Raw genomic sequence first — 144179 nt, 5'->3', positions numbered from 1 at the left:
AGCGGACACCATTACTCTGGTGTGCATCTCTACCTGCGTCCATCCACAGTGGCATCCATTGCTCTGGTGTCCATCCTGACCACTGTCAATCCACTGTGGGATCCATGGCTCTGGGGTCTATTCACAGCAGCGTCCATCCAGATTGGGATCCGTGGCTCTTATGTCCATCCAAACCAGTGTCCATCCACAGTGGCATCCATGGCTCTGGTGTCCATCCACACCAGTGTCCAGCTGGAATCCATGGCTCTGGCGTCCATCTAGACCAGTGTCCATTCATAGGGGATCCATGGTCTGGGGCCCATCCAGACCACTGGCCATCCAGAGTGGGATGCATGCCTCGGGGTCTGGCAAGACCACTATCAATACAAGGTGGGAGGAATGGCTCTGGTCACCATCTGGACCAGTGTCCACCTGGACCAGTCTCCATCTGGATTCGGATCCATGACTCTGGTTGCTAACTGGAGCAGTATCCATCCAGAGTGGAATCCATGGCCCGTGCATCCATCCAGACCAGGCTCCAATTTGGATCTATGGCTCTGGTGTCCATCCAGAACTGTGTCCATCCAGGGACGGATCCATGGCTCTGGAGTCCATCAAGACCAGTATCCACCAACAGTGGGATCCATGGCTCTGCGTTCCATCTGGAGCAGTATCCATCCAGAGTCCAATCCAAGACTCTGCTGTCCATCTGGAGCAGTATCCATCCAGAGTCCAATCCAAGACTCTGCTCTCCATCCAGAACACAGTCAAGCTGGGATCCAAGGCTCTGATGTCTATCCATACCAGTGTCTATCCAGAGCGGACACCATTACTCTGGTGTGCATCTCTACCTGCGTCCATCCACAGTGGCATCCATTGCTCTGGTATCCATCCTGACCACTGTCAATCCACTGTGGGATCCATGGCTCTGGGGTCTATTCACAACAGCGTCCATCCAGATTGGGATCCGTGGCTCTTATGTCCATCCAAACCAGTGTCCATCCACAGTGGCATCCATGGCTCTGGTGTCCATCCACACCAGTGTCCAGCTAGAATCCATGGCTCTGGCGTCCATCTAGACCAGTGTCCATTCATAGGGGATCCATGGTCTGGGGCCCATCCAGACCACTGGCCATCCAGAGTGGGATGCATGCCTCGGGGTCTGGCAAGACCACTATCAATACAAGGTGGGAGGAATGGCTCTGGTCACCATCCGGACCAGTGTCCATCTGGACCAGTCTCCATCTGGATTCGGATCTATGACTCTGGTTGCTAACTGGAGCAGTATCCATCCAGAGTGGAATCCATGGCCCTTGCATCCATCCAGAACAGGTTCCAATTTGGATCTATGGCTCTTGTGTCCATCCAGAACTGTGTCCATCCAGGGACGGATCCATGGCTCTGGAGTCCATCCAGACCAGTATCCACCAACAGTGGGATCCATGGCTCTGCGTTCCATCTGGAGCAGTATCCATCCAGAGTCCAATCCAAGACTCTGCTGTCCATCTGGAGCAGTATCCATCCAGAGTCCAATCCAAGACTCTGCTCTCCATCCAGAACACAGTCAAGCTGGGATCCAAGGCTCTGATGTCTATCCATACCAGTGTCCATCCACAGTGGGATCCATGGCACTGGTGTCTATTCACAGCAGCGTCCATCTAGATTGGGATCCGTGGCTCTTATGTCCATCCAAACCCGTATCCATCCACAGTGGCATCCATTGCTCTGCTGTCCATCCACACCAGTGTCCAGCTGGAGTCATTGGCTCTGGCATCCATCTAGACCAGTGTCCATTGATAGGGGAGCCATGGTCTGGTGCCCATCCAGACCACTGGCCATCCAGAGTGGGATCCATGCCTCGGGGTCTGGCAAGAGTCAATACAAGGTGGGAGGAATGGCTCTGGTCACCATCTAGACCACTGTCCTTCAGGACCAGTGTCCATCTCGAGTTGGATCCATGCCTCTGGTTGCTATCTCCACAAGTGTCCATCAAGAGTGGAATCCATGGCCCTTGTATCCATCCAGACCAGGCTCCAATTTGGATCCATGGCTCGGGTGTCCATCCAGACCAGCATCCATCCAGACACGGATCCATGGCTCTGGAGTCTATTTAGAACAGAGTAAAGCTGGGATCCAAGGCTCTGAGGTCTATCCATACCAGTGTCCATCCACAGTGGGATCCATTGCTCTGGTTTCCATCGAGACCACTGTCCACTTGAGATCCACGGCTCTGCTGTCCATCTGGGCAAGTATCCATCTGGATACGTGGCTGTGCTGTCCATTCATACCAGGCTCCATCTACAGACCCATGCATGACTCCTGTGTCCATCAAGAACAGCGTGCATCCAGAGTGGGATCCATGGCTTTGGCGTCCATCCAGATCATTATCCATCTGGAGCAGTGTCCACTTTGCATCCATGGCTATGCTGTCTATCTGTACCAGGGTCCATCCACAGTGGAATCCATGGCTCTGGTGTCCATCCAGACCACTGTGCAGTTGGGATCCACGGCTCTGGTGTCCGTCTGGATGCGTGGCTGTGCTGTCCATTCAAACCAGGCTCCATCCACAGAGGGATGCATGGCTCTTGTGTCCATCACCAGTAGTGTGCATTCAGAGTGGGATCCATGGCTCTGGTGTCCATCCAGACCAGTGTCAAGCTGGGATCCATAGCTCTTTTGTCTATTCAGGCAAGCGTCCATCCAGAGTGGAAGCCAGGGTTCTGCTGTCTATCCAGACCAGTGTCCATCCAGAGCGGACACCATTACTCTGGTGTGCATCTCTACCTGCGTCCATCCACAGTGGCATCCATTGCTCTGGTGTCCATCCTGACCACTGTCAATCCACTGTGGGATCCATGGCTCTGGGGTCTATTCACAGCAGCGTCCATCCAGATTGGGATCCGTGGCTCTTATGTCCATCCAAACCAGTGTCCATCCACAGTGGCATCCATGGCTCTGGTGTCCATCCACACCAGTGTCCAGCTGGAATCCATGGCTCTGGCGTCCATCTAGACCAGTGTCCATTCATAGGGGATCCATGGTCTGGGGCCCATCCAGACCACTGGCCATCCAGAGTGGGATCCATGCCTCGGGGTCTGGCAAGACCACTATCAATACAAGGTGGGAGGAATGGCTCTGGTCACCATCTGGACCAGTGTCCACCTGGACCAGTCTCCATCTGGATTCGGATCCATGACTCTGGTTGCTAACTGGAGCAGTATCCATCCAGAGTGGAATCCATGGCCCGTGCATCCATCCAGACCAGGCTCCAATTTGGATCTATGGCTCTGATGTCCATCCAGAACTGTGTCCATCCAGAGACGGATCCATGGCTCTGGAGGACATCCAGACCAGTATCCACCAAGAGTGGGATCCATGGCTCTGCGTTCCATCTGGAGCAGTATCCATCCAGAGTCCAATCCAAGACTCTGCTGTCCATCTGGAGCAGTATCCATCCAGAGTCCAATCCAAGACTCTGCTCTCCATCCAGAACACAGTCAAGCTGGGATCCAAGGCTCTGATGTCTATCCATACCAGTGTCCATCCAGAGCGGACACCATTACTCTGGTGTGCATCTCTACCTGCGTCCATCCACAGTGGCATCCATTGCTCTGGTGTCCATCCTGACCACTGTCAATCCACTGTGGGATCCATGGCTCTGGTGTCTATTCACAGCAGCGTCCATCCAGATTGGGATCCATGGCTCTTATGTCCATCCAAACCAGTGTCCATCCACAGTGGCATCCATGGCTCTGGTGTCCATCCACACCAGTGTCCAGCTAGAATCCATGGCTCTGGCGTCCATCTAGACCAGTGTCCATTCATAGGGGATCCATGGTCTGGGGCCCATCCAGACCACTGGCCATCCAGAGTGGGATGCATGCCTCGGGGTCTGGCAAGACCACTATCAATACAAGGTGGGAGGAATGACTCTGGTCACCATCCGGACCAGTGTCCATCTGGACCAGTCTCCATCTGGATTCGGATCTATGACTCTGGTTGCTAACTGGAGCAGTATCCATCCAGAGTGGAATCCATGGCCCTTGCATCCATCCAGAACAGGTTCCAATTTGGATCTATGGCTCTTGTGTCCATCCAGAACTGTGTCCATCCAGGGACGGATCCATGGCTCTGGAGTCCATCCAGACCAGTATCCACCAACAGTGGGATCCATGGCTCTGCGTTCCATCTGGAGCAGTATCCATCCAGAGTCCAATCCAAGACTCTGCTGTCCATCTGGAGCAGTATCCATCCAGAGTCCAATCCAAGACTCTGCTCTCCATCCAGAACACAGTCAAGCTGGGATCCAAGGCTCTGATGTCTATCCATACCAGTGTCCATCCACAGTGGGATCCATGGCACTGGTGTCTATTCACAGCAGCGTCCATCTAGATTGGGATCCGTGGCTCTTATGTCCATCCAAACCCGTATCCATCCACAGTGGCATCCATTGCTCTGGTGTCCATCCACACCAGTGTCCAGCTGGAGTCATTGGCTCTGGCATCCATCTAGACCAGTGTCCATTGATAGGGGAGCCATGGTCTGGTGCCCATCCAGACCACTGGCCATCCAGAGTGGGATCCATGCCTCGGGGTCTGGCAAGAGTCAATACAAGGTGGGAGGAATGGCTCTGGTCACCATCTAGACCACTGTCCTTCAGGACCAGTGTCCATCTCGAGTCGGATCCATGCCTCTGGTTGCTATCTCCACAAGTGTCCATCAAGAGTGGAATCCATGGCCCTTGTATCCATCCAGACCAGGCTCCAATTTGGATCCATGGCTCGGGTGTCCATCCAGACCAGCATCCATCCAGAGACGGATCCATGGCTCTGGAGTCTATTTAGAACAGAGTAAAGCTGGGATCCAAGGCTCTGAGGTCTATCCATACCAGTGTCCATCCACAGTGGGATCCATTGCTCTGGTTTCCATCGAGACCACTGTCCACTTGAGATCCACGGCTCTGCTGTCCATCTGGGCAAGTATCCATCTGGATACGTGGCTGTGCTGTCCATTCATACCAGGCTCCATCTACAGACCCATGCATGACTCCTGTGTCCATCAAGAACAGCGTGCATCCAGAGTGGGATCCATGGCTTTGGCGTCCATCCAGATCATTATCCATCTGGAGCAGTGTCCACTTTGCATCCATGGCTATGCTGTCTATCTGTACCAGGGTCCATCCACAGTGGGATCCATGGCTCTGGTGTCCATCCAGACCACTGTGCAGTTGGGATCCACGGCTCTGGTGTCCGTCTGGATGCGTGGCTGTGCTGTCCATTCAAACCAGGCTCCATCCACAGAGGGATGCATGGCTCTTGTGTCCATCACGAGTAGTGTGCATTCAGAGTGGGATCCATGGCTCTGGTGTCCATCCAGACCAGTGTCAAGCTGGGATCCATAGCTCTTTTGTCTATTCAGGCAAGCGTCCATCCAGAGTGGAAGCCAGGGTTCTGCTGTCTATCCTGACCTGTGTCCATCCAGAGCGGACACCATTACTCTGGTGTGCATCTCTACCTGCGTCCATCCACAGTGGCATCCATTGCTCTGGTGTCCATCCTGACCACTGTCAATCCACTGTGGGATCCATGGCTCTGGTGTCTCTTCACAGCAGCGTCCATCCAGATTGGGATCCGTGGCTCTTATGTCCATCCAAACCAGTATCCATCCACAGTGGCATCCATTGCTCTGGTGTCCATCCACAGCAGTGTCCAGCTGGAATCCATGGCTCTGGCGTCCATCAAGACCAGTGTCCATTCATAGGGGAGCCATGGTCTGGTGCCCATCCAGACCACTGGCCATCCAGAGTGGGATCCATGCCTCGGGGTCTGGCAAGAGTCAATACAAGGTGGGAGGAATGGCTCTGGTCACCATCTAGACCACTGTCCTTCAGCACCAGTGTCCATCTCGAGTCGAATCCATGCCTCTGGTTGCTATCTCCACAAGTGTCCATCAAGAGTGGAATCCATGGCCCTTGTATCCATCCAGACCAGGCTCCAATTTGGATCCATGGCTCGGGTGTCCATCCAGAACAGCATCCATCCAGAGACGGATCCATGGCTCTGGAGTCTATCCAGACTGGGATCCATCCAAAGTGGGATCCATGGCTCTGGTGTCCATCTGGAGCAGTATCCATCTAGAGTCCAATCCAAGACTCTGCTCTCCATCCAGAACACAGTCAAGCTGGGATCCAAGGCTCTGATGTCTATCCATATCAGTGTCCATCCACAGTGGGATCCATGGCACTGGTGTCCATCGAGACCACTGTCCAGTTGGGATCCACGGCTCTGGTGTCCATCTGGATGCGTGGCTGTGCTGTCCATTCAAACCAGGCTCCATCCACAGAGGGATCCACGGCTCTTGTGTCCATCACCAGTAGTGTGAATTCAGAGTGGGATTCATGGCTCTGGTGTCCATCCAGACCAGTGTCAAGCTGGGATCCATAGCTCTTTTGTCTATTCAGGCAAGCGTCCATCCAGAGTGGAAGCCAGGGTTCTGCTGTCTATCCTGACCAGTGTCCATCCAGAGCGGACACCATTACTCTGGTGTGCATCTCTACCTGTGTCCATCCACAGTGGCATCCATTGCTCTGGTGTCCATCCTGACCACTGTCAATCCACTGTGGGATCCATGGCTCTGGTGTCTATTCCCAGCAGCGTCCGTCTAGATTGGGATCCGTGGCTCTTATGTCCATCCAAACCAGTATCCATCCACAGTGGCATCCATTGCTCTGGTGTCCATCCACACCAGTGTCCAGCTTGAATCCATGGCTCTGGCGTCCGTCAAGACCAGTGTCCATTCATAGGGGATCCATGGTCTGGTGCCCATCCAGACCACTGGCCATCCAGAGTGGGATCCATGCCTCGGGGTCTGGCAAGAGTCAATACAAGGTGGGAGGAATGGCTCTGGTCACCATCTAGACCACTGTCCTTCAGCACCAGTGTCCATCTCGAGTGGAATCCATGCCTCTGGTTGCTATCTCCACAAGTGTCCATCAAGAGTGGAATCCATGGCCCTTGTATCCATCCAGACCAGGCTCCAATTTGGATCCATGGCTCGGGTGTCCATCCAGACCAGCATCCATCCAGAGACGGATCCATGGCTCTGGAGTCTATCCAGACTGGGATCCATCCAAAGTGGGATCCATGGCTCTGGTGTCCATCTGGAGCAGTATCCATCCAGAGTCCAATCCAAGACTCTGCTCTCCATCCAGAACACAGTCAAGCTGGGATCCAAGGCTCTGATGTCTATCCATACCAGTGTCCATCCACAGTGGGATCCATGGCACTGGTGTCCATCGAGACCACTGTGCAGTTGGGATCCACGGCTCTGGTGTCCATCTGGATGCGTGGCTGTGCTGTCCATTCAAACCAGGCTCCATCCACAGAGGGATGCATGGCTCTTGTGTCCATCACGAGTAGTGTGCATTCAGAGTGGGATTCATGGCTCTGGTGTCCATCCAGACCAGTGTCAAGCTGGGATCCATAGCTCTTTTGTCTATTCAGGCAAGCGTCCATCCAGAGTGGAAGCCAGGGTTCTGCTGTCTATCCAGACCAGTGTCCATCCAGAGCGGACACCATTACTCTGGTGTGCATCTCTACCTGCGTCCATCCACAGTGGCATCCATTGCTCTGGTGTCCATCCTGACCACTGTCAATCCACTGTGGGATCCATGGCTCTGGTGTCTCTTCACAGCAGCGTCCATCCAGATTGGGATCCGTGGCTCTTATGTCCATCCAAACCAGTGTCCATCCACAGTGGCATCCATGGCTCTGGTGTCCATCCACACCAGTGTCCAGCTGGAATCCATGGCTCTGGCGTCCATCTAGACCAGTGTCCATTCATAGGGGATCCATGGTCTGGGGCCCATCCAGACCACTGGCCATCCAGAGTGGGATGCATGCCTCGGGGTCTGGCAAGACCACTATCAATACAAGGTGGGAGGAATGGCTCTGGTCATTATCTGGACCAGTGTCCATCTGGACCAGTCTCCATCTGGATTCGGATCCATGACTCTGGTTGCTAACTGGAGCAGTATCCATCCAGAGTGGAATCCATGGCCCTTGCATCCATCCAGAACAGGTTCCAATTTGGATCTATGGCTCTTGTGTCCATCCAGAACTGTGTCCATCCAGAGACGGATCCATGGCTCTGGAGTCCATCCAGACCAGTATCCACCAAGAGTGGGATCCATGGCTCTGCGTTCCATCTGGAGCAGTATCCATCCAGAGTCCAATCCAAGACTCTGCTGTCCATCTGGAGCAGTATCCATCCAGAGTCCAATCCAAGACTCTGCTCTCCATCCAGAACACAGTCAAGCTGGGATCCAAGGCTCTGATGTCTATCCATACCAGTGTCCATCCACTGTGGGATCCATGGCACTGGTGTCTATTCACAGCAGCGTCCATCTAGATTGGGATCCGTGGCTCTTATGTCCATCCAAACCCGTATCCATCCACAGTGGCATCCATTGCTCTGGTGTCCATCCACACCAGTGTCCAGCTGGAGTCATTGGCTCTGGCATCCATCTAGACCAGTGTCCATTGATAGGGGAGCCATGGTCTGGTGCCCATCCAGACCACTGGCCATCCAGAGTGGGATCCATGCCTCGGGGTCTGGCAAGAGTCAATACAAGGTGGGAGGAATGGCTCTGGTCACCATCTAGACCACTGTCCTTCAGGACCAGTGTCCATCTCGAGTCGGATCCATGCCTCTGGTTGCTATCTCCACAAGTGTCCATCAAGAGTGGAATCCATGGCCCTTGTATCCATCCAGACCAGGCTCCAATTTGGATCCATGGCTCGGGTGTACATCCAGACCAGCATCCATCCAGAGACGGATCCATGGCTCTGGAGTCTATTTAGAACAGAGTAAAGCTGGGATCCAAGGCTCTGAGGTGCATCCATACCAGTGTCCATCCACAGTGGGATCCATTGCTCTGGTTTCCATCCAGACCACTGTCCACTTGAGATCCACGGCTCTGCTGTCCATCTGGGCAAGTATCCATCTGGATACGTGGCTGTGCTGTCCATTCATACCAGGCTCCATCTACAGACCCATGCATGACTCCTGTGTCCATCAAGAACAGCGTGCATCCAGAGTGGGATCCATGGCTTTGGCGTCCATCCAGATCATTATCCATCTGGAGCAGTGTCCACTTTGCATCCATGGCTATGCTATCTATCTGTACCAGGGTCCATCCACAGTGGGATCCATGGCTCTGGTGTCCATCCAGACCACTGTGCAGTTGGGATCCACGGCTCTGGTGTCCGTCTGGATGCGTGGCTGTGCTGTCCATTCAAACCAGGCTCCATCCACAGAGGGATGCATGGCTCTTGTGTCCATCACGAGTAGTGTGCATTCAGAGTGGGATCCATGGCTCTGGTGTCCATCCAGACCAGTGTCAAGCTGGGATCCATAGCTCTTTTGTCTATTCAGGCAAGCGTCCATCCAGAGTGGAAGCCAGGGTTCTGCTGTCTATCCTGACCAGTGTCCATCCAGAGCGGACACCATTACTCTGGTGTGCATCTCTACCTGTGTCCATCCACAGTGGCATCCATTGCTCTGGTGTCCATCCTGACCACTGTCAATCCACTGTGGGATCCATGGCTCTGGGGTCTATTCACAGCAGCGTCCATCCAGATTGGGATCCGTGGCTCTTATGTCCATCCAAAGCAGTATCCATCCACAGTGGCATCCATTGCTCTGGTGTCCATCCACAGCAGTGTCCAGCTGGAATCCATGGCTCTGGCGTCCGTCAAGACCAGTGTCCATTGATAGGGGAGCCATGGTCTGGTGCCTATCCAGACCACTGGCCATCCAGAGTGAAATCCATGCCTCGGGGTCTGGCAAGAGTCAATACAAGGTGGGAGGAATGGCTCTGGTCACCATCTAGACCACTGTCCTTCAGCACCAGTGTCCATCTCGAGTCGAATCCATGCCTCTGGTTGCTATCTCCACAAGTGTCCATCAAGGGTGGAATCCATGGCCCTTGTATCCATCCAGACCAGGCTCCAATTTGGATCCATGGCTCGGGTGTCCATCCAGACCAGCATCCATCCAGAGACGGATCCATGGCTCTGGAGTCTATCCAGACTGGGATCCATCCAAAGTGGGATCCATGGCTCTGGTGTCCATCTGGAGCAGTATCCATCCAGAGTCCAATCCAAGACTCTGCTGTCCATCCAGAACACAGTCAAGCTGGGATCCAAGGCTCTGATGTCTATCCATACCAGTGTCCATCCACAGTGGGATCCATGGCACTGGTGTCCATCGAGACCACTGTCCAGTTGGGATCCACGGCTCTGGTGTCCATCTGGATGCGTGGCTGTGCTGTCCATTCAAACCAGGCTCCATCCACAGAGGGATGCATGGCTCTTGTGTCCATCACGAGTAGTGTGCATTCAGAGTGGGATTCATGGCTCTGGTGTCCATCCAGACCAGTGTCAAGCTGGGATCCATAGCTCTTTTGTCTATTCAGGCAAGCGTCTATCCAGAGTGGAAGCCAGGGTTCTGCTGTCTATCCAGACCAGTGTCCATCCAGAGCGGACACCATTACTCTGGTGTGCATCTCTACCTGCGTCCATCCACAGTGGCATCCATTGCTCTGGTGTCCATCCTGACCACTGTCAATCCACTGTGGGATCCATGGCTCTGGGGTCTCTTCACAGCAGCGTCCATCCAGATTGGGATCCGTGGCTCTTATGTCCATCCAAACCAGTGTCCATCCACAGTGGCATCCATGGCTCTGGTGTCCATCCACACCAGTGTCCAGCTGGAGTCATTGGCTCTGGCGTCCATCTAGACCAGTGTCCATTCATAGGGGAGCCATGGTCTGGTGCCCATCCAGACCACTGGCCATCCAGAGTGGGATCCATGCCTCGGGGTCTGGCAAGAGTCAATACAAGGTGGGAGGAATGGCTCTGGTCACCATCTAGGCCACTGTCCTTCAGCACCAGTGTCCATCTCGAGTCGAATCCATGCCTCTGGTTGCTATCTCCACAAGTGTCCATCAAGAGTGGAATCCATGGCCCTTGTATCCATCCAGACCAGGCTCCAATTTGGATCCATGGCTCGGGTGTCCATCCAGAACAGCATCCATCCAGAGACGGATCCATGGCTCTGGAGTCTATCCAGACTGGGATCCATCCAAAGTGGGATCCATGGCTCTGGTGTCCATCTGGAGCAGTATCCATCTAGAGTCCAATCCAAGACTCTGCTCTCCATCCAGAACACAGTCAAGCTGGGATCCAAGGCTCTGATGTCTATCCATATCAGTGTCCATCCACAGTGGGATCCATGGCACTGGTGTCCATCGAGACCACTGTCCAGTTGGGATCCACGGCTCTGGTGTCCATCTGGATGCGTGGCTGTGCTGTCCATTCAAACCAGGCTCCATCCACAGAGGGATCCACGGCTCTTGTGTCCATCACCAGTAGTGTGAATTCAGAGTGGGATCCATGGCTCTGGTGTCCATCCAGACCAGTGTCAAGCTGGGATCCATAGCTCTTTTGTCTATTCAGGCAAGCGTCCATCCAGAGTGGAAGCCAGGGTTCTGCTGTCTATCCTGACCAGTGTCCATCCAGAGCGGACACCATTACTCTGGTGTGCATCTCTACCTGTGTCCATCCACAGTGGCATCCATTGCTCTGGTGTCCATCCTGACCACTGTCAATCCACTGTGGGATCCATGGCTCTGGTGTCTATTCCCAGCAGCGTCCGTCTAGATTGGGATCCGTGGCTCTTATGTCCATCCAAACCAGTATCCATCCACAGTGGCATCCATTGCTCTGGTGTCCATCCACACCAGTGTCCAGCTTGAATCCATGGCTCTGGCGTCCGTCAAGACCAGTGTCCATTCATAGGGGATCCATGGTCTGGTGCCCATCCAGACCACTGGCCATCCAGAGTGGGATCCATGCCTCGGGGTCTGGCAAGAGTCAATACAAGGTGGGAGGAATGGCTCTGGTCACCATCTAGACCACTGTCCTTCAGCACCAGTGTCCATCTCGAGTGGAATCCATGCCTCTGGTTGCTATCTCCACAAGTGTCCATCAAGAGTGGAATCCATGGCCCTTGTATCCATCCAGACCAGGCTCCAATTTGGATCCATGGCTCGGGTGTCCATCCAGACCAGCATCCATCCAGAGACGGATCCATGGCTCTGGAGTCTATCCAGACTGGGATCCATCCAAAGTGGGATCCATGGCTCTGGTGTCCATCTGGAGCAGTATCCATCCAGAGTCCAATCCAAGACTCTGCTCTCCATCCAGAACACAGTCAAGCTGGGATCCAAGGCTCTGATGTCTATCCATACCAGTGTCCATCCACAGTGGGATCCATGGCACTGGTGTCCATCGAGACCACTGTGCAGTTGGGATCCACGGCTCTGGTGTCCATCTGGATGCGTGGCTGTGCTGTCCATTCAAACCAGGCTCCATCCACAGAGGGATGCATGGCTCTTGTGTCCATCACGAGTAGTGTGCATTCAGAGTGGGATTCATGGCTCTGGTGTCCATCCAGACCAGTGTCAAGCTGGGATCCATAGCTCTTTTGTCTATTCAGGCAAGCGTCCATCCAGAGTGGAAGCCAGGGTTCTGCTGTCTATCCAGACCAGTGTCCATCCAGAGCGGACACCATTACTCTGGTGTGCATCTCTACCTGCGTCCATCCACAGTGGCATCCATTGCTCTGGTGTCCATCCTGACCACTGTCAATCCACTGTGGGATCCATGGCTCTGGTGTCTCTTCACAGCAGCGTCCATCCAGATTGGGATCCGTGGCTCTTATGTCCATCCAAACCAGTGTCCATCCACAGTGGCATCCATGGCTCTGGTGTCCATCCACACCAGTGTCCAGCTGGAATCCATGGCTCTGGCGTCCATCTAGACCAGTGTCCATTCATAGGGGATCCATGGTCTGGGGCCCATCCAGACCACTGGCCATCCAGAGTGGGATGCATGCCTCGGGGTCTGGCAAGACCACTATCAATACAAGGTGGGAGGAATGGCTCTGGTCATTATCTGGACCAGTGTCCATCTGGACCAGTCTCCATCTGGATTCGGATCCATGACTCTGGTTGCTAACTGGAGCAGTATCCATCCAGAGTGGAATCCATGGCCCTTGCATCCATCCAGAACAGGTTCCAATTTGGATCTATGGCTCTTGTGTCCATCCAGAACTGTGTCCATCCAGAGACGGATCCATGGCTCTGGAGTCCATCCAGACCAGTATCCACCAAGAGTGGGATCCATGGCTCTGCGTTCCATCTGGAGCAGTATCCATCCAGAGTCCAATCCAAGACTCTGCTGTCCATCTGGAGCAGTATCCATCCAGAGTCCAATCCAAGACTCTGCTCTCCATCCAGAACACAGTCAAGCTGGGATCCAAGGCTCTGATGTCTATCCATACCAGTGTCCATCCACTGTGGGATCCATGGCACTGGTGTCTATTCACAGCAGCGTCCATCTAGATTGGGATCCGTGGCTCTTATGTCCATCCAAACCCGTATCCATCCACAGTGGCATCCATTGCTCTGGTGTCCATCCACACCAGTGTCCAGCTGGAGTCATTGGCTCTGGCATCCATCTAGACCAGTGTCCATTGATAGGGGAGCCATGGTCTGGTGCCCATCCAGACCACTGGCCATCCAGAGTGGGATCCATGCCTCGGGGTCTGGCAAGAGTCAATACAAGGTGGGAGGAATGGCTCTGGTCACCATCTAGACCACTGTCCTTCAGGACCAGTGTCCATCTCGAGTCGGATCCATGCCTCTGGTTGCTATCTCCACAAGTGTCCATCAAGAGTGGAATCCATGGCCCTTGTATCCATCCAGACCAGGCTCCAATTTGGATCCATGGCTCGGGTGTCCATCCAGACCAGCATCCATCCAGAGACGGATCTATGGCTCTGGAGTCTATTTAAAACAGAGTAAAGCTGGGATCCAAGGCTCTGAGGTCTATCCATACCAGTGTCCATCCACAGTGGGATCCATTGCTCTGGTTTCCATCCAGACCACTGTCCACTTGAGATCCACGGCTCTGCTGTCCATCTGGGCAAGTATCCATCTGGATACGTGGCTGTGCTGTCCATTCATACCAGGCTCCATCTACAGACCCATGCATGACTCCTGTGTCCATCAAGAACAGCGTGCATCCAGAGTGGGATCCATGGCTTTGGCGTCCATCCAGATCATTATCCATCTGGAGCAGTGTCCACTTTGCATCCATGGCTATGCTATCTATCTGTACCAGGGTCCATCCACAGTGGGATCCATGGCTCTGGTGTCCATCCAGACCACTGTGCAGTTGGGATCCACGGCTCTGGTGTCCGTCTGGATGCGTGGCTGTGCTGTCCATTCAAACCAGGCTCCATCCACAGAGGGATGCATGGCTCTTGTGTCCATCACGAGTAGTGTGCATTCAGAGTGGGATCCATGGCTCTGGTGTCCATCCAGACCAGTGTCAAGCTGGGATCCATAGCTCTTTTGTCTATTCAGGCAAGCGTCCATCCAGAGTGGAAGCCAGGGTTCTGCTGTCTATCCTGACCAGTGTCCATCCAGAGCGGACACCATTACTCTGGTGTGCATCTCTACCTGTGTCCATCCACAGTGGCATCCATTGCTCTGGTGTCCATCCTGACCACTGTCAATCCACTGTGGGATCCATGGCTCTGGGGTCTATTCACAGCAGCGTCCATCCAGATTGGGATCCGTGGCTCTTATGTCCATCCAAAGCAGTATCCATCCACAGTGGCATCCATTGCTCTGGTGTCCATCCACAGCAGTGTCCAGCTGGAATCCATGGCTCTGGCGTCCGTCAAGACCAGTGTCCATTGATAGGGGAGCCATGGTCTGGTGCCCATCCAGACCACTGGCCATCCAGAGTGAAATCCATGCCTCGGGGTCTGGCAAGAGTCAATACAAGGTGGGAGGAATGGCTCTGGTCACCATCTAGACCACTGTCCTTCAGCACCAGTGTCCATCTCGAGTCGAATCCATGCCTCTGGTTGCTATCTCCACAAGTGTCCATCAAGGGTGGAATCCATGGCCCTTGTATCCATCCAGACCAGGCTCCAATTTGGATCCATGGCTCGGGTGTCCATCCAGACCAGCATCCATCCAGAGACGGATCCATGGCTCTGGAGTCTATCCAGACTGGGATCCATCCAAAGTGGGATCCATGGCTCTGGTGTCCATCTGGAGCAGTATCCATCCAGAGTCCAATCCAAGACTCTGCTCTCCATCCAGAACACAGTCAAGCTGGGATCCAAGGCTCTGATGTCTATCCATACCAGTGTCCATCCACAGTGGGATCCATGGCACTGGTGTCCATCGAGACCACTGTCCAGTTGGGATCCACGGCTCTGGTGTCCATCTGGATGCGTGGCTGTGCTGTCCATTCAAACCAGGCTCCATCCACAGAGGGATGCATGGCTCTTGTGTCCATCACGAGTAGTGTGCATTCAGAGTGGGATTCATGGCTCTGGTGTCCATCCAGACCAGTGTCAAGCTGGGATCCATAGCTCTTTTGTCTATTCAGGCAAGCGTCCATCCAGAGTGGAAGCCAGGGTTCTGCTGTCTATCCAGACCAGTGTCCATCCAGAGCGGACACCATTACTCTGGTGTGCATCTCTACCTGCGTCCATCCACAGTGGCATCCATTGCTCTGGTGTCCATCCTGACCACTGTCAATCCACTGTGGGATCCATGGCTCTGGGGTCTCTTCACAGCAGCGTCCATCCAGATTGGGATCCGTGGCTCTTATGTCCATCCAAACCAGTGTCCATCCACAGTGGCATCCATGGCTCTGGTGTCCATCCACACCAGTGTCCAGCTGGAGTCATTGGCTCTGGCGTCCATCTAGACCAGTGTCCATTCATAGGGGATCCATGGTCTGGGGCCCATCCAGACCACTGGCCATCCAGAGTGGGATCCATGCCTCGGGGTCTGGCAAGACCACTATCAATACAAGGTGGGAGGAATGGCTCTGGTCATTATCTGGACCAGTGTCCATCTGGACCAGTCTCCATCTGGATTCGGATCCATGACTTTGGTTGCTAACTGGAGCAGTATCCATCCAGAGTGGAATCCATGGCCCTTGCATCCATCCAGAACAGGTTCCAATTTGGATCTATGGCTCTTGTGTCCATCCAGAACTGTGTCCATCCAGAGACGGATCCATGGCTCTGGAGTCCATCCAGACCAGTATCCACCAAGAGTGGGATCCATGGCTCTGCGTTCCATCTGGAGCAGTATCCATCCAGAGTCCAATCCAAGACTCTGCTGTCCATCTGGAGCAGTATCCATCCAGAGTCCAATCCAAGACTCTGCTCTCCATCCAGAACACAGTCAAGCTGGGATCCAAGGCTCTGATGTCTATCCATACCAGTGTCCATCCACTGTGGGATCCATGGCACTGGTGTCTATTCACAGCAGCGTCCATCTAGATTGGGATCCGTGGCTCTTATGTCCATCCAAACCCGTATCCATCCACAGTGGCATCCATTGCTCTGGTGTCCATCCACACCAGTGTCCAGCTGGAGTCATTGGCTCTGGCATCCATCTAGACCAGTGTCCATTGATAGGGGAGCCATGGTCTGGTGCCCATCCAGACCACTGGCCATCCAGAGTGGGATCCATGCCTCGGGGTCTGGCAAGAGTCAATACAAGGTGGGAGGAATGGCTCTGGTCACCATCTAGACCACTGTCCTTCAGGACCAGTGTCCATCTCGAGTCGGATCCATGCCTCTGGTTGCTATCTCCACAAGTGTCCATCAAGAGTGGAATCCATGGCCCTTGTATCCATCCAGACCAGGCTCCAATTTGGATCCATGGCTCGGGTGTCCATCCAGACCAGCATCAATCCAGAGACGGATCTATGGCTCTGGAGTCTATTTAAAACAGAGTAAAGCTGGGATCCAAGGCTCTGAGGTCTATCCATACCAGTGTCCATCCACAGTGGGATCCATTGCTCTGGTTTCCATCCAGACCACTGTCCACTTGAGATCCACGGCTCTGCTGTCCATCTGGGCAAGTATCCATCTGGATACGTGGCTGTGCTGTCCATTCATACCAGGCTCCATCTACAGACCCATGCATGACTCCTGTGTCCATCAAGAACAGCGTGCATCCAGAGTGGGATCCATGGCTTTGGCGTCCATCCAGATCATTATCCATCTGGAGCAGTGTCCACTTTGCATCCATGGCTATGCTATCTATCTGTACCAGGGTCCATCCACAGTGGGATCCATGGCTCTGGTGTCCATCCAGACCACTGTGCAGTTGGGATCCACGGCTCTGGTGTCCGTCTGGATGCGTGGCTGTGCTGTCCATTCAAACCAGGCTCCATCCACAGAGGGATGCATGGCTCTTGTGTCCATCACGAGTAGTGTGCATTCAGAGTGGGATCCATGGCTCTGGTGTCCATCCAGACCAGTGTCAAGCTGGGATCCATAGCTCTTTTGTCTATTCAGGCAAGCGTCCATCCAGAGTGGAAGCCAGGGTTCTGCTGTCTATCCTGACCAGTGTCCATCCAGAGCGGACACCATTACTCTGGTGTGCATCTCTACCTGTGTCCATCCACAGTGGCATCCATTGCTCTGGTGTCCATCCTGACCACTGTCAATCCACTGTGGGATCCATGGCTCTGGGGTCTATTCACAGCAGCGTCCGTCTAGATTGGGATCCGTGGCTCTTATGTCCATCCAAAGCAGTATCCATCCACAGTGGCATCCATTGCTCTGGTGTCCATCCACAGCAGTGTCCAGCTGGAATCCATGGCTCTGGCGTCCGTCAAGACCAGTGTCCATTCATAGGGGAGCCATGGTCTGGTGCCCATCCAGACCACTGGCCATCCAGAGTGGGATCCATGCCTCGGGGTCTGGCAAGAGTCAATACAAAGTGGGAGGAATGGCTCTGGTCACCATCTAGACCACTGTCCTTCAGCACCAGTGTCCATCTCGAGTGGAATCCATGCCTCTGGTTGCTATCTCCACAAGTGTCCATCAAGGGTGGAATCCATGGCCCTTGTATCCATCCAGACCAGGCTCCAATTTGGATCCATGGCTCGGGTGTCCATCCAGACCAGCATCCATCCAGAGACGGATCCATGGCTCTGGAGTCTATCCAGACTGGGATCCATCCAAAGTGGGATCCATGGCTCTGGTGTCCATCTGGAGCAGTATCCATCAAGAGTCCAATCCAAGACTCTGCTCTCCATCCAGAACACAGTCAAGCTGGGATCCAAGGCTCTGATGTCTATCCATACCAGTGTCCATCCACAGTGGGATCCATGGCACTGGTGTCCATCGAGACCACTGTCCAGTTGGGATCCACGGCTCTGGTGTCCATCTGGATGCGTGGCTGTGCTGTCCATTCAAACCAGGCTCCATCCACAGAGGGATGCATGGCTCTTGTGTCCATCACGAGTAGTGTGCATTCAGAGTGGGATTCATGGCTCTGGTGTCCTTCCAGACCAGTGTCAAGCTGGGATCCATAGCTCTTTTGTCTATTCAGGCAAGCGTCCATCCAGAGTGGAAGCAGGGGTTCTGCTGTCTATCCAGACCAGTGTCCATCCAGAGCGGACACCATTACTCTGGTGTGCATCTCTACCTGCGTCCATCCACAGTGGCATCCATTGCTCTGGTGTCCATCCGGACCACTGTCAATCCACTGTGGGATCCATGGCTCTGGTGTCTCTTCACAGCAGCGTCCATCCAGACTGGGATCCGTGGCTCTTATGTCCATCCAAAGCAGTGTCCATCCACAGTGGCATCCATTGCTCTGGTGTCCATCCACACCAGTGTCCAGCTGGAATCCATGGCTCTGGCGTCCATCTAGACCAGTGTCCATTCATAGGGGATCCATGGTCTGGGGCCCATCCAGACCACTGGCCATCCAGAGTGGGATCCATGCCTCGGGGTCTGGCAAGACCACTATCAATACAAGGTGGGAGGAATGGCTCTGGTCACCATCCGGACCAGTGTCCATCTGGACCAGTCTCCATCTGGATTCGGATCCATGACTCTGGTTGCTAACTGGAGCAGTATCCATCCAGAGTGGAATCCATGGCCCTTGCATCCATCCAGAAGAGGTTCCAATTTGGATCTATGACTCTGGTGTCCATCCAGAACTGTGTCCATCCAGGGACGGATCCATGGCTCTGGAGTCCATCCAGACCAGTATCCACCAAGAGTGGGATCCATGGCTCTGCGTTCCATCTGGAGCAGTATCCATCCAGAGTCCAATCCAAGACTCTGCTGTCCATCTGGAGCAGTATCCATCCAGAGTCCAATCCAAGACTCTGCTCTCCATCCAGAACACAGTCAAGCTGGGATCCAAGGCTCTGATGTCTATCCATACCAGTGTCCATCCACAGTGGGATCCATGGCACTGGTGTCTATTCACAGCAGCGTCCATCTAGATTGGGATCCGTGGCTCTTATGTCCATCCAAACCCATATCCATCCACAGTGGGATCCATTGCTCTGCTGTCCATCCACACCAGTGTCCAGCTGGAGTCATTGGCTCTGGCATCCATCTAGACCAGTGTCCATTGATAGGGGAGCCATGGTCTGGTGCCCATCCAGACCACTGGCCATCCAGAGTGGGATCCATGCCTCGGGGTCTGGCAAGAGTCAATACAAGGTGGGAGGAATGGCTCTGGTCACCATCTAGACCACTGTCCTTCAGGACCAGTGTCCATCTCGAGTCGGATCCATGCCTCTGGTTGCTATCTCCACAAGTGTCCATCAAGAGTGGAATCCATGGCCCTTGTATCCATCCAGACCAGGCTCCAATTTGGATCCATGGCTCGGGTGTCCATCCAGACCAGCATCCATCCAGAGACGGATCCATGGCTCTGGAGTCTATTTAGAACAGAGTAAAGCTGGGATCCAAGGCTCTGAGGTGCATCCATACCAGTGTCCATCCACAGTGGGATCCATTGCTCTGGTTTCCATCCAGACCACTGTCCACTTGAGGTCCACGGCTCTGCTGTCCATCTGGGCAAGTATCCATCTGGATACGTGGCTGTGCTCTCCATTCATACCAGGCTCCATCTACAGACCCATGCATGACTCCTGTGTCCATCAAGAACAGCGTGCATCCAGAGTGGGATCCATGGCTTTGGCGTCCATCCAGATCATTATCCATCTGGAGCAGTGTCCACTTTGCATCCATGGCTATGCTATCTATCTGTACCAGGGTCCATCCACAGTGGGATCCATGGCTCTGGTGTCCATCCAGACCACTGTGCAGTTGGGATCCACAGCTCTGGTGTCCGTCTGGATGCGTGGCTGTGCTGTCCATTCAAACCAGGCTCCATCCACAGAGGGATGCATGGCTCTTGTGTCCATCACCAGTAGTGTGCATTCAGAGTGGGATCCATGGCTCTGGTGTCCATCCAGACCAGTGTCAAGCTGGGATCCATAGCTCTTTTGTCTATTCAGGCAAGCGTCCATCCAGAGTGGAAGCCAGGGTTCTGCTGTCTATCCTGACCAGTGTCCATCCAGAGCGGACACCATTACTCTGGTGTGCATCTCTACCTGTGTCCATCCACAGTGGCATCCATTGCTCTGGTGTCCATCCTGACCACTGTCAATCCACTGTGGGATCCATGGCTCTGGTGTCTATTCACAGCAGCGTCCGTCTAGATTGGGATCCGTGGCTCTTATGTCCATCCAAAGCAGTATCCATCCACAGTGGCATCCATTGCTCTGGTGTCCATCCACAGCAGTGTCCAGCTGGAATCCATGGCTCTGGCGTCCGTCAAGACCAGTGTCCATTCATAGGGGAGACATGGTCTGGTGCCCATCCAGACCACTGGCCATCCAGAGTGGGATCCATGCCTCGGGGTCTGGCAAGAGTCAATACAAAGTGGGAGGAATGGCTCTGGTCACCATCTAGACCACTGTCCTTCAGCACCAGTGTCCATCTCGAGTGGAATCCATGCCTCTGGTTGCTATCTCCACAAGTGTCCATCAAGGGTGGAATCCATGGCCCTTGTATCCATCCAGACCAGGCTCCAATTTGGATCCATGGCTCGGGTGTCCATCCAGACCAGCATCCATCCAGAGACGGATCCATGGCTCTGGAGTCTATCCAGACTGGGATCCATCCAAAGTGGGATCCATGGCTCTGGTGTCCATCTGGAGCAGTATCCATCAAGAGTCCAATCCAAGACTCTGCTCTCCATCCAGAACACAGTCAAGCTGGGATCCAAGGCTCTGATGTCTATCCATACCAGTGTCCATCCACAGTGGGATCCATGGCACTGGTGTCCATCGAGACCACTGTCCAGTTGGGATCCACGGCTCTGGTGTCCATCTGGATGCGTGGCTGTGCTGTCCATTCAAACCAGGCTCCATCCACAGAGGGATGCATGGCTCTTGTGTCCATCACGAGTAGTGTGCATTCAGAGTGGGATCCATGGCTCTGGTGTCCATCCAGACCAGTGTCAAGCTGGGATCCATAGCTCTTTTGTCTATTCAGGCAAGCGTCCATCCAGAGTGGAAGCCAGGGTTCTGCTGTCTATCCAGACCAGTGTCCATCCAGAGTGGACACCATTACTCTGGTGTGCATCTCTACCTACCTGTGTCCATCCACAGTGGCATCCATTGCTCTGGTGTCCATCCTGACCACTGTCAATCCACTGTGGGATCCATGGCTCTGGTGTCTCTTCACAGCAGCGTCCATCCAGACTGGGATCCGTGGCTCTTATGTCCATCCAAAGCAGTGTCCATCCACAGTGGCATCCATTGCTCTGGTGTCCATCCACACCAGTGTCCAGCTGGAATCCATGGCTCTGGCGTCCATCTAGACCAGTGTCCATTCATAGGGGATCCATGGTCTGGGGCCCATCCAGACCACTGGCCATCCAGAGTGGGATCCATGCCTCGGGGTCTGGCAAGACCACTATCAATACAAGGTGGGAGGAATGGCTCTGGTCACCATCTGGACCAGTGTCCATCTGGACCAGTCTCCATCTGGATTCGGATCCATGACTCTGGTTGCTAACTGGAGCAGTATCCATCCAGAGTGGAATCCATGGCCCTTGCATCCATCCAGAAGAGGTTCCAATTTGGATCTATGACTCTGGTGTCCATCCAGAACTGTGTCCATCCAGGGACGGATCCATGGCTCTGGAGTCCATCCAGACCAGTATCCACCAAGAGTGGGATCCATGGCTCTGCGTTCCATCTGGAGCAGTATCCATCCAGAGTCCAATCCAAGACTCTGCTGTCCATCTGGAGCAGTATCCATCCAGAGTCCAATCCAAGACTCTGCTCTCCATCCAGAACACAGTCAAGCTGGGATCCAAGGCTCTGATGTCTATCCATACCAGTGTCCATCCACAGTGGGATCCATGGCACTGGTGTCTATTCACAGCAGCGTCCATCTAGATTGGGATCCGTGGCTCTTATGTCCATCCAAACCCATATCCATCCACAGTGGGATCCATTGCTCTGCTGTCCATCCACACCAGTGTCCAGCTGGAGTCATTGGCTCTGGCATCCATCTAGACCAGTGTCCATTGATAGGGGAGCCATGGTCTGGTGCCCATCCAGACCACTGGCCATCCAGAGTGGGATCCATGCCTCGGGGTCTGGCAAGAGTCAATACAAGGTGGGAGGAATGGCTCTGGTCACCATCTAGACCACTGTCCTTCAGGACCAGTGTCCATCTCGAGTCGGATCCATGCCTCTGGTTGCTATCTCCACAACTGTCCATCAAGAGTGGAATCCATGGCCCTTGTATCCATCCAGACCAGGCTCCAATTTGGATCCATGGCTCGGGTGTCCATCCAGACCAGCATCCATCCAGAGACGGATCCATGGCTCTGGAGTCTATTTAGAACAGAGTAAAGCTGGGATCCAAGGCTCTGAGGTGCATCCATACCAGTGTCCATCCACAGTGGGATCCATTGCTCTGGTTTCCATCCAGACCACTGTCCACTTGAGGTCCACGGCTCTGCTGTCCATCTGGGCAAGTATCCATCTGGATACGTGGCTGTGCTCCCAATTCATACCAGGCTCCATCTACAGACCCATGCATGACTCCTGTGTCCATCAAGAACAGCGTGCATCCAGAGTGGGATCCATGGCTTTGGCGTCCATCCAGATCATTATCCATCTGGAGCAGTGTCCACTTTGCATCCATGGCTATGCTATCTATCTGTACCAGGGTCCATCCACAGTGGGATCCATGGCTCTGGTGTCCATCCAGACCACTGTGCAGTTGGGATCCACAGCTCTGGTGTCCGTCTGGATGCGTGGCTGTGCTGTCCATTCAAACCAGGCTCCATCCACAGAGGGATGCATGGCTCTTGTGTCCATCACCAGTAGTGTGCATTCAGAGTGGGATCCATGGCTCTGGTGTCCATCCAGACCAGTGTCAAGCTGGGATCCATAGCTCTTTTGTCTATTCAGGCAAGCGTCCATCCAGAGTGGAAGCCAGGGTTCTGCTGTCTATCCTGACCAGTGTCCATCCAGAGCGGACACCATTACTCTGGTGTGCATCTCTACCTGTGTCCATCCACAGTGGCATCCATTGCTCTGGTGTCCATCCTGACCACTGTCAATCCACTGTGGGATCCATGGCTCTGGTGTCTATTCCCAGCAGCGTCCGTCTAGATTGGGATCCGTGGCTCTTATGTCCATCCAAACCAGTATCCATCCACAGTGGCATCCATTGCTCTGGTGTCCATCCACAGCAGTGTCCAGCTTGAATCCATGGCTCTGGCGTCCGTCAAGACCAGTGTCCATTCATAGGGGATCCATGGTCTGGTGCCCATCCAGACCACTGGCCATCCAGAGTGGGATCCATGCCTCGGGGTCTGGCAAGAGTCAATACAAGGTGGGAGGAATGGCTCTGGTCACCATCTAGACCACTGTCCTTCAGCACCAGTGTCCATCTCGAGTGGAATCCATGCCTCTGGTTGCTATCTCCACAAGTGTCCATCAAGGGTGGAATCCATGGCCCTTGTATCCATCCAGACCAGGCTCCAATTTGGATCCATGGCTCGGGTGTCCATCCAGACCAGCATCCATCCAGAGACGGATCCATGGCTCTGGAGTCTATCCAGACTGGGATCCATCCAAAGTGGGATCCATGGCTCTGGTGTCCATCTGGAGCAGTATCCATCAAGAGTCCAATCCAAGACTCTGCTCTCCATCCAGAACACAGTCAAGCTGGGATCCAAGGCTCTGATGTCTATCCATACCAGTGTCCATCCACAGTGGGATCCATGGCACTGGTGTCCATCGAGACCACTGTCCAGTTGGGATCCACGGATCTGGTGTCCATCTGGATGCGTGGCTGTGCTGTCCATTCAAACCAGGCTCCATCCACAGAGGGATGCATGGCTCTTGTGTCCATCACGAGTAGTGTGCATTCAGAGTGGGATCCATGGCTCTGGTGTCCATCCAGACCAGTGTCAAGCTGGGATCCATAGCTCTTTTGTCTATTCAGGCAAGCGTCCATCCAGAGTGGAAGCCAGGGTTCTGCTGTCTATCCAGACCAGTGTCCATCCAGAGTGGACACCATTACTCTGGTGTGCATCTCTACCTACCTGTGTCCATCCACAGTGGCATCCATTGCTCTGGTGTCCATCCTGACCACTGTCAATCCACTGTGGGATCCATGGCTCTGGTGTCTCTTCACAGCAGCGTCCATCCAGACTGGGATCCGTGGCTCTTATGTCCATCCAAAGCAGTGTCCATCCACAGTGGCATCCATTGCTCTGGTGTCCATCCACACCAGTGTCCAGCTGGAATCCATGGCTCTGGCGTCCATCTAGACCAGTGTCCATTCATAGGGGATCCATGGTCTGGGGCCCATCCAGACCACTGGCCATCCAGAGTGGGATCCATGCCTCGGGGTCTGGCAAGACCACTATCAATACAAGGTGGGAGGAATGGCTCTGGTCACCATCTGGACCAGTGTCCATCTGGACCAGTCTCCATCTGGATTCGGATCCATGACTCTGGTTGCTAACTGGAGCAGTATCCATCCAGAGTGGAATCCATGGCCCTTGCATCCATCCAGAAGAGGTTCCAATTTGGATCTATGGCTCTTGTGTCCATCCAGAACTGTGTCCATCCAGGGACGGATCCATGGCTCTGGAGTCCATCCAGACCAGTATCCACCAAGAGTGGGATCCATGGCTCTGCGTTCCATCTGGAGCAGTATCCATCCAGAGTCCAATCCAAGACTCTGCTGTCCATCTGGAGCAGTATCCATCCAGAGTCCAATCCAAGACTCTGCTCTCCATCCAGAACACAGTCAAGCTGGGATCCAAGGCTCTGATGTCTATCCATACCAGTGTCCATCCACAGTGGGATCCATGGCACTGGTGTCTATTCACAGCAGCGTCCATCTAGATTGGGATCCGTGGCTCTTATGTCCATCCAAACCCATATCCATCCACAGTGGGATCCATTGCTCTGCTGTCCATCCACACCAGTGTCCAGCTGGAGTCATTGGCTCTGGCATCCATCTAGACCAGTGTCCATTGATAGGGGAGCCATGGTCTGGTGCCCATCCAGACCACTGGCCATCCAGAGTGGGATCCATGCCTCGGGGTCTGGCAAGAGTCAATACAAGGTGGGAGGAATGGCTCTGGTCACCATCTAGACCACTGTCCTTCAGGACCAGTGTCCATCTCGAGTCGGATCCATGCCTCTGGTTGCTATCTCCACAAGTGTCCATCAAGAGTGGAATCCATGGCCCTTGTATCCATCCAGACCAGGCTCCAATTTGGATCCATGGCTCTGGTGTCCATCCAGACCAGCATCCATCCAGAGACGGATCCATGGCTCTGGAGTCTATTTAGAACAGAGTAAAGCTGGGATCCAAGGCTCTGAGGTGCATCCATACCAGTGTCCATCCACAGTGGGATCCATTGCTCTGGTTTCCATCCAGACCACTGTCCACTTGAGGTCCACGGCTCTGCTGTCCATCTGGGCAAGTATCCATCTGGATACGTGGCTGTGCTCCCAATTCATACCAGGCTCCATCTACAGACCCATGCATGACTCCTGTGTCCATCAAGAACAGCGTGCATCCAGAGTGGGATCCATGGCTTTGGCGTCCATCCAGATCATTATCCATCTGGAGCAGTGTCCACTTTGCATCCATGGCTATGCTATCTATCTGTACCAGGGTCCATCCACAGTGGGATCCATGGCTCTGGTGTCCATCCAGACCACTGTGCAGTTGGGATCCACAGCTCTGGTGTCCGTCTGGATGCGTGGCTGTGCTGTCCATTCAAACCAGGCTCCATCCACAGAGGGATGCATGGCTCTTGTGTCCATCACCAGTAGTGTGCATTCAGAGTGGGATCCATGGCTCTGGTGTCCATCCAGACCAGTGTCAAGCTGGGATCCATAGCTCTTTTGTCTATTCAGGCAAGCGTCCATCCAGAGTGGAAGCCAGGGTTCTGCTGTCTATCCTGACCAGTGTCCATCCAGAGCGGACACCATTACTCTGGTGTGCATCTCTACCTGTGTCCATCCACAGTGGCATCCATTGCTCTGGTGTCCATCCTGACCACTGTCAATCCACTGTGGGATCCATGGCTCTGGTGTCTATTCCCACCAGCTCTGTTGTCTATTCCCATCTAGATTGGGATCCGTGGCTCTTATGTCCATCCAAACCAGTATCCATCCACAGTGGCATCCATTGCTCTGGTGTCCATCCACAGCAGTGTCCAGCTTGAATCCATGGCTCTGGCGTCCGTCAAGACCAGTGTCCATTCATAGGGGATCCATGGTCTGGTGCCCATCCAGACCACTGGCCATCCAGAGTGGGATCCATGCCTCGGGGTCTGGCAAGAGTCAATACAAGGTGGGAGGAATGGCTCTGGTCACCATCTAGACCACTGTCCTTCAGCACCAGTGTCCATCTCGAGTGGAATCCATGCCTCTGGTTGCTATCTCCACAAGTGTCCATCAAGGGTGGAATCCATGGCCCTTGTATCCATCCAGACCAGGCTCCAATTTGGATCCATGGCTCTGGTGTCCATCCAGACCAGCATCCATCCAGAGACGGATCCATGGCTCTGGAGTCTATCCAGACTGGGATCCATCCAAAGTGGGATCCATGGCTCTGGTGTCCATCTGGAGCAGTATCCATCAAGAGTCCAATCCAAGACTCTGCTCTCCATCCAGAACACAGTCAAGCTGGGATCCAAGGCTCTGATGTCTATCCATACCAGTGTCCATCCACAGTGGGATCCATGGCACTGGTGTCCATCGAGACCACTGTCCAGTTGGGATCCACGGCTCTGGTGTCCATCTGGATGCGTGGCTGTGCTGTCCATTCAAACCAGGCTCCATCCACAGAGGGATGCATGGCTCTTGTGTCCATCACGAGTAGTGTGCATTCAGAGTGGGATCCATGGCTCTGGTGTCCATCCAGACCAGTGTCAAGCTGGGATCCATAGCTCTTTTGTCTATTCAGGCAAGCGTCCATCCAGAGTGGAAGCCAGGGTTCTGCTGTCTATCCAGACCAGTGTCCATCCAGAGTGGACACCATTACTCTGGTGTGCATCTCTACCTACCTGTGTCCATCCACAGTGGCATCCATTGCTCTGGTGTCCATCCTGACCACTGTCAATCCACTGTGGGATCCATGGCTCTGGTGTCTCTTCACAGCAGCGTCCATCCAGACTGGGATCCGTGGCTCTTATGTCCATCCAAAGCAGTGTCCATCCACAGTGGCATCCATTGCTCTGGTGTCCATCCACACCAGTGTCCAGCTGGAATCCATGGCTCTGGCGTCCATCTAGACCAGTGTCCATTCATAGGGGATCCATGGTCTGGGGCCCATCCAGACCACTGGCCATCCAGAGTGGGATCCATGCCTCGGGGTCTGGCAAGACCACTATCAATACAAGGTGGGAGGAATGGCTCTGGTCACCATCTGGACCAGTGTCCACCTGGACCAGTCTCCATCTGGATTCGGATCCATGACTCTGGTTGCTAACTGGAGCAGTATCCATCCAGAGTGGAATCCATGGCCCTTGCATCCATCCAGAAGAGGTTCCAATTTGGATCTATGGCTCTGGTGTCCATCCAGAACTGTGTCCATCCAGGGACGGATCCATGGCTCTGGAGTCCATCCAGACCAGTATCCACCAAGAGTGGGATCCATGGCTCTGCGTTCCATCTGGAGCAGTATCCATCCAGAGTCCAATCCAAGACTCTGCTGTCCATCTGGAGCAGTATCCATCCAGAGTCCAATCCAAGACTCTGCTCTCCATCCAGAACACAGTCAAGCTGGGATCCAAGGCTCTGATGTCTATCCATACCAGTGTCCATCCACTGTGGGATCCATGGCACTGGTGTCTATTCACAGCAGCGTCCATCTAGATTGGGATCCGTGGCTCTTATGTCCATCCAAACCCGTATCCATCCACAGTGGCATCCATTGCTCTGGTGTCCATCCACACCAGTGTCCAGCTGGAGTCATTGGCTCTGGCATCCATCTAGACCAGTGTCCATTGATAGGGGAGCCATGGTCTGGTGCCCATCCAGACCACTGGCCATCCAGAGTGGGATCCATGCCTCGGGGTCTGGCAAGAGTCAATACAAGGTGGGAGGAATGGCTCTGGTCACCATCTAGACCACTGTCCTTCAGGACCAGTGTCCATCTCGAGTCGGATCCATGCCTCTGGTTGCTATCTCCACAAGTGTCCATCAAGAGTGGAATCCATGGCCCTTGTATCCATCCAGACCAGGCTCCAATTTGGATCCATGGCTCTGGTGTCCATCCAGACCAGCATCCATCCAGAGACGGATCCATGGCTCTGGAGTCTATTTAGAACAGAGTAAAGCTGGGATCCAAGGCTCTGAGGTGCATCCATACCAGTGTCCATCCACAGTGGGATTCATTGCTCTGGTTTCCATCCAGACCACTGTCCACTTGAGGTCCACGGCTCTGCTGTCCATCTGGGCAAGTATCCATCTGGATACGTGGCTGTGCTCTCCATTCATACCAGGCTCCATCTACAGACCCATGCATGACTCCTGTGTCCATCAAGAACAGCGTGCATCCAGAGTGGGATCCATGGCTTTGGCGTCCATCCAGATCATTATCCATCTGGAGCAGTGTCCACTTTGCATCCATGGCTATGCTGTCTATCTGTACCAGGGTCCATCCACAGTGGAATCCATGGCTCTGGTGTCCATCCAGACCACTGTGCAGTTGGGATCCACAGCTCTGGTGTCCGTCTGGATGCGTGGCTGTGCTGTCCATTCAAACCAGGCTCCATCCACAGAGGGATGCATGGCTCTTGTGTCCATCACGAGTAGTGTGCATTCAGAGTGGGATCCATGGCTCTGGTGTCCATCCAGACCAGTGTCAAGCTGGGATCCATAGCTCTTTTGTCTATTCAGGCAAGCGTCCATCCAGAGTGGAAGCCAGGGTTCTGCTGTCTATCCATACCAGTGTCCATCCAGAGCGGACACCATTACTCTGGTGTGCATCTCTACCTGTGTCCATCCACAGTGGCATCCATTGCTCTGGTGTCCATCCTGACCACTGTCAATCCACTGTGGGATCCATGGCTCTGGTGTCTATTCACAGCAGCGTCCGTCTAGATTGGGATCCGTGGCTCTTATGTCCATCCAAACCAGTATCCATCCACAGTGGCATCCATTGCTCTGGTGTCCATCCACAGCAGTGTCCAGCTTGAATCCATGGCTCTGGCGTCCGTCAAGACATGTGTCCATTCATAGGGGAGCCATGGTCTGGTGCCCATCCAGACCACTGGCCATCCAGAGTGGGATCCATGCCTCGGGGTCTGGCAAGAGTCAATACAAGGTGGGAGGAATGGCTCTGGTCACCATCTAGACCACTGTCCTTCAGCACCAGTGTCCATCTCGAGTGGAATCCATGCCTCTGGTTGCTATCTCCACAAGTGTCCATCAAGAGTGGAATCCATGGCCCTTGTATCCATCCAGACCAGGCTCCAATTTGGATCCATGGCTCAGGTGTCCATCCAGACCAGCATCCATCCAGAGAAGGATCCATGGCTCTGGAGTCTATCCAGACTGGGATCCATCCAAAGTGGGATCCATGGCTCTGGTGTCCATCTGGAGCAGTATCCATCCAGAGTCCAATCCAAGACTCTGCTCTCCATCCAGAACACAGTCAAGCTGGGATCCAAGGCTCTGATGTCTATCCATACCAGTGTCCATCCACAGTGGGATCCATGGCACTGGTGTCCATCGAGACCACTGTCCAGTTGGGATCCACGGCTCTGGTGTCCATCTGGATGCGTGGCTGTGCTGTCCATTCAAACCAGGCTCCATCCACAGAGGGATGCATGGCTCTTGTGTCCATCACGAGTAGTGTGCATTCAGAGTGGGATTCATGGCTCTGGTGTCCATCCAGACCAGTGTCAAGCTGGGATCCATAGCTCTTTTGTCTATTCAGGCAAGCGTCCATCCAGAGTGGAAGCCAGGGTTCTGCTGTCTATCCAGACCAGTGTCCATCCAGAGCGGACACCATTACTCTGGTGTGCATCTCTACCTGCGTCCATCCACAGTGGCATCCATTGCTCTGGTGTCCATCCTGACCACTGTCAATCCACTGTGGGATCCATGGCTCTGGTGTCTATTCACAGCAGCGTCCATCCAGATTGGGATCCGTGGCTCTTATGTCCATCCAAACCAGTGTCCATCCACAGTGGCATCCATGGCTCTGGTGTCCATCCACACCAGTGTCCAGCTGGAATCCATGGCTCTGGCGTCCATCTAGACTAGTGTCCATTCATAGGGGATCCATGGTCTGGGGCCCATCCAGACCACTGGCCATCCAGAGTGGGATGCATGCCTCGGGGTCTGGCAAGACCACTATCAATACAAGGTGGGAGGAATGGCTCTGGTCACCATCCGGACCAGTGTCCATCTGGACCAGTCTCCATCTGGATTCGGATCTATGACTCTGGTTGCTAACTGGAGCAGTATCCATCCAGAGTGGAATCCATGGCCCTTGCATCCATCCAGAACAGGTTCCAATTTGGATCTATGGCTCTTGTGTCCGTCCAGAACTGTGTCCATCCAGAGACGGATCCATGGCTCTGGAGTCCCTCCAGACCAGTATCCACCAAGAGTGGGATCCATGGCTCTGCGTTCCATCTGGAGCAGTATCCATCCAGAGTCCAATCCAAGACTCTGCTGTCCATCTGGAGCAGTATCCATCCAGAGTCCAATCCAAGACTCTGCTCTCCATCCAGAACACAGTCAAGCTGGGATCCAAGGCTCTGATGTCTATCCATACCAGTGTCCATCCACAGTGGGATCCATGGCACTGGTGTCCATCGAGACCACTGTCCAGTTGGGATCCACGGCTCTGGTGTCCATCTGGATGCGTGGCTGTGCTGTCCATTCAAACCAGGCTCCATCCACAGAGGGATGCATGGCTCTTGTGTCCATCACGAGTAGTGTGCATTCAGAGTGGGATTCATGGCTCTGGTGTCCATCCAGACCAGTGTCAAGCTGGGATCCATAGCTCTTTTGTCTATTCAGGCAAGCGTCCATCCAGAGTGGAAGCCAGGGTTCTGCTGTCTATCCAGACCAGTGTCAATCCAGAGCGGACACCATTACTCTGGTGTGCATCTCTACCTGCGTCCATCCACAGTGGCATCCATTGCTCTGGTGTCCATCCTGACCACTGTCAATCCACTGTGGGATCCATGGCTCTGGGGTCTATTCACAGCAGCGTCCATCCAGATTGGGATCCGTGGCTCTTATGTCCATCCAAACCAGTGTCCATCCACAGTGGCATCCATGGCTCTGGTGTCCATCCACACCAGTGTCCAGCTGGAATCCATGGCTCTGGCGTCCATCTAGACCAGTGTCCATTCATAGGGGATCCATGGTCTGGGGCCCATCCAGACCACTGGCCATCCAGAGTGGGATGCATGCCTCGGGGTCTGGCAAGACCACTATCAATACAAGGTGGGAGGAATGGCTCTGGTCACCATCCGGACCAGTGTCCATCTGGACCAGTCTCCATCTGGATTCGGATCTATGACTCTGGTTGCTAACTGGAGCAGTATCCATCCAGAGTGGAATCCATGGCCCTTGCATCCATCCAGAACAGGTTCCAATTTGGATCTATGGCTCTTCTGTCCGTCCAGAACTGTGTCCATCCAGAGACGGATCCATGGCTCTGGAGTCCATCCAGACCAGTATCCACCAAGAGTGGGATCCATGGCTCTGCGTTCCATCTGGAGCAGTATCCATCCAGAGTCCAATCCAAGACTCTGCTGTCCATCTGGAGCAGTATCCATCCAGAGTCCAATCCAAGACTCTGCTCTCCATCCAGAACACAGTCAAGCTGGGATCCAAGGCTCTGATGTCTATCCATACCAGTGTCCATCCAGAGCGGACACCATTACTCTGGTGTGCATCTCTACCTGCGTCCATCCACAGTGGCATCCATTGCTCTGGTGTCCATCCTGACCACTGTCAATCCACTGTGGGATCCATGGCTCTGGTGTCTATTCACAGCAGCGTCCATCCAGATTGGGATCCGTGGCTCTTATGTCCATCCAAACCAGTGTCCATCCACAGTGGCATCCATGGCTCTGGCGTCCATCCACACCAGTGTCCAGCTGGAATCCATGGCTCTGGCGTCCGTCAAGACCAGTGTCCATTCATAGGGGATCCATGGTCTGGTGCCCATCCAGACCACTGGCCATCCAGAGTGGGATCCATGCCTCGGGGTCTGGCAAGAGTCAATACAAGGTGGGAGGAATGGCTCTGGTCACCATCTAGACCACTGTCCTTCAGCACCAGTGTCCATCTCGAGTGGAATCCATGCCTCTGGTTGCTATCTCCACAAGTGTCCATCAAGGGTGGAATCCATGGCCCTTGTATCCATCCAGACCAGGCTCCAATTTGGATCCATGGCTCGGGTGTCCATCCAGACCAGCATCCATCCAGAGACGGATCCATGGCTCTGGAGTCTATCCAGACTGGGATCCATCCAAAGTGGGATCCATGGCTCTGGTGTCCATCTGGAGCAGTATCCATCAAGAGTCCAATCCAAGACTCTGCTCTCCATCCAGAACACAGTCAAGCTGGGATCCAAGGCTCTGATGTCTATCCATACCAGTGTCCATCCACAGTGGGATCCATGGCACTGGTGTCCATCGAGACCACTGTCCAGTTGGGATCCACGGATCTGGTGTCCATCTGGATGCGTGGCTGTGCTGTCCATTCAAACCAGGCTCCATCCACAGAGGGATGCATGGCTCTTGTGTCCATCACGAGTAGTGTGCATTCAGAGTGGGATCCATGGCTCTGGTGTCCATCCAGACCAGTGTCAAGCTGGGATCCATAGCTCTTTTGTCTATTCAGGCAAGCGTCCATCCAGAGTGGAAGCCAGGGTTCTGCTGTCTATCCAGACCAGTGTCCATCCAGAGTGGACACCATTACTCTGGTGTGCATCTCTACCTACCTGTGTCCATCCACAGTGGCATCCATTGCTCTGGTGTCCATCCTGACCACTGTCAATCCACTGTGGGATCCATGGCTCTGGTGTCTCTTCACAGCAGCGTCCATCCAGACTGGGATCCGTGGCTCTTATGTCCATCCAAACCAGTGTCCATCCACAGTGGCATCCATGGCTCTGGTGTCCATCCACACCAGTGTCCAGCTGGAATCCATGGCTCTGGCGTCCATCTAGACCAGTGTCCATTCATAGGGGATCCATGGTCTGGGGCCCATCCAGACCACTGGCCATCCAGAGTGGGATCCATGCCTCGGGGTCTGGCAAGACCACTATCAATACAAGGTGGGAGGAATGGCTCTGGTCACCATCTGGACCAGTGTCCACCTGGACCAGTCTCCATCTGGATTCGGATCCATGACTCTGGTTGCTAAATGGAGCAGTATCCATCCAGAGTGGAATCCATGGCCCTTGCATCCATCCAGAAGAGGTTCCAATTTGGATCTATGGCTCTGGTGTCCATCCAGAACTGTGTCCATCCAGGGACGGATCCATGGCTCTGGAGTCCATCCAGACCAGTATCCACCAAGAGTGGGATCCATGGCTCTGCGTTCCATCTGGAGCAGTATCCATCCAGAGTCCAATCCAAGACTCTGCTGTCCATCTGGAGCAGTATCCATCCAGAGTCCAATCCAAGACTCTGCTCTCCATCCAGAACACAGTCAAGCTGGGATCCAAGGCTCTGATATCTATCCATACCAGTGTCCATCCACTGTGGGATCCATGGCACTGGTGTCTATTCACAGCAGCGTCCATCTAGATTGGGATCCGTGGCTCTTATGTCCATCCAAACCCGTATCCATCCACAGTGGCATCCATTGCTCTGGTGTCCATCCACACCAGTGTCCAGCTGGAGTCATTGGCTCTGGCATCCATCTAGACCAGTGTCCATTGATAGGGGAGCCATGGTCTGGTGCCCATCCAGACCACTGGCCATCCAGAGTGGGATCCATGCCTCGGGGTCTGGCAAGAGTCAATACAAGGTGGGAGGAATGGCTCTGGTCACCATCTAGACCACTGTCCTTCAGGACCAGTGTCCATCTCGAGTCGGATCCATGCCTCTGGTTGCTATCTCCACAAGTGTCCATCAAGAGTGGAATCCATGGCCCTTGTATCCATCCAGACCAGGCTCCAATTTGGATCCATGGCTCTGGTGTCCATCCAGACCAGCATCCATCCAGAGACGGATCCATGGCTCTGGAGTCTATTTAGAACAGAGTAAAGCTGGGATCCAAGGCTCTGAGGTGCATCCATACCAGTGTCCATCCACAGTGGGATTCATTGCTCTGGTTTCCATCCAGACCACTGTCCACTTGAGGTCCACGGCTCTGCTGTCCATCTGGGCAAGTATCCATCTGGATACGTGGCTGTGCTCTCCATTCATACCAGGCTCCATCTACAGACCCATGCATGACTCCTGTGTCCATCAAGAACAGCGTGCATCCAGAGTGGGATCCATGGCTTTGGCGTCCATCCAGATCATTATCCATCTGGAGCAGTGTCCACTTTGCATCCATGGCTATGCTGTCTATCTGTACCAGGGTCCATCCACAGTGGAATCCATGGCTCTGGTGTCCATCCAGACCACTGTGCAGTTGGGATCCACAGCTCTGGTGTCCGTCTGGATGCGTGGCTGTGCTGTCCATTCAAACCAGGCTCCATCCACAGAGGGATGCATGGCTCTTGTGTCCATCACGAGTAGTGTGCATTCAGAGTGGGATCCATGGCTCTGGTGTCCATCCAGACCAGTGTCAAGCTGGGATCCATAGCTCTTTTGTCTATTCAGGCAAGCGTCCATCCAGAGTGGAAGCCAGGGTTCTGCTGTCTATCCTGACCAGTGTCCATCCAGAGCGGACACCATTACTCTGGTGTGCATCTCTACCTGTGTCCATCCACAGTGGCATCCATTGCTCTGGTGTCCATCCTGACCACTGTCAATCCACTGTGGGATCCATGGCTCTGGTGTCTATTCACAGCAGCGTCCGTCTAGATTGGGATCCGTGGCTCTTATGTCCATCCAAACCAGTATCCATCCACAGTGGCATCCATTGCTCTGGTGTCCATCCACAGCAGTGTCCAGCTTGAATCCATGGCTCTGGCGTCCGTCAAGACATGTGTCCATTCATAGGGGAGCCATGGTCTGGTGCCCATCCAGACCACTGGCCATCCAGAGTGGGATCCATGCCTCGGGGTCTGGCAAGAGTCAATACAAGGTGGGAGGAATGGCTCTGGTCACCATCTAGACCACTGTCCTTCAGCACCAGTGTCCATCTCGAGTGGAATCCATGCCTCTGGTTGCTATCTCCACAAGTGTCCATCAAGAGTGGAATCCATGGCCCTTGTATCCATCCAGACCAGGCTCCAATTTGGATCCATGGCTCAGGTGTCCATCCAGACCAGCATCCATCCAGAGAAGGATCCATGGCTCTGGAGTCTATCCAGACTGGGATCCATCCAAAGTGGGATCCATGGCTCTGGTGTCCATCTGGAGCAGTATCCATCCAGAGTCCAATCCAAGACTCTGCTCTCCATCCAGAACACAGTCAAGCTGGGATCCAAGGCTCTGATGTCTATCCATACCAGTGTCCATCCACAGTGGGATCCATGGCACTGGTGTCCATCGAGACCACTGTCCAGTTGGGATCCACGGCTCTGGTGTCCATCTGGATGCGTGGCTGTGCTGTCCATTCAAACCAGGCTCCATCCACAGAGGGATGCATGGCTCTTGTGTCCATCACGAGTAGTGTGCATTCAGAGTGGGATTCATGGCTCTGGTGTCCATCCAGACCAGTGTCAAGCTGGGATCCATAGCTCTTTTGTCTATTCAGGCAAGCGTCCATCCAGAGTGGAAGCCAGGGTTCTGCTGTCTATCCAGACCAGTGTCCATCCAGAGCGGACACCATTACTCTGGTGTGCATCTCTACCTGCGTCCATCCACAGTGGCATCCATTGCTCTGGTGTCCATCCTGACCACTGTCAATCCACTGTGGGATCCATGGCTCTGGTGTCTATTCACAGCAGCGTCCATCCAGATTGGGATCCGTGGCTCTTATGTCCATCCAAACCAGTGTCCATCCACAGTGGCATCCATGGCTCTGGTGTCCATCCACACCAGTGTCCAGCTGGAATCCATGGCTCTGGCGTCCATCTAGACCAGTGTCCATTCATAGGGGATCCATGGTCTGGGGCCCATCCAGACCACTGGCCATCCAGAGTGGGATGCATGCCTCGGGGTCTGGCAAGACCACTATCAATACAAGGTGGGAGGAATGGCTCTGGTCACCATCCGGACCAGTGTCCATCTGGACCAGTCTCCATCTGGATTCGGATCTATGACTCTGGTTGCTAACTGGAGCAGTATCCATCCAGAGTGGAATCCATGGCCCTTGCATCCATCCAGAACAGGTTCCAATTTGGATCTATGGCTCTTGTGTCCGTCCAGAACTGTGTCCATCCAGAGACGGATCCATGGCTCTGGAGTCCATCCAGACCAGTATCCACCAAGAGTGGGATCCATGGCTCTGCGTTCCATCTGGAGCAGTATCCATCCAGAGTCCAATCCAAGACTCTGCTGTCCATCTGGAGCAGTATCCATCCAGAGTCCAATCCAAGACTCTGCTCTCCATCCAGAACACAGTCAAGCTGGGATCCAAGGCTCTGATGTCTATCCATACCAGTGTCCATCCACAGTGGGATCCATGGCACTGGTGTCCATCGAGACCACTGTCCAGTTGGGATCCACGGCTCTGGTGTCCATCTGGATGCGTTGCTGTGCTGTCCATTCAAACCAGGCTCCATCCACAGAGGGATGCATGGCTCTTGTGTCCATCACGAGTAGTGTGCATTCAGAGTGGGATCCATGGCTCTGGTGTCCATCCAGACCAGTGTCAAGCTGGGATCCATAGCTCTTTTGTCTATTCAGGCAAGCGTCCATCCAGAGTGGAAGCCAGGGTTCTGCTGTCTATCCAGACCAGTGTCCATCCAGAGTGGACACCATTACTCTGGTGTGCATCTCTACCTACCTGTGTCCATCCACAGTGGCATCCATTGCTCTGGTGTCCATCCTGACCACTGTCAATCCACTGTGGGATCCATGGCTCTGGTGTCTCTTCACAGCAGCGTCCATCCAGACTGGGATCCGTGGCTCTTATGTCCATCCAAAGCAGTGTCCATCCACAGTGGCATCCATTGCTCTGGTGTCCATCCACACCAGTGTCCAGCTGGAATCCATGGCTCTGGCGTCCATCTAGACCAGTGTCCATTCATAGGGGATCCATGGTCTGGGGCCCATCCAGACCACTGGCCATCCAGAGTGGGATGCATGCCTCGGGGTCTGGCAAGACCACTATCAATACAAGGTGGGAGGAATGGCTCTGGTCACCATCTGGACCAGTGTCCACCTGGACCAGTCTTTATCTGGATTCGGATCCATGACTCTGGTTGCTAACTGGAGCAGTATCCATCCAGAGTGGAATCCATGGCCCTTGCATCCATCCAGAAGAGGTTCCAATTTGGATCTATGGCTCTGGTGTCCATCCAGAACTGTGTCCATCCAGGGACGGATCCATGGCTCTGGAGTCCATCCAGACCAGTATCCACCAAGAGTGGGATCCATGGCTCTGCATTCCATCTGGAGCAGTATCCATCCAGAGTCCAATCCAAGACTCTGCTGTCCATCTGGAGCAGTATCCATCCAGAGTCCAATCCAAGACTCTGCTCTCCATCCAGAACACAGTCAAGCTGGGATCCAAGGCTCTGATGTCTATCCATACCAGTGTCCATCCACTGTGGGATCCATGGCACTGGTGTCTATTCACAGCAGCGTCCATCTAGATTGGGATCCGTGGCTCTTATGTCCATCCAAACCCGTATCCATCCACAGTGGCATCCATTGCTCTGGTGTCCATCCACACCAGTGTCCAGCTGGAGTCATTGGCTCTGGCATCCATCTAGACCAGTGTCCATTGATAGGGGAGCCATGGTCTGGTGCCCATCCAGACCACTGGCCATCCAGAGTGGGATCCATGCCTCGGGGTCTGGCAAGAGTCAATACAAGGTGGGAGGAATGGCTCTGGTCACCATCTAGACCACTGTCCTTCAGGACCAGTGTCCATCTCGAGTCGGATCCATGCCTCTGGTTGCTATCTCCACAAGTGTCCATCAAGAGTGGAATCCATGGCCCTTGTATCCATCCAGACCAGGCTCCAATTTGGATCCATGGCTCTGGTGTCCATCCAGACCAGCATCCATCCAGAGACGGATCCATGGCTCTGGAGTCTATTTAGAACAGAGTAAAGCTGGGATCCAAGGCTCTGAGGTGCATCCATACCAGTGTCCATCCACAGTGGGATTCATTGCTCTGGTTTCCATCCAGACCACTGTCCACTTGAGGTCCACGGCTCTGCTGTCCATCTGGGCAAGTATCCATCTGGATACGTGGCTGTGCTCTCCATTCATACCAGGCTCCATCTACAGACCCATGCATGACTCCTGTGTCCATCAAGAACAGCGTGCATCCAGAGTGGGATCCATGGCTTTGGCGTCCATCCAGATCATTATCCATCTGGAGCAGTGTCCACTTTGCATCCATGGCTATGCTGTCTATCTGTACCAGGGTCCATCCACAGTGGAATCCATGGCTCTGGTGTCCATCCAGACCACTGTGCAGTTGGGATCCACAGCTCTGGTGTCCGTCTGGATGCGTGGCTGTGCTGTCCATTCAAACCAGGCTCCATCCACAGAGGGATGCATGGCTCTTGTGTCCATCACGAGTAGTGTGCATTCAGAGTGGGATCCATGGCTCTGGTGTCCATCCAGACCAGTGTCAAGCTGGGATCCATAGCTCTTTTGTCTATTCAGGCAAGCGTCCATCCAGAGTGGAAGCCAGGGTTCTGCTGTCTATCCATACCAGTGTCCATCCAGAGCGGACACCATTACTCTGGTGTGCATCTCTACCTGTGTCCATCCACAGTGGCATCCATTGCTCTGGTGTCCATCCTGACCACTGTCAATCCACTGTGGGATCCATGGCTCTGGTGTCTATTCACAGCAGCGTCCGTCTAGATTGGGATCCGTGGCTCTTATGTCCATCCAAACCAGTATCCATCCACAGTGGCATCCATTGCTCTGGTGTCCATCCACAGCAGTGTCCAGCTTGAATCCATGGCTCTGGCGTCCGTCAAGACATGTGTCCATTCATAGGGGAGCCATGGTCTGGTGCCCATCCAGACCACTGGCCATCCAGAGTGGGATCCATGCCTCGGGGTCTGGCAAGAGTCAATACAAGGTGGGAGGAATGGCTCTGGTCACCATCTAGACCACTGTCCTTCAGCACCAGTGTCCATCTCGAGTCGGATCCATGCCTCTGGTTGCTATCTCCACAAGTGTCCATCAAGAGTGGAATCCATGGCCCTTGTATCCATCCAGACCAGGCTCCAATTTGGATCCATGGCTCTGGTGTCCATCCAGACCAGCATCCATCCAGAGACGGATCCATGGCTCTGGAGTCTATTTAGAACAGAGTAAAGCTGGGATCCAAGGCTCTGAGGTGCATCCATACCAGTGTCCATCCACAGTGGGATTCATTGCTCTGGTTTCCATCCAGACCACTGTCCACTTGAGGTCCACGGCTCTGCTGTCCATCTGGGCAAGTATCCATCTGGATACGTGGCTGTGCTCTCCATTCATACCAGGCTCCATCTACAGACCCATGCATGACTCCTGTGTCCATCAAGAACAGCGTGCATCCAGAGTGGGATCCATGGCTTTGGCGTCCATCCAGATCATTATCCATCTGGAGCAGTGTCCACTTTGCATCCATGGCTATGCTGTCTATCTGTACCAGGGTCCATCCACAGTGGAATCCATGGCTCTGGTGTCCATCCAGACCACTGTGCAGTTGGGATCCACAGCTCTGGTGTCCGTCTGGATGCGTGGCTGTGCTGTCCATTCAAACCAGGCTCCATCCACAGAGGGATGCATGGCTCTTGTGTCCATCACGAGTAGTGTGCATTCAGAGTGGGATCCATGGCTCTGGTGTCCATCCAGACCAGTGTCAAGCTGGGATCCATAGCTCTTTTGTCTATTCAGGCAAGCGTCCATCCAGAGTGGAAGCCAGGGTTCTGCTGTCTATCCATACCAGTGTCCATCCAGAGCGGACACCATTACTCTGGTGTGCATCTCTACCTGTGTCCATCCACAGTGGCATCCATTGCTCTGGTGTCCATCCTGACCACTGTCAATCCACTGTGGGATCCATGGCTCTGGTGTCTATTCACAGCAGCGTCCGTCTAGATTGGGATCCGTGGCTCTTATGTCCATCCAAACCAGTATCCATCCACAGTGGCATCCATTGCTCTGGTGTCCATCCACAGCAGTGTCCAGCTTGAATCCATGGCTCTGGCGTCCGTCAAGACATGTGTCCATTCATAGGGGAGCCATGGTCTGGTGCCCATCCAGACCACTGGCCATCCAGAGTGGGATCCATGCCTCGGGGTCTGGCAAGAGTCAATACAAGGTGGGAGGAATGGCTCTGGTCACCATCTAGACCACTGTCCTTCAGCACCAGTGTCCATCTCGAGTGGAATCCATGCCTCTGGTTGCTATCTCCACAAGTGTCCATCAAGAGTGGAATCCATGGCCCTTGTATCCATCCAGACCAGGCTCCAATTTGGATCCATGGCTCAGGTGTCCATCCAGACCAGCATCCATCCAGAGAAGGATCCATGGCTCTGGAGTCTATCCAGACTGGGATCCATCCAAAGTGGGATCCATGGCTCTGGTGTCCATCTGGAGCAGTATCCATCCAGAGTCCAATCCAAGACTCTGCTCTCCATCCAGAACACAGTCAAGCTGGGATCCAAGGCTCTGATGTCTATCCATACCAGTGTCCATCCACAGTGGGATCCATGGCACTGGTGTCCATCGAGACCACTGTCCAGTTGGGATCCACGGCTCTGGTGTCCATCTGGATGCGTGGCTGTGCTGTCCATTCAAACCAGGCTCCATCCACAGAGGGATGCATGGCTCTTGTGTCCATCACGAGTAGTGTGCATTCAGAGTGGGATTCATGGCTCTGGTGTCCATCCAGACCAGTGTCAAGCTGGGATCCATAGCTCTTTTGTCTATTCAGGCAAGCGTCCATCCAGAGTGGAAGCCAGGGTTCTGCTGTCTATCCAGACCAGTGTCCATCCAGAGCGGACACCATTACTCTGGTGTGCATCTCTACCTGCGTCCATCCACAGTGGCATCCATTGCTCTGGTGTCCATCCTGACCACTGTCAATCCACTGTGGGATCCATGGCTCTGGTGTCTATTCACAGCAGCGTCCATCCAGATTGGGATCCGTGGCTCTTATGTCCATCCAAACCAGTGTCCATCCACAGTGGCATCCATGGCTCTGGTGTCCATCCACACCAGTGTCCAGCTGGAATCCATGGCTCTGGCGTCCATCTAGACCAGTGTCCATTCATAGGGGATCCATGGTCTGGGGCCCATCCAGACCACTGGCCATCCAGAGTGGGATGCATGCCTCGGGGTCTGGCAAGACCACTATCAATACAAGGTGGGAGGAATGGCTCTGGTCACCATCCGGACCAGTGTCCATCTGGACCAGTCTCCATCTGGATTCGGATCTATGACTCTGGTTGCTAACTGGAGCAGTATCCATCCAGAGTGGAATCCATGGCCCTTGCATCCATCCAGAACAGGTTCCAATTTGGATCTATGGCTCTTGTGTCCGTCCAGAACTGTGTCCATCCAGAGACGGATCCATGGCTCTGGAGTCCCTCCAGACCAGTATCCACCAACAGTGGGATCCATGGCTCTGCGTTCCATCTGGAGCAGTATCCATCCAGAGTCCAATCCAAGACTCTGCTGTCCATCTGGAGCAGTATCCATCCAGAGTCCAATCCAAGACTCTGCTCTCCATCCAGAACACAGTCAAGCTGGGATCCAAGGCTCTGATGTCTATCCATACCAGTGTCCATCCACAGTGGGATCCATGGCACTGGTGTCCATCGAGACCACTGTCCAGTTGGGATCCACGGCTCTGGTGTCCATCTGGATGCGTGGCTGTGCTGTCCATTCAAACCAGGCTCCATCCACAGAGGGATGCATGGCTCTTGTGTCCATCACGAGTAGTGTGCATTCAGAGTGGGATTCATGGCTCTGGTGTCCATCCAGACCAGTGTCAAGCTGGGATCCATAGCTCTTTTGTCTATTCAGGCAAGCGTCCATCCAGAGTGGAAGCCAGGGTTCTGCTGTCTATCCAGACCAGTGTCAATCCAGAGCGGACACCATTACTCTGGTGTGCATCTCTACCTGCGTCCATCCACAGTGGCATCCATTGCTCTGGTGTCCATCCTGACCACTGTCAATCCACTGTGGGATCCATGGCTCTGGGGTCTATTCACAGCAGCGTCCATCCAGATTGGGATCCGTGGCTCTTATGTCCATCCAAACCAGTGTCCATCCACAGTGGCATCCATGGCTCTGGTGTCCATCCACACCAGTGTCCAGCTGGAATCCATGGCTCTGGCGTCCATCTAGACCAGTGTCCATTCATAGGGGATCCATGGTCTGGGGCCCATCCAGACCACTGGCCATCCAGAGTGGGATGCATGCCTCGGGGTCTGGCAAGACCACTATCAATACAAGGTGGGAGGAATGGCTCTGGTCACCATCCGGACCAGTGTCCATCTGGACCAGTCTCCATCTGGATTCGGATCTATGACTCTGGTTGCTAACTGGAGCAGTATCCATCCAGAGTGGAATCCATGGCCCTTGCATCCATCCAGAACAGGTTCCAATTTGGATCTATGGCTCTTCTGTCCGTCCAGAACTGTGTCCATCCAGAGACGGATCCATGGCTCTGGAGTCCATCCAGACCAGTATCCACCAAGAGTGGGATCCATGGCTCTGCGTTCCATCTGGAGCAGTATCCATCCAGAGTCCAATCCAAGACTCTGCTGTCCATCTGGAGCAGTATCCATCCAGAGTCCAATCCAAGACTCTGCTCTCCATCCAGAACACAGTCAAGCTGGGATCCAAGGCTCTGATGTCTATCCTGACCAGTGTCCATCCAGAGCGGACACCATTACTCTGGTGTGCATCTCTACCTGCGTCCATCCACAGTGGCATCCATTGCTCTGGTGTCCATCCTGACCACTGTCAATCCACTGTGGGATCCATGGCTCTGGTGTCTATTCACAGCAGCGTCCATCCAGATTGGGATCCGTGGCTCTTATGTCCATCCAAACCAGTGTCCATCCACAGTGGCATCCATGGCTCTGGCGTCCATCCACACCAGTGTCCAGCTGGAATCCATGGCTCTGGCGTCCGTCAAGACCAGTGTCCATTCATAGGGGATCCATGGTCTGGTGCCCATCCAGACCACTGGCCATCCAGAGTGGGATCCATGCCTCGGGGTCTGGCAAGAGTCAATACAAGGTGGGAGGAATGGCTCTGGTCACCATCTAGACCACTGTCCTTCAGCACCAGTGTCCATCTCGAGTGGAATCCATGCCTCTGGTTGCTATCTCCACAAGTGTCCATCAAGGGTGGAATCCATGGCCCTTGTATCCATCCAGACCAGGCTCCAATTTGGATCCATGGCTCGGGTGTCCATCCAGACCAGCATCCATCCAGAGACGGATCCATGGCTCTGGAGTCTATCCAGACTGGGATCCATCCAAAGTGGGATCCATGGCTCTGGTGTCCATCTGGAGCAGTATCCATCAAGAGTCCAATCCAAGACTCTGCTCTCCATCCAGAACACAGTCAAGCTGGGATCCAAGGCTCTGATGTCTATCCATACCAGTGTCCATCCACAGTGGGATCCATGGCACTGGTGTCCATCGAGACCACTGTCCAGTTGGGATCCACGGATCTGGTGTCCATCTGGATGCGTGGCTGTGCTGTCCATTCAAACCAGGCTCCATCCACAGAGGGATGCATGGCTCTTGTGTCCATCACGAGTAGTGTGCATTCAGAGTGGGATCCATGGCTCTGGTGTCCATCCAGACCAGTGTCAAGCTGGGATCCATAGCTCTTTTGTCTATTCAGGCAAGCGTCCATCCAGAGTGGAAGCCAGGGTTCTGCTGTCTATCCAGACCAGTGTCCATCCAGAGTGGACACCATTACTCTGGTGTGCATCTCTACCTACCTGTGTCCATCCACAGTGGCATCCATTGCTCTGGTGTCCATCCTGACCACTGTCAATCCACTGTGGGATCCATGGCTCTGGTGTCTCTTCACAGCAGCGTCCATCCAGACTGGGATCCGTGGCTCTTATGTCCATCCAAACCAGTGTCCATCCACAGTGGCATCCATGGCTCTGGTGTCCATCCACACCAGTGTCCAGCTGGAATCCATGGCTCTGGCGTCCATCTAGACCAGTGTCCATTCATAGGGGATCCATGGTCTGGGGCCCATCCAGACCACTGGCCATCCAGAGTGGGATCCATGCCTCGGGGTCTGGCAAGACCACTATCAATACAAGGTGGGAGGAATGGCTCTGGTCACCATCTGGACCAGTGTCCACCTGGACCAGTCTTTATCTGGATTCGGATCCATGACTCCGGTTGCTAAATGGAGCAGTATCCATCCAGAGTGGAATCCATGGCCCTTGCATCCATCCAGAAGAGGTTCCAATTTGGATCTATGGCTCTGGTGTCCATCCAGAACTGTGTCCATCCAGGGACGGATCCATGGCTCTGGAGTCCATCCAGACCAGTATCCACCAAGAGTGGGATCCATGGCTCTGCGTTCCATCTGGAGCAGTATCCATCCAGAGTCCAATCCAAGACTCTGCTGTCCATCTGGAGCAGTATCCATCCAGAGTCCAATCCAAGACTCTGCTCTCCATCCAGAACACAGTCAAGCTGGGATCCAAGGCTCTGATGTCTATCCATACCAGTGTCCATCCACTGTGGGATCCATGGCACTGGTGTCTATTCACAGCAGCGTCCATCTAGATTGGGATCCGTGGCTCTTATGTCCATCCAAACCCGTATCCATCCACAGTGGCATCCATTGCTCTGGTGTCCATCCACACCAGTGTCCAGCTGGAGTCATTGGCTCTGGCATCCATCTAGACCAGTGTCCATTGATAGGGGAGCCATGGTCTGGTGCCCATCCAGACCACTGGCCATCCAGAGTGGGATCCATGCCTCGGGGTCTGGCAAGAGTCAATACAAGGTGGGAGGAATGGCTCTGGTCACCATCTAGACCACTGTCCTTCAGGACCAGTGTCCATCTCGAGTCGGATCCATGCCTCTGGTTGCTATCTCCACAAGTGTCCATCAAGAGTGGAATCCATGGCCCTTGTATCCATCCAGACCAGGCTCCAATTTGGATCCATGGCTCTGGTGTCCATCCAGACCAGCATCCATCCAGAGACGGATCCATGGCTCTGGAGTCTATTTAGAACAGAGTAAAGCTGGGATCCAAGGCTCTGAGGTGCATCCATACCAGTGTCCATCCACAGTGGGATTCATTGCTCTGGTTTCCATCCAGACCACTGTCCACTTGAGGTCCACGGCTCTGCTGTCCATCTGGGCAAGTATCCATCTGGATACGTGGCTGTGCTCTCCATTCATACCAGGCTCCATCTACAGACCCATGCATGACTCCTGTGTCCATCAAGAACAGCGTGCATCCAGAGTGGGATCCATGGCTTTGGCGTCCATCCAGATCATTATCCATCTGGAGCAGTGTCCACTTTGCATCCATGGCTATGCTGTCTATCTGTACCAGGGTCCATCCACAGTGGAATCCATGGCTCTGGTGTCCATCCAGACCACTGTGCAGTTGGGATCCACAGCTCTTGTGTCCGTCTGGATGTGTGGCTGTGCTGTCCATTCAAACCAGGCTCCATCCACAGAGGGATGCATGGCTCTTGTGTCCATCACGAGTAGTGTGCATTCAGAGTGGGATCCATGGCTCTGGTGTCCATCCAGACCAGTGTCAAGCTGGGATCCATAGCTCTTTTGTCTATTCAGGCAAGCGTCCATCCAGAGTGGAAGCCAGGGTTCTGCTGTCTATCCTGACCAGTGTCCATCCAGAGCGGACACCATTACTCTGGTGTGCATCTCTACCTGTGTCCATCCACAGTGGCATCCATTGCTCTGGTGTCCATCCTGACCACTGTCAATCCACTGTGGGATCCATGGCTCTGGTGTCTATTCAGAGCAGCGTCCGTCTAGATTGGGATCCGTGGCTCTTATGTCCATCCAAACCAGTATCCATCCACAGTGGCATCCATTGCTCTGGTGTCCATCCACAGCAGTGTCCAGCTTGAATCCATGGCTCTGGCGTCCGTCAAGACATGTGTCCATTCATAGGGGAGCCATGGTCTGGTGCCCATCCAGACCACTGGCCATCCAGAGTGGGATCCATGCCTCGGGGTCTGGCAAGAGTCAATACAAGGTGGGAGGAATGGCTCTGGTCACCATCTAGACCACTGTCCTTCAGCACCAGTGTCCATCTCGAGTGGAATCCATGCCTCTGGTTGCTATCTCCACAAGTGTCCATCAAGAGTGGAATCCATGGCCCTTGTATCCATCCAGACCAGGCTCCAATTTGGATCCATGGCTCAGGTGTCCATCCAGACCAGCATCCATCCAGAGAAGGATCCATGGCTCTGGAGTCTATCCAGACTGGGATCCATCCAAAGTGGGATCCATGGCTCTGGTGTCCATCTGGAGCAGTATCCATCCAGAGTCCAATCCAAGACTCTGCTCTCCATCCAGAACACAGTCAAGCTGGGATCCAAGGCTCTGATGTCTATCCATACCAGTGTCCATCCACAGTGGGATCCATGGCACTGGTGTCCATCGAGACCACTGTCCAGTTGGGATCCACGGCTCTGGTGTCCATCTGGATGCGTGGCTGTGCTGTCCATTCAAACCAGGCTCCATCCACAGAGGGATGCATGGCTCTTGTGTCCATCACGAGTAGTGTGCATTCAGAGTGGGATTCATGGCTCTGGTGTCCATCCAGACCAGTGTCAAGCTGGGATCCATAGCTCTTTTGTCTATTCAGGCAAGCGTCCATCCAGAGTGGAAGCCAGGGTTCTGCTGTCTATCCAGACCAGTGTCCATCCAGAGCGGACACCATTACTCTGGTGTGCATCTCTACCTGCGTCCATCCACAGTGGCATCCATTGCTCTGGTGTCCATCCTGACCACTGTCAATCCACTGTGGGATCCATGGCTCTGGTGTCTATTCACAGCAGCGTCCATCCAGATTGGGATCCGTGGCTCTTATGTCCATCCAAACCAGTGTCCATCCACAGTGGCATCCATGGCTCTGGTGTCCATCCACACCAGTGTCCAGCTGGAATCCATGGCTCTGGCGTCCATCTAGACCAGTGTCCATTCATAGGGGATCCATGGTCTGGGGCCCATCCAGACCACTGGCCATCCAGAGTGGGATGCATGCCTCGGGGTCTGGCAAGACCACTATCAATACAAGGTGGGAGGAATGGCTCTGGTCACCATCCGGACCAGTGTCCATCTGGACCAGTCTCCATCTGGATTCGGATCTATGACTCTGGTTGCTAACTGGAGCAGTATCCATCCAGAGTGGAATCCATGGCCCTTGCATCCATCCAGAACAGGTTCCAATTTGGATCTATGGCTCTTGTGTCCGTCCAGAACTGTGTCCATCCAGAGACGGATCCATGGCTCTGGAGTCCCTCCAGACCAGTATCCACCAAGAGTGGGATCCATGGCTCTGCGTTCCATCTGGAGCAGTATCCATCCAGAGTCCAATCCAAGACTCTGCTGTCCATCTGGAGCAGTATCCATCCAGAGTCCAATCCAAGACTCTGCTCTCCATCCAGAACACAGTCAAGCTGGGATCCAAGGCTCTGATGTCTATCCATACCAGTGTCCATCCACAGTGGGATCCATGGCACTGGTGTCCATCGAGACCACTGTCCAGTTGGGATCCACGGATCTGGTGTCCATCTGGATGCGTGGCTGTGCTGTCCATTCAAACCAGGCTCCATCCACAGAGGGATGCATGGCTCTTGTGTCCATCACGAGTAGTGTGCATTCAGAGTGGGATCCATGGCTCTGGTGTCCATCCAGACCAGTGTCAAGCTGGGATCCATAGCTCTTTTGTCTATTCAGGCAAGCGTCCATCCAGAGTGGAAGCCAGGGTTCTGCTGTCTATCCAGACCAGTGTCCATCCAGAGTGGACACCATTACTCTGGTGTGCATCTCTACCTACCTGTGTCCATCCACAGTGGCATCCATTGCTCTGGTGTCCATCCTGACCACTGTCAATCCACTGTGGGATCCATGGCTCTGGTGTCTCTTCACAGCAGCGTCCATCCAGACTGGGATCCGTGGCTCTTATGTCCATCCAAACCAGTGTCCATCCACAGTGGCATCCATTGCTCTGGTGTCCATCCACACCAGTGTCCAGCTGGAATCCATGGCTCTGGCGTCCATCTAGACCAGTGTCCATTCATAGGGGATCCATGGTCTGGGGCCCATCCAGACCACTGGCCATCCAGAGTGGGATCCATGCCTCGGGGTCTGGCAAGACCACTATCAATACAAGGTGGGAGGAATGGCTCTGGTCACCATCTGGACCAGTGTCCACCTGGACCAGTCTCCATCTGGATTCGGATCCATGACTCTGGTTGCTAACTGGAGCAGTATCCATCCAGAGTGGAATCCATGGCCCTTGCATCCATCCAGAACAGGTTCCAATTTGGATCTATGGCTCTGGTGTCCATCCAGAACTGTGTCCATCCAGGGACGGATCCATGGCTCTGGAGTCCATCCAGACCAGTATCCACCAAGAGTGGGATCCATGGCTCTGCGTTCCATCTGGAGCAGTATCCATCCAGAGTCCAATCCAAGACTCTGCTGTCCATCTGGAGCAGTATCCATCCAGAGTCCAATCCAAGACTCTGCTCTCCATCCAGAACACAGTCAAGCTGGGATCCAAGGCTCTGATGTCTATCCATACCAGTGTCCATCCACTGTGGGATCCATGGCACTGGTGTCTATTCACAGCAGCGTCCATCTAGATTGGGATCCGTGGCTCTTATGTCCATCCAAACCCGTATCCATCCACAGTGGCATCCATTGCTCTGGTGTCCATCCACACCAGTGTCCAGCTGGAGTCATTGGCTCTGGCATCCATCTAGACCAGTGTCCATTGATAGGGGAGCCATGGTCTGGTGCCCATCCAGACCACTGGCCATCCAGAGTGGGATCCATGCCTCGGGGTCTGGCAAGAGTCAATACAAGGTGGGAGGAATGGCTCTGGTCACCATCTAGACCACTGTCCTTCAGGACCAGTGTCCATCTCGAGTCGGATCCATGCCTCTGGTTGCTATCTCCACAAGTGTCCATCAAGAGTGGAATCCATGGCCCTTGTATCCATCCAGACCAGGCTCCAATTTGGATCCATGGCTCTGGTGTCCATCCAGACCAGCATCCATCCAGAGACGGATCCATGGCTCTGGAGTCTATTTAGAACAGAGTAAAGCTGGGATCCAAGGCTCTGAGGTGCATCCATACCAGTGTCCATCCACAGTGGGATTCATTGCTCTGGTTTCCATCCAGACCACTGTCCACTTGAGGTCCACGGCTCTGCTGTCCATCTGGGCAAGTATCCATCTGGATACGTGGCTGTGCTCTCCATTCATACCAGGCTCCATCTACAGACCCATGCATGACTCCTGTGTCCATCAAGAACAGCGTGCATCCAGAGTGGGATCCATGGCTTTGGCGTCCATCCAGATCATTATCCATCTGGAGCAGTGTCCACTTTGCATCCATGGCTATGCTGTCTATCTGTACCAGGGTCCATCCACAGTGGAATCCATGGCTCTGGTGTCCATCCAGACCACTGTGCAGTTGGGATCCACAGCTCTGGTGTCCGTCTGGATGCGTGGCTGTGCTGTCCATTCAAACCAGGCTCCATCCACAGAGGGATGCATGGCTCTTGTGTCCATCACGAGTAGTGTGCATTCAGAGTGGGATCCATGGCTCTGGTGTCCATCCAGACCAGTGTCAAGCTGGGATCCATAGCTCTTTTGTCTATTCAGGCAAGCGTCCATCCAGAGTGGAAGCCAGGGTTCTGCTGTCTATCCAGACCAGTGTCCATCCAGAGCGGACACCATTACTCTGGTGTGCATCTCTACCTGTGTCCATCCACAGTGGCATCCATTGCTCTGGTGTCCATCCTGACCACTGTCAATCCACTGTGGGATCCATGGCTCTGGTGTCTATTCACAGCAGCGTCCGTCTAGATTGGGATCCGTGGCTCTTATGTCCATCCAAACCAGTATCCATCCACAGTGGCATCCATTGCTCTGGTGTCCATCCACAGCAGTGTCCAGCTTGAATCCATGGCTCTGGCGTCCGTCAAGACATGTGTCCATTCATAGGGGAGCCATGGTCTGGTGCCCATCCAGACCACTGGCCATCCAGAGTGGGATCCATGCCTCGGGGTCTGGCAAGAGTCAATACAAGGTGGGAGGAATGGCTCTGGTCACCATCTAGACCACTGTCCTTCAGCACCAGTGTCCATCTCGAGTGGAATCCATGCCTCTGGTTGCTATCTCCACAAGTGTCCATCAAGAGTGGAATCCATGGCCCTTGTATCCATCCAGACCAGGCTCCAATTTGGATCCATGGCTCAGGTGTCCATCCAGACCAGCATCCATCCAGAGAAGGATCCATGGCTCTGGAGTCTATCCAGACTGGGATCCATCCAAAGTGGGATCCATGGCTCTGGTGTCCATCTGGAGCAGTATCCATCCAGAGTCCAATCCAAGACTCTGCTCTCCATCCAGAACACAGTCAAGCTGGGATCCAAGGCTCTGATGTCTATCCATACCAGTGTCCATCCACAGTGGGATCCATGGCACTGGTGTCCATCGAGACCACTGTCCAGTTGGGATCCACGGCTCTGGTGTCCATCTGGATGCGTGGCTGTGCTGTCCATTCAAACCAGGCTCCATCCACAGAGGGATGCATGGCTCTTGTGTCCATCACGAGTAGTGTGCATTCAGAGTGGGATTCATGGCTCTGGTGTCCATCCAGACCAGTGTCAAGCTGGGATCCATAGCTCTTTTGTCTATTCAGGCAAGCGTCCATCCAGAGTGGAAGCCAGGGTTCTGCTGTCTATCCAGACCAGTGTCCATCCAGAGCGGACACCATTACTCTGGTGTGCATCTCTACCTGCGTCCATCCACAGTGGCATCCATTGCTCTGGTGTCCATCCTGACCACTGTCAATCCACTGTGGGATCCATGGCTCTGGTGTCTATTCACAGCAGCGTCCATCCAGATTGGGATCCGTGGCTCTTATGTCCATCCAAACCAGTGTCCATCCACAGTGGCATCCATGGCTCTGGTGTCCATCCACACCAGTGTCCAGCTGGAATCCATGGCTCTGGCGTCCATCTAGACTAGTGTCCATTCATAGGGGATCCATGGTCTGGGGCCCATCCAGACCACTGGCCATCCAGAGTGGGATGCATGCCTCGGGGTCTGGCAAGACCACTATCAATACAAGGTGGGAGGAATGGCTCTGGTCACCATCCGGACCAGTGTCCATCTGGACCAGTCTCCATCTGGATTCGGATCTATGACTCTGGTTGCTAACTGGAGCAGTATCCATCCAGAGTGGAATCCATGGCCCTTGCATCCATCCAGAACAGGTTCCAATTTGGATCTATGGCTCTTGTGTCCGTCCAGAACTGTGTCCATCCAGAGACGGATCCATGGCTCTGGAGTCCCTCCAGACCAGTATCCACCAAGAGTGGGATCCATGGCTCTGCGTTCCATCTGGAGCAGTATCCATCCAGAGTCCAATCCAAGACTCTGCTGTCCATCTGGAGCAGTATCCATCCAGAGTCCAATCCAAGACTCTGCTCTCCATCCAGAACACAGTCAAGCTGGGATCCAAGGCTCTGATGTCTATCCATACCAGTGTCCATCCACAGTGGGATCCATGGCACTGGTGTCCATCGAGACCACTGTCCAGTTGGGATCCACGGCTCTGGTGTCCATCTGGATGCGTGGCTGTGCTGTCCATTCAAACCAGGCTCCATCCACAGAGGGATGCATGGCTCTTGTGTCCATCACGAGTAGTGTGCATTCAGAGTGGGATTCATGGCTCTGGTGTCCATCCAGACCAGTGTCAAGCTGGGATCCATAGCTCTTTTGTCTATTCAGGCAAGCGTCCATCCAGAGTGGAAGCCAGGGTTCTGCTGTCTATCCAGACCAGTGTCAATCCAGAGCGGACACCATTACTCTGGTGTGCATCTCTACCTGCGTCCATCCACAGTGGCATCCATTGCTCTGGTGTCCATCCTGACCACTGTCAATCCACTGTGGGATCCATGGCTCTGGTGTCTATTCACAGCAGCGTCCATCCAGATTGGGATCCGTGGCTCTTATGTCCATCCAAACCAGTGTCCATCCACAGTGGCATCCATGGCTCTGGTGTCCATCCACACCAGTGTCCAGCTGGAATCCATGGCTCTGGCGTCCATCTAGACCAGTGTCCATTCATAGGGGATCCATGGTCTGGGGCCCATCCAGACCACTGGCCATCCAGAGTGGGATGCATGCCTCGGGGTCTGGCAAGACCACTATCAATACAAGGTGGGAGGAATGGCTCTGGTCACCATCCGGACCAGTGTCCATCTGGACCAGTCTCCATCTGGATTCGGATCTATGACTCTGGTTGCTAACTGGAGCAGTATCCATCCAGAGTGGAATCCATGGCCCTTGCATCCATCCAGAACAGGTTCCAATTTGGATCTATGGCTCTTGTGTCCGTCCAGAACTGTGTCCATCCAGAGACGGATCCATGGCTCTGGAGTCCATCCAGACCAGTATCCACCAACAGTGGGATCCATGGCTCTGCGTTCCATCTGGAGCAGTATCCATCCAGAGTCCAATCCAAGACTCTGCTGTCCATCTGGAGCAGTATCCATCCAGAGTCCAATCCAAGACTCTGCTCTCCATCCAGAACACAGTCAAGCTGGGATCCAAGGCTCTGATGTCTATCCATACCAGTGTCCATCCACAGTGGGATCCATGGCACTGGTGTCCATCGAGACCACTGTCCAGTTGGGATCCACGGCTCTGGTGTCCATCTGGATGCGTGGCTGTGCTGTCCATTCAAACCAGGCTCCATCCACAGAGGGATGCATGGCTCTTGTGTCCATCACGAGTAGTGTGCATTCAGAGTGGGATTCATGGCTCTGGTGTCCATCCAGACCAGTGTCAAGCTGGGATCCATAGCTCTTTTGTCTATTCAGGCAAGCGTCCATCCAGAGTGGAAGCCAGGGTTCTGCTGTCTATCCAGACCAGTGTCAATCCAGAGCGGACACCATTACTCTGGTGTGCATCTCTACCTGCGTCCATCCACAGTGGCATCCATTGCTCTGGTGTCCATCCTGACCACTGTCAATCCACTGTGGGATCCATGGCTCTGGTGTCTATTCACAGCAGCGTCCATCCAGATTGGGATCCGTGGCTCTTATGTCCATCCAAACCAGTGTCCATCCACAGTGGCATCCATGGCTCTGGTGTCCATCCACACCAGTGTCCAGCTGGAATCCATGGCTCTGGCGTCCATCTAGACCAGTGTCCATTCATAGGGGATCCATGGTCTGGGGCCCATCCAGACCACTGGCCATCCAGAGTGGGATGCATGCCTCGGGGTCTGGCAAGACCACTATCAATACAAGGTGGGAGGAATGGCTCTGGTCACCATCCGGACCAGTGTCCATCTGGACCAGTCTCCATCTGGATTCGGATCTATGACTCTGGTTGCTAACTGGAGCAGTATCCATCCAGAGTGGAATCCATGGCCCTTGCATCCATCCAGAACAGGTTCCAATTTGGATCTATGGCTCTTCTGTCCGTCCAGAACTGTGTCCATCCAGAGACGGATCCATGGCTCTGGAGTCCATCCAGACCAGTATCCACCAAGAGTGGGATCCATGGCTCTGGTGTCCATCTGGAGCAGTATCCATCCAGAGTCCAATCCAAGACTCTGCTGTCCATCTGGAGCAGTATCCATCCAGAGTCCAATCCAAGACTCTGCTCTCCATCCAGAACACAGTCAAGCTGGGATCCAAGGCTCTGATGTCTATCCTGACCAGTGTCCATCCAGAGCGGACACCATTACTCTGGTGTGCATCTCTACCTGCGTCCATCCACAGTGGCATCCATTGCTCTGGTGTCCATCCTGACCACTGTCAATCCACTGTGGGATCCATGGCTCTGGTGTCTCTTCACAGCAGCGTCCATCCAGATTGGGATCCGTGGCTCTTATGTCCATCCAAACCAGTGTCCATCCACAGTGGCATCCATGGCTCTGGTGTCCATCCACACCAGTGTCCAGCTGGAATCCATGGCTCTGGCGTCCATCTAGACCAGTGTCCATTCATAGGGGATCCATGGTCTGGGGCCCATCCAGACCACTGGCCATCCAGAGTGGGATGCATGCCTCGGGGTCTGGCAAGACCACTATCAATACAAGGTGGGAGGAATGACTCTGGTCACCATCCGGACCAGTGTCCATCTGGACCAGTCTCCATCTGGATTCGGATCTATGACTCTGGTTGCTAACTGGAGCAGTATCCATCCAGAGTGGAATCCATGGCCCTTGCATCCATCCAGAACAGGTTCCAATTTGGATCTATGGCTCTTGTGTCCGTCCAGAACTGTGTCCATCCAGAGACGGATCCATGGCTCTGGAGTCCATCCAGACCAGTATCCACCAAGAGTGGGATCCATGGCTCTGCGTTCCATCTGGAGCAGTATCCATCCAGAGTCCAATCCAAGACTCTGCTGTCCATCTGGAGCAGTATCCATCCAGAGTCCAATCCAAGACTCTGCTCTCCATCCAGAACACAGTCAAGCTGGGATCCAAGGCTCTGATGTCTATCCATACCAGTGTCCATCCAGAGCGGACACCATTACTCTGGTGTGCATCTCTACCTGCGTCCATCCACAGTGGCATCCATTGCTCTGGTGTCCATCCTGACCACTGTCAATCCACTGTGGGATCCATGGCTCTGGTGTCTATTCACAGCAGCGTCCATCCAGATTGGGATCCGTGGCTCTTATGTCCATCCAAACCAGTGTCCATCCACAGTGGCATCCATGGCTCTGGTGTCCATCCACACCAGTGTCCAGCTGGAATCCATGGCTCTGGCGTCCATCTAGACCAGTGTCCATTCATAGGGGATCCATGGTCTGGGGCCCATCCAGACCACTGGCCATCCAGAGTGGGATGCATGCCTCGGGGTCTGGCAAGACCACTATCAATACAAGGTGGGAGGAATGGCTCTGGTCACCATCCGGACCAGTGTCCATCTGGACCAGTCTCCATCTGGATTCGGATCTATGACTCTGGTTGCTAACTGGAGCAGTATCCATCCAGAGTGGAATCCATGGCCCTTGCATCCATCCAGAACAGGTTCCAATTTGGATCTATGGCTCTTGTGTCCATCCAGAACTGTGTCCATCCAGAGACGGATCCATGGCTCTGGAGTCCATCCAGACCAGTATCCACCAACAGTGGGATCCATGGCTCTGCGTTCCATCTGGAGCAGTATCCATCCAGAGTCCAATCCAAGACTCTGCTGTCCATCTGGAGCAGTATCCATCCAGAGTCCAATCCAAGACTCTGCTCTCCATCCAGAACACAGTCAAGCTGGGATCCAAGGCTCTGATGTCTATCCATACCAGTGTCCATCCACAGTGGGATCCATGGCACTGGTGTCCATCGAGACCACTGTCCAGTTGGGATCCACGGCTCTGGTGTCCATCTGGATGCGTGGCTGTGCTGTCCATTCAAACCAGGCTCCATCCACAGAGGGATGCATGGCTCTTGTGTCCATCACGAGTAGTGTGCATTCAGAGTGGGATTCATGGCTCTGGTGTCCATCCAGACCAGTGTCAAGCTGGGATCCATAGCTCTTTTGTCTATTCAGGCAAGCGTCCATCCAGAGTGGAAGCCAGGGTTCTGCTGTCTATCCAGACCAGTGTCCATCCAGAGCGGACACCATTACTCTGGTGTGCATCTCTACCTGCGTCCATCCACAGTGGCATCCATTGCTCTGGTGTCCATCCTGACCACTGTCAATCCACTGTGGGATCCATGGCTCTGGTGTCTCTTCACAGCAGCGTCCATCCAGATTGGGATCCGTGGCTCTTATGTCCATCCAAACCAGTGTCCATCCACAGTGGCATCCATGGCTCTGGTGTCCATCCACACCAGTGTCCAGCTGGAATCCATGGCTCTGGCGTCCATCTAGACCAGTGTCCATTCATAGGGGATCCATGGTCTGGGGCCCATCCAGACCACTGGCCATCCAGAGTGGGATGCATGCCTCGGGGTCTGGCAAGACCACTATCAATACAAGGTGGGAGGAATGGCTCTGGTCACCATCCGGACCAGTGTCCATCTGGACCAGTCTCCATCTGGATTCGGATCTATGACTCTGGTTGCTAACTGGAGCAGTATCCATCCAGAGTGGAATCCATGGCCCTTGCATCCATCCAGAACAGGTTCCAATTTGGATCTATGGCTCTTCTGTCCGTCCAGAACTGTGTCCATCCAGAGACGGATCCATGGCTCTGGAGTCCATCCAGACCAGTATCCACCAAGAGTGGGATCCATGGCTCTGCGTTCCATCTGGAGCAGTATCCATCCAGAGTCCAATCCAAGACTCTGCTGTCCATCTGGAGCAGTATCCATCCAGAGTCCAATCCAAGACTCTGCTCTCCATCCAGAACACAGTCAAGCTGGGATCCAAGGCTCTGATGTCTATCCTGACCAGTGTCCATCCAGAGCGGACACCATTACTCTGGTGTGCATCTCTACCTGCGTCCATCCACAGTGGCATCCATTGCTCTGGTGTCCATCCTGACCACTGTCAATCCACTGTGGGATCCATGGCTCTGGTGTCTCTTCACAGCAGCGTCCATCCAGATTGGGATCCGTGGCTCTTATGTCCATCCAAACCAGTGTCCATCCACAGTGGCATCCATGGCTCTGGTGTCCATCCACACCAGTGTCCAGCTGGAATCCATGGCTCTGGCGTCCATCTAGACCAGTGTCCATTCATAGGGGATCCATGGTCTGGGGCCCATCCAGACCACTGGCCATCCAGAGTGGGATGCATGCCTCGGGGTCTGGCAAGACCACTATCAATACAAGGTGGGAGGAATGACTCTGGTCACCATCCGGACCAGTGTCCATCTGGACCAGTCTCCATCTGGATTCGGATCTATGACTCTGGTTGCTAACTGGAGCAGTATCCATCCAGAGTGGAATCCATGGCCCTTGCATCCATCCAGAACAGGTTCCAATTTGGATCTATGGCTCTTGTGTCCGTCCAGAACTGTGTCCATCCAGAGACGGATCCATGGCTCTGGAGTCCATCCAGACCAGTATCCACCAAGAGTGGGATCCATGGCTCTGCGTTCCATCTGGAGCAGTATCCATCCAGAGTCCAATCCAAGACTCTGCTGTCCATCTGGAGCAGTATCCATCCAGAGTCCAATCCAAGACTCTGCTCTCCATCCAGAACACAGTCAAGCTGGGATCCAAGGCTCTGATGTCTATCCATACCAGTGTCCATCCACAGTGGGATCCATGGCACTGGTGTCCATCGAGACCACTGTCCAGTTGGGATCCACGGCTCTGGTGTCCATCTGGATGCGTGGCTGTGCTGTCCATTCAAACCAGGCTCCATCCACAGAGGGATGCATGGCTCTTGTGTCCATCACGAGTAGTGTGCATTCAGAGTGGGATTCATGGCTCTGGTGTCCATCCAGACCAGTGTCAAGCTGGGATCCATAGCTCTTTTGTCTATTCAGGCAAGCGTCCATCCAGAGTGGAAGCCAGGGTTCTACTGTCTATCCAGACCAGTGTCCATCCAGAGCGGACACCATTACTCTGGTGTGCATCTCTACCTGCGTCCATCCACAGTGGCATCCATTGCTTTGGTGTCCATCCTGACCACTGTCAATCCACTGTGGGATCCATGGCTCTGGGGTCTATTCACAGCAGCGTCCATCCAGATTGGGATCCGTGGCTCTTATGTCCATCCAAACCAGTGTCCATCCACAGTGGCATCCATGGCTCTGGTGTCCATCCACACCAGTGTCCAGCTGGAATCCATGGCTCTGGCGTCCATCTAGACCAGTGTCCATTCATAGGGGATCCATGGTCTGGGGCCCATCCAGACCACTGGCCATCCAGAGTGGGATGCATGCCTCGGGGTCTGGCAAGACCACTATCAATACAAGGTGGGAGGAATGGCTCTGGTCACCATCCGGACCAGTGTCCATCTGGACCAGTCTCCATCTGGATTCGGATCTATGACTCTGGTTGCTAACTGGAGCAGTATCCATCCAGAGTGGAATCCATGGCCCTTGCATCCATCCAGAAGAGGTTCCAATTTGGATCTATGGCTCTTGTGTCCATCCAGAACTGTGTCCATCCAGAGACGGATCCATGGCTCTGGAGTCCATCCAGACCAGTATCCACCAAGAGTGGGATCCATGGCTCTGCGTTCCATCTGGAGCAGTATCCATCCAGAGTCCAATCCAAGACTCTGCTGTCCATCTGGAGCAGTATCCATCCAGAGTCCAATCCAAGACTCTGCTCTCCATCCAGAACACAGTCAAGCTGGGATCCAAGGCTCTGATGTCTATCCATACCAGTGTCCATCCACAGTGGGATCCATGGCACTGGTGTCCATCGAGACCACTGTCCAGTTGGGATCCACGGCTTTGGTGTCCATCTGGATGCGTGGCTGTGCTGTCCATTCAAACCAGGCTCCATCCACAGAGGGATGCATGGCTCTTGTGTCCATTACGAGTAGTGTGCATTCAGAGTGGGATTCATGGCTCTGGTGTCCATCCAGACCAGTGTCAAGCTGGGATCCATAGCTCTTTTGTCTATTCAGGCAAGCGTCCATCCAGAGTGGAAGCCAGGGTTCTGCTGTCTATCCAGACCAGTGTCCATCCAGAGCGGACACCATTACTCTGGTGTGCATCTCTACCTGCGTCCATCCACAGTGGCATCCATTGCTCTGGTGTCCATCCTGACCACTGTCAATCCACTGTGGGATCCATGGCTCTGGTGTCTATTCACAGCAGCGTCCATCCAGATTGGGATCCGTGGCTCTTATGTCCATCCAAACCAGTGTCCATCCACAGTGGCATCCATGGCTCTGGTGTCCATCCACACCAGTGTCCAGCTGGAATCCATGGCTCTGGCGTCCATCTAGACCAGTGTCCATTCATAGGGGATCCATGGTCTGGGGCCCATCCAGACCACTGGCCATCCAAGGTGGGATGCATGCCTCGGGGTCTGGCAAGACCACTATCAATACAAGGTGGGAGGAATGGCTCTGGTCACCATCCGGACCAGTGTCCATCTGGACCAGTCTCCATCTGGATTCGGATCTATGACTCTGGTTGCTAACTGGAGCAGTATCCATCCAGAGTGGAATCCATGGCCCTTGCATCCATCCAGAACAGGTTCCAATTTGGATCTATGGCTCTTGTGTCCATCCAGAACTGTGTCCATCCAGAGACGGATCCATGGCTCTGGAGTCCATCCAGACCAGTATCCACCAAGAGTGGGATCCATGGCTCTGCGTTCCATCTGGACCAGTATCCATCCAGAGTCCAATCCAAGACTCTGCTGTCCATCTGGAGCAGTATCCATCCAGAGTCCAATCCAAGACTCTGCTCTCCATCCAGAACACAGTCAAGCTGGGATCCAAGGCTCTGATGTCTATCCATACCAGTGTCCATCCAGAGCGGACACCATTACTCTGGTGTGCATCTCTACCTGCGTCCATCCACAGTGGCATCCATTGCTCTGGTGTCCATCCTGACCACTGTCAATCCACTGTGGGATCCATGGCTCTGGTGTCTATTCACAGCAGCGTCCATCCAGATTGGGATCCGTGGCTCTTATGTCCATCCAAACCAGTGTCCATCCACAGTGGCATCCATGGCTCTGGTGTCCATCCACACCAGTGTCCAGCAGGAATCCATGGTTCTGGCGTCCATCTAGACCAGTGTCCATTCATAGGGGATCCATGGTCTGGGGCCCATCCAGACCACTGGCCATCCAGAGTGGGATGCATGCCTCGGGGTCTGGCAAGACCACTATCAATACAAGGTGGGAGGAATGGCTCTGGTCACCATCCGGACAAGTGTCCATCTGGACCAGTCTCCATCTGGATTCGGATCTATGACTCTGGTTGCTAACTAGAGCAGTATCCATCCAGAGTGGAATCCATGGCCCTTGCATCCATCCAGAACAGGTTCCAATTTGGATCTATGGCTCTTGTGTCCATCCAGAACTGTGTCCATCCAGAGACGGATCCATGGCTCTGGAGTCCATCCAGACCAGTATCCACCAACAGTGGGATCCATGGCTCTGCGTTCCATCTGGAGCAGTATCCATCCAGAGTCCAATCCAAGACTGTGCTGTCCATCTGGAGTAGTATCCATCCAAGGTCCAATCCAAGACTCTGCTGTCCATCTGGAGCAGTATCCATCCAGAGTCCAATCCAAGACTCTGCTCTCCATCCAGAACACAGTCAAGCTGGGATCCAAGGCTCTGATGTCTATCCATACCAGTGTCCATCCACAGTGGGATCCATGGCACTGGTGTCCATCGAGACCACTGTCCAGTTGGGATCCACGGCTCTGGTGTCCATCTGGATGCGTGGCTGTGCTGTCCATTCAAACCAGGCTCCATCCACAGAGGGATGCATGGCTCTTGTGTCCATCCAGACCAGTGTCAAGCTGGGATCCATAGCTCTTTTGTCTATTCAGGCAAGCGTCCATCCAGAGTGGAAGCCAGGGTTCTGCTGTCTATCCAGACCAGTGTCCATCCAGAGCGGACACCATTACTCTGGTGTGCATCTCTACCTGCGTCCATCCACAGTGGCATCCATTGCTCTGGTGTCCATCCTGACCACTGTCAATCCACTTTGGGATCCATGGCTCTGGGGTCTATTCACAGCAGCGTCCATCCAGATTGGGATCCGTGGCTCTTATGTCCATCCAAACCAGTGTCCATCCACAGTGGCATCCATGGCTCTGGTGTCCATCCACACCAGTGTCCAGCTGGAATCCATGGCTCTGGCGTCCATCTAGACCAGTGTCCATTCATAGGGGATCCATGGTCTGGGGCCCATCCAGACCACTGGCCATCCAGAGTGGGATGCATGCCTCGGGGTCTGGCAAGACCACTATCAATACAAGGTGGGAGGAATGGCTCTGGTCACCATCCGGACCAGTGTCCATCTGGACCACTCTCCATCTGGATTCGGATCTATGACTCTGGTTGCTAACTGGAGCAGTATCCATCCAGAGTGGAATCCATGGCCCTTGCATCCATCCAGAACAGGTTCCAATTTGGATCTATGGCTCTTGTGTCCGTCCAGAACTGTGTCCATCCAGAGACGGATCCATGGCTCTGGAGTCCATCCAGACCAGTATCCACCAACAGTGGGATCCATGGCTCTGCGTTCCATCTGGAGCAGTATCCATCCAGAGTCCAATCCAAGACTCTGCTGTCCATCTGGAGCAGTATCCATCCAGAGTCCAATCCAAGACTCTGCTCTCCATCCAGAACACAGTCAAGCTGGGATCCAAGGCTCTGATGTCTATCCATACCAGTGTCCATCCAGAGCAGACACCATTACTCTGGTGTGCATCTCTACCTGCGTCCATCCACAGTGGCATCCATTGCTCTGGTGTCCATCCTGACCACTGTCAATCCACTGTGGGATCCATGGCTCTGGGGTCTCTTCACAGCAGCGTCCATCCAGATTGGGATCCGTGGCTCTTATGTCCATCCAAACCAGTGTCCTTCCACAGTGGCATCCATGGCTCTGGTGTCCATCCACACCAGTGTCCAGCTGGAATCCATGGCTCTGGCGTCCATCTAGACCAGTGTCCATTCATAGGGGATCCATGGTCTGGGGCCCATCCAGACCACTGGCCATCCAGAGTGGGATGCATGCCTCGGGGTCTGGCAAGACCACTATCAATACAAGGTGGGAGGAATGGCTCTGGTCACCATCCGGACCAGTGTCCATCTGGACCAGTCTCCATCTGGATTCGGATCTATGACTCTGGTTGCTAACTGGAGCAGTATCCATCCAGAGTGGAATCCATGGCCCTTGCATCCATCCAGAACAGGTTCCAATTTGGATCTATGGCTCTTGTGTCCATCCAGAACTGTGTCCATCCAGAGACGGATCCATGGCTCTGGAGTCCATCCAGACCAGTATCCACCAAGAGTGGGATCCATGGCTCTGCGTTCCATCTGGAGCAGTATCCATCCAGAGTCCAATCCAAGACTCTGCTGTCCATCTGGAGCAGTATCCATCCAGAGTCCAATCCAAGACTCTGCTCTCCATCCAGAACACAGTCAAGCTGGGATCCAAGGCTCTGATGTCTATCCATACCAGTGTCCATCCACAGTGGGATCCATGGCACTGGTGTCCATCGAGACCACTGTCCAGTTGGGATCCACGGCTCTGGTGTCCATCTGGATGCGTGGCTGTGCTGTCCATTCAAACCAGGCTCCATCCACAGAGGGATGCATGGCTCTTGTGTCCATCACGAGTAGTGTGCATTCAGAGTGGGATTCATGGCTCTGGTGTCCATCCAGACCAGTGTCAAGCTGGGATCCATAGCTCTTTTGTCTCTTCAGGCAAGCGTCCATCCAGAGTGGAAGCCAGGGTTCTGCTGTCTATCCAGACCAGTGTCCATCCAGAGCGGACACCATTACTCTGGTGTGCATCTCTACCTGCGTCCATCCACAGTGGCATCCATTGCTCTGGTGTCCATCCTGACCACTGTCAATCCACTGTGGGATCCATGGCTCTGGGGTCTATTCCCAGCAGCGTCCATCCAGATTGGGATCCGTGGCTCTTATGTCCATCCAAACCAGTGTCCATCCACAGTGGCATCCAGGGCTCTGGTGTCCATCCACACCAGTGTCCAGCTGGAATCCATGGCTCTGGCGTCCATCTAGACCAGTGTCCATTCATAGGGGATCCATGGTCTGGGGCCCATCCAGACCACTGGCCATCCAGAGTGGGATGCATGCCTCGGGGTCTGGCAAGACCACTATCAATACAAGGTGGGAGGAATGGCTCTGGTCACCATCCGGACCAGTGTCCATCTGGACCAGTCTCCATCTGGATTCGGATCTATGACTCTGGTTGCTAACTGGAGCAGTATCCATCCAGAGTGGAATCCATGGCCCTTGCATCCATCCAGAACAGGTTCCAATTTGGATCTATGGCTCTTGTGTCCGTCCAGAACTGTGTCCATCCAGAGACGGATCCATGGCTCTGGAGTCCCTCCAGACCAGTATCCACCAAGAGTGGGATCCATGGCTCTGCGTTCCATCTGGAGCAGTATCCATCCAGAGTCCAATCCAAGACTCTGCTGTCCATCTGGAGCAGTATCCATCCAGAGTCCAATCCAAGACTCTGCTCTCCATCCAGAACACAGTCAAGCTGGGATCCAAGGCTCTGATGTCTATCCATACCAGTGTCCATCCAGAGCGGACACCATTACTCTGGTGTGCATCTCTACCTGCGTCCATCCACAGTGGCATCCATTGCTCTGGTGTCCATCCTGACCACTGTCAATCCACTGTGGGATCCATGGCTCTGGGGTCTATTCACAGCAGCGTCCATCCAGATTGGGATCCGTGGCTCTTATGTCCATCCAAACCAGTGTCCATCCACAGTGGCATCCATGGCTCTGGTGTCCATCCACACCAGTGTCAAGCTGGAATCCATGGCTCTGGCGTCCATCTAGACCAGTGTCCATTCATAGGGGATCCATGGTCTGGGGCCCATCCAGACCACTGGCCATCCAGAGTGGGATGCATGCCTCGGGGTCTGGCAAGACCACTATCAATACAAGGTGGGAGGAATGGCTCTGGTCACCATCCGGACCAGTGTCCATCTGGACCAGTCTCCATCTGGATTCGGATCTATGACTCTGGTTGCTAACTGGAGCAGTATCCATCCAGAGTGGAATCCATGGCCCTTGCATCCATCCAGAACAGGTTCCAATTTGGATCTATGGCTCTTGTGTCCATCCAGAACTGTGTCCATCCAGAGACGGATCCATGGCTCTGGAGTCCATCCAGACCAGTATCCACCAACAGTGGGATCCATGGCTCTGCGTTCCATCTGGAGCAGTATCCATCCAGAGTCCAATCCAAGACTCTGCTGTCCATCTGGAGCAGTATCCATCCAGAGTCCAATCCAAGACTCTGCTCTCCATCCAGAACACAGTCAAGCTGGGATCCAAGGCTCTGATGTCTATCCATACCAGTGTCCATCCAGAGCGGACACCATTACTCTGGTGTGCATCTCTACCTGCGTCCATCCACAGTGGCATCCATTGCTCTGGTGTCCATCCTGACCACTGTCAATCCACTGTGGGATCCATGGCTCTGGGGTCTCTTCACAGCAGCGTCCATCCAGATTGGGATCCGTGGCTCTTATGTCCATCCAAACCAGTGTCCATCCACAGTGGCATCCATGGCTCTGGTGTCCATCCACACCAGTGTCCAGCTGGAATCCATGGCTCTGGCGTCCATCTAGACCAGTGTCCATTCATAGGGGATCCATGGTCTGGGGCCCATCCAGACCACTGGCCATCCAGAGTGGGATGCATGCCTCGGGGTCTGGCAAGACCACTATCAATACAAGGTGGGAGGAATGGCTCTGGTCACCATCCGGACCAGTGTCCATCTGGACCACTCTCCATCTGGATTCGGATCCATGACTCTGGTTGCTAACTGGAGCAGTATCCATCCAGAGTGGAATCCATGGCCCTTGCATCCATCCAGAAGAGGTTCCAATTTGGATCTATGGCTCTTGTGTCCATCCAGAACTGTGTCCATCCAGAGACGGATCCATGGCTCTGGAGTCCATCCAGACCAGTATCCACCAAGAGTGGGATCCATGGCTCTGCGTTCCATCTGGAGCAGTATCCATCCAGAGTCCAATCCAAGACTCTGCTGTCCATCTGGAGCAGTATCCATCCAGAGTCCAATCCAAGACTCTGCTCTCCATCCAGAACACAGTCAAGCTGGGATCCAAGGCTCTGATGTCTATCCATACCAGTGTCCATCCACAGTGGGATCCATGGCACTGGTGTCCATCGAGACCACTGTCCAGTTGGGATCCACGGCTCTGGTGTCCATCTGGATGCGTGGCTGTGCTGTCCATTCAAACCAGGCTCCATCCACAGAGGGATGCATGGCTCTTGTGTCCATCACGAGTAGTGTGCATTCAGAGTGGGATTCATGGCTCTGGTGTCCATCCAGACCAGTGTCAAGTGGGATCCATAGCTCTTTTGTCTATTCAGGCAAGCGTCCATCCAGAGTGGAAGCCAGGGTTCTGCTGTCTATCCAGACCAGTGTCCATCCAGAGCGGACACCATTACTCTGGTGTGCATCTCTACCTGCGTCCATCCACAGTGGCATCCATTGCTCTGGTGTCCATCCTGACCACTGTCAATCCACTGTGGGATCCATGGCTCTGGGGTCTATTCACAGCAGCGTCCATCCAGATTGGGATCCGTGGCTCTTATGTCCATCCAAACCAGTGTCCATCCACAGTGGCATCCATGGCTCTGGTGTCCATCCACACCAGTGTCCAGCTGGAATCCATGGCTCTGGCGTCCATCTAGACCAGTGTCCATTCATAGGGGATCCATGGTCTGGGGCCCATCCAGACCACTGGCCATCCAGAGTGGGATCCATGCCTCGGGGTCTGGCAAGACCACTATCAATACAAGGTGGGAGGAATGGCTCTGGTCACCATCTGGACCCGTGTCCACCTGGACCAGTCTCCATCTGGATTCGGATCCATGACTCTGGTTGCTAAATGGAGCAGTATACATCCAGAGTGGAATCCATGGCCCTTGCATCCATCCAGACCAGGCTCCAATTTGGATCTATGGCTCTGGTGTCCATCCAGAACTGTGTCCATCCAGAGATGGATCCATGGCTCTGGAGTCCATCCAGACCAGTATCCACCAACAGTGGGATCCATGGCTCTGCGTTCCATCTGGAGCAGTATCCATCCAGAGTCCAATCCAAGACTCTGCTGTCCATCTGGAGCAGTATCCATCCAGAGTCCAATCCAAGACTCTGCTCTCCATCCAGAACACAGTCAAGCTGGGATCCAAGGCTCTGATGTCTATCCATACCAGTGTCCAACCAGAGCGGACACCATTACTCTGGAGTGCATCTCTACCTGCGTCCATCCACAGTGGCATCCATTGCTCTGGTGTCCATCCTGACCACTGTCAATCCACTGTGGGATCCATGGCTCTGGTGTCTATTCACAGCAGCGTCCATCCAGATTGGGATCCGTGGCTCTTATGTCCATCCAAACCAGTGTCCATCCACAGTGGCATCCATGGCTCTGGCGTCCATCTAGACCAGTGTCCATTCATAGGGGATCCATGGTCTGGGGCCCATCCAGACCACTGGCCATCCAGAGTGGGATGCATGCCTCGGGGTCTGGCAAGACCGCTATCAATACAAGGTGGGAGGAATGGCTCTGGTCACCATCCGGACCAGTGTCCATCTGGACCAGTCTCCATCTGGATTCGGATCTATGACTCTGGTTGCTAATTGGAGCAGCATCCATCCAGAGTGGAATCCATGGCCCTTGCATCCATCCAGAACAGGTTCCAATTTGGATCTATGGCTCTTGTGTCCATCCAGAACTGTGTCCATCCAGAGAGGGATCCATGGCTCTGGAGTCCATCCAGACCAGTATCCACCAACAGTGGGATCCATGGCTCTGCGTTCCATCTGGAGCAGTATCCATCCAGAGTCCAATCCAAGACTCTGCTCTCCATCCAGAACACAGTCAAGCTGGGATCCAAGGCTCTGATGTCTATCCATACCAGTGTCCATCCACAGTGGGATCCATGGCACTGGTGTCCATCGAGACCACTGTCCAGTAGGGATCCACGGCTCTGGTGTCCATCTGGATGCGTGGCTGTGCTGTCCATTCAAACCAGGCTCCATCCACAGAGGGATGCATGGCTCTTGTGTCCATCACGAGTAGTGTGCATTCAGAGTGGGATTCATGGCTCTGGTGTCCATCCAGACCAGTGTCAAGCTGGGATCCATAGCTCTTTTGTCTATTCAGGCAAGCGTCCATCCAGAGTGGAAGCCAGGGTTCTGCTGTCTATCCAGACCAGTGTCCATCCAGAGCGGACACCATTACTCTGGTGTGCATCTCTACCTGCGTCCATCCACAGTGGCATCCATTGCTCTGGTGTCCATCCTGACCACTGTCAATCCACTGTGGGATCCATGGCTCTGGTGTCTATTCACAGCAGCGTCCATCCAGATTGGGATCCGTGGCTCTTATGTCCATCCAAACCAGTGTCCATCCACAGTGGCATCCATGGCTCTGGTGTCCATCCACACCAGTGTCCAGCTGGAATCCATGGCTCTGGCGTCCATCTAGACCAGTGTCCATTCATAGGGGATCCATGGTCTGGGGCCCATCCAGACCACTGGCCATCCAGAGTGGGATGCATGCCTCGGGGTCTGGCAAGACCACTATCAATACAAGGTGGGAGGAATGGCTCTGGTCACCATCCGGACCAGTGTCCATCTGGACCAGTCTCCATCTGGATTCGGATCTATGACTCTGGTTGCTAACTGGAGCAGTATCCATCCAGAGTGGAATCCATGGCCCTTGCATCCATCCAGAACAGGTTCCAATTTGGATCTATGGCTCTTGTGTCCATCCAGAACTGTGTCCATCCAGAGACGGATCCATGGCTCTGGAGTCCATCCAGACCAGTATCCACCAACAGTGGGATCCATGGCTCTGCGTTCCATCTGGAGCAGTATCCATCCAGAGTCCAATCCAAGACTCTGCTGTCCATCTGGAGCAGTATCCATCCAGAGTCCAATCCAAGACTCTGCTCTCCATCCAGAACACAGTCAAGCTGGGATCCAAGGCTCTGATGTCTATCCATACCAGTGTCCATCCAGAGCGGACACCATTACTCTGGTGTGCATCTCTACCTGCGTCCATCCACAGTGGCATCCATTGCTCTGGTGTCCATCCTGACCACTGTCAATCCACTGTGGGATCCATGGCTCTGGGGTCTCTTCACAGCAGCGTCCATCCAGATTGGGATCCGTGGCTCTTATGTCCATCCAAACCAGTGTCCATCCACAGTGGCATCCATGGCTCTGGTGTCCATCCACACCAGTGTCCAGCTGGAATCCATGGCTCTGGCGTCCATCTAGACCAGTGTCCATTCATAGGGGATCCATGGTCTGGGGCCCATCCAGACCACTGGCCATCCAGAGTGGGATGCATGCCTCGGGGTCTGGCAAGACCACTATCAATACAAGGTGGGAGGAATGGCTCTGGTCACCATCCGGACCAGTGTCCATCTGGACCAGTCTCCATCTGGATTCGGATCTATGACTCTGGTTGCTAACTGGAGCAGTATCCATCCAGAGTGGAATCCATGGCCCTTGCATCCATCCAGAACAGGTTCCAATTTGGATCTATGGCTCTTGTGTCCATCCAGAACTGTGTCCATCCAGAGACGGATCCATGGCTCTGGAGTCCATCCAGACCAGTATCCACCAACAGTGGGATCCATGGCTCTGCGTTCCATCTGGAGCAGTATCCATCCAGAGTCCAATCCAAGACTCTGCTCTCCATCCAGAACACAGTCAAGCTGGGATCCAAGGCTCTGATGTCTATCCATACCAGTGTCCATCCACAGTGGGATCCATGGCACTGGTGTCCATCGAGACCACTGTCCAGTAGGGATCCACGGCTCTGGTGTCCATCTGGATGCGTGGCTGTGCTGTCCATTCAAACCAGGCTCCATCCACAGAGGGATGCATGGCTCTTGTGTCCATCACGAGTAGTGTGCATTCAGAGTGGGATTCATGGCTCTGGTGTCCATCCAGACCAGTGTCAAGCTGGGATCCATAGCTCTTTTGTCTATTCAGGCAAGCGTCCATCCAGAGTGGAAGCCAGGGTTCTGCTGTCTATCCAGACCAGTGTCCATCCAGAGCGGACACCATTACTCTGGTGTGCATCTCTACCTGCGTCCATCCACAGTGGCATCCATTGCTCTGGTGTCCATCCTGACCACTGTCAATCCACTGTGGGATCCATGGCTCTGGTGTCTATTCACAGCAGCGTCCATCCAGATTGGGATCCGTGGCTCTTATGTCCATCCAAACCAGTGTCCATCCACAGTGGCATCCATGGCTCTGGTGTCCATCCACACCAGTGTCCAGCTGGAATCCATGGCTCTGGCGTCCATCTAGACCAGTGCCCATTCATAGGGGATCCATGGTCTGGGGCCCATCCAGACCACTGGCCATCCAGAGTGGGATGCATGCCTCGGGGTCTGGCAAGACCACTATCAATACAAGGTGGGAGGAATGGCTCTGGTCACCATCCGGACCAGTGTCCATCTGGACCAGTCTCCATCTGGATTCGGATCTATGACTCTGGTTGCTAACTGGAGCAGTATCCATCCAGAGTGGAATCCATGGCCCTTGCATCCATCCAGAACAGGTTCCAATTTGGATCTATGGCTCTTGTGTCCATCCAGAACTGTGTCCATCCAGAGACGGATCCATGGCTCTGGAGTCCATCCAGACCAGTATCCACCAACAGTGGGATCCATGGCTCTGCGTTCCATCTGGAGCAGTATCCATCCAGAGTCCAATCCAAGACTCTGCTGTCCATCTGGAGCAGTATCCATCCAGAGTCCAATCCAAGACTCTGCTCTCCATCCAGAACACAGTCAAGCTGGGATCCAAGGCTCTGATGTCTATCCATACCAGTGTCCATCCAGAGCGGACACCATTACTCTGGTGTGCATCTCTACCTGCGTCCATCCACAGTGGCATCCATTGCTCTGGTGTCCATCCTGACCACTGTCAATCCACTGTGGGATCCATGGCTCTGGGGTCTCTTCACAGCAGCGTCCATCCAGATTGGGATCCGTGGCTCTTATGTCCATCCAAACCAGTGTCCATCCACAGTGGCATCCATGGCTCTGGTGTCCATCCACACCAGTGTCCAGCTGGAATCCATGGCTCTGGCGTCCATCTAGACCAGTGTCCATTCATAGGGGATCCATGGTCTGGGGCCCATCCAGACCACTGGCCATCCAGAGTGGGATGCATGCCTCGGGGTCTGGCAAGACCACTATCAATACAAGGTGGGAGGAATGGCTCTGGTCACCATCCGGACCAGTGTCCATCTGGACCAGTCTCCATCTGGATTCGGATCTATGACTCTGGTTGCTAACTGGAGCAGTATCCATCCAGAGTGGAATCCATGGCCCTTGCATCCATCCAGAATAGGTTCCAATTTGGATCTATGGCTCTTGTGTCCATCCAGAACTGTGTCCATCCAGAGACGGATCCATGGCTCTGGAGTCCATCCAGACCAGTATCCACCAACAGTGGGATCCATGGCTCTGCGTTCCATCTGGAGCAGTATCCATCCAGAGTCCAATCCAAGACTCTGCTGTCCATCTGGAGCAGTATCCATCCAGAGTCCAATCCAAGACTCTGCTCTCCATCCAGAACACAGTCAAGCTGGGATCCAAGGCTCTGATGTCTATCCATACCAGTGTCCATCCACAGTGGGATCCATGGCACTGGTGTCCATCGAGACCACTGTCCAGTTGGGATCCACGGCTCTGGTGTCCATCTGGATGCGTGGCTGTGCTGTCCATTCAAACCAGGCTCCATCCACAGAGGGATGCATGGCTCTTGTGTCCATCACGAGTAGTGTGCATTCAGAGTGGGATTCATGGCTCTGGTGTCCATCCAGACCAGTGTCAAGCTGGGATCCATAGCTCTTTTGTCTATTCAGGCAAGCGTCCATCCAGAGTGGAAGCCAGGGTTCTGCTGTCTATCCAGACCAGTGTCCATCCAGAGCGGACACCATTACTCTGGTGTGCATCTCTACCTGCGTCCATCCACAGTGGCATCCATTGCTCTGGTGTCCATCCTGACCACTGTCAATCCACTGTGGGATCCATGGCTCTGGGGTCTATTCACAGCAGCGTCCATCCAGATTGGGATCCGTGGCTCTTATGTCCATCCAAACCAGTGTCCATCCACAGTGGCATCCATGGCTCTGGTGTCCATCCACACCAGTGTCCAGCTGGAGTCATTGGCTCTGGCGTCCATCTAGACCAGTGTCCATTCATAGGGGATCCATGGTCTGGGGCCCATCCAGACCACTGGCCATCCAGAGTGGGATCCATGCCTCGGGGTCTGCCAAGACCACTATCAATACAAGGTGGGAGGAATGGCTCTGGTCACCATCTGGACCCGTGTCCACCTGGACCAGTCTCCATCTGGATTCGGATCCATGACTCTGGTTGCTAAATGGAGCAGTATCCATCCAGAGTGGAATCCATGGCCCTTGCATCCATCCAGACCAGGCTCCAATTTGGATCTATGGCTCTGGTGTCCATCCAGAACTGTGTCCATCCAGAGATGGATCCATGGCTCTGGAGTCCATCCAGACCAGTATCCACCAAGAGTGGGATCCATGGCTCTGCGTTCCATCTGGAGCAGTATCCATCCAGAGTCCAATCCAAGACTCTGCTGTCCATCTGGAGCAGTATCCATCCAGAGTCCAATCCAAGACTCTGCTCTCCATCCAGAACACAGTCAAGCTGGGATCCAAGGCTCTGATGTCTATCCATACCAGTGTCCAACCAGAGCGGACACCATTACTCTGGAGTGCATCTCTACCTGCGTCCATCCACAGTGGCATCCATTGCTCTGGTGTCCATCCTGACCACTGTCAATCCACTGTGGGATCCATGGCTCTGGTGTCTATTCACAGCAGCGTCCATCCAGATTGGGATCCGTGGCTCTTATGTCCATCCAAACCAGTGTCCATCCACAGTGGCATCCATGGCTCTGGCGTCCATCTAGACCAGTGTCCATTCATAGGGGATCCATGGTCTGGGGCCCATCCAGACCACTGGCCATCCAGAGTGGGATGCATGCCTCGGGGTCTGGCAAGACCGCTATCAATACAAGGTGGGAGGAATGGCTCTGGTCACCATCCGGACCAGTGTCCATCTGGACCAGTCTCCATCTGGATTCGGATCTATGACTCTGGTTGCTAATTGGAGCAGCATCCATCCAGAGTGGAATCCATGGCCCTTGCATCCATCCAGAACAGGTTCCAATTTGGATCTATGGCTCTTGTGTCCATCCAGAACTGTGTCCATCCAGAGACGGATCCATGGCTCTGGAGTCCATCCAGACCAGTATCCACCAACAGTGGGATCCATGGCTCTGCGTTCCATCTGGAGCAGTATCCATCCAGAGTCCAATCCAAGACTCTGCTCTCCATCCAGAACACAGTCAAGCTGGGATCCAAGGCTCTGATGTCTATCCATACCAGTGTCCATCCACAGTGGGATCCATGGCACTGGTGTCCATCGAGACCACTGTCCAGTAGGGATCCACGGCTCTGGTGTCCATCTGGATGCGTGGCTGTGCTGTCCATTCAAACCAGGCTCCATCCACAGAGGGATGCATGGCTCTTGTGTCCATCACGAGTAGTGTGCATTCAGAGTGGGATTCATGGCTCTGGTGTCCATCCAGACCAGTGTCAAGCTGGGATCCATAGCTCTTTTGTCTATTCAGGCAAGCGTCCATCCAGAGTGGAAGCCAGGGTTCTGATGTCTATCCATACCAGTGTCCATCCAGAGCGGACACCATTACTCTGGTGTGCATCTCTACCTGCGTCCATCCACAGTGGCATCCATTGCTCTGGTGTCCATCCTGACCACTGTCAATCCACTGTGGGATCCATGGCTCTGGTGTCTATTCACAGCAGCGTCCATCCAGATTGGGATCCGTGGCTCTTATGTCCATCCAAACCAGTGTCCATCCACAGTGGCATCCATGGCTCTGGTGTCCATCCACACCAGTGTCCAGCTGGAATCCATGGCTCTGGCGTCCATCTAGACCAGTGTCCATTCATAGGGGATCCATGGTCTGGGGCCCATCCAGACCACTGGCCATCCAGAGTGGGATGCATGCCTCGGGGTCTGGCAAGACCACTATCAATACAAGGTGGGAGGAATGGCTCTGGTCACCATCCGGACCAGTGTCCATCTGGACCAGTCTCCATCTGGATTCGGATCTATGACTCTGGTTGCTAACTGGAGCAGTATCCATCCAGAGTGGAATCCATGGCCCTTGCATCCATCCAGAACAGGTTCCAATTTGGATCTATGGCTCTTGTGTCCATCCAGAACTGTGTCCATCCAGAGACGGATCCATGGCTCTGGAGTCCATCCAGACCAGTATCCACCAAGAGTGGGATCCATGGCTCTGCGTTCCATCTGGAGCAGTATCCATCCAGAGTCCAATCCAAGACTCTGCTGTCCATCTGGAGCAGTATCCATCCAGAGTCCAATCCAAGACTCTGCTCTCCATCCAGAACACAGTCAAGCTGGGATCCAAGGCTCTGATGTCTATCCATACCAGTGTCCATCCAGAGCGGACACCATTACTCTGGTGTGCATCTCTACCTGCGTCCATCCACAGTGGCATCCATTGCTCTGGTGTCCATCCTGACCACTGTCAATCCACTGTGGGATCCATGGCTCTGGGGTCTCTTCACAGCAGCGTCCATCCAGATTGGGATCCGTGGCTCTTATGTCCATCCAAACCAGTGTCCATCCACAGTGGCATCCATGGCTCTGGTGTCCATCCACACCAGTGTCCAGCTGGAATCCATGGCTCTGGCGTCCATCTAGACCAGTGTCCATTCATAGGGGATCCATGGTCTGGGGCCCATCCAGACCACTGGCCATCCAGAGTGGGATGCATGCCTCGGGGTCTGGCAAGACCACTATCAATACAAGGTGGGAGGAATGGCTCTGGTCACCATCCGGACCAGTGTCCATCTGGACCAGTCTCCATCTGGATTCGGATCTATGACTCTGGTTGCTAACTGGAGCAGTATCCATCCAGAGTGGAATCCATGGCCCTTGCATCCATCCAGAATAGGTTCCAATTTGGATCTATGGCTCTTGTGTCCATCCAGAACTGTGTCCATCCAGAGACGGATCCATGGCTCTGGAGTCCATCCAGACCAGTATCCACCAACAGTGGGATCCATGGCTCTGCGTTCCATCTGGAGCAGTATCCATCCAGAGTCCAATCCAAGACTCTGCTGTCCATCTGGAGCAGTATCCATCCAGAGTCCAATCCAAGACTCTGCTCTCCATCCAGAACACAGTCAAGCTGGGATCCAAGGCTCTGATGTCTATCCATACCAGTGTCCATCCACAGTGGGATCCATGGCACTGGTGTCCATCGAGACCACTGTCCAGTTGGGATCCACGGCTCTGGTGTCCATCTGGATGCGTGGCTGTGCTGTCCATTCAAACCAGGCTCCATCCACAGAGGGATGCATGGCTCTTGTGTCCATCACGAGTAGTGTGCATTCAGAGTGGGATTCATGGCTCTGGTGTCCATCCAGACCAGTGTCAAGCTGGGATCCATAGCTCTTTTGTCTATTCAGGCAAGCGTCCATCCAGAGTGGAAGCCAGGGTTCTGCTGTCTATCCAGACCAGTGTCCATCCAGAGCGGACACCATTACTCTGGTGTGCATCTCTACCTGCGTCCATCCACAGTGGCATCCATTGCTCTGGTGTCCATCCTGACCACTGTCAATCCACTGTGGGATCCATGGCTCTGGGGTCTATTCACAGCAGCGTCCATCCAGATTGGGATCCGTGGCTCTTATGTCCATCCAAACCAGTGTCCATCCACAGTGGCATCCATGGCTCTGGTGTCCATCCACACCAGTGTCCAGCTGGAATCCATGGCTCTGGCGTCCATCTAGACCAGTGTCCATTCATAGGGGATCCATGGTCTGGGGCCCATCCAGACCACTGGCCATCCAGAGTGGGATGCATGCCTCGGGGTCTGGCAAGACCACTATCAATACAAGGTGGGAGGAATGGCTCTGGTCACCATCCGGACCAGTGTCCATCTGGACCAGTCTCCATCTGGATTCGGATCTATGACTCTGGTTGCTAACTGGAGCAGTATCCATCCAGAGTGGAATCCATGGCCCTTGCATCCATCCAGAACAGGTTCCAATTTGGATCTATGGCTCTTGTGTCCGTCCAGAACTGTGTCCATCCAGAGACGGATCCATGGCTCTGGAGTCCATCCAGACCAGTATCCACCAACAGTGGGATCCATGGCTCTGCGTTCCATCTGGAGCAGTATCCATCCAGAGTCCAATCCAAGACTCTGCTGTCCATCTGGAGCAGTATCCATCCAGAGTCCAATCCAAGACTCTGCTCTCCATCCAGAACACAGTCAAGCTGGGATCCAAGGCTCTGATGTCTATCCATACCAGTGTCCATCCAGAGCGGACACCATTACTCTGGTGTGCATCTCTACCTGCGTCCATCCACAGTGGCATCCATTGCTCTGGTGTCCATCCTGACCACTGTCAATCCACTGTGGGATCCATGGCTCTGGTGTCTATTCACAGCAGCGTCCATCCAGATTGGGATCCGTGGCTCTTATGTCCATCCAAACCAGTGTCCATCCACAGTGGCATCCATGGCTCTGGTGTCCATCCACACCAGTGTCCAGCTGGAATCCATGGCTCTGGCGTCCATCTAGACCAGTGTCCATTCATAGGGGATCCATGGTCTGGGGCCCATCCAGACCACTGGCCATCCAGAGTGGGATGCATGCCTCGGGGTCTGGCAAGACCACTATCAATACAAGGTGGGAGGAATGGCTCTGGTCACCATCCGGACCAGTGTCCATCTGGACCAGTCTCCATCTGGATTCGGATCTATGACTCTGGTTGCTAACTAGAGCAGAATCCATCCAGAGTGGAATCCATGGCCCTTGCATCCATCCAGAACAGGTTCCAATTTGGATCTATGGCTCTTGTGTCCATCCAGAACTGTGTCCATCCAGAGACGGATCCATGGCTCTGGAGTCCATCCAGACCAGTATCCACCAAGAGTGGGATCCATGGCTCTGCGTTCCATCTGGAGCAGTATCCATCCAGAGTCCAATCCAAGACTGTGCTGTCCATCAGGAGCAGTATCCATCCAGAGTCCAATCCAAGACTCTGCTCTCCATCCAGAACACAGTCAAGCTGGGATCCAAGGCTCTGATGTCTATCCATACCAGTGTCCATCCACAGTGGGATCCATGGCACTGGTGTCCATCGAGACCACTGTCCAGTTGGGATCCACGGCTCTGGTGTCCATCTGGATGCGTGGCTGTGCTGTCCATTCAAACCAGGCTCCATCCACAGAGGGATGCATGGCTCTTGTGTCCATCACGAGTAGTGTGCATTCAGAGTGGGATTCATGGCTCTGGTGTCCATCCAGACCAGTGTCAAGCTGGGATCCATAGCTCTTTTGTCTATTCAGGCAAGCGTCCATCCAGAGTGGAAGCCAGGGTTCTGCTGTCTATCCAGACCAGTGTCCATCCAGAGCAGACACCATTACTCTGGTGTGCATCTCTACCTGCGTCCATCCACAGTGGCATCCATTGCTCTGGTGTCCATCCTGACCACTGTCAATCCACTGTGGGATCCATGGCTCTGGGGTCTATTCACAGCAGCGTCCATCCAGATTGGGATCCGTGGCTCTTATGTCCATCCAAACCAGTGTCCATCCACAGTGGCATCCATGGCTCTGGTGTCCATCCACACCAGTGTCCAGCTGGAATCCATGGCTCTGGCGTCCATCTAGACCAGTGTCCATTCATAGGGGATCCATGGTCTGGGGCCCATCCAGACCACTGGCCGTCCAGAGTGGGATGCATGCCTCGGGGTCTGGCAAGACCACTATCAATACAAGGTGGGAGGAATGGCTCTGGTCACCATCCGGACCAGTGTCCATCTGGACCAGTCTCCATCTGGATTCGGATCTATGACTCTGGTTGCTAACTGGAGCAGTATCCATCCAGAGTGGAATCCATGGCCCTTGCATCCATCCAGAACAGGTTCCAATTTGGATCTATGGCTCTTGTGTCCATCCAGAACTGTGTCCATCCAGAGACGGATCCATGGCTCTGGAGTCCATCCAGACCAGTATCCACCAACAGTGGGATCCATGGCTCCGCGTTCCATCTGGAGCAGTATCCATCCAGAGTCCAATCCAAGACTCTGCTGTCCATCTGGAGCAGTATCCATCCAGAGTCCAATCCAAGACTCTGCTCTCCATCCAGAACACAGTCAAGCTGGGATCCAAGGCTCTGATGTCTATCCATACCAGTGTCCATCCACAGTGGGATCCATGGCACTGGTGTCTATTCACAGCAGCGTCCATCTAGATTGGGATCCGTGGCTCTTATGTCCATCCAAACCCGTATCCATCCACAGTGGCATCCATTGCTCTGGTGTCCATCCACACCAGTGTCCAGCTGGAGTCATTGGCTCTGGCATCCATCTAGACCAGTGTCCATTGATAGGGGAGCCATGGTCTGGTGCCCATCCAGACCACTGGCCATCCAGAGTGGGATCCATGCCTCGGGGTCTGGCAAGAGTCAATACAAGGTGGGAGGAATGGCTCTGGTCACCATCTAGACCACTGTCCTTCAGGACCAGTGTCCATCTCGAGTCGGATCCATGCCTCTGGTTGCTATCTCCACAAGTGTCCATCAAGAGTGGAATCCATGGCCCTTGTATCCATCCAGACCAGGCTCCAATTTGGATCCATGGCTCTGGTGTCCATCCAGACCAGCATCCATCCAGAGACGGATCCATGGCTCTGGAGTCTATTTAGAACAGAGTAAAGCTGGGATCCAAGGCTCTGAGGTGCATCCATACCAGTGTCCATCCACAGTGGGATCCATTGCTCTGGTTTCCATCCAGACCACTGTCCACTTGAGGTCCACGGCTCTGCTGTCCATCTGGGCAAGTATCCATCTGGATACGTGGCTGTGCTCTCCATTCATACCAGGCTCCATCTACAGACCCATGCATGACTCCTGTGTCCATCAAGAACAGCGTGCATCCAGAGTGGGATCCATGGCTTTGGCGTCCATCCAGATCATTATCCATCTGGAGCAGTGTCCACTTTACATCCATGGCTATGCTGTCTATCTGTACCAGGGTCCATCCACAGTGGAATCCATGGCTCTGGTGTCCATCCAGACCACTGTGCAGTTGGGATCCACAGCTCTGGTGTCCGTCTGGATGCGTGGCTGTGCTGTCCATTCAAACCAGGCTCCATCCACAGAGGGATGCATGGCTCTTGTGTCCATCACGAGTAGTGTGCATTCAGAGTGGGATCCATGGCTCTGGTGTCCATCCAGACCAGTGTCAAGCTGGGATCCATAGCTCTTTTGTCTATTCAGGCAAGCGTCCATCCAGAGTGGAAGCCAGGGTTCTGCTGTCTATCCTGACCAGTGTCCATCCAGAGCGGACACCATTACTCTGGTGTGCATCTCTACCTGTGTCCATCCACAGTGGCATCCATTGCTCTGGTGTCCATCCTGACCACTGTCAATCCACTGTGGGATCCATGGCTCTGGTGTCTATTCACAGCAGCGTCCGTCTAGATTGGGATCCGTGGCTCTTATGTCCATCCAAACCAGTATCCATCCACAGTGGCATCCATTGCTCTGGTGTCCATCCACAGCAGTGTCCAGCTTGAATCCATGGCTCTGGCGTCCGTCAAGACCAGTGTCCATTCATAGGGGAGCCATGGTCTGGTGCCCATCCAGACCACTGGCCATCCAGAGTGGGATCCATGCCTCGGGGTCTGGCAAGAGTCAATACAAGGTGGGAGGAATGGCTCTGGTCACCATCTAGACCACTGTCCTTCAGCACCAGTGTCCATCTCGAGTGGAATCCATGCCTCTGGTTGCTATCTACACAAGTGTCCATCAAGAGTGGAATCCATGGCCCTTGTATCCATCCAGACCAGGCTCCAATTTGGATCCATGGCTCGGGTGTCCATCCAGACCAGCATCCATCCAGAGAAGGATCCATGGCTCTGGAGTCTATCCAGACTGGGATCCATCCAAAGTGGGATCCATGGCTCTGGTGTCCATCTGGAGCAGTATCCATCCAGAGTCCAATCCAAGACTCTGCTCTCCATCCAGAACACAGTCAAGCTGGGATCCAAGGCTCTGATGTCTATCCATACCAGTGTCCATCCACAGTGGGATCCATGGCACTGGTGTCCATCGAGACCACTGTCCAGTTGGGATCCACGGCTCTGGTGTCCATCTGGATGCGTGGCTGTGCTGTCCATTCAAACCAGGCTCCATCCACAGAGGGATGCATGGCTCTTGTGTCCATCACGAGTAGTGTGCATTCAGAGTGGGATTCATGGCTCTGGTGTCCATCCAGACCAGTGTCAAGCTGGGATCCATAGCTCTTTTGTCTATTCAGGCAAGCGTCCATCCAGAGTGGAAGCCAGGGTTCTGCTGTCTATCCAGACCAGTGTCCATCCAGAGCGGACACCATTACTCTGGTGTGCATCTCTACCTGCGTCCATCCACAGTGGCATCCATTGCTCTGGTGTCCATCCTGACCACTGTCAATCCACTGTGGGATCCATGGCTCTGGGGTCTATTCACAGCAGCGTCCATCCAGATTGGGATCCGTGGCTCTTATGTCCATCCAAACCAGTGTCCATCCACAGTGGCATCCATGGCTCTGGTGTCCATCCACACCAGTGTCCAGCTGGAATGCATGGCTCTGGCGTCCATCTAGACCAGTGTCCATTCATAGGGGATCCATGGTCTGGGGCCCATCCAGACCACTGGCCATCCAGAGTGGGATGCATGCCTCGGGGTCTGGCAAGACCACTATCAATACAAGGTGGGAGGAATGGCTCTGGTCACCATCCGGACCAGTGTCCATCTGGACCAGTCTCCATCTGGATTCGGATCTATGACTCTGGTTGCTAACTGGAGCAGTATCCATCCAGAGTGGAATCCATGGCCCTTGCATCCATCCAGAACAGGTTCCAATTTGGATCTATGGCTCTTGTGTCCGTCCAGAACTGTGTCCATCCAGAGACGGATCCATGGCTCTGGAGTCCATCCAGACCAGTATCCACCAACAGTGGGATCCATGGCTCTGCGTTCCATCTGGAGCAGTATCCATCCAGAGTCCAATCCAAGACTCTGCTGTCCATCTGGAGCAGTATCCATCCAGAGTCCAATCCAAGACTCTGCTCTCCATCCAGAACACAGTCAAGCTGGGATCCAAGGCTCTGATGTCTATCCATACCAGTGTCCATCCAGAGCGGACACCATTACTCTGGTGTGCATCTCTACCTGCGTCCATCCACAGTGGCATCCATTGCTCTGGTGTCCATCCTGACCACTGTCAATCCACTGTGGGATCCATGGCTCTGGTGTCTATTCACAGCAGCGTCCATCCAGATTGGGATCCGTGGCTCTTATGTCCATCCAAACCAGTGTCCATCCACAGTGGCATCCATGGCTCTGGTGTCCATCCACACCAGTGTCCAGCTGGAATCCATGGCTCTGGCGTCCATCTAGACCAGTGTCCATTCATAGGGGATCCATGGTCTGGGGCCCATCCAGACCACTGGCCATCCAGAGTGGGATGCATGCCTCGGGGTCTGGCAAGACCACTATCAATACAAGGTGGGAGGAATGGCTCTGGTCACCATCCGGACCAGTGTCCATCTGGACCAGTCTCCATCTGGATTCGGATCTATGACTCTGGTTGCTAACTGGAGCAGTATCCATCCAGAGTGGAATCCATGGCCCTTGCATCCATCCAGAACAGGTTCCAATTTGGATCTATGGCTCTTGTGTCCATCCAGAACTGTGTCCATCCAGAGACGGATCCATGGCTCTGGAGTCCATCCAGACCAGTATCCACCAAGAGTGGGATCCATGGCTCTGCGTTCCATCTGGAGCAGTATCCATCCAGAGTCCAATCCAAGACTCTGCTGTCCATCTGGAGCAGTATCCATCCAGAGTCCAATCCAAGACTCTGCTCTCCATCCAGAACACAGTCAAGCTGGGATCCAAGGCTCTGATGTCTATCCATACCAGTGTCCATCCAGAGCGGACACCATTACTCTGGTGTGCATCTCTACCTGCGTCCATCCACAGTGGCATCCATTGCTCTGGTGTCCATCCTGACCACTGTCAATCCACTGTGGGATCCATGGCTCTGGGGTCTCTTCACAGCAGCGTCCATCCAGATTGGGATCCGTGGCTCTTATGTCCATCCAAACCAGTGTCCATCCACAGTGGCATCCATGGCTCTGGTGTCCATCCACACCAGTGTCCAGCTGGAATCCATGGCTCTGGCGTCCATCTAGACCAGTGTCCATTCATAGGGGATCCATGGTCTGGGGCCCATCCAGACCACTGGCCATCCAGAGTGGGATGCATGCCTCGGGGTCTGGCAAGACCACTATCAATACAAGGTGGGAGGAATGGCTCTGGTCACCATCCGGACCAGTGTCCATCTGGACCAGTCTCCATCTGGATTCGGATCTATGACTCTGGTTGCTAACTAGAGCAGAATCCATCCAGAGTGGAATCCATGGCCCTTGCATCCATCCAGAACAGGTTCCAATTTGGATCTATGGCTCTTGTGTCCATCCAGAACTGTGTCCATCCAGAGACGGATCCATGGCTCTGGAGTCCATCCAGACCAGTATCCACCAAGAGTGGGATCCATGGCTCTGCGTTCCATCTGGAGCAGTATCCATCCAGAGTCCAATCCAAGACTGTGCTGTCCATCAGGAGCAGTATCCATCCAGAGTCCAATCCAAGACTCTGCTCTCCATCCAGAACACAGTCAAGCTGGGATCCAAGGCTCTGATGTCTATCCATACCAGTGTCCATCCACAGTGGGATCCATGGCACTGGTGTCCATCGAGACCACTGTCCAGTTGGGATCCACGGCTCTGGTGTCCATCTGGATGCGTGGCTGTGCTGTCCATTCAAACCAGGCTCCATCCACAGAGGGATGCATGGCTCTTGTGTCCATCACGAGTAGTGTGCATTCAGAGTGGGATTCATGGCTCTGGTGTCCATCCAGACCAGTGTCAAGCTGGGATCCATAGCTCTTTTGTCTATTCAGGCAAGCGTCCATCCAGAGTGGAAGCCAGGGTTCTGCTGTCTATCCAGACCAGTGTCCATCCAGAGCAGACACCATTACTCTGGTGTGCATCTCTACCTGCGTCCATCCACAGTGGCATCCATTGCTCTGGTGTCCATCCTGACCACTGTCAATCCACTGTGGGATCCATGGCTCTGGGGTCTATTCACAGCAGCGTCCATCCAGATTGGGATCCGTGGCTCTTATGTCCATCCAAACCAGTGTCCATCCACAGTGGCATCCATGGCTCTGGTGTCCATCCACACCAGTGTCCAGCTGGAATCCATGGCTCTGGCGTCCATCTAGACCAGTGTCCATTCATAGGGGATCCATGGTCTGGGGCCCATCCAGACCACTGGCCGTCCAGAGTGGGATGCATGCCTCGGGGTCTGGCAAGAGTCAATACAAGGTGGGAGGAATGGCTCTGGTCACCATCCGGACCAGTGTCCATCTGGACCAGTCTCCATCTGGATTCGGATCTATGACTCTGGTTGCTAACTGGAGCAGTATCCATCCAGAGTGGAATCCATGGCCCTTGCATCCATCCAGAACAGGTTCCAATTTGGATCTATGGCTCTTGTGTCCATCCAGAACTGTGTCCATCCAGAGACGGATCCATGGCTCTGGAGTCCATCCAGACCAGTATCCACCAACAGTGGAATCCATGGCTCCGCGTTCCATCTGGAGCAGTATCCATACAGAGTCCAATCCAAGACTCTGCTGTCCATCTGGAGCAGTATCCATCCAGAGTCCAATCCAAGACTCTGCTCTCCATCCAGAACACAGTCAAGCTGGGATCCAAGGCTCTGATGTCTATCCATACCAGTGTCCATCCACAGTGGGATCCATGGCACTGGTGTCTATTCACAGCAGCGTCCATCTAGATTGGGATCCGTGGCTCTTATGTCCATCCAAACCCGTATCCATCCACAGTGGCATCCATTGCTCTGCTGTCCATCCACACCAGTGTCCAGCTGGAGTCATTGGCTCTGGCATCCATCTAGACCAGTGTCCATTGATAGGGGAGCCATGGTCTGGTGCCCATCCAGACCACTGGCCATCCAGAGTGGGATCCATGCCTCGGGGTCTGGCAAGAGTCAATTCAAGGTGGGAGGAATGGCTCTGGTCACCATCTAGACCACTGTCCTTCAGGACCAGTGTCCATCTCGAGTCGGATCCATGCCTCTGGTTGCTATCTCCACAAGTGTCCATCAAGAGTGGAATCCATGGCCCTTGTATCCATCCAGACCAGGCTCCAATTTGGATCCATGGCTCTGGTGTCCATCCAGACCAGCATCCATCCAGAGACGGATCCATGGCTCTGGAGTCTATTTAGAACAGAGTAAAGCTGGGATCCAAGGCTCTGAGGTGCATCCATACCAGTGTCCATCCACAGTGGGATCCATTGCTCTGGTTTCCATCCAGACCACTGTCCACTTGAGGTCCACGGCTCTGCTGTCCACCTGGGCAAGTATCCATCTGGATACGTGGCTGTGCTCTCCATTCATACCAGGCTCCATCTACAGACCCATGCATGACTCCTGTGTCCATCAAGAACAGCGTGCATCCAGAGTGGGATCCATGGCTTTGGCGTCCATCCAGATCATTATCCATCTGGAGCAGTGTCCACTTTGCATCCATGGCTATGCTGTCTATCTGTACCAGGGTCCATCCACAGTGGAATCCATGGCTCTGGTGTCCATCCAGACCACTGTGCAGTTGGGATCCACAGCTCTGGTGTCCGTCTGGATGCGTGGCTGTGCTGTCCATTCAAACCAGGCTCCATCCACAGAGGGATGCATGGCTCTTGTGTCCATCACGAGTAGTGTGCATTCAGAGTGGGATCCATGGCTCTGGTGTCCATCCAGACCAGTGTCAAGCTGGGATCCATAGCTCTTTTGTCTATTCAGGCAAGCGTCCATCCAGAGTGGAAGCCAGGGTTCTGCTGTCTATCCTGACCAGTGTCCATCCAGAGCGGACACCATTACTCTGGTGTGCATCTCTACCTGTGTCCATCCACAGTGGCATCCATTGCTCTGGTGTCCATCCTGACCACTGTCAATCCACTGTGGGATCCATGGCTCTGGTGTCTATTCACAGCAGCGTCCGTCTAGATTGGGATCCGTGGCTCTTATGTCCATCCAAACCAGTATCCATCCACAGTGGCATCCATTGCTCTGGTGTCCATCCACAGCAGTGTCCAGCTTGAATCCATGGCTCTGGCGTCCGTCAAGACCAGTGTCCATTCATAGGGGAGCCATGGTCTGGTGCCCATCCAGACCACTGGCCATCCAGAGTGGGATCCATGCCTCGGGGTCTGGCAAGAGTCAATACAAGGTGGGAGGAATGGCTCTGGTCACCATCTAGACCACTGTCCTTCAGCACCAGTGTCCATCTCGAGTGGAATCCATGCCTCTGGTTGCTATCTCCACAAGTGTCCATCAAGAGTGGAATCCATGGCCCTTGTATCCATCCAGACCAGGCTCCAATTTGGATCCATGGCTCGGGTGTCCATCCAGACCAGCATCCATCCAGAGAAGGATCCATGGCTCTGGAGTCTATCCAGACTGGGATCCATCCAAAGTGGGATCCATGGCTCTGGTGTCCATCTGGAGCAGTATCCATCCAGAGTCCAATCCAAGACTCTGCTCTCCATCCAGAACACAGTCAAGCTGGGATCCAAGGCTCTGATGTCTATCCATACCAGTGTCCATCCACAGTGGGATCCATGGCACTGGTGTCCATCGAGACCACTGTCCAGTTGGGATCCACGGCTCTGGTGTCCATCTGGATGCGTGGCTGTGCTGTCCATTCAAACCAGGCTCCATCCACAGAGGGATGCATGGCTCTTGTGTCCATCACGAGTAGTGTGCATTCAGAGTGGGATTCATGGCTCTGGTGTCCATCCAGACCAGTGTCAAGCTGGGATCCAAGGCTCTGATGTCTATCCATACCAGTGTCCATCCAGAGCGGACACCATTACTCTGGTGTGCATCTCTACCTGCGTCCATCCACAGTGGCATCCATTGCTCTGGTGTCCATCCTGACCACTGTCAATCCACTGTGGGATCCATGGCTCTGGTGTCTATTCACAGCAGCGTCCATCCAGATTGGGATCCGTGGCTCTTATGTCCATCCAAACCAGTGTCCATCCACAGTGGCATCCATGGCTCTGGTGTCCATCCACACCAGTGTCCAGCTGGAATCCATGGCTCTGGCATCCATCTAGACCAGTGTCCATTCATAGGGGATCCATGGTCTGGGGCCCATCCAGACCACTGGCCATCCAGAGTGGGATGCATGCCTCGGGGTCTGGCAAGACCACTATCAATACAAGGTGGGAGGAATGGCTCTGGTCACCATCCGGACCAGTGTCCATCTGGACCAGTCTCCATCTGGATTCGGATCTATGACTCTGGTTGCTAACTGGAGCAGTATCCATCCAGAGTGGAATCCATGGCCCTTGCATCCATCCAGAACAGGTTCCAATTTGGATCTATGGCTCTTGTGTCCATCCAGAACTGTGTCCATCCAGAGACGGATCCATGGCTCTGGAGTCCATCCAGACCAGTATCCACCAAGAGTGGGATCCATGGCTCTGCGTTCCATCTGGAGCAGTATCCATCCAGAGTCCAATCCAAGACTCTGCTGTCCATCTGGAGCAGTATCCATCCAGAGTCCAATCCAAGACTCTGCTCTCCATCCAGAACACAGTCAAGCTGGGATCCAAGGCTCTGATGTCTATCCATACCAGTGTCCATCCACAGTGGGATCCATGGCACTGGTGTCCATCGAGACCACTGTCCAGTTGGGATCCACGGCTCTGGTGTCCATCTGGATGCGTGGCTGTGCTGTCCATTCAAACCAGGCTCCATCCACAGAGGGATGCATGGCTCTTGTGTCCATCACGAGTAGTGTGCATTCAGAGTGGGATTCATGGCTCTGGTGTCCATCCAGACCAGTGTCAAGCTGGGATCCATAGCTCTTTTGTCTATTCAGGCAAGCGTCCATCCAGAGTGGAAGCCAGGGTTCTGCTGTCTATCCAGACCAGTGTCCATCCAGAGCGGACACCATTACTCTGGTGTGCATCTCTACCTGCGTCCATCCACAGTGGCATCCATTGCTCTGGTGTCCATCCTGACCACTGTCAATCCACTGTGGGATCCATGGCTCTGGGGTCTCTTCACAGCAGCGTCCATCCAGATTGGGATCCGTGGCTCTTATGTCCATCCAAACCAGTGTCCATCCACAGTGGCATCCATGGCTCTGGTGTCCATCCACACCAGTGTCCAGCTGGAATCCATGGCTCTGGCGTCCATCTAGACCAGTGTCCATTCATAGGGGATCCATGGTCTGGGGCCCATCCAGACCACTGGCCATCCAGAGTGGGATGCATGCCTCGGGGTCTGGCAAGACCACTATCAATACAAGGTGGGAGGAATGGCTCTGGTCACCATCCGGACCAGTGTCCATCTGGACCAGTCTCCATCTGGATTCGGATCTATGACTCTGGTTGCTAACTGGAGCAGTATCCATCCAGAGTGGAATCCATGGCCCTTGCATCCATCCAGAACAGGTTCCAATTTGGATCTATGGCTCTTGTGTCCATCCAGAACTGTGTCCATCCAGAGACGGATCCATGGCTCTGGAGTCCATCCAGACCAGTATCCACCAAGAGTGGGATCCATGGCTCTGCGTTCCATCTGGAGCAGTATCCATCCAGAGTCCAATCCAAGACTCTGCTGTCCATCTGGAGCAGTATCCATCCAGAGTCCAATCCAAGACTCTGCTCTCCATCCAGAACACAGTCAAGCTGGGATCCAAGGCTCTGATGTCTATCCATACCAGTGTCCATCCAGAGCGGACACCATTACTCTGGTGTGCATCTCTACCTGCGTCCATCCACAGTGGCATCCATTGCTCTGGTGTCCATCCTGACCACTGTCAATCCACTGTGGGATCCATGGCTCTGGGGTCTCTTCACAGCAGCGTCCATCCAGATTGGGATCCGTGGCTCTTATGTCCATCCAAACCAGTGTCCATCCACAGTGGCATCCATGGCTCTGGTGTCCATCCACACCAGTGTCCAGCTGGAATCCATGGCTCTGGCGTCCATCTAGACCAGTGTCCATTCATAGGGGATCCATGGTCTGGGGCCCATCCAGACCACTGGCCATCCAGAGTGGGATGCATGCCTCGGGGTCTGGCAAGACCACTATCAATACAAGGTGGGAGGAATGGCTCTGGTCACCATCCGGACCAGTGTCCATCTGGACCAGTCTCCATCTGGATTCGGATCTATGACTCTGGTTGCTAACTGGAGCAGTATCCATCCAGAGTGGAATCCATGGCCCTTGCATCCATCCAGAACAGGTTCCAATTTGGATCTATGGCTCTTGTGTCCATCCAGAACTGTGTCCATCCAGAGACGGATCCATGGCTCTGGAGTCCATCCAGACCAGTATCCACCAAGAGTGGGATCCATGGCTCTGCGTTCCATCTGGAGCAGTATCCATCCAGAGTCCAATCCAAGACTCTGCTGTCCATCTGGAGCAGTATCCATCCAGAGTCCAATCCAAGACTCTGCTCTCCATCCAGAACACAGTCAAGCTGGGATCCAAGGCTCTGATGTCTATCCATACCAGTGTCCATCCACTGTGGGATCCATGGCACTGGTGTCCATCGAGACCACTGTCCAGTTGGGATCCACGGCTCTGGTGTCCATCTGGATGCGTGGCTGTGCTGTCCATTCAAACCAGGCTCCATCCACAGAGGGATGCATGGCTCTTGTGTCCATCACGAGTAGTGTGCATTCAGAGTGGGATTCATGGCTCTGGTGTCCATCCAGACCAGTGTCAAGCTGGGATCCATAGCTCTTTTGTCTATTCAGGCAAGCGTCCATCCAGAGTGGAAGCCAGGGTTCTGCTGTCTATCCAGACCAGTGTCCATCCAGAGCGGACACCATTACTCTGGTGTGCATCTCTACCTGCGTCCATCCACAGTGGCATCCATTGCTCTGGTGTCCATCCTGACCACTGTCAATCCACTGTGGGATCCATGGCTCTGGTGTCTATTCACAGCAGCGTCCATCCAGATTGGGATCCGTGGCTCTTATGTCCATCCAAACCAGTGTCCATCCACAGTGGCATCCATGGCTCTGGTGTCCATCCACACCAGTGTCCAGCTGGAATCCATGGCTCTGGCGTCCATCTAGACCAGTGTCCATTCATAGGGGATCCATGGTCTGGGGCCCATCCAGACCACTGGCCATCCAGAGTGGGATGCATGCCTCGGGGTCTGGCAAGACCACTATCAATACAAGGTGGGAGGAATGGCTCTGGTCACCATCCGGACCAGTGTCCATCTGGACCAGTCTCCATCTGGATTCGGATCTATGACTCTGGTTGCTAACTGGAGCAGTATCCATCCAGAGTGGAATCCATGGCCCTTGCATCCATCCAGAACAGGTTCCAATTTGGATCTATGGCTCTTGTGTCCATCCAGAACTGTGTCCATCCAGAGACGGATCCATGGCTCTGGAGTCCATCCAGACCAGTATCCACCAAGAGTGGGATCCATGGCTCTGCGTTCCATCTGGAGCAGTATCCATCCAGAGTCCAATCCAAGACTCTGCTGTCCATCTGGAGCAGTATCCATCCAGAGTCCAATCCAAGACTCTGCTCTCCATCCAGAACACAGTCAAGCTGGGATCCAAGGCTCTGATGTCTATCCATACCAGTGTCCATCCAGAGCGGACACCATTACTCTGGTGTGCATCTCTACCTGCGTCCATCCACAGTGGCATCCATTGCTCTGGTGTCCATCCTGACCACTGTCAATCCACTGTGGGATCCATGGCTCTGGGGTCTCTTCACAGCAGCGTCCATCCAGATTGGGATCCGTGGCTCTTATGTCCATCCAAACCAGTGTCCATCCACAGTGGCATCCATGGCTCTGGTGTCCATCCACACCAGTGTCCAGCTGGAATCCATGGCTCTGGCGTCCATCTAGACCAGTGTCCATTCATAGGGGATCCATGGTCTGGGGCCCATCCAGACCACTGGCCATCCAGAGTGGGATGCATGCCTCGGGGTCTGGCAAGACCACTATCAATACAAGGTGGGAGGAATGGCTCTGGTCACCATCCGGACCAGTGTCCATCTGGACCAGTCTCCATCTGGATTCGGATCTATGACTCTGGTTGCTAACTGGAGCAGTATCCATCCAGAGTGGAATCCATGGCCCTTGCATCCATCCAGAACAGGTTCCAATTTGGATCTATGGCTCTTGTGTCCATCCAGAACTGTGTCCATCCAGAGACGGATCCATGGCTCTGGAGTCCATCCAGACCAGTATCCACCAAGAGTGGGATCCATGGCTCTGCGTTCCATCTGGAGCAGTATCCATCCAGAGTCCAATCCAAGACTCTGCTGTCCATCTGGAGCAGTATCCATCCAGAGTCCAATCCAAGACTCTGCTCTCCATCCAGAACACAGTCAAGCTGGGATCCAAGGCTCTGATGTCTATCCATACCAGTGTCCATCCACAGTGGGATCCATGGCACTGGTGTCTATTCACAGCAGCGTCCATCTAGATTGGGATCCGTGGCTCTTATGTCCATCCAAACCCGTATCCATCCACAGTGGCATCCATTGCTCTGCTGTCCATCCACACCAGTGTCCAGCTGGAGTCATTGGCTCTGGCATCCATCTAGACCAGTGTCCATTGATAGGGGAGCCATGGTCTGGTGCCCATCCAGACCACTGGCCATCCAGAGTGGGATCCATGCCTCGGGGTCTGGCAAGAGTCAATTCAAGGTGGGAGGAATGGCTCTGGTCACCATCTAGACCACTGTCCTTCAGGACCAGTGTCCATCTCGAGTCGGATCCATGCCTCTGGTTGCTATCTCCACAAGTGTCCATCAAGAGTGGAATCCATGGCCCTTGTATCCATCCAGACCAGGCTCCAATTTGGATCCATGGCTCTGGTGTCCATCCAGACCAGCATCCATCCAGAGACGGATCCATGGCTCTGGAGTCTATTTAGAACAGAGTAAAGCTGGGATCCAAGGCTCTGAGGTGCATCCATACCAGTGTCCATCCACAGTGGGATCCATTGCTCTGGTTTCCATCCAGACCACTGTCCACTTGAGGTCCACGGCTCTGCTGTCCATCTGGGCAAGTATCCATCTGGATACGTGGCTGTGCTCTCCATTCATACCAGGCTCCATCTACAGACCCATGCATGACTCCTGTGTCCATCAAGAACAGCGTGCATCCAGAGTGGGATCCATGGCTTTGGCGTCCATCCAGATCATTATCCATCTGGAGCAGTGTCCACTTTGCATCCATGGCTATGCTGTCTATCTGTACCAGGGTCCATCCACAGTGGAATCCATGGCTCTGGTGTCCATCCAGACCACTGTGCAGTTGGGATCCACAGCTCTGGTGTCCGTCTGGATGCGTGGCTGTGCTGTCCATTCAAACCAGGCTCCATCCACAGAGGGATGCATGGCTCTTGTGTCCATCACGAGTAGTGTGCATTCAGAGTGGGATCCATGGCTCTGGTGTCCATCCAGACCAGTGTCAAGCTGGGATCCATAGCTCTTTTGTCTATTCAGGCAAGCGTCCATCCAGAGTGGAAGCCAGGGTTCTGCTGTCTATCCTGACCAGTGTCCATCCAGAGCGGACACCATTACTCTGGTGTGCATCTCTACCTGTGTCCATCCACAGTGGCATCCATTGCTCTGGTGTCCATCCTGACCACTGTCAATCCACTGTGGGATCCATGGCTCTGGTGTCTATTCACAGCAGCGTCCGTCTAGATTGGGATCCGTGGCTCTTATGTCCATCCAAACCAGTATCCATCCACAGTGGCATCCATTGCTCTGGTGTCCATCCACAGCAGTGTCCAGCTTGAATCCATGGCTCTGGCGTCCGTCAAGACCAGTGTCCATTCATAGGGGAGCCATGGTCTGGTGCCCATCCAGACCACTGGCCATCCAGAGTGGGATCCATGCCTCGGGGTCTGGCAAGAGTCAATACAAGGTGGGAGGAATGGCTCTGGTCACCATCTAGACCACTGTCCTTCAGCACCAGTGTCCATCTCGAGTGGAATCCATGCCTCTGGTTGCTATCTCCACAAGTGTCCATCAAGAGTGGAATCCATGGCCCTTGTATCCATCCAGACCAGGCTCCAATTTGGATCCATGGCTCGGGTGTCCATCCAGACCAGCATCCATCCAGAGAAGGATCCATGGCTCTGGAGTCTATCCAGACTGGGATCCATCCAAAGTGGGATCCATGGCTCTGGTGTCCATCTGGAGCAGTATCCATCCAGAGTCCAATCCAAGACTCTGCTCTCCATCCAGAACACAGTCAAGCTGGGATCCAAGGCTCTGATGTCTATCCATACCAGTGTCCATCCACAGTGGGATCCATGGCACTGGTGTCCATCGAGACCACTGTCCAGTTGGGATCCACGGCTCTGGTGTCCATCTGGATGCGTGGCTGTGCTGTCCATTCAAACCAGGCTCCATCCACAGAGGGATGCATGGCTCTTGTGTCCATCACGAGTAGTGTGCATTCAGAGTGGGATTCATGGCTCTGGTGTCCATCCAGACCAGTGTCAAGCTGGGATCCAAGGCTCTGATGTCTATCCATACCAGTGTCCATCCAGAGCGGACACCATTACTCTGGTGTGCATCTCTACCTGCGTCCATCCACAGTGGCATCCATTGCTCTGGTGTCCATCCTGACCACTGTCAATCCACTGTGGGATCCATGGCTCTGGTGTCTATTCACAGCAGCGTCCATCCAGATTGGGATCCGTGGCTCTTATGTCCATCCAAACCAGTGTCCATCCACAGTGGCATCCATGGCTCTGGTGTCCATCCACACCAGTGTCCAGCTGGAATCCATGGCTCTGGCGTCCATCTAGACCAGTGTCCATTCATAGGGGATCCATGGTCTGGGGCCCATCCAGACCACTGGCCATCCAGAGTGGGATGCATGCCTCGGGGTCTGGCAAGACCACTATCAATACAAGGTGGGAGGAATGGCTCTGGTCACCATCCGGACCAGTGTCCATCTGGACCAGTCTCCATCTGGATTCGGATCTATGACTCTGGTTGCTAACTGGAGCAGTATCCATCCAGAGTGGAATCCATGGCCCTTGCATCCATCCAGAACAGGTTCCAATTTGGATCTATGGCTCTTGTGTCCATCCAGAACTGTGTCCATCCAGAGACGGATCCATGGCTCTGGAGTCCATCCAGACCAGTATCCACCAAGAGTGGGATCCATGGCTCTGCGTTCCATCTGGAGCAGTATCCATCCAGAGTCCAATCCAAGACTCTGCTGTCCATCTGGAGCAGTATCCATCCAGAGTCCAATCCAAGACTCTGCTCTCCATCCAGAACACAGTCAAGCTGGGATCCAAGGCTCTGATGTCTATCCATACCAGTGTCCATCCACAGTGGGATCCATGGCACTGGTGTCCATCGAGACCACTGTCCAGTTGGGATCCACGGCTCTGGTGTCCATCTGGATGCGTGGCTGTGCTGTCCATTCAAACCAGGCTCCATCCACAGAGGGATGCATGGCTCTTGTGTCCATCACGAGTAGTGTGCATTCAGAGTGGGATTCATGGCTCTGGTGTCCATCCAGACCAGTGTCAAGCTGGGATCCATAGCTCTTTTGTCTATTCAGGCAAGCGTCCATCCAGAGTGGAAGCCAGGGTTCTGCTGTCTATCCAGACCAGTGTCCATCCAGAGCGGACACCATTACTCTGGTGTGCATCTCTACCTGCGTCCATCCACAGTGGCATCCATTGCTCTGGTGTCCATCCTGACCACTGTCAATCCACTGTGGGATCCATGGCTCTGGGGTCTCTTCACAGCAGCGTCCATCCAGATTGGGATCCGTGGCTCTTATGTCCATCCAAACCAGTGTCCATCCACAGTGGCATCCATGGCTCTGGTGTCCATCCACACCAGTGTCCAGCTGGAATCCATGGCTCTGGCGTCCATCTAGACCAGTGTCCATTCATAGGGGATCCATGGTCTGGGGCCCATCCAGACCACTGGCCATCCAGAGTGGGATGCATGCCTCGGGGTCTGGCAAGACCACTATCAATACAAGGTGGGAGGAATGGCTCTGGTCACCATCCGGACCAGTGTCCATCTGGACCAGTCTCCATCTGGATTCGGATCTATGACTCTGGTTGCTAACTGGAGCAGTATCCATCCAGAGTGGAATCCATGGCCCTTGCATCCATCCAGAACAGGTTCCAATTTGGATCTATGGCTCTTGTGTCCATCCAGAACTGTGTCCATCCAGAGACGGATCCATGGCTCTGGAGTCCATCCAGACCAGTATCCACCAAGAGTGGGATCCATGGCTCTGCGTTCCATCTGGAGCAGTATCCATCCAGAGTCCAATCCAAGACTCTGCTGTCCATCTGGAGCAGTATCCATCCAGAGTCCAATCCAAGACTCTGCTCTCCATCCAGAACACAGTCAAGCTGGGATCCAAGGCTCTGATGTCTATCCATACCAGTGTCCATCCACTGTGGGATCCATGGCACTGGTGTCCATCGAGACCACTGTCCAGTTGGGATCCACGGCTCTGGTGTCCATCTGGATGCGTGGCTGTGCTGTCCATTCAAACCAGGCTCCATCCACAGAGGGATGCATGGCTCTTGTGTCCATCACGAGTAGTGTGCATTCAGAGTGGGATTCATGGCTCTGGTGTCCATCCAGACCAGTGTCAAGCTGGGATCCATAGCTCTTTTGTCTATTCAGGCAAGCGTCCATCCAGAGTGGAAGCCAGGGTTCTGCTGTCTATCCAGACCAGTGTCCATCCAGAGCGGACACCATTACTCTGGTGTGCATCTCTACCTGCGTCCATCCACAGTGGCATCCATTGCTCTGGTGTCCATCCTGACCACTGTCAATCCACTGTGGGATCCATGGCTCTGGTGTCTATTCACAGCAGCGTCCATCCAGATTGGGATCCGTGGCTCTTATGTCCATCCAAACCAGTGTCCATCCACAGTGGCATCCATGGCTCTGGTGTCCATCCACACCAGTGTCCAGCTGGAATCCATGGCTCTGGCGTCCATCTAGACCAGTGTCCATTCATAGGGGATCCATGGTCTGGGGCCCATCCAGACCACTGGCCATCCAGAGTGGGATGCATGCCTCGGGGTCTGGCAAGACCACTATCAATACAAGGTGGGAGGAATGGCTCTGGTCACCATCCGGACCAGTGTCCATCTGGACCAGTCTCCATCTGGATTCGGATCTATGACTCTGGTTGCTAACTGGAGCAGTATCCATCCAGAGTGGAATCCATGGCCCTTGCATCCATCCAGAACAGGTTCCAATTTGGATCTATGGCTCTTGTGTCCATCCAGAACTGTGTCCATCCAGAGACGGATCCATGGCTCTGGAGTCCATCCAGACCAGTATCCACCAAGAGTGGGATCCATGGCTCTGCGTTCCATCTGGAGCAGTATCCATCCAGAGTCCAATCCAAGACTCTGCTGTCCATCTGGAGCAGTATCCATCCAGAGTCCAATCCAAGACTCTGCTCTCCATCCAGAACACAGTCAAGCTGGGATCCAAGGCTCTGATGTCTATCCATACCAGTGTCCATCCAGAGCGGACACCATTACTCTGGTGTGCATCTCTACCTGCGTCCATCCACAGTGGCATCCATTGCTCTGGTGTCCATCCTGACCACTGTCAATCCACTGTGGGATCCATGGCTCTGGGGTCTCTTCACAGCAGCGTCCATCCAGATTGGGATCCGTGGCTCTTATGTCCATCCAAACCAGTGTCCATCCACAGTGGCATCCATGGCTCTGGTGTCCATCCACACCAGTGTCCAGCTGGAATCCATGGCTCTGGCGTCCATCTAGACCAGTGTCCATTCATAGGGGATCCATGGTCTGGGGCCCATCCAGACCACTGGCCATCCAGAGTGGGATGCATGCCTCGGGGTCTGGCAAGACCACTATCAATACAAGGTGGGAGGAATGGCTCTGGTCACCATCCGGACCAGTGTCCATCTGGACCAGTCTCCATCTGGATTCGGATCTATGACTCTGGTTGCTAACTGGAGCAGTATCCATCCAGAGTGGAATCCATGGCCCTTGCATCCATCCAGAACAGGTTCCAATTTGGATCTATGGCTCTTGTGTCCATCCAGAACTGTGTCCATCCAGAGACGGATCCATGGCTCTGGAGTCCATCCAGACCAGTATCCACCAAGAGTGGGATCCATGGCTCTGCGTTCCATCTGGAGCAGTATCCATCCAGAGTCCAATCCAAGACTCTGCTGTCCATCTGGAGCAGTATCCATCCAGAGTCCAATCCAAGACTCTGCTCTCCATCCAGAACACAGTCAAGCTGGGATCCAAGGCTCTGATGTCTATCCATACCAGTGTCCATCCACTGTGGGATCCATGGCACTGGTGTCCATCGAGACCACTGTCCAGTTGGGATCCACGGCTCTGGTGTCCATCTGGATGCGTGGCTGTGCTGTCCATTCAAACCAGGCTCCATCCACAGAGGGATGCATGGCTCTTGTGTCCATCACGAGTAGTGTGCATTCAGAGTGGGATTCATGGCTCTGGTGTCCATCCAGACCAGTGTCAAGCTGGGATCCATAGCTCTTTTGTCTATTCAGGCAAGCGTCCATCCAGAGTGGAAGCCAGGGTTCTGCTGTCTATCCAGACCAGTGTCCATCCAGAGCGGACACCATTACTCTGGTGTGCATCTCTACCTGCGTCCATCCACAGTGGCATCCATTGCTCTGGTGTCCATCCTGACCACTGTCAATCCACTGTGGGATCCATGGCTCTGGTGTCTATTCACAGCAGCGTCCATCCAGATTGGGATCTGTGGCTCTTATGTCCATCCAAACCAGTGTCCATCCACAGTGGCATCCATGGCTCTGGTGTCCATCCACACCAGTGTCCAGCTGGAATCCATGGCTCTGGCGTCCATCTAGACCAGTGTCCATTCATAGGGGATCCATGGTCTGGGGCCCATCCAGACCACTGGCCATCCAGAGTGGGATGCATGCCTCGGGGTCTGGCAAGACCACTATCAATACAAGGTGGGAGGAATGGCTCTGGTCACCATCCGGACCAGTGTCCATCTGGACCAGTCTCCATCTGGATTCGGATCTATGACTCTGGTTGCTAACTGGAGCAGTATCCATCCAGAGTGGAATCCATGGCCCTTGCATCCATCCAGAACAGGTTCCAATTTGGATCTATGGCTCTTGTGTCCATCCAGAACTGTGTCCATCCAGAGACGGATCCATGGCTCTGGAGTCCATCCAGACCAGTATCCACCAAGAGTGGGATCCATGGCTCTGCGTTCCATCTGGAGCAGTATCCATCCAGAGTCCAATCCAAGACTCTGCTGTCCATCTGGAGCAGTATCCATCCAGAGTCCAATCCAAGACTCTGCTCTCCATCCAGAACACAGTCAAGCTGGGATCCAAGGCTCTGATGTCTATCCATACCAGTGTCCATCCACAGTGGGATCCATGGCACTGGTGTCCATCGAGACCACTGTCCAGTTGGGATCCACGGCTCTGGTGTCCATCTGGATGCGTGGCTGTGCTGTCCATTCAAACCAGGCTCCATCCACAGAGGGATGCATGGCTCTTGTGTCCATCACGAGTAGTGTGCATTCAGAGTGGGATTCATGGCTCTGGTGTCCATCCAGACCAGTGTCAAGCTGGGATCCATAGCTCTTTTGTCTCTTCAGGCAAGCGTCCATCCAGAGTGGAAGCCAGGGTTCTGCTGTCTATCCAGACCAGTGTCCATCCAGAGCGGACACCATTACTCTGGTGTGCATCTCTACCTGCGTCCATCCACAGTGGCATCCATTGCTCTGGTGTCCATCCTGACCACTGTCAATCCACTGTGGGATCCATGGCTCTGGGGTCTCTTCACAGCAGCGTCCATCCAGATTGGGATCCGTGGCTCTTATGTCCATCCAAACCAGTGTCCATCCACAGTGGCATCCATGGCTCTGGTGTCCATCCACACCAGTGTCCAGCTGGAATCCATGGCTCTGGCGTCCATCTAGACCAGTGTCCATTCATAGGGGATCCATGGTCTGGGGCCCATCCAGACCACTGGCCATCCAGAGTGGGATGCATGCCTCGGGGTCTGGCAAGACCACTATCAATACAAGGTGGGAGGAATGGCTCTGGTCACCATCCGGACCAGTGTCCATCTGGACCAGTCTCCATCTGGATTCGGATCTATGACTCTGGTTGCTAACTGGAGCAGTATCCATCCAGAGTGGAATCCATGGCCCTTGCATCCATCCAGAACAGGTTCCAATTTGGATCTATGGCTCTTGTGTCCATCCAGAACTGTGTCCATCCAGAGACGGATCCATGGCTCTGGAGTCCATCCAGACCAGTATCCACCAAGAGTGGGATCCATGGCTCTGCGTTCCATCTGGAGCAGTATCCATCCAGAGTCCAATCCAAGACTCTGCTGTCCATCTGGAGCAGTATCCATCCAGAGTCCAATCCAAGACTCTGCTCTCCATCCAGAACACAGTCAAGCTGGGATCCAAGGCTCTGATGTCTATCCATACCAGTGTCCATCCAGAGCGGACACCATTACTCTGGTGTGCATCTCTACCTGCGTCCATCCACAGTGGCATCCATTGCTCTGGTGTCCATCCTGACCACTGTCAATCCACTGTGGGATCCATGGCTCTGGGGTCTCTTCACAGCAGCGTCCATCCAGATTGGGATCCGTGGCTCTTATGTCCATCCAAACCAGTGTCCATCCACAGTGGCATCCATGGCTCTGGTGTCCATCCACACCAGTGTCCAGCTGGAATCCATGGCTCTGGCGTCCATCTAGACCAGTGTCCATTCATAGGGGATCCATGGTCTGGGGCCCATCCAGACCACTGGCCATCCAGAGTGGGATGCATGCCTCGGGGTCTGGCAAGACCACTATCAATACAAGGTGGGAGGAATGGCTCTGGTCACCATCCGGACCAGTGTCCATCTGGACCAGTCTCCATCTGGATTCGGATCTATGACTCTGGTTGCTAACTGGAGCAGTATCCATCCAGAGTGGAATCCATGGCCCTTGCATCCATCCAGAACAGGTTCCAATTTGGATCTATGGCTCTTGTGTCCATCCAGAACTGTGTCCATCCAGAGACGGATCCATGGCTCTGGAGTCCATCCAGACCAGTATCCACCAAGAGTGGGATCCATGGCTCTGCGTTCCATCTGGAGCAGTATCCATCCAGAGTCCAATCCAAGACTCTGCTGTCCATCTGGAGCAGTATCCATCCAGAGTCCAATCCAAGACTCTGCTCTCCATCCAGAACACAGTCAAGCTGGGATCCAAGGCTCTGATGTCTATCCATACCAGTGTCCATCCACTGTGGGATCCATGGCACTGGTGTCCATCGAGACCACTGTCCAGTTGGGATCCACGGCTCTGGTGTCCATCTGGATGCGTGGCTGTGCTGTCCATTCAAACCAGGCTCCATCCACAGAGGGATGCATGGCTCTTGTGTCCATCACGAGTAGTGTGCATTCAGAGTGGGATTCATGGCTCTGGTGTCCATCCAGACCAGTGTCAAGCTGGGATCCATAGCTCTTTTGTCTATTCAGGCAAGCGTCCATCCAGAGTGGAAGCCAGGGTTCTGCTGTCTATCCAGACCAGTGTCCATCCAGAGCGGACACCATTACTCTGGTGTGCATCTCTACCTGCGTCCATCCACAGTGGCATCCATTGCTCTGGTGTCCATCCTGACCACTGTCAATCCACTGTGGGATCCATGGCTCTGGGGTCTATTCACAGCAGCGTCCATCCAGATTGGGATCCGTGGCTCTTATGTCCATCCAAACCAGTGTCCATCCACAGTGGCATCCATGGCTCTGGTGTCCATCCACACCAGTGTCCAGCTGGAATCCATGGCTCTGGCGTCCATCTAGACCAGTGTCCATTCATAGGGGATCCATGGTCTGGGGCCCATCCAGACCACTGGCCATCCAGAGTGGGATGCATGCCTCGGGGTCTGGCAAGACCACTATCAATACAAGGTGGGAGGAATGGCTCTGGTCACCATCCGGACCAGTGTCCATCTGGACCAGTCTCCATCTGGATTCGGATCTATGACTCTGGTTGCTAACTGGAGCAGTATCCATCCAGAGTGGAATCCATGGCCCTTGCATCCATCCAGAACAGGTTCCAATTTGGATCTATGGCTCTTGTGTCCATCCAGAACTGTGTCCATCCAGAGACGGATCCATGGCTCTGGAGTCCATCCAGACCAGTATCCACCAAGAGTGGGATCCATGGCTCTGCGTTCCATCTGGAGCAGTATCCATCCAGAGTCCAATCCAAGACTCTGCTGTCCATCTGGAGCAGTATCCATCCAGAGTCCAATCCAAGACTCTGCTCTCCATCCAGAACACAGTCAAGCTGGGATCCAAGGCTCTGATGTCTATCCATACCAGTGTCCATCCAGAGCGGACACCATTACTCTGGTGTGCATCTCTACCTGCGTCCATCCACAGTGGCATCCATTGCTCTGGTGTCCATCCTGACCACTGTCAATCCACTGTGGGATCCATGGCTCTGGGGTCTCTTCACAGCAGCGTCCATCCAGATTGGGATCCGTGGCTCTTATGTCCATCCAAACCAGTGTCCATCCACAGTGGCATCCATGGCTCTGGTGTCCATCCACACCAGTGTCCAGCTGGAATCCATGGCTCTGGCGTCCATCTAGACCAGTGTCCATTCATAGGGGATCCATGGTCTGGGGCCCATCCAGACCACTGGCCATCCAGAGTGGGATGCATGCCTCGGGGTCTGGCAAGACCACTATCAATACAAGGTGGGAGGAATGGCTCTGGTCACCATCCGGACCAGTGTCCATCTGGACCAGTCTCCATCTGGATTCGGATCTATGACTCTGGTTGCTAACTGGAGCAGTATCCATCCAGAGTGGAATCCATGGCCCTTGCATCCATCCAGAACAGGTTCCAATTTGGATCTATGGCTCTTGTGTCCATCCAGAACTGTGTCCATCCAGAGACGGATCCATGGCTCTGGAGTCCATCCAGACCAGTATCCACCAAGAGTGGGATCCATGGCTCTGCGTTCCATCTGGAGCAGTATCCATCCAGAGTCCAATCCAAGACTCTGCTGTCCATCTGGAGCAGTATCCATCCAGAGTCCAATCCAAGACTCTGCTCTCCATCCAGAACACAGTCAAGCTGGGATCCAAGGCTCTGATGTCTATCCATACCAGTGTCCATCCACAGTGGGATCCATGGCACTGGTGTCCATCGAGACCACTGTCCAGTTGGGATCCACGGCTCTGGTGTCCATCTGGATGCGTGGCTGTGCTGTCCATTCAAACCAGGCTCCATCCACAGAGGGATGCATGGCTCTTGTGTCCCTCACGAGTAGTGTGCATTCAGAGTGGGATTCATGGCTCTGGTGTCCATCCAGACCAGTGTCAAGCTGGGATCCATAGCTCTTTTGTCTATTCAGGCAAGCGTCCATCCAGAGTGGAAGCCAGGGTTCTGCTGTCTATCCAGACCAGTGTCCATCCAGAGCGGACACCATTACTCTGGTGTGCATCTCTACCTGCGTCCATCCACAGTGGCATCCATTGCTCTGGTGTCCATCCTGACCACTGTCAATCCACTGTGGGATCCATGGCTCTGGTGTCTCTTCACAGCAGCGTCCATCCAGATTGGGATCCGTGGCTCTTATGTCCATCCAAACCAGTGTCCATCCACAGTGGCATCCATGGCTCTGGTGTCCATCCACACCAGTGTCCAGCTGGAATCCATGGCTCTGGCGTCCATCTAGACCAGTGTCCATTCATAGGGGATCCATGGTCTGGGGCCCATCCAGACCACTGGCCATCCAGAGTGGGATGCATGCCTCGGGGTCTGGCAAGACCACTATCAATACAAGGTGGGAGGAATGGCTCTGGTCACCATCCGGACCAGTGTCCATCTGGACCAGTCTCCATCTGGATTCGGATCTATGACTCTGGTTGCTAACTGGAGCAGTATCCATCCAGAGTGGAATCCATGGCCCTTGCATCCATCCAGAACAGGTTCCAATTTGGATCTATGGCTCTTGTGTCCATCCAGAACTGTGTCCATCCAGAGACGGATCCATGGCTCTGGAGTCCATCCAGACCAGTATCCACCAAGAGTGGGATCCATGGCTCTGCGTTCCATCTGGAGCAGTATCCATCCAGAGTCCAATCCAAGACTCTGCTGTCCATCTGGAGCAGTATCCATCCAGAGTCCAATCCAAGACTCTGCTCTCCATCCAGAACACAGTCAAGCTGGGATCCAAGGCTCTGATGTCTATCCATACCAGTGTCCATCCACTGTGGGATCCATGGCACTGGTGTCCATCGAGACCACTGTCCAGTTGGGATCCACGGCTCTGGTGTCCATCTGGATGCGTGGCTGTGCTGTCCATTCAAACCAGGCTCCATCCACAGAGGGATGCATGGCTCTTGTGTCCATCACGAGTAGTGTGCATTCAGAGTGGGATTCATGGCTCTGGTGTCCATCCAGACCAGTGTCAAGCTGGGATCCATAGCTCTTTTGTCTATTCAGGCAAGCGTCCATCCAGAGTGGAAGCCAGGGTTCTGCTGTCTATCCAGACCAGTGTCCATCCAGAGCGGACACCATTACTCTGGTGTGCATCTCTACCTGCGTCCATCCACAGTGGCATCCATTGCTCTGGTGTCCATCCTGACCACTGTCAATCCACTGTGGGATCCATGGCTCTGGGGTCTCTTCACAGCAGCGTCCATCCAGATTGGGATCCGTGGCTCTTATGTCCATCCAAACCAGTGTCCATCCACAGTGGCATCCATGGCTCTGGTGTCCATCCACACCAGTGTCCAGCTGGAATCCATGGCTCTGGCGTCCATCTAGACCAGTGTCCATTCATAGGGGATCCATGGTCTGGGGCCCATCCAGACCACTGGCCATCCAGAGTGGGATGCATGCCTCGGGGTCTGGCAAGACCACTATCAATACAAGGTGGGAGGAATGGCTCTGGTCACCATCCGGACCAGTGTCCATCTGGACCAGTCTCCATCTGGATTCGGATCTATGACTCTGGTTGCTAACTGGAGCAGTATCCATCCAGAGTGGAATCCATGGCCCTTGCATCCATCCAGAACAGGTTCCAATTTGGATCTATGGCTCTTGTGTCCATCCAGAACTGTGTCCATCCAGAGACGGATCCATGGCTCTGGAGTCCATCCAGACCAGTATCCACCAAGAGTGGGATCCATGGCTCTGCGTTCCATCTGGAGCAGTATCCATCCAGAGTCCAATCCAAGACTCTGCTGTCCATCTGGAGCAGTATCCATCCAGAGTCCAATCCAAGACTCTGCTCTCCATCCAGAACACAGTCAAGCTGGGATCCAAGGCTCTGCTGTCTATCCATACCAGTGTCCATCCAGAGCGGACACCATTACTCTGGTGTGCATCTCTACCTGCGTCCATCCACAGTGGCATCCATTGCTCTGGTGTCCATCCTGACCACTGTCAATCCACTGTGGGATCCATGGCTCTGGGGTCTCTTCACAGCAGCGTCCATCCAGATTGGGATCCGTGGCTCTTATGTCCATCCAAACCAGTGTCCATCCACAGTGGCATCCATGGCTCTGGTGTCCATCCACACCAGTGTCCAGCTGGAATCCATGGCTCTGGCGTCCATCTAGACCAGTGTCCATTCATAGGGGATCCATGGTCTGGGGCCCATCCAGACCACTGGCCATCCAGAGTGGGATGCATGCCTCGGGGTCTGGCAAGACCACTATCAATACAAGGTGGGAGGAATGGCTCTGGTCACCATCCGGACCAGTGTCCATCTGGACCAGTCTCCATCTGGATTCGGATCTATGACTCTGGTTGCTAACTGGAGCAGTATCCATCCAGAGTGGAATCCATGGCCCTTGCATCCATCCAGAACAGGTTCCAATTTGGATCTATGGCTCTTGTGTCCATCCAGAACTGTGTCCATCCAGAGACGAATCCATGGCTCTGGAGTCCATCCAGACCAGTATCCACCAAGAGTGGGATCCATGGCTCTGCGTTCCATCTGGAGCAGTATCCATCCAGAGTCCAATCCAAGACTCTGCTGTCCATCTGGAGCAGTATCCATCCAGAGTCCAATCCAAGACTCTGCTCTCCATCCAGAACACAGTCAAGCTGGGATCCAAGGCTCTGATGTCTATCCATACCAGTGTCCATCCACTGTGGGATCCATGGCACTGGTGTCCATCGAGACCACTGTCCAGTTGGGATCCACGGCTCTGGTGTCCATCTGGATGCGTGGCTGTGCTGTCCATTCAAACCAGGCTCCATCCACAGAGGGATGCATGGCTCTTGTGTCCATCACGAGTAGTGTGCATTCAGAGTGGGATTCATGGCTCTGGTGTCCATCCAGACCAGTGTCAAGCTGGGATCCATAGCTCTTTTGTCTATTCAGGCAAGCGTCCATCCAGAGTGGAAGCCAGGGTTCTGCTGTCTATCCAGACCAGTGTCCATCCAGAGCGGACACCATTACTCTGGTGTGCATCTCTACCTGCGTCCATCCACAGTGGCATCCATTGCTCTGGTGTCCATCCTGACCACTGTCAATCCACTGTGGGATCCATGGCTCTGGTGTCTATTCACAGCAGCGTCCATCCAGATTGGGATCCGTGGCTCTTATGTCCATCCAAACCAGTGTCCATCCACAGTGGCATCCATGGCTCTGGTGTCCATCCACACCAGTGTCCAGCTGGAATCCATGGCTCTGGCGTCCATCTAGACCAGTGTCCATTCATAGGGGATCCATGGTCTGGGGCCCATCCAGACCACTGGCCATCCAGAGTGGGATGCATGCCTCGGGGTCTGGCAAGACCACTATCAATACAAGGTGGGAGGAATGGCTCTGGTCACCATCCGGACCAGTGTCCATCTGGACCAGTCTCCATCTGGATTCGGATCTATGACTCTGGTTGCTAACTGGAGCAGTATCCATCCAGAGTGGAATCCATGGCCCTTGCATCCATCCAGAACAGGTTCCAATTTGGATCTATGGCTCTTGTGTCCATCCAGAACTGTGTCCATCCAGAGACGGATCCATGGCTCTGGAGTCCATCCAGACCAGTATCCACCAACAGTGGGATCCATGGCTCTGCGTTCCATCTGGAGCAGTATCCATCCAGAGTCCAATCCAAGACTCTGCTGTCCATCTGGAGCAGTATCCATCCAGAGTCCAATCCAAGACTCTGCTCTCCATCCAGAACACAGTCAAGCTGGGATCCAAGGCTCTGATGTCTATCCATACCAGTGTCCATCCACAGTGGGATCCATGGCACTGGTGTCCATCGAGACCACTGTCCAGTTGGGATCCACGGCTCTGGTGTCCATCTGGATGCGTGGCTGTGCTGTCCATTCAAACCAGGCTCCATCCACAGAGGGATGCATGGCTCTTGTGTCCATCACGAGTAGTGTGCATTCAGAGTGGGATTCATGGCTCTGGTGTCCATCCAGACCAGTGTCAAGCTGGGATCCATAGCTCTTTTGTCTATTCAGGCAAGCGTCCATCCAGAGTGGAAGCCAGGGTTCTGCTGTCTATCCAGACCAGTGTCCATCCAGAGCGGACACCATTACTCTGGTGTGCATCTCTACCTGCGTCCATCCACAGTGGCATCCATTGCTCTGGTGTCCATCCTGACCACTGTCAATCCACTGTGGGATCCATGGCTCTGGGGTCTATTCACAGCAGCGTCCATCCAGATTGGGATCCGTGGCTCTTATGTCCATCCAAACCAGTGTCCATCCACAGTGGCATCCATGGCTCTGGTGTCCATCCACACCAGTGTCCAGCTGGAATCCATGGCTCTGGCGTCCATCTAGACCAGTGTCCATTCATAGGGGATCCATGGTCTGGGGCCCATCCAGACCACTGGCCATCCAGAGTGGGATGCATGCCTCGGGGTCTGGCAAGACCACTATCAATACAAGGTGGGAGGAATGGCTCTGGTCACCATCCGGACCAGTGTCCATCTGGACCAGTCTCCATCTGGATTCGGATCTATGACTCTGGTTGCTAACTGGAGCAGTATCCATCCAGAGTGGAATCCATGGCCCTTGCATCCATCCAGAACAGGTTCCAATTTGGATCTATGGCTCTTGTGTCCATCCAGAACTGTGTCCATCCAGAGACGGATCCATGGCCCTGGAGTCCATCCAGACCAGTATCCACCAAGAGTGGGATCCATGGCTCTGCGTTCCATCTGGAGCAGTATCCATCCAGAGTCCAATCCAAGACTCTGCTGTCCATCTGGAGCAGTATCCATCCAGAGTCCAATCCAAGACTCTGCTCTCCATCCAGAACACAGTCAAGCTGGGATCCAAGGCTCTGATGTCTATCCATACCAGTGTCCATCCACAGTGGGATCCATGGCACTGGTGTCCATCGAGACCACTGTCCAGTTGGGATCCACGGCTCTGGTGTCCATCTGGATGCGTGGCTGTGCTGTCCATTCAAACCAGGCTCCATCCACAGAGGGATGCATGGCTCTTGTGTCCATCACGAGTAGTGTGCATTCAGAGTGGGATTCATGGCTCTGGTGTCCATCCAGACCAGTGTCAAGCTGGGATCCATAGCTCTTTTGTCTATTCAGGCAAGCGTCCATCCAGAGTGGAAGCCAGGGTTCTGCTGTCTATCCAGACCAGTGTCCATCCAGAGCGGACACCATTACTCTGGTGTGCATCTCTACCTGCGTCCATCCACAGTGGCATCCATTGCTCTGGTGTCCATCCTGACCACTGTCAATCCACTGTGGGATCCATGGCTCTGGGGTCTATTCACAGCAGCGTCCATCCAGATTGGGATCCGTGGCTCTTATGTCCATCCAAACCAGTGTCCATCCACAGTGGCATCCATGGCTCTGGTGTCCATCCACACCAGTGTCCAGCTGGAATGCATGGCTCTGGCGTCCATCTAGACCAGTGTCCATTCATAGGGGATCCATGGTCTGGGGCCCATCCAGACCACTGGCCATCCAGAGTGGGATGCATGCCTCGGGGTCTGGCAAGACCACTATCAATACAAGGTGGGAGGAATGGCTCTGGTCACCATCCGGACCAGTGTCCATCTGGACCAGTCTCCATCTGGATTCGGATCTATGACTCTGGTTGCTAACTGGAGCAGTATCCATCCAGAGTGGAATCCATGGCCCTTGCATCCATCCAGAACAGGTTCCAATTTGGATCTATGGCTCTTGTGTCCATCCAGAACTGTGTCCATCCAGAGACGGATCCATGGCCCTGGAGTCCATCCAGACCAGTATCCACCAAGAGTGGGATCCATGGCTCTGCGTTCCATCTGGAGCAGTATCCATCCAGAGTCCAATCCAAGACTCTGCTGTCCATCTGGAGCAGTATCCATCCAGAGTCCAATCCAAGACTCTGCTCTCCATCCAGAACACAGTCAAGCTGGGATCCAAGGCTCTGATGTCTATCCATACCAGTGTCCATCCAGAGCGGACACCATTACTCTGGTGTGCATCTCTACCTGCGTCCATCCACAGTGGCATCCATTGCTCTGGTGTCCATCCTGACCACTGTCAATACACTGTGGGATCCATGGCTCTGGGGTCTCTTCACAGCAGCGTCCATCCAGATTGGGATCCGTGGCTCTTATGTCCATCCAAACCAGTGTCCATCCACAGTGGCATCCATGGCTCTGGTGTCCATCCACACCAGTGTCCAGCTGGAATCCATGGCTCTGGCGTCCATCTAGACCAGTGTCCATTCATAGGGGATCCATGGTCTGGGGCCCATCCAGACCACTGGCCATCCAGAGTGGGATGCATGCCTCGGGGTCTGGCAAGACCACTATCAATACAAGGTGGGAGGAATGGCTCTGGTCACCATCCGGACCAGTGTCCATCTGGACCAGTCTCCATCTGGATTCGGATCTATGACTCTGGTTGCTAACTGGAGCAGTATCCATCCAGAGTGGAATCCATGGCCCTTGCATCCATCCAGAACAGGTTCCAATTTGGATCTATGGCTCTTGTGTCCATCCAGAACTGTGTCCATCCAGAGACGGATCCATGGCTCTGGAGTCCATCCAGACCAGTATCCACCAAGAGTGGGATCCATGGCTCTGCGTTCCATCTGGAGCAGTATCCATCCAGAGTCCAATCCAAGACTCTGCTGTCCATCTGGAGCAGTATCCATCCAGAGTCCAATCCAAGACTCTGCTCTCCATCCAGAACACAGTCAAGCTGGGATCCAAGGCTCTGATGTCTATCCATACCAGTGTCCATCCACTGTGGGATCCATGGCACTGGTGTCCATCGAGACCACTGTCCAGTTGGGATCCACGGCTCTGGTGTCCATCTGGATGCGTGGCTGTGCTGTCCATTCAAACCAGGCTCCATCCACAGAGGGATGCATGGCTCTTGTGTCCATCACGAGTAGTGTGCATTCAGAGTGGGATTCATGGCTCTGGTGTCCATCCAGACCAGTGTCAAGCTGGGATCCATAGCTCTTTTGTCTATTCAGGCAAGCGTCCATCCAGAGTGGAAGCCAGGGTTCTGCTGTCTATCCAGACCAGTGTCCATCCAGAGCGGACACCATTACTCTGGTGTGCATCTCTACCTGCGTCCATCCACAGTGGCATCCATTGCTCTGGTGTCCATCCTGACCACTGTCAATCCACTGTGGGATCCATGGCTCTGGGGTCTATTCACAGCAGCGTCCATCCAGATTGGGATCCGTGGCTCTTATGTCCATCCAAACCAGTGTCCATCCACAGTGGCATCCATGGCTCTGGTGTCCATCCACACCAGTGTCCAGCTGGAATGCATGGCTCTGGCGTCCATCTAGACCAGTGTCCATTCATAGGGGATCCATGGTCTGGGGCCCATCCAGACCACTGGCCATCCAGAGTGGGATGCATGCCTCGGGGTCTGGCAAGACCACTATCAATACAAGGTGGGAGGAATGGCTCTGGTCACCATCCGGACCAGTGTCCATCTGGACCAGTCTCCATCTGGATTCGGATCTATGACTCTGGTTGCTAACTGGAGCAGTATCCATCCAGAGTGGAATCCATGGCCCTTGCATCCATCCAGAACAGGTTCCAATTTGGATCTATGGCTCTTGTGTCCGTCCAGAACTGTGTCCATCCAGAGACGGATCCATGGCTCTGGAGTCCCTCCAGACCAGTATCCACCAACAGTGGGATCCATGGCTCTGCGTTCCATCTGGAGCAGTATCCATCCAGAGTCCAATCCAAGACTCTGCTGTCCATCTGGAGCAGTATCCATCCAGAGTCCAATCCAAGACTCTGCTCTCCATCCAGAACACAGTCAAGCTGGGATCCAAGGCTCTGATGTCTATCCATACCAGTGTCCATCCACAGTGGGATCCATGGCACTGGTGTCCATCGAGACCACTGTCCAGTTGGGATCCACGGCTCTGGTGTCCATCTGGATGCGTGGCTGTGCTGTCCATTCAAACCAGGCTCCATCCACAGAGGGATGCATGGCTCTTGTGTCCATCACGAGTAGTGTGCATTCAGAGTGGGATTCATGGCTCTGGTGTCCATCCAGACCAGTGTCAAGCTGGGATCCATAGCTCTTTTGTCTATTCAGGCAAGCGTCCATCCAGAGTGGAAGCCAGGGTTCTGCTGTCTATCCAGACCAGTGTCCATCCAGAGCGGACACCATTACTCTGGTGTGCATCTCTACCTGCGTCCATCCACAGTGGCATCCATTGCTCTGGTGTCCATCCTGACCACTGTCAATCCACTGTGGGATCCATGGCTCTGGGGTCTATTCACAGCAGCGTCCATCCAGATTGGGATCCGTGGCTCTTATGTCCATCCAAACCAGTGTCCATCCACAGTGGCATCCATGGCTCTGGTGTCCATCCACACCAGTGTCCAGCTGGAATCCATGGCTCTGGCGTCCATCTAGACCAGTGTCCATTCATAGGGGATCCATGGTCTGGGGCCCATCCAGACCACTGGCCATCCAGAGTGGGATGCATGCCTCGGGGTCTGGCAAGACCACTATCAATACAAGGTGGGAGGAATGGCTCTGGTCACCATCCGGACCAGTGTCCATCTGGACCAGTCTCCATCTGGATTCGGATCTATGACTCTGGTTGCTAACTGGAGCAGTATCCATCCAGAGTGGAATCCATGGCCCTTGCATCCATCCAGAACAGGTTCCAATTTGGATCTATGGCTCTTGTGTCCATCCAGAACTGTGTCCATCCAGAGACGGATCCATGGCTCTGGAGTCCATCCAGACCAGTATCCACCAACAGTGGGATCCATGGCTCTGCGTTCCATCTGGAGCAGTATCCATCCAGAGTCCAATCCAAGACTCTGCTGTCCATCTGGAGCAGTATCCATCCAGAGTCCAATCCAAGACTCTGCTCTCCATCCAGAACACAGTCAAGCTGGGATCCAAGGCTCTGATGTCTATCCATACCAGTGTCCATCCAGAGCGGACACCATTACTCTGGTGTGCATCTCTACCTGCGTCCATCCACAGTGGCATCCATTGCTCTGGTGTCCATCCTGACCACTGTCAATACACTGTGGGATCCATGGCTCTGGGGTCTCTTCACAGCAGCGTCCATCCAGATTGGGATCCGTGGCTCTTATGTCCATCCAAACCAGTGTCCATCCACAGTGGCATCCATGGCTCTGGTGTCCATCCACACCAGTGTCCAGCTGGAATCCATGGCTCTGGCGTCCATCTAGACCAGTGTCCATTCATAGGGGATCCATGGTCTGGGGCCCATCCAGACCACTGGCCATCCAGAGTGGGATGCATGCCTCGGGGTCTGGCAAGACCACTATCAATACAAGGTGGGAGGAATGGCTCTGGTCACCATCCGGACCAGTGTCCATCTGGACCAGTCTCCATCTGGATTCGGATCTATGACTCTGGTTGCTAACTGGAGCAGTATCCATCCAGAGTGGAATCCATGGCCCTTGCATCCATCCAGAACAGGTTCCAATTTGGATCTATGGCTCTTGTGTCCATCCAGAACTGTGTCCATCCAGAGACGGATCCATGGCTCTGGAGTCCATCCAGACCAGTATCCACCAAGAGTGGGATCCATGGCTCTGCGTTCCATCTGGAGCAGTATCCATCCAGAGTCCAATCCAAGACTCTGCTGTCCATCTGGAGCAGTATCCATCCAGAGTCCAATCCAAGACTCTGCTCTCCATCCAGAACACAGTCAAGCTGGGATCCAAGGCTCTGATGTCTATCCATACCAGTGTCCATCCACTGTGGGATCCATGGCACTGGTGTCCATCGAGACCACTGTCCAGTTGGGATCCACGGCTCTGGTGTCCATCTGGATGCGTGGCTGTGCTGTCCATTCAAACCAGGCTCCATCCACAGAGGGATGCATGGCTCTTGTGTCCATCACGAGTAGTGTGCATTCAGAGTGGGATTCATGGCTCTGGTGTCCATCCAGACCAGTGTCAAGCTGGGATCCATAGCTCTTTTGTCTATTCAGGCAAGCGTCCATCCAGAGTGGAAGCCAGGGTTCTGCTGTCTATCCAGACCAGTGTCCATCCAGAGCGGACACCATTACTCTGGTGTGCATCTCTACCTGCGTCCATCCACAGTGGCATCCATTGCTCTGGTGTCCATCCTGACCACTGTCAATCCACTGTGGGATCCATGGCTCTGGTGTCTATTCACAGCAGCGTCCATCCAGATTGGGATCCGTGGCTCTTATGTCCATCCAAACCAGTGTCCATCCACAGTGGCATCCATGGCTCTGGTGTCCATCCACACCAGTGTCCAGCTGGAATGCATGGCTCTGGCGTCCATCTAGACCAGTGTCCATTCATAGGGGATCCATGGTCTGGGGCCCATCCAGACCACTGGCCATCCAGAGTGGGATGCATGCCTCGGGGTCTGGCAAGACCACTATCAATACAAGGTGGGAGGAATGGCTCTGGTCACCATCCGGACCAGTGTCCATCTGGACCAGTCTCCATCTGGATTCGGATCTATGACTCTGGTTGCTAACTGGAGCAGTATCCATCCAGAGTGGAATCCATGGCCCTTGCATCCATCCAGAACAGGTTCCAATTTGGATCTATGGCTCTTGTGTCCGTCCAGAACTGTGTCCATCCAGAGACGGATCCATGGCTCTGGAGTCCATCCAGACCAGTATCCACCAACAGTGGGATCCATGGCTCTGCGTTCCATCTGGAGCAGTATCCATCCAGAGTCCAATCCAAGACTCTGCTGTCCATCTGGAGCAGTATCCATCCAGAGTCCAATCCAAGACTCTGCTCTCCATCCAGAACACAGTCAAGCTGGGATCCAAGGCTCTGATGTCTATCCATACCAGTGTCCATCCACAGTGGGATCCATGGCACTGGTGTCCATCGAGACCACTGTCCAGTTGGGATCCACGGCTCTGGTGTCCATCTGGATGCGTGGCTGTGCTGTCCATTCAAACCAGGCTCCATCCACAGAGGGATGCATGGCTCTTGTGTCCATCACGAGTAGTGTGCATTCAGAGTGGGATTCATGGCTCTGGTGTCCATCCAGACCAGTGTCAAGCTGGGATCCATAGCTCTTTTGTCTATTCAGGCAAGCGTCCATCCAGAGTGGAAGCCAGGGTTCTGCTGTCTATCCAGACCAGTGTCCATCCAGAGCGGACACCATTACTCTGGTGTGCATCTCTACCTGCGTCCATCCACAGTGGCATCCATTGCTCTGGTGTCCATCCTGACCACTGTCAATCCACTGTGGGATCCATGGCTCTGGGGTCTATTCACAGCAGCGTCCATCCAGATTGGGATCCGTGGCTCTTATGTCCATCCAAACCAGTGTCCATCCACAGTGGCATCCATGGCTCTGGTGTCCATCCACACCAGTGTCCAGCTGGAATCCATGGCTCTGGCGTCCATCTAGACCAGTGTCCATTCATAGGGGATCCATGGTCTGGGGCCCATCCAGACCACTGGCCATCCAGAGTGGGATGCATGCCTCGGGGTCTGGCAAGACCACTATCAATACAAGGTGGGAGGAATGGCTCTGGTCACCATCCGGACCAGTGTCCATCTGGACCAGTCTCCATCTGGATTCGGATCTATGACTCTGGTTGCTAACTGGAGCAGTATCCATCCAGAGTGGAATCCATGGCCCTTGCATCCATCCAGAACAGGTTCCAATTTGGATCTATGGCTCTTGTGTCCATCCAGAACTGTGTCCATCCAGAGACGGATCCATGGCTCTGGAGTCCATCCAGACCAGTATCCACCAACAGTGGGATCCATGGCTCTGCGTTCCATCTGGAGCAGTATCCATCCAGAGTCCAATCCAAGACTCTGCTGTCCATCTGGAGCAGTATCCATCCAGAGTCCAATCCAAGACTCTGCTCTCCATCCAGAACACAGTCAAGCTGGGATCCAAGGCTCTGATGTCTATCCATACCAGTGTCCATCCACAGTGGGATCCATGGCACTGGTGTCCATCGAGACCACTGTCCAGTTGGGATCCACGGCTCTGGTGTCCATCTGGATGCGTGGCTGTGCTGTCCATTCAAACCAGGCTCCATCCACAGAGGGATGCATGGCTCTTGTGTCCATCACGTGTAGTGTGCATTCAGAGTGGGATTCATGGCTCTGGTGTCCATCCAGACCAGTGTCAAGCTGGGATCCATAGCTCTTTTGTCTATTCAGGCAAGCGTCCATCCAGAGTGGAAGCCAGGGTTCTGCTGTCTATCCAGACCAATGTCCATCCAGAGCGGACACCATTACTCTGGTGTGCATCTCTACCTGAGTCCATCCACAGTGGCATCCATTGCTCTGGTGTCCATCCTGACCACTGTCAATCCACTGTGGGATCCATGGCTCTGGTGTCTATTCACAGCAGCGTCCATCCAGATTGGGATCCGTGGCTCTTATGTCCATCCAAACCAGTGTCCATCCACAGTGGCATCCATGGCTCTGGTGTCCATCCACACCAGTGTCCAGCTGGAATCCATGGCTCTGGCGTCCATCTAGACCAGTGTCCATTCATAGGGGATCCATGGTCTGGGGCCCATCCAGACCACTGGCCATCCAGAGTGGGATGCATGCCTCGGGGTCTGGCAAGACCACTATCAATACAAGGTGGGAGGAATGGCTCTGGTCACCATCCGGACCAGTGTCCATCTGGACCAGTCTCCATCTGGATTCGGATCTATGACTCTGGTTGCTAACTGGAGCAGTATCCATCCAGAGTGGAATCCATGGCCCTTGCATCCATCCAGAACAGGTTCCAATTTGGATCTATGGCTCTTGTGTCCGTCCAGAACTGTGTCCATCCAGAGACGGATCCATGGCTCTGGAGTCCATCCAGACCAGTATCCACCAACAGTGGGATCCATGGCTCTGCGTTCCATCTGGAGCAGTATCCATCCAGAGTCCAATCCAAGACTCTGCTGTCCATCTGGAGCAGTATCCATCCAGAGTCCAATCCAAGACTCTGCTCTCCATCCAGAACACAGTCAAGCTGGGATCCAAGGCTCTGATGTCTATCCATACCAGTGTCCATCCACAGTGGGATCCATGGCACTGGTGTCCATCGAGACCACTGTCCAGTTGGGATCCACGGCTCTGGTGTCCATCTGGATGCGTGGCTGTGCTGTCCATTCAAACCAGGCTCCATCCACAGAGGGATGCATGGCTCTTGTGTCCATCACGAGTAGTGTGCATTCAGAGTGGGATTCATGGCTCTGGTGTCCATCCAGACCAGTGTCAAGCTGGGATCCATAGCTCTTTTGTCTATTCAGGCAAGCGTCCATCCAGAGTGGAAGCCAGGGTTCTGCTGTCTATCCAGACCAGTGTCCATCCAGAGCGGACACCATTACTCTGGTGTGCATCTCTACCTGCGTCCATCCACAGTGGCATCCATTGCTCTGGTGTCCATCCTGACCACTGTCAATCCACTGTGGGATCCATGGCTCTGGTGTCTATTCACAGCAGCGTCCATCCAGATTGGGATCCGTGGCTCTTATGTCCATCCAAACCAGTGTCCATCCACAGTGGCATCCATGGCTCTGGTGTCCATCCACACCAGTGTCCAGCTGGAATCCATGGCTCTGGCGTCCATCTAGACCAGTGTCCATTCATAGGGGATCCATGGTCTGGGGCCCATCCAGACCACTGGCCATCCAGAGTGGGATGCATGCCTCGGGGTCTGGCAAGACCACTATCAATACAAGGTGGGAGGAATGGCTCTGGTCACCATCCGGACCAGTGTCCATCTGGACCAGTCTCCATCTGGATTCGGATCTATGACTCTGGTTGCTAACTGGAGCAGTATCCATCCAGAGTGGAATCCATGGCCCTTGCATCCATCCAGAACAGGTTCCAATTTGGATCTATGGCTCTTGTGTCCGTCCAGAACTGTGTCCATCCAGAGACGGATCCATGGCTCTGGAGTCCATCCAGACCAGTATCCACCAACAGTGGGATCCATGGCTCTGCGTTCCATCTGGAGCAGTATCCATCCAGAGTCCAATCCAAGACTCTGCTGTCCATCTGGAGCAGTATCCATCCAGAGTCCAATCCAAGACTCTGCTCTCCATCCAGAACACAGTCAAGCTGGGATCCAAGGCTCTGATGTCTATCCATACCAGTGTCCATCCAGAGCGGACACCATTACTCTGGTGTGCATCTCTACCTGCGTCCATCCACAGTGGCATCCATTGCTCTGGTGTCCATCCTGACCACTGTCAATCCACTGTGGGATCCATGGCTCTGGGGTCTATTCACAGCAGCGTCCATCCAGATTGGGATCCGTGGCTCTTATGTCCATCCAAACCAGTGTCCATCCACAGTGGCATCCATGGCTCTGGTGTCCATCCACACCAGTGTCCAGCTGGAATCCATGGCTTTGGCGTCCATCTAGACCAGTGTCCATTCATAGGGGATCCATGGTCTGGGGCCCATCCAGACCACTGGCCATCCAGAGTGGGATGCATGCCTCGGGGTCTGGCAAGACCACTATCAATACAAGGTGGGAGGAATGGCTCTGGTCACCATCCGGACCAGTGTCCATCTGGACCAGTCTCCATCTGGATTCGGATCTATGACTCTGGTTGCTAACTGGAGCAGTATCCATCCAGAGTGGAATCCATGGCCCTTGCATCCATCCAGAACAGGTTCCAATTTGGATCTATGGCTCTTGTGTCCATCCAGAACTGTGTCCATCCAGAGACGGATCCATGGCTCTGGAGTCCATCCAGACCAGTATCCACCAACAGTGGGATCCATGGCTCTGCGTTCCATCTGGAGCAGTATCCATCCAGAGTCCAATCCAAGACTCTGCTGTCCATCTGGAGCAGTATCCATCCAGAGTCCAATCCAAGACTCTGCTCTCCATCCAGAACACAGTCAAGCTGGGATCCAAGGCTCTGCTGTCTATCCATACCAGTGTCCATCCAGAGCGGACACCATTACTCTGGTGTGCATCTCTACCTGCGTCCATCCACAGTGGCATCCATTGCTCTGGTGTCCATCCTGACCACTGTCAATCCACTGTGGGATCCATGGCTCTGGTGTCTATTCACAGCAGCGTCCATCCAGATTGGGATCCGTGGCTCTTATGTCCATCCAAACCAGTGTCCATCCACAGTGGCATCCATGGCTCTGGTGTCCATCCACACCAGTGTCCAGCTGGAATCCATGGCTCTGGCGTCCATCTAGACCAGTGTCCATTCATAGGGGATCCATGGTCTGGGGCCCATCCAGACCACTGGCCATCCAGAGTGGGATGCATGCCTCGGGGTCTGGCAAGACCACTATCAATACAAGGTGGGAGGAATGGCTCTGGTCACCATCCGGACCAGTGTCCATCTGGACCAGTCTCCATCTGGATTCGGATCTATGACTCTGGTTGCTAACTAGAGCAGTATCCATCCAGAGTGGAATCCATGGCCCTTGCATCCATCCAGAACAGGTTCCAATTTGGATCTATGGCTCTTGTGTCCATCCAGAACTGTGTCCATCCAGAGACGGATCCATGGCTCTGGAGTCCATCCAGACCAGTATCCACCAAGAGTGGGATCCATGGCTCTGCGTTCCATCTGGAGCAGTATCCATCCAGAGTCCAATCCAAGACTGTGCTGTCCATCAGGAGCAGTATCCATCCAGAGTCCAATCCAAGACTCTGCTCTCCATCCAGAACACAGTCAAGCTGGGATCCAAGGCTCTGATGTCTATCCATACCAGTGTCCATCCACAGTGGGATCCATGGCACTGGTGTCCATCGAGACCACTGTCCAGTTGGGATCCACGGCTCTGGTGTCCATCTGGATGCGTGGCTGTGCTGTCCATTCAAACCAGGCTCCATCCACAGAGGGATGCATGGCTCTTGTGTCCATCACGAGTAGTGTGCATTCAGAGTGGGATTCATGGCTCTGGTGTCCATCCAGACCAGTGTCAAGCTGGGATCCATAGCTCTTTTGTCTATTCAGGCAAGCGTCCATCCAGAGTGGAAGCCAGGGTTCTGCTGTCTATCCAGACCAGTGTCCATCCAGAGCGGACACCATTACTCTGGTGTGCATCTCTACCTGCGTCCATCCACAGTGGCATCCATTGCTCTGGTGTCCATCCTGACCACTGTCAATCCACTGTGGGATCCATGGCTCTGGGGTCTCTTCACAGCAGCGTCCATCCAGATTGGGATCCGTGGCTCTTATGTCCATCCAAACCAGTGTCCATCCACAGTGGCATCCATGGCTCTGGTGTCCATCCACACCAGTGTCCAGCTGGAATCCATGGCTCTGGCGTCCATCTAGACCAGTGTCCATTCATAGGGGATCCATGGTCTGGGGCCCATCCAGACCACTGGCCATCCAGAGTGGGATGCATGCCTCGCGGTCTGGCAAGACCACTATCAATACAAGGTGGGAGGAATGGCTCTGGTCACCATCCGGACCAGTGTCCATCTGGACCAGTCTCCATCTGGATTCGGATCTATGACTCTGGTTGCTAACTGGAGCAGTATCCATCCAGAGTGGAATCCATGGCCCTTGCATCCATCCAGAAGAGGTTCCAATTTGGATCTATGGCTCTTGTGTCCATCCAGAACTGTGTCCATCCAGAGACGGATCCATGGCTCTGGAGTCCATCCAGACCAGTATCCACCAAGAGTGGGATCCATGGCTCTGCGTTCCATCTGGAGCAGTATCCATCCAGAGTCCAATCCAAGACTCTGCTGTCCATCTGGAGCAGTATCCATCCAGAGTCCAATCCAAGACTCTGCTCTCCATCCAGAACACAGTCAAGCTGGGATCCAAGGCTCTGATGTCTATCCATACCAGTGTCCATCCACAGTGGGATCCATGGCACTGGTGTCCATCGAGACCACTGTCCAGTTGGGATCCACGGCTCTGGTGTCCATCTGGATGCGTGGCTGTGCTGTCCATTCAAACCAGGCTCCATCCACAGAGGGATGCATGGCTCTTGTGTCCATCACGAGTAGTGTGCATTCAGAGTGGGATTCATGGCTCTGGTGTCCATCCAGACCAGTGTCAAGCTGGGATCCATAGCTCTTTTGTCTATTCAGGCAAGCGTCCATCCAGAGTGGAAGCCAGGGTTCTGCTGTCTATCCAGACCAGTGTCCATCCAGAGCGGACACCATTACTCTGGTGTGCATCTCTACCTGCGTCCATCCACAGTGGCATCCATTGCTCTGGTGTCCATCCTGACCACTGTCAATCCACTGTGGGATCCATGGCTCTGGGGTCTATTCCCAGCAGCGTCCATCCAGATTGGGATCCGTGGCTCTTATGTCCATCCAAACCAGTGTCCATCCACAGTGGCATCCAGGGCTCTGGTGTCCATCCACACCAGTGTCCAGCTGGAATCCATGGCTCTGGCGTCCATCTAGACCAGTGTCCATTCATAGGGGATCCATGGTCTGGGGCCCATCCAGACCACTGGCCATCCAGAGTGGGATGCATGCCTCGGGGTCTGGCAAGACCACTATCAATACAAGGTGGGAGGAATGGCTCTGGTCACCATCCGGACCAGTGTCCATCTGGACCAGTCTCCATCTGGATTCGGATCTATGACTCTGGTTGCTAACTGGAGCAGTATCCATCCAGAGTGGAATCCATGGCCCTTGCATCCATCCAGAACAGGTTCCAATTTGGATCTATGGCTCTTGTGTCCGTCCAGAACTGTGTCCATCCAGAGACGGATCCATGGCTCTGGAGTCCATCCAGACCAGTATCCACCAAGAGTGGGATCCATGGCTCTGCGTTCCATCTGGAGCAGTATCCATCCAGAGTCCAATCCAAGACTCTGCTGTCCATCTGGAGCAGTATCCATCCAGAGTCCAATCCAAGACTCTGCTCTCCATCCAGAACACAGTCAAGCTGGGATCCAAGGCTCTGATGTCTATCCATACCAGTGTCCATCCAGAGCGGACACCATTACTCTGGTGTGCATCTCTACCTGCGTCCATCCACAGTGGCATCCATTGCTCTGGTGTCCATCCTGACCACTGTCAATCCACTGTGGGATCCATGGCTCTGGGGTCTATTCACAGCAGCGTCCATCCAGATTGGGATCCGTGGCTCTTATGTCCATCCAAACCAGTGTCCATCCACAGTGGCATCCATGGCTCTGGTGTCCATCCACACCAGTGTCCAGCTGGAATCCATGGCTCTGGCGTCCATCTAGACCAGTGTCCATTCATAGGGGATCCATGGTCTGGGGCCCATCCAGACCACTGGCCATCCAGAGTGGGATGCATGCCTCGGGGTCTGGCAAGACCACTATCAATACAAGGTGGGAGGAATGGCTCTGGTCACCATCCGGACCAGTGTCCATCTGGACCAGTCTCCATCTGGATTCGGATCTATGACTCTGGTTGCTAACTGGAGCAGTATCCATCCAGAGTGGAATCCATGGCCCTTGCATCCATCCAGAAAAGGTTCCAATTTGGATCTATGGCTCTTGTGTCCATCCAGAACTGTGTCCATCCAGAGACGGATCCATGGCTCTGGAGTCCATCCAGACCAGTATCCACCAAGAGTGGGATCCATGGCTCTGCGTTCCATCTGGAGCAGTATCCATCCAGAGTCCAATCCAAGACTCTGCTGTCCATCTGGAGCAGTATCCATCCAGAGTCCAATCCAAGACTCTGCTCTCCATCCAGAACACAGTCAAGCTGGGATCCAAGGCTCTGATGTCTATCCATACCAGTGTCCATCCACAGTGGGATCCATGGCACTGGTTTCCATCAAGACCACTGTCCAGTTGGGATCCACGGCTCTGGTGTCCATCTGGATGCGTGGCTGTGCTGTCCATTCAAACCAGGCTCCATCCACAGAGGGATGCATGGCTCTTGTGTCCATCACGAGTAGTGTGCATTCAGAGTGGGATTCATGGCTCTGGTGTCCATCCAGACCAGTGTCAAGTGGGATCCATAGCTCTTTTGTCTATTCAGGCAATCGTCCATCCAGAGTGGAAGCCAGGGTTCTGCTGTCTATCCAGACCAGTGTCCATCCAGAGCGGACACCATTACTCTGGTGTGCATCTCTACCTGCGTCCATCCACAGTGGCATCCATTGCTCTGGTGTCCATCCTGACCACTGTCAATCCACTGTGGGATCCATGGCTCTGGGGTCTATTCACAGCAGCGTCCATCCAGATTGGGATCCGTGGCTCTTATGTCCATCCAAACCAGTGTCCATCCACAGTGGCATCCATGGCTCTGGTGTCCATCCACACCAGTGTCCAGCTGGAATCCATGGCTCTGGCGTCCATCTAGACCAGTGTCCATTCATAGGGGATCCATGGTCTGGGGCCCATCCAGACCACTGGCCATCCAGAGTGGGATCCATGCCTCGGGGTCTGGCAAGACCACTATCAATACAAGGTGGGAGGAATGGCTCTGGTCACCATCCGGACCAGTGTCCATCTGGACCAGTCTCCATCTGGATTCGGATCTATGACTCTGGTTGCTAACTGGAGCAGTATCCATCCAGAGTGGAATCCATGGCCCTTGCATCCATCCAGAACAGGTTCCAATTTGGATCTATGGCTCTTGTGTCCATCCAGAACTGTGTCCATCCAGAGACGGATCCATGGCTCTGGAGTCCATCCAGACCAGTATCCACCAACAGTGGGATCCATGGCTCTGCGTTCCATCTGGAGCAGTATCCATCCAGAGTCCAATCCAAGACTCTGCTGTCCATCTGGAGCAGTATCCATCCAGAGTCCAATCCAAGACTCTGCTCTCCATCCAGAACACAGTCAAGCTGGGATCCAAGGCTCTGCTGTCTATCCATACCAGTGTCCATCCAGAGCGGACACCATTACTCTGGTGTGCATCTCTACCTGCGTCCATCCACAGTGGCATCCATTGCTCTGGTGTCCATCCTGACCACTGTCAATCCACTGTGGGATCCATGGCTCTGGTGTCTATTCACAGCAGCGTCCATCCAGATTGGGATCCGTGGCTCTTATGTCCATCCAAACCAGTGTCCATCCACAGTGGCATCCATGGCTCTGGTGTCCATCCACACCAGTGTCCAGCTGGAATCCATGGCTCTGGCGTCCATCTAGACCAGTGTCCATTCATAGGGGATCCATGGTCTGGGGCCCATCCAGACCACTGGCCATCCAGAGTGGGATGCATGCCTCGGGGTCTGGCAAGACCACTATCAATACAAGGTGGGAGGAATGGCTCTGGTCACCATCCGGACCAGTGTCCATCTGGACCAGTCTCCATCTGGATTCGGATCTATGACTCTGGTTGCTAACTAGAGCAGTATCCATCCAGAGTGGAATCCATGGCCCTTGCATCCATCCAGAACAGGTTCCAATTTGGATCTATGGCTCTTGTGTCCATCCAGAACTGTGTCCATCCAGAGACGGATCCATGGCTCTGGAGTCCATCCAGACCAGTATCCACCAAGAGTGGGATCCATGGCTCTGCGTTCCATCTGGAGCAGTATCCATCCAGAGTCCAATCCAAGACTGTGCTGTCCATCAGGAGCAGTATCCATCCAGAGTCCAATCCAAGACTCTGCTCTCCATCCAGAACACAGTCAAGCTGGGATCCAAGGCTCTGATGTCTATCCATACCAGTGTCCATCCACAGTGGGATCCATGGCACTGGTGTCCATCGAGACCACTGTCCAGTTGGGATCCACGGCTCTGGTGTCCATCTGGATGCGTGGCTGTGCTGTCCATTCAAACCAGGCTCCATCCACAGAGGGATGCATGGCTCTTGTGTCCATCACGAGTAGTGTGCATTCAGAGTGGGATTCATGGCTCTGGTGTCCATCCAGACCAGTGTCAAGCTGGGATCCATAGCTCTTTTGTCTATTCAGGCAAGCGTCCATCCAGAGTGGAAGCCAGGGTTCTGCTGTCTATCCAGACCAGTGTCCATCCAGAGCGGACACCATTACTCTGGTGTGCATCTCTACCTGCGTCCATCCACAGTGGCATCCATTGCTCTGGTGTCCATCCTGACCACTGTCAATCCACTGTGGGATCCATGGCTCTGGGGTCTCTTCACAGCAGCGTCCATCCAGATTGGGATCCGTGGCTCTTATGTCCATCCAAACCAGTGTCCATCCACAGTGGCATCCATGGCTCTGGTGTCCATCCACACCAGTGTCCAGCTGGAATCCATGGCTCTGGCGTCCATCTAGACCAGTGTCCATTCATAGGGGATCCATGGTCTGGGGCCCATCCAGACCACTGGCCATCCAGAGTGGGATGCATGCCTCGCGGTCTGGCAAGACCACTATCAATACAAGGTGGGAGGAATGGCTCTGGTCACCATCCGGACCAGTGTCCATCTGGACCAGTCTCCATCTGGATTCGGATCTATGACTCTGGTTGCTAACTGGAGCAGTATCCATCCAGAGTGGAATCCATGGCCCTTGCATCCATCCAGAAGAGGTTCCAATTTGGATCTATGGCTCTTGTGTCCATCCAGAACTGTGTCCATCCAGAGACGGATCCATGGCTCTGGAGTCCATCCAGACCAGTATCCACCAAGAGTGGGATCCATGGCTCTGCGTTCCATCTGGAGCAGTATCCATCCAGAGTCCAATCCAAGACTCTGCTGTCCATCTGGAGCAGTATCCATCCAGAGTCCAATCCAAGACTCTGCTCTCCATCCAGAACACAGTCAAGCTGGGATCCAAGGCTCTGATGTCTATCCATACCAGTGTCCATCCACAGTGGGATCCATGGCACTGGTGTCCATCGAGACCACTGTCCAGTTGGGATCCACGGCTCTGGTGTCCATCTGGATGCGTGGCTGTGCTGTCCATTCAAACCAGGCTCCATCCACAGAGGGATGCATGGCTCTTGTGTCCATCACGAGTAGTGTGCATTCAGAGTGGGATTCATGGCTCTGGTGTCCATCCAGACCAGTGTCAAGCTGGGATCCATAGCTCTTTTGTCTATTCAGGCAAGCGTCCATCCAGAGTGGAAGCCAGGGTTCTGATGTCTATCCATACCAGTGTCCATCCAGAGCGGACACCATTACTCTGGTGTGCATCTCTACCTGCGTCCATCCACAGTGGCATCCATTGCTCTGGTGTCCATCCTGACCACTGTCAATCCACTGTGGGATCCATGGCTCTGGGGTCTATTCACAGCAGCGTCCATCCAGATTGGGATCCGTGGCTCTTATGTCCATCCAAACCAGTGTCCATCCACAGTGGCATCCATGGCTCTGGTGTCCATCCACACCAGTGTCCAGCTGGAATCCATGGCTCTGGCGTCCATCTAGACCAGTGTCCATTCATAGGGGATCCATGGTCTGGGGCCCATCCAGACCACTGGCCATCCAGAGTGGGATGCATGCCTCGGGGTCTGGCAAGACCACTATCAATACAAGGTGGGAGGAATGGCTCTGGTCACCATCCGGACCAGTGTCCATCTGGACCAGTCTCCATCTGGATTCGGATCTATGACTCTGGTTGCTAACTGGAGCAGTATCCATCCAGAGTGGAATCCATGGCCCTTGCATCCATCCAGAACAGGTTCCAATTTGGATCTATGGCTCTTGTGTCCATCCAGAACTGTGTCCATCCAGAGACGGATCCATGGCTCTGGAGTCCATCCAGACCAGTATCCACCAAGAGTGGGATCCATGGCTCTGCGTTCCATCTGGAGCAGTATCCATCCAGAGTCCAATCCAAGACTCTGCTGTCCATCTGGAGCAGTATCCATCCAGAGTCCAATCCAAGACTCTGCTCTCCATCCAGAACACAGTCAAGCTGGGATCCAAGGCTCTGATGTCTATCCATACCAGTGTCCATCCAGAGCGGACACCATTACTCTGGTGTGCATCTCTACCTGCGTCCATCCACAGTGGCATCCATTGCTCTGGTGTCCATCCTGACCACTGTCAATCCACTGTGGGATCCATGGCTCTGGGGTCTATTCACAGCAGCGTCCATCCAGATTGGGATCCGTGGCTCTTATGTCCATCCAAACCAGTGTCCATCCACAGTGGCATCCATGGCTCTGGTGTCCATCCACACCAGTGTCCAGCTGGAATCCATGGCTCTGGCGTCCATCTAGACCAGTGTCCATTCATAGGGGATCCATGGTCTGGGGCCCATCCAGACCACTGGCCATCCAGAGTGGGATGCATGCCTCGGGGTCTGGCAAGACCACTATCAATACAAGGTGGGAGGAATGGCTCTGGTCACCATCCGGACCAGTGTCCATCTGGACCAGTCTCCATCTGGATTCGGATCTATGACTCTGGTTGCTAACTGGAGCAGTATCCATCCAGAGTGGAATCCATGGCCCTTGCATCCATCCAGAACAGGTTCCAATTTGGATCTATGGCTCTTGTGTCCATCCAGAACTGTGTCCATCCAGAGACGGATCCATGGCTCTGGAGTCCATCCAGACCAGTATCCACCAAGAGTGGGATCCATGGCTCTGCGTTCCATCTGGAGCAGTATCCATCCAGAGTCCAATCCAAGACTCTGCTGTCCATCTGGAGCAGTATCCATCCAGAGTCCAATCCAAGACTCTGCTCTCCATCCAGAACACAGTCAAGCTGGGATCCAAGGCTCTGATGTCTATCCATACCAGTGTCCATCCACAGTGGGATCCATGGCACTGGTTTCCATCAAGACCACTGTCCAGTTGGGATCCACGGCTCTGGTGTCCATCTGGATGCGTGGCTGTGCTGTCCATTCAAACCAGGCTCCATCCACAGAGGGATGCATGGCTCTTGTGTCCATCACGAGTAGTGTGCATTCAGAGTGGGATTCATGGCTCTGGTGTCCATCCAGACCAGTGTCAAGTGGGATCCATAGCTCTTTTGTCTATTCAGGCAATCGTCCATCCAGAGTGGAAGCCAGGGTTCTGCTGTCTATCCAGACCAGTGTCCATCCAGAGCGGACACCATTACTCTGGTGTGCATCTCTACCTGCGTCCATCCACAGTGGCATCCATTGCTCTGGTGTCCATCCTGACCACTGTCAATCCACTGTGGGATCCATGGCTCTGGGGTCTATTCACAGCAGCGTCCATCCAGATTGGGATCCGTGGCTCTTATGTCCATCCAAACCAGTGTCCATCCACAGTGGCATCCATGGCTCTGGTGTCCATCCACACCAGTGTCCAGCTGGAATCCATGGCTCTGGCGTCCATCTAGACCAGTGTCCATTCATAGGGGATCCATGGTCTGGGGCCCATCCAGACCACTGGCCATCCAGAGTGGGATCCATGCCTCGGGGTCTGGCAAGACCACTATCAATACAAGGTGGGAGGAATGGCTCTGGTCACCATCTGGACCCGTGTCCACCTGGACCAGTCTCCATCTGGATTCGGATCCATGACTCTGGTTGCTAACTGGAGCAGTATCCATCCAGAGTGGAATCCATGGCCCTTGCATCCATCCAGACCAGGCTCCAATTTGGATCTATGGCTCTGGTGTCCATCCAGAACTGTGTCCATCCAGAGACGGATCCATGGCTCTGGAGTCCATCCAGACCAGTATCCACCAAGAGTGGGATCCATGGCTCTGCGTTCCATCTGGAGCAGTATCCATCCAGAGTCCAATCCAAAACTCTGCTCTCCATCCAGAACACAGTCAAGCTGGGATCCAAGGCTCTGATGTCTATCCATACCAGTGTCCAACCAGAGCGGACACCATTACTCTGGTGTGCATCTCTACCTGCGTCCATCCACAGTGGCATCCATTGCTCTGGTGTCCATCCTGACCACTGTCAATCCACTGTGGGATCCATGGCTCTGGTGTCTATTCACAGCAGCGTCCATCCAGATTGGGATCCGTGGCTCTTATGTCCATCCAAACCAGTGTCCATCCACAGTGGCATCCATTGCTCTGGCGTCCATCTAGACCAGTGTCCATTCATAGGGGATCCATGGTCTGGGGCCCATCCAGACCACTGGCCATCCAGAGTGGGATGCATGCCTCGGGGTCTGGCAAGACCACTATCAATACAAGGTGAGAAGAATGGCTCTGGTCACCATCCGGACCAGTGTCCATCTGGACCAGTCTCCATCTGGATTCGGATCTATGACTCTGGTTGCTAACTGGAGCAGCATCCATCCAGAGTGGAATCCATGGCCCTTGCATCCATCCAGAACAGGTTCCAATTTGGATCTATGGCTCTTGTGTCCATCCAGAACTGTGTCCATCCAGAGACGGATCCATGGCTCTGGAGTCCATCCAGACCAGTATCCACCAACAGTGGGATCCATGGCTCTGCGTTCCATCTGGAGCAGTATCCATCCAGAGTCCAATCCAAGACTCTGCTGTCCATCTGGAGCAGTATCCATCCAGAGTCCAATCCAAGACTCTGCTCTCCATCCAGAACACAGTCAAGCTGGGATCCAAGGCTCTGATGTCTATCCATACCAGTGTCCATCCACAGTGGGATCCATGGCACTGGTGTCCATCGAGACCACTGTCCAGTTGGGATCCACGGCTCTGGTGTCCATCTGGATGCGTGGCTGTGCTGTCCATTCAAACCAGGCTCCATCCACAGAGGGATGCATGGCTCTTGTGTCCATCACGAGTAGTGTGCATTCAGAGTGGGATTCATGGCTCTGGTGTCCATCCAGACCAGTGTCAAGCTGGGATCCATAGCTCTTTTGTCTATTCAGGCAAGCGTCCATCCAGAGTGGAAGCCAGGGTTCTGCTGTCTATCCAGACCAGTGTCCATCCAGAGCGGACACCATTACTCTGGTGTGCATCTCTACCTGCGTCCATCCACAGTGGCATCCATTGCTCTGGTGTCCATCCTGACCACTGTCAATCCACTGTGGGATCCATGGCTCTGGGGTCTATTCCCAGCAGCGTCCATCCAGATTGGGATCCGTGGCTCTTATGTCCATCCAAACCAGTGTCCATCCACAGTGGCATCCAGGGCTCTGGTGTCCATCCACACCAGTGTCCAGCTGGAATCCATGGCTCTGGCGTCCATCTAGACCAGTGTCCATTCATAGGGGATCCATGGTCTGGGGCCCATCCAGACCACTGGCCATCCAGAGTGGGATGCATGCCTCGGGGTCTGGCAAGACCACTATCAATACAAGGTGGGAGGAATGGCTCTGGTCACCATCCGGACCAGTGTCCATCTGGACCAGTCTCCATCTGGATTCGGATCTATGACTCTGGTTGCTAACTGGAGCAGTATCCATCCAGAGTGGAATCCATGGCCCTTGCATCCATCCAGAACAGGTTCCAATTTGGATCTATGGCTCTTGTGTCCGTCCAGAACTGTGTCCATCCAGAGACGGATCCATGGCTCTGGAGTCCATCCAGACCAGTATCCACCAAGAGTGGGATCCATGGCTCTGCGTTCCATCTGGAGCAGTATCCATCCAGAGTCCAATCCAAGACTCTGCTGTCCATCTGGAGCAGTATCCATCCAGAGTCCAATCCAAGACTCTGCTCTCCATCCAGAACACAGTCAAGCTGGGATCCAAGGCTCTGATGTCTATCCATACCAGTGTCCATCCACAGTGGGATCCATGGCACTGGTGTCCATCGAGACCACTGTCCAGTTGGGATCCACGGCTCTGGTGTCCATCTGGATGCGTGGCTGTGCTGTCCATTCAAACCAGGCTCCATCCACAGAGGGATGCATGGCTCTTGTGTCCATCACGAGTAGTGTGCATTCAGAGTGGGATTCATGGCTCTGGTGTCCATCCAGACCAGTGTCAAGCTGGGATCCATAGCTCTTTTGTCTATTCAGGCAAGCGTCCATCCAGAGTGGAAGCCAGGGTTCTGCTGTCTATCCAGACCAGTGTCCATCCAGAGCGGACACCATTACTCTGGTGTGCATCTCTACCTGCGTCCATCCACAGTGGCATCCATTGCTCTGGTGTCCATCCTGACCACTGTCAATCCACTGTGGGATCCATGGCTCTGGGGTCTATTCACAGCAGCGTCCATCCAGATTGGGATCCGTGGCTCTTATGTCCATCCAAACCAGTGTCCATCCACAGTGGCATCCATGGCTCTGGTGTCCATCCACACCAGTGTCCAGCTGGAATCCATGGCTCTGGCGTCCATCTAGACCAGTGTCCATTCATAGGGGATCCATGGTCTGGGGCCCATCCAGACCACTGGCCATCCAGAGTGGGATGCATGCCTCGGGGTCTGGCAAGACCACTATCAATACAAGGTGGGAGGAATGGCTCTGGTCACCATCCGGACCAGTGTCCATCTGGACCAGTCTCCATCTGGATTCGGATCTATGACTCTGGTTGCTAACTGGAGCAGTATCCATCCAGAGTGGAATCCATGGCCCTTGCATCCATCCAGAACAGGTTCCAATTTGGATCTATGGCTCTTGTGTCCATCCAGAACTGTGTCCATCCAGAGACGGATCCATGGCTCTGGAGTCCATCCAGACCAGTATCCACCAAGAGTGGGATCCATGGCTCTGCGTTCCATCTGGAGCAGTATCCATCCAGAGTCCAATCCAAGACTCTGCTGTCCATCTGGAGCAGTATCCATCCAGAGTCCAATCCAAGACTCTGCTCTCCATCCAGAACACAGTCAAGCTGGGATCCAAGGCTCTGATGTCTATCCATACCAGTGTCCATCCAGAGCGGACACCATTACTCTGGTGTGCATCTCTACCTGCGTCCATCCACAGTGGCATCCATTGCTCTGGTGTCCATCCTGACCACTGTCAATCCACTGTGGGATCCATGGCTCTGGGGTCTATTCACAGCAGCGTCCATCCAGATTGGGATCCGTGGCTCTTATGTCCATCCAAACCAGTGTCCATCCACAGTGGCATCCATGGCTCTGGTGTCCATCCACACCAGTGTCCAGCTGGAATCCATGGCTCTGGCGTCCATCTAGACCAGTGTCCATTCATAGGGGATCCATGGTCTGGGGTCCATCCAGACCACTGGCCATCCAGAGTGGGATGCATGCCTCGGGGTCTGGCAAGACCACTATCAATACAAGGTGGGAGGAATGGCTCTGGTCACCATCCGGACCAGTGTCCATCTGGACCAGTCTCCATCTGGATTCGGATCTATGACTCTGGTTGCTAACTGGAGCAGTATCCATCCAGAGTGGAATCCATGGCCCTTGCATCCATCCAGAACAGGTTCCAATTTGGATCTATGGCTCTTGTGTCCGTCCAGAACTGTGTCCATCCAGAGACGGATCCATGGCTCTGGAGTCCCTCCAGACCAGTATCCACCAAGAGTGGGATCCATGGCTCTGCGTTCCATCTGGAGCAGTATCCATCCAGAGTCCAATCCAAGACTCTGCTGTCCATCTGGAGCAGTATCCATCCAGAGTCCAATCCAAGACTCTGCTCTCCATCCAGAACACAGTCAAGCTGGGATCCAAGGCTCTGATGTCTATCCATACCAGTGTCCATCCACAGTGGGATCCATGGCACTGGTGTCCATCGAGACCACTGTCCAGTTGGGATCCACGGCTCTGGTGTCCATCTGGATGCGTGGCTGTGCTGTCCATTCAAACCAGGCTCCATCCACAGAGGGATGCATGGCTCTTGTGTCCATCACGAGTAGTGTGCATTCAGAGTGGGATTCATGGCTCTGGTGTCCATCCAGACCAGTGTCAAGCTGGGATCCATAGCTCTTTTGTCTATTCAGGCAAGCGTCCATCCAGAGTGGAAGCCAGGGTTCTGCTGTCTATCCAGACCAGTGTCAATCCAGAGCGGACACCATTACTCTGGTGTGCATCTCTACCTGCGTCCATCCACAGTGGCATCCATTGCTCTGGTGTCCATCCTGACCACTGTCAATTCACTGTGGGATCCATGGCTCTGGTGTTTATTCACAGCAGCGTCCATCCAGATTGGGATCCGTGGCTCTTATGTCCATCCAAACCAGTGTCCATCCACAGTGGCATCCATGGCTCTGGTGTCCATCCACACCAGTGTCCAGCTGGAATCCATGGCTCTGGCGTCCATCTAGACCAGTGTCCATTCATAGGGGATCCATGGTCTGGGGCCCATCCAGACCACTGGCCATCCAGAGTGGGATGCATGCCTCGGGGTCTGGCAAGACCACTATCAATACAAGGTGGGAGGAATGGCTCTGGTCACCATCCGGACCAGTGTCCATCTGGACCAGTCTCCATCTGGATTCGGATCTATGACTCTGGTTGCTAACTGGAGCAGTATCCATCCAGAGTGGAATCCATGGCCCTTGCATCCATCCAGAACAGGTTCCAATTTGGATCTATGGCTCTTGTGTCCGTCCAGAACTGTGTCCATCCAGAGACGGATCCATGGCTCTGGAGTCCATCCAGACCAGTATCCACCAAGAGTGGGATCCATGGCTCTGCGTTCCATCTGGAGCAGTATCCATCCAGAGTCCAATCCAAGACTCTGCTGTCCATCTGGAGCAGTATCCATCCAGAGTCCAATCCAAGACTCTGCTCTCCATCCAGAACACAGTCAAGCTGGGATCCAAGGCTCTGATGTCTATCCATACCAGTGTCCATCCACAGTGGGATCCATGGCACTGGTGTCCATCGAGACCACTGTCCAGTTGGGATCCACGGCTCTGGTGTCCATCTGGATGCGTGGCTGTGCTGTCCATTCAAACCAGGCTCCATCCACAGAGGGATGCATGGCTCTTGTGTCCATCACGAGTAGTGTGCATTCAGAGTGGGATTCATGGCTCTGGTGTCCATCCAGACCAGTGTCAAGCTGGGATCCATAGCTCTTTTGTCTATTCAGGCAAGCGTCCATCCAGAGTGGAAGCCAGGGTTCTGCTGTCTATCCAGACCAGTGTCCATCCAGAGCGGACACCATTACTCTGGTGTGCATCTCTACCTGCGTCCATCCACAGTGGCATCCATTGCTCTGGTGTCCATCCTGACCACTGTCAATCCACTGTGGGATCCATGGCTCTGGGGTCTATTCACAGCAGCGTCCATCCAGATTGGGATCCGTGGCTCTTATGTCCATCCAAACCAGTGTCCATCCACAGTGGCATCCAGGGCTCTGGTGTCCATCCACACCAGTGTCCAGCTGGAATCCATGGCTCTGGCGTCCATCTAGACCAGTGTCCATTCATAGGGGATCCATGGTCTGGGGCCCATCCAGACCACTGGCCATCCAGAGTGGGATGCATGCCTCGGGGTCTGGCAAGACCACTATCAATACAAGGTGGGAGGAATGGCTCTGGTCACCATCCGGACCAGTGTCCATCTGGACCAGTCTCCATCTGGATTCGGATCTATGACTCTGGTTGCTAACTGGAGCAGTATCCATCCAGAGTGGAATCCATGGCCCTTGCATCCATCCAGAACAGGTTCCAATTTGGATCTATGGCTCTTGTGTCCGTCCAGAACTGTGTCCATCCAGAGACGGATCCATGGCTCTGGAGTCCATCCAGACCAGTATCCACCAAGAGTGGGATCCATGGCTCTGCGTTCCATCTGGAGCAGTATCCATCCAGAGTCCAATCCAAGACTCTGCTGTCCATCTGGAGCAGTATCCATCCAGAGTCCAATCCAAGACTCTGCTCTCCATCCAGAACACAGTCAAGCTGGGATCCAAGGCTCTGATGTCTATCCATACCAGTGTCCATCCAGAGCGGACACCATTACTCTGGTGTGCATCTCTACCTGCGTCCATCCACAGTGGCATCCATTGCTCTGGTGTCCATCCTGACCACTGTCAATCCACTGTGGGATCCATGGCTCTGGTGTCTATTCACAGCAGCGTCCATCCAGATTGGGATCCGTGGCTCTTATGTCCATCCAAACCAGTGTCCATCCACAGTGGCATCCATGGCTCTGGTGTCCATCCACACCAGTGTCCAGCTGGAATGCATGGCTCTGGCGTCCATCTAGACCAGTGTCCATTCATAGGGGATCCATGGTCTGGGGCCCATCCAGACCACTGGCCATCCAGAGTGGGATGCATGCCTCGGGGTCTGGCAAGACCACTATCAATACAAGGTGGGAGGAATGGCTCTGGTCACCATCCGGACCAGTGTCCATCTGGACCAGTCTCCATCTGGATTCGGATCTATGACTCTGGTTGCTAACTGGAGCAGTATCCATCCAGAGTGGAATCCATGGCCCTTGCATCCATCCAGAACAGGTTCCAATTTGGATCTATGGCTCTTGTGTCCATCCAGAACTGTGTCCATCCAGAGACGGATCCATGGCTCTGGAGTCCATCCAGACCAGTATCCACCAACAGTGGGATCCATGGCTCTGCGTTCCATCTGGAGCAGTATCCATCCAGAGTCCAATCCAAGACTCTGCTGTCCATCTGGAGCAGTATCCATCCAGAGTCCAATCCAAGACTCTGCTCTCCATCCAGAACACAGTCAAGCTGGGATCCAAGGCTCTGATGTCTATCCATACCAGTGTCCATCCAGAGCGGACACCATTACTCTGGTGTGCATCTCTACCTGCGTCCATCCACAGTGGCATCCATTGCTCTGGTGTCCATCCTGACCACTGTCAATCCACTGTGGGATCCATGGCTCTGGTGTCTATTCACAGCAGCGTCCATCCAGATTGGGATCCGTGGCTCTTATGTCCATCCAAACCAGTGTCCATCCACAGTGGCATCCATGGCTCTGGTGTCCATCCACACCAGTGTCCAGCTGGAATCCATGGCTCTGGCGTCCATCTAGACCAGTGTCCATTCATAGGGGATCCATGGTCTGGGGCCCATCCAGACCACTGGCCATCCAGAGTGGGATGCATGCCTCGGGGTCTGGCAAGACCACTATCAATACAAGGTGGGAGGAATGGCTCTGGTCACCATCCGGACCAGTGTCCATCTGGACCAGTCTCCATCTGGATTCGGATCTATGACTCTGGTTGCTAACTAGAGCAGTATCCATCCAGAGTGGAATCCATGGCCCTTGCATCCATCCAGAACAGGTTCCAATTTGGATCTATGGCTCTTGTGTCCATCCAGAACTGTGTCCATCCAGAGACGGATCCATGGCTCTGGAGTCCATCCAGACCAGTATCCACCAAGAGTGGGATCCATGGCTCTGCGTTCCATCTGGAGCAGTATCCATCCAGAGTCCAATCCAAGACTGTGCTGTCCATCAGGAGCAGTATCCATCCAGAGTCCAATCCAAGACTCTGCTCTCCATCCAGAACACAGTCAAGCTGGGATCCAAGGCTCTGATGTCTATCCATACCAGTGTCCATCCACAGTGGGATCCATGGCACTGGTGTCCATCGAGACCACTGTCCAGTTGGGATCCACGGCTCTGGTGTCCATCTGGATGCGTGGCTGTGCTGTCCATTCAAACCAGGCTCCATCCACAGAGGGATGCATGGCTCTTGTGTCCATCACGAGTAGTGTGCATTCAGAGTGGGATTCATGGCTCTGGTGTCCATCCAGACCAGTGTCAAGCTGGGATCCATAGCTCTTTTGTCTATTCAGGCAAGCGTCCATCCAGAGTGGAAGCCAGGGTTCTGCTGTCTATCCAGACCAGTGTCCATCCAGAGCGGACACCATTACTCTGGTGTGCATCTCTACCTGCGTCCATCCACAGTGGCATCCATTGCTCTGGTGTCCATCCTGACCACTGTCAATCCACTGTGGGATCCATGGCTCTGGGGTCTATTCACAGCAGCGTCCATCCAGATTGGGATCCGTGGCTCTTATGTCCATCCAAACCAGTGTCCATCCACAGTGGCATCCATGGCTCTGGTGTCCATCCACACCAGTGTCCAGCTGGAATCCATGGCTCTGGCGTCCATCTAGACCAGTGTCCATTCATAGGGGATCCATGATCTGGGGCCCATCCAGACCACTGGCCATCCAGAGTGGGATGCATGCCTCGGGGTCTGGCAAGACCACTATCAATACAAGGTGGGAGGAATGGCTCTGGTCACCATCCGGACCAGTGTCCATCTGGACCAGTCTCCATCTGGATTCGGATCTATGACTCTGGTTGCTAACTGGAGCAGTATCCATCCAGAGTGGAATCCATGGCCCTTGCATCCATCCAGAACAGGTTCCAATTTGGATCTATGGCTCTTGTGTCCATCCAGAACTGTGTCCATCCAGAGACGGATCCATGGCTCTGGAGTCCATCCAGACCAGTATCCACCAACAGTGGGATCCATGGCTCTGCGTTCCATCTGGAGCAGTATCCATCCAGAGTCCAATCCAAGACTCTGCTGTCCATCTGGAGCAGTATCCATCCAGAGTCCAATCCAAGACTCTGCTCTCCATCCAGAACACAGTCAAGCTGGGATCCAAGGCTCTAATGTCTATCCATACCAGTGTCCATCCAGAGCGGACACCATTACTCTGGTGTGCATCTCTACCTGCGTCCATCCACAGTGGCATCCATTGCTCTGGTGTCCATCCTGACCACTGTCAATCCACTGTGGGATCCATGGCTCTGGGGTCTATTCACAGCAGCGTCCATCCAGATTGGGATCCGTGGCTCTTATGTCCATCCAAACCAGTGTCCATCCACAGTGGCATCCATGGCTCTGGTGTCCATCCACACCAGTGTCCAGCTGGAATGCATGGCTCTGGCGTCCATCTAGACCAGTGTCCATTCATAGGGGATCCATGGTCTGGGGCCCATCCAGACCACTGGCCATCCAGAGTGGGATGCATGCCTCGGGGTCTGGCAAGACCACTATCAATACAAGGTGGGAGGAATGGCTCTGGTCACCATCCGGACCAGTGTCCATCTGGACCAGTCTCCATCTGGATTCGGATCTATGACTCTGGTTGCTAACTGGAGCAGTATCCATCCAGAGTGGAATCCATGGCCCTTGCATCCATCCAGAAGAGGTTCCAATTTGGATCTATGGCTCTTGTGTCCATCCAGAACTTTGTCCATCCAGAGACGGATCCATGGCTCTGGAGTCCATCCAGACCAGTATCCACCAAGAGTGGGATCCATGGCTCTGCGTTCCATCTGGAGCAGTATCCATCCAGAGTCCAATCCAAGACTCTGCTGTCCATCTGGAGCAGTATCCATCCAGAGTCCAATCCAAGACTCTGCTCTCCATCCAGAACACAGTCAAGCTGGGATCCAAGGCTCTGATGTCTATCCATACCAGTGTCCATCCACAGTGGGATCCATGGCACTGGTGTCCATCGAGACCACTGTCCAGTTGGGATCCACGGCTCTGGTGTCCATCTGGATGCGTGGCTGTGCTGTCCATTCAAACCAGGCTCCATCCACAGAGGGATGCATGGCTCTTGTGTCCATCACGAGTAGTGTGCATTCAGAGTGGGATTCATGGCTCTGGTGTCCATCCAGACCAGTGTCAAGCTGGGATCCATAGCTCTTTTGTCTATTCAGGCAAGCGTCCATCCAGAGTGGAAGCCAGGGTTCTGCTGTCTATCCAGACCAGTGTCCATCCAGAGCGGACACCATTACTCTGGTGTGCATCTCTACCTGCGTCCATCCACAGTGGCATCCATTGCTCTGGTGTCCATCCTGACCACTGTCAATCCACTGTGGGATCCATGGCTCTGGGGTCTATTCACAGCAGCGTCCATCCAGATTGGGATCCGTGGCTCTTATGTCCATCCAAACCAGTGTCCATCCACAGTGGCATCCATGGCTCTGGTGTCCATCCACACCAGTGTCCAGCTGGAATCCATGGCTCTGGCGTCCATCTAGACCAGTGTCCATTCATAGGGGATCCATGGTCTGGGGCCCATCCAGACCACTGGCCATCCAGAGTGGGATGCATGCCTCGGGGTCTGGCAAGACCACTATCAATACAAGGTGGGAGGAATGGCTCTGGTCACCATCCGGACCAGTGTCCATCTGGACCAGTCTCCATCTGGATTCGGATCTATGACTCTGGTTGCTAACTGGAGCAGTATCCATCCAGAGTGGAATCCATGGCCCTTGCATCCATCCAGAAAAGGTTCCAATTTGGATCTATGGCTCTTGTGTCCATCCAGAACTGTGTCCATCCAGAGACGGATCCATGGCTCTGGAGTCCATCCAGACCAGTATCCACCAAGAGTGGGATCCATGGCTCTGCGTTCCATCTGGAGCAGTATCCATCCAGAGTCCAATCCAAGACTCTGCTGTCCATCTGGAGCAGTATCCATCCAGAGTCCAATCCAAGACTCTGCTCTCCATCCAGAACACAGTCAAGCTGGGATCCAAGGCTCCGATGTCTATCCATACCAGTGTCCATCCACAGTGGGATCCATGGCACTGGTTTCCATCGAGACCACTGTCCAGTTGGGATCCACGGCTCTGGTGTCCATCTGGATGCGTGGCTGTGCTGTCCATTCAAACCAGGCTCCATCCACAGAGGGATGCATGGCTCTTGTGTCCATCACGAGTAGTGTGCATTCAGAGTGGGATTCATGGCTCTGGTGTCCATCCAGACCAGTGTCAAGTGGGATCCATAGCTCTTTTGTCTATTCAGGCAAGCGTCCATCCAGAGTGGAAGCCAGGGTTCTGCTGTCTATCCAGACCAGTGTCCATCCAGAGCGGACACCATTACTCTGGTGTGCATCTCTACCTGCGTCCATCCACAGTGGCATCCATTGCTCTGGTGTCCATCCTGACCACTGTCAATCCACTGTGGGATCCATGGCTCTGGGGTCTATTCACAGCAGCGTCCATCCAGATTGGGATCCGTGGCTCTTATGTCCATCCAAACCAGTGTCCATCCACAGTGGCATCCATGGCTCTGGTGTCCATCCACACCAGTGTCCAGCTGGAATCCATGGCTCTGGCGTCCATCTAGACCAGTGTCCATTCATAGGGGATCCATGGTCTGGGGCCCATCCAGACCACTGGCCATCCAGAGTGGGATCCATGCCTCGGGGTCTGGCAAGACCACTATCAATACAAGGTGGGAGGAATGGCTCTGGTCACCATCTGGACCCGTGTCCACCTGGACCAGTCTCCATCTGGATTCGGATCCATGACTCTGGTTGCTAACTGGAGCAGTATCCATCCAGAGTGGAATCCATGGCCCTTGCATCCATCCAGACCAGGCTCCAATTTGGATCTATGGCTCTGGTGTCCATCCAGAACTGTGTCCATCCAGAGACGGATCCATGGCTCTGGAGTCCATCCAGACCAGTATCCACCAAGAGTGGGATCCATGGCTCTGCGTTCCATCTGGAGCAGTATCCATCCAGAGTCCAATCCAAGACTCTGCTGTCCATCTGGAGCAGTATCCATCCAGAGTCCAATCCAAGACTCTGCTCTCCATCCAGAACACAGTCAAGCTGGGATCCAAGGCTCTGATGTCTATCCATACCAGTGTCCAACCAGAGCGGACACCATTACTCTGGTGTGCATCTCTACCTGCGTCCATCCACAGTGGCATCCATTGCTCTGGTGTCCATCCTGACCACTGTCAATCCACTGTGGGATCCATGGCTCTGGTGTCTATTCACAGCAGCGTCCATCCAGATTGGGATCCGTGGCTCTTATGTCCATCCAAACCAGTGTCCATCCACAGTGGCATCCATTGCTCTGGCGTCCATCTAGACCAGTGTCCATTCATAGGGGATCCATGGTCTGGGGCCCATCCAGACCACTGGCCATCCAGAGTGGGATGCATGCCTCGGGGTCTGGCAAGACCACTATCAATACAAGGTGGGAAGAATGGCTCTGGTCACCATCCGGACCAGTGTCCATCTGGACCAGTCTCCATCTGGATTCGGATCTATGACTCTGGTTGCTAACTGGAGCAGCATCCATCCAGAGTGGAATCCATGGCCCTTGCATCCATCCAGAACAGGTTCCAATTTGGATCTATGGCTCTTGTGTCCATCCAGAACTGTGTCCATCCAGAGACGGATCCATGGCTCTGGAGTCCATCCAGACCAGTATCCACCAAGAGTGGGATCCATGGCTCTGCGTTCCATCTGGAGCAGTATCCATCCAGAGTCCAATCCAAGACTCTGCTGTCCATCTGGAGCAGTATCCATCCAGAGTCCAATCCAAGACTCTGCTCTCCATCCAGAACACAGTCAAGCTGGGATCCAAGGCTCTGATGTCTATCCATACCAGTGTCCATCCACAGTGGGATCCATGGCACTGGTGTCCATCGAGACCACTGTCCAGTTGGGATCCACGGCTCTGGTGTCCATCTGGATGCGTGGCTGTGCTGTCCATTCAAACCAGGCTCCATCCACAGAGGGATGCATGGCTCTTGTGTCCATCACGAGTAGTGTGCATTCAGAGTGGGATTCATGGCTCTGGTGTCCATCCAGACCAGTGTCAAGCTGGGATCCATAGCTCTTTTGTCTATTCAGGCAAGCGTCCATCCAGAGTGGAAGCCAGGGTTCTGCTGTCTATCCAGACCAGTGTCCATCCAGAGCGGACACCATTACTCTGGTGTGCATCTCTACCTGCGTCCATCCACAGTGGCATCCATTGCTCTGGTGTCCATCCTGACCACTGTCAATCCACTGTGGGATCCATGGCTCTGGGGTCTATTCCCAGCAGCGTCCATCCAGATTGGGATCCGTGGCTCTTATGTCCATCCAAACCAGTGTCCATCCACAGTGGCATCCAGGGCTCTGGTGTCCATCCACACCAGTGTCCAGCTGGAATCCATGGCTCTGGCGTCCATCTAGACCAGTGTCCATTCATAGGGGATCCATGGTCTGGGGCCCATCCAGACCACTGGCCATCCAGAGTGGGATGCATGCCTCGGGGTCTGGCAAGACCACTATCAATACAAGGTGGGAGGAATGGCTCTGGTCACCATCCGGACCAGTGTCCATCTGGACCAGTCTCCATCTGGATTCGGATCTATGACTCTGGTTGCTAACTGGAGCAGTATCCATCCAGAGTGGAATCCATGGCCCTTGCATCCATCCAGAACAGGTTCCAATTTGGATCTATGGCTCTTGTGTCCGTCCAGAACTGTGTCCATCCAGAGACGGATCCATGGCTCTGGAGTCCATCCAGACCAGTATCCACCAAGAGTGGGATCCATGGCTCTGCGTTCCATCTGGAGCAGTATCCATCCAGAGTCCAATCCAAGACTCTGCTGTCCATCTGGAGCAGTATCCATCCAGAGTCCAATCCAAGACTCTGCTCTCCATCCAGAACACAGTCAAGCTGGGATCCAAGGCTCTGATGTCTATCCATACCAGTGTCCATCCACAGTGGGATCCATGGCACTGGTGTCCATCGAGACCACTGTCCAGTTGGGATCCACGGCTCTGGTGTCCATCTGGATGCGTGGCTGTGCTGTCCATTCAAACCAGGCTCCATCCACAGAGGGATGCATGGCTCTTGTGTCCATCACGAGTAGTGTGCATTCAGAGTGGGATTCATGGCTCTGGTGTCCATCCAGACCAGTGTCAAGCTGGGATCCATAGCTCTTTTGTCTATTCAGGCAAGCGTCCATCCAGAGTGGAAGCCAGGGTTCTGCTGTCTATCCAGACCAGTGTCCATCCAGAGCGGACACCATTACTCTGGTGTGCATCTCTACCTGCGTCCATCCACAGTGGCATCCATTGCTCTGGTGTCCATCCTGACCACTGTCAATCCACTGTGGGATCCATGGCTCTGGGGTCTATTCACAGCAGCGTCCATCCAGATTGGGATCCGTGGCTCTTATGTCCATCCAAACCAGTGTCCATCCACAGTGGCATCCATGGCTCTGGTGTCCATCCACACCAGTGTCCAGCTGGAATCCATGGCTCTGGCGTCCATCTAGACCAGTGTCCATTCATAGGGGATCCATGGTCTGGGGCCCATCCAGACCACTGGCCATCCAGAGTGGGATGCATGCCTCGGGGTCTGGCAAGACCACTATCAATACAAGGTGGGAGGAATGGCTCTGGTCACCATCCGGACCAGTGTCCATCTGGACCAGTCTCCATCTGGATTCGGATCTATGACTCTGGTTGCTAACTGGAGCAGTATCCATCCAGAGTGGAATCCATGGCCCTTGCATCCATCCAGAACAGGTTCCAATTTGGATCTATGGCTCTTGTGTCCATCCAGAACTGTGTCCATCCAGAGACGGATCCATGGCTCTGGAGTCCATCCAGACCAGTATCCACCAAGAGTGGGATCCATGGCTCTGCGTTCCATCTGGAGCAGTATCCATCCAGAGTCCAATCCAAGACTCTGCTGTCCATCTGGAGCAGTATCCATCCAGAGTCCAATCCAAGACTCTGCTCTCCATCCAGAACACAGTCAAGCTGGGATCCAAGGCTCTGATGTCTATCCATACCAGTGTCCATCCAGAGCGGACACCATTACTCTGGTGTGCATCTCTACCTGCGTCCATCCACAGTGGCATCCATTGCTCTGGTGTCCATCCTGACCACTGTCAATCCACTGTGGGATCCATGGCTCTGGGGTCTATTCACAGCAGCGTCCATCCAGATTGGGATCCGTGGCTCTTATGTCCATCCAAACCAGTGTCCATCCACAGTGGCATCCATGGCTCTGGTGTCCATCCACACCAGTGTCCAGCTGGAATCCATGGCTCTGGCGTCCATCTAGACCAGTGTCCATTCATAGGGGATCCATGGTCTGGGGCCCATCCAGACCACTGGCCATCCAGAGTGGGATGCATGCCTCGGGGTCTGGCAAGACCACTATCAATACAAGGTGGGAGGAATGGCTCTGGTCACCATCCGGACCAGTGTCCATCTGGACCAGTCTCCATCTGGATTCGGATCTATGACTCTGGTTGCTAACTGGAGCAGTATCCATCCAGAGTGGAATCCATGGCCCTTGCATCCATCCAGAACAGGTTCCAATTTGGATCTATGGCTCTTGTGTCCGTCCAGAACTGTGTCCATCCAGAGACGGATCCATGGCTCTGGAGTCCCTCCAGACCAGTATCCACCAAGAGTGGGATCCATGGCTCTGCGTTCCATCTGGAGCAGTATCCATCCAGAGTCCAATCCAAGACTCTGCTGTCCATCTGGAGCAGTATCCATCCAGAGTCCAATCCAAGACTCTGCTCTCCATCCAGAACACAGTCAAGCTGGGATCCAAGGCTCTGATGTCTATCCATACCAGTGTCCATCCACAGTGGGATCCATGGCACTGGTGTCCATCGAGACCACTGTCCAGTTGGGATCCACGGCTCTGGTGTCCATCTGGATGCGTGGCTGTGCTGTCCATTCAAACCAGGCTCCATCCACAGAGGGATGCATGGCTCTTGTGTCCATCACGAGTAGTGTGCATTCAGAGTGGGATTCATGGCTCTGGTGTCCATCCAGACCAGTGTCAAGCTGGGATCCATAGCTCTTTTGTCTATTCAGGCAAGCGTCCATCCAGAGTGGAAGCCAGGGTTCTGCTGTCTATCCAGACCAGTGTCAATCCAGAGCGGACACCATTACTCTGGTGTGCATCTCTACCTGCGTCCATCCACAGTGGCATCCATTGCTCTGGTGTCCATCCTGACCACTGTCAATCCACTGTGGGATCCATGGCTCTGGTGTCTATTCACAGCAGCGTCCATCCAGATTGGGATCCGTGGCTCTTATGTCCATCCAAACCAGTGTCCATCCACAGTGGCATCCATGGCTCTGGTGTCCATCCACACCAGTGTCCAGCTGGAATCCATGGCTCTGGCGTCCATCTAGACCAGTGTCCATTCATAGGGGATCCATGGTCTGGGGCCCATCCAGACCACTGGCCATCCAGAGTGGGATGCATGCCTCGGGGTCTGGCAAGACCACTATCAATACAAGGTGGGAGGAATGGCTCTGGTCACCATCCGGACCAGTGTCCATCTGGACCAGTCTCCATCTGGATTCGGATCTATGACTCTGGTTGCTAACTGGAGCAGTATCCATCCAGAGTGGAATCCATGGCCCTTGCATCCATCCAGAACAGGTTCCAATTTGGATCTATGGCTCTTGTGTCCGTCCAGAACTGTGTCCATCCAGAGACGGATCCATGGCTCTGGAGTCCATCCAGACCAGTATCCACCAAGAGTGGGATCCATGGCTCTGCGTTCCATCTGGAGCAGTATCCATCCAGAGTCCAATCCAAGACTCTGCTGTCCATCTGGAGCAGTATCCATCCAGAGTCCAATCCAAGACTCTGCTCTCCATCCAGAACACAGTCAAGCTGGGATCCAAGGCTCTGATGTCTATCCATACCAGTGTCCATCCACAGTGGGATCCATGGCACTGGTGTCCATCGAGACCACTGTCCAGTTGGGATCCACGGCTCTGGTGTCCATCTGGATGCGTGGCTGTGCTGTCCATTCAAACCAGGCTCCATCCACAGAGGGATGCATGGCTCTTGTGTCCATCACGAGTAGTGTGCATTCAGAGTGGGATTCATGGCTCTGGTGTCCATCCAGACCAGTGTCAAGCTGGGATCCATAGCTCTTTTGTCTATTCAGGCAAGCGTCCATCCAGAGTGGAAGCCAGGGTTCTGCTGTCTATCCAGACCAGTGTCCATCCAGAGCGGACACCATTACTCTGGTGTGCATCTCTACCTGCGTCCATCCACAGTGGCATCCATTGCTCTGGTGTCCATCCTGACCACTGTCAATCCACTGTGGGATCCATGGCTCTGGGGTCTATTCACAGCAGCGTCCATCCAGATTGGGATCCGTGGCTCTTATGTCCATCCAAACCAGTGTCCATCCACAGTGGCATCCAGGGCTCTGGTGTCCATCCACACCAGTGTCCAGCTGGAATCCATGGCTCTGGCGTCCATCTAGACCAGTGTCCATTCATAGGGGATCCATGGTCTGGGGCCCATCCAGACCACTGGCCATCCAGAGTGGGATGCATGCCTCGGGGTCTGGCAAGACCACTATCAATACAAGGTGGGAGGAATGGCTCTGGTCACCATCCGGACCAGTGTCCATCTGGACCAGTCTCCATCTGGATTCGGATCTATGACTCTGGTTGCTAACTGGAGCAGTATCCATCCAGAGTGGAATCCATGGCCCTTGCATCCATCCAGAACAGGTTCCAATTTGGATCTATGGCTCTTGTGTCCGTCCAGAACTGTGTCCATCCAGAGACGGATCCATGGCTCTGGAGTCCATCCAGACCAGTATCCACCAAGAGTGGGATCCATGGCTCTGCGTTCCATCTGGAGCAGTATCCATCCAGAGTCCAATCCAAGACTCTGCTGTCCATCTGGAGCAGTATCCATCCAGAGTCCAATCCAAGACTCTGCTCTCCATCCAGAACACAGTCAAGCTGGGATCCAAGGCTCTGATGTCTATCCATACCAGTGTCCATCCAGAGCGGACACCATTACTCTGGTGTGCATCTCTACCTGCGTCCATCCACAGTGGCATCCATTGCTCTGGTGTCCATCCTGACCACTGTCAATCCACTGTGGGATCCATGGCTCTGGTGTCTATTCACAGCAGCGTCCATCCAGATTGGGATCCGTGGCTCTTATGTCCATCCAAACCAGTGTCCATCCACAGTGGCATCCATGGCTCTGGTGTCCATCCACACCAGTGTCCAGCTGGAATCCATGGCTCTGGCGTCCATCTAGACCAGTGTCCATTCATAGGGGATCCATGGTCTGGGGCCCATCCAGACCACTGGCCATCCAGAGTGGGATGCATGCCTCGGGGTCTGGCAAGACCACTATCAATACAAGGTGGGAGGAATGGCTCTGATCACCATCCGGACCAGTGTCCATCTGGACCAGTCTCCATCTGGATTCGGATCTATGACTCTGGTTGCTAACTGGAGCAGTATCCATCCAGAGTGGAATCCATGGCCCTTGCATCCATCCAGAACAGGTTCCAATTTGGATCTATGGCTCTTGTGTCCATCCAGAACTGTGTCCATCCAGAGACGGATCCATGGCTCTGGAGTCCATCCAGACCAGTATCCACCAAGAGTGGGATCCATGGCTCTGCGTTCCATCTG

This window comes from Chamaea fasciata, unplaced genomic scaffold (assembly GCF_029207755.1).
Source record: "Chamaea fasciata isolate MVZ Bird 193981 ecotype frontalis unplaced genomic scaffold, bChaFas1.0.hap1 SCAF_38, whole genome shotgun sequence".
Taxonomy (NCBI): Eukaryota; Metazoa; Chordata; class Aves; order Passeriformes; family Sylviidae; genus Chamaea; species Chamaea fasciata.
The sequence above is the reverse complement of the archived record's forward strand: the minus strand, read 5'-3'. Positions refer to the sequence as shown.